Here is a 144,179-nt window from a genome sequence, read left to right as displayed (position 1 = left end):
CACAGGCGGGATTCCTCATGCTGGCTCCCAGCAAAATGGGACCTAATTAAACTTAAAAGCTTCTGTACAATGAAGGAAACTATTAGCAAGGTGAAAAGACAGCCTTCAGAATGGGAGAAAATAATAGCAAACGAAGTATCTGACAAAGAATTAATCTCAAAAATATAAAAGCCGCTCATGCAGCTCAATACCAGAAAAATAAGCAACCCAATCAAAAAATGGGCCAAAGAACTAAACAGACAGTTCTCCAAAGAAGACAAACAGTTGGCTAACAAACACATGAAAAGATGCTCAACATCACTCATTATCAGAGAAATGCAAATCAAAATCACAATGAGGCCCCATCCCATGCCAGTCAGAATGGCTGCTATCAAAATGTCTACAAATAATAAATGCTGGAGAGGGTGTGGAGAAAAGGGAACTCTTACACTGTTAGTGGGAATGCAAATTAGTACAGCCACTATGGAGAACAGTGTGGAGATTCCTTAAAAAACTGGAAATAGAATTACCATACAACCCAGCAATCCCACTGCTGGGCATACACACCAAGGTAACCAGAATTGAAAGAGACACGTGTACCACAGTGTTCATTGCAGCACTGTTTATAATAGCCAGGACATGGAAGCAACCTAGATGTCCATCAGCAGACAAATGGATAAGAAAGCTGTGGTACATATACACAGTGGAATATTATTCAGCCATTAAAAAGAATGCATTTGAATCAGTTCTAATGAGGTGGATGAAACGAGCCTATTATATAGAGTGAAGTAAGTCAGAAAGAAAAACACCAATACAGTATAATAACACATATATATGAAATTTAGAAAGATGGTAATGATGACCCTATATGTGAGACAACAAAAGAGACACAGATATAAAAAACAGAGTTTTGGATTCTGTGGGAAAAGGCAAGGGTGGGATGATTTGAGAAAATAGCATTGAAACATATATATTACCATATGTGAAATAGATCACCACCCCAGGTTCGATGCATGAGACAGGCCACTCAGGGCCAGTGCGCTGGGATGACCCTGAGGGATGGGATACAGAGGGAGGTGGGAGGAGGGTTCAGGATGAGGCCACATGTACACCCATGGCTGATTCATGTCAATGTATGACAAAAACCAATGCTGCTGCTACTGCTGCTAAGTCACTTCAGTCGTGTCCGACTCTGTGCGACCCCATAGACTGCAGCCCACCAGGCTCCCCCGTCCCTGGGATTCTCCAGGCAAGAACACTGGAGTGGGTTGCCATTTCCTTCTCCAATGCATGAAAGTGAAAAGTGAAAGGGGAGTTGCTCAGTCGTGTCCGACTCTTAGTGACCCCATGGACGGCAGACTACCAGGCTCCTCCATCCATGGGATTTTCCAGGCAAGAGTACTGGAGTGGGGTGCAATTGTCAATGTATGGCAAAAACCACTATAATATTGTAATTAGCCTCCAATTAAAATGAATAAATTAGTTTTTTTAAGTATAGAGGTTAGACTCTTCAAAATACAAAATTAAAAATACAAAACAAAATCAACCACAAAAATTATAAAAAATATATCTATCAAATTTGCTTTAAAAATTAGGGTCTTTTTTCCCAAGGTAATAGTAGGTTATAACAATGAAAATTAAAGGAGTAATAAAGAACTTAAAAATTAAAAAATTAAAAAGTTGATAATAGTAAAAGTATATCTAGGAACTTCTCTGGAGCTGTTGTGGGTAGTGTGGGTTCAGTTCAGTTTCAGATAGTTCCTTGTTCCAGTTTGTACTTCTCAAGGTCTGTAGGCCCCTTCCATAGCTTAGTCAATGCTAACTACAGGGTTTTAATCTGTTGCACCTGTCACTCCCAGAGCAGTTCCCTCTTCTTTGTTTATTTTGGCTTCCTCTGTTTGCAAGTCTCTTCAGTGTCTAATTTCCACGCTGACACAAGGGGGCGAAGGTGGTCACTTATTTAGGCTCACTTGTTCAGTTGTGGGAGGAAGGAACACTGTAAACAAATATTGTTGGTGTGTGTGGGGGGAGTGCTCACAGTATATGGACCACACTGGGTTTGCCCCAGCTTACGATGGTGTGTGCTTTCCGGGTCTACACTACTCAGGCTCCAGCTTTCCCTGCAGGGGTGCTGTCCAAAGTGGGCCCTGGGTTTCATGCACTTCCCAGATATAAGCTGCTCAGGTTCAAGTTCTTGAGTACTCCGCAAAAGCACAGATTGGTTGGGCACGTGTTCTGTGTCCTTCCCAGGTCCGAGCACCTCAGGCGACCAGGTGCTTGGAGAGCCCACTGTCCGAGGTGGACTATGCATCTTAATCACCTCCCCGGTCCAGGCCGCTTAGTTTCCCAGGTGTGCTGCGAGAGCACCATCTCAGGTGTGTTGTGTGTCTCCTCTGGAGACCTGATCTCAGGCTGTGACCATCCTAGCAGATGTCAACCATCCAGGATCCCAGGAAGATGTGGTTAGCAACTGGGAGCCTGCTCACAGTTTGGTGGAGGATGCTCGTCTCTGGGGCCAAGATTGCCCCTTGCCTTCTGGCTCTGGCTGTCACATACCTGCCTCCTCTCTGCCTCCAGCAGTGGGACAGGGCAGTGGGGAGAGGGGCCTGTAGGCAGCCGCCTAGCTCTTCTTTGGTATTCGATCAATCCTTTGTTCTCCTTTCAAATAGAACGGGCTGCCTTTCTGGATGCCTGGTGTCCTCCGTCAGCATTCAGAAATTGTTATGTGAAAGTTGCTCAGCATTCAGATGATCTTTTGATGAATTTGTGGGGCAGAAAGTGGTCTCACCATCCTATACCTCTGCCATCTTGGGACCACACCCCTAGGTCTTGTTTCTGTATCCATTCAGCCAGTCTGTGTCTTTTGGTTGGAGCATTTAATCCATTTACATTTAAAGTAATTATTGATATATATATGTTCCTATTGCCATTTTCTTAATTGTTTGGGGTTGATTTTGTAGATCTTTTTTATTCTGTTATATTTCTTGACTATATAAGTTTGTTTAACATTTGTTGAAAAGCTGGTTTGGTGGTACTGAATTCTCTTACTTTTTGCTTGTCTGAAAAGCTTTTGATTTCTCCATCAATTCTGAAGGAGATCTTGCCGGGTACAGTAACCTTGGTTGTAAAATTTTCCCTTACAGTGCTTTAAATATATCCTGCCATTCTCTTCTGGCCTGCAGAGTTTCTGTCAAAAGATCAGCTGTTAACCATATGGGGTTTCCCTTGTATGTTACTTGTTGCTTTTCCCTTGCTACTTTTAATATTCTTTCTTCCTGTTTAATCTTGGTTAGTTTGATTAGTATGTGCCTTGGCATGTTTCTCCTTGGGTTTATCCCATATGGGACTCTCTACACCTCTTGGACTTGATTATTTCCTTCTCCATGTTGGGGAAATTTTCAACTATAATCTCTTCAATAATTTTCTCATACCCTTTCTTTTTCTCTCTTCTTCTGGGACCCCTATAATTTGATTATTGGTGCATTTAATATTGTCCCAAAGGTCTCTGAGACTATCCTTGGTTCTTTTCATTCTTTTTACTTTATTTTGCTCTTCAGCAGTTGTTTCCAACATTGTACCTTCCAACTCACTGATCCTTTCTTCTGCTTCAGATATTCTGCTATTGATTCCTTCTAGAGTAGTTTTAATTTCAGTAATTGGGTTGTTTGTCTGTTTATGTTTATTTGTTAATTCTTCTTGGTCTTTGTTAATTGATTCTTGCATTTTCTCCATTCTGTTTTCAAGGTTTTTGATCATCTTTACTATCATTATCCTGAATTCTTTTTCAGGTAGTTTGCCTATTTCCTCTTCATTTATTTGGACTTCTGTGTTTCTGCTTTGTTCCTTTATTTGTGCAGCATTTCTCCGCCTTTTCATCATGTTTTTTACGCTTATTGTGTTTGAGGTCTCCTTTTCCCAGGCTTCAAAGTCGAGTTGTTTCTTCCTTTCGGTTTCTACCCTCCTAAGTTGGGTCCAGTAGTTTGTGTAACCTTTGCATTGGGTGAGATTTGTGCTGAGTTATTTTTTTCTTCTGATGTGCAGGGTTGAGTGAGGTGTAATCCTGTCTGCTGATGATTGGGTTTGTATTTTTGTCTTATTTGTTGTTTGGATAAGGTGTCCTACACTGAGTGTGACTGATAGTTAGGTGATGCTAAGTCTTCTATTCAAGTGGTTTCCTTTGTATAAGGTCTCACTATTTGATACTCCCTAGGGTTAGGAGTTCTCTGGTTGCCTAGGGTCTTGGAGTCAGTGTTCCTACTCCAAAGGCTCAGGGCTGGATCTCTGGCCAGGAACAGAGATACCACAAGTGCTTTGTTATGACATTAAGTTAGATTAAAACAAATATCAAAAAAACAGAGAAACCAAAGATGAACCTCAGATGCATGGCTGTCACAATGTCAGGCAAATGATAATTAAAGTAATGGAATATGCACATATATTCCCATATATGGGGATATATACATATGCACCCATAAGCAAAATCAAAACAGTCCAACAAAAAGAAACTACAATACATTGACCTGGCAAACAAAGGAAATCAAAAATTATATCTACCAGTTAAGAACAAAACTAACTAAAGCACAAACTGGAAAACAAAACTAAAGCAAAGTGCCAAGTGGGGATTAAAGCAATGAAAATAAAACGAACAAAATGTTGAGAGGAAAAGAAAGAAAGAAAAGAAAGAACAATAGATAAGCAAAGTTAAATAGAGGTAGACGAAGAAGATTCATATAAAGATGAACTGAAGGTGAAAAGAACACTGGAAAGAAAAACTACAGAATAAATGTATAGAAAAATATAATAGTTTTTTTTTAATTAAAACTGTAAAAAAGAGAAAAGAATTAAAAATGGAAAAAGAAAGAAAAAGGAGGGGGGAGGGAATACTCCACAGAACTACAAAAGCCCAACATAGAGACAAAGGTTTATAACAGCAATAAAATATGTGACAGGAAAAAAAATATAAAAAAGCTCAGAAGAGTGATTAAATTTCATAGTGCCAATAAAATCGACAACTACAGCAGAGTTGGGGGAAAAGGAAAGAAAAAGAAAAAAATCCAGAAGAATCTACAGAGCAAGTCAAAACATAAAAATAATACATGTTTTTCTTGAGTCACTTATATCAGTCCTTTCCCTCGCTGGAAGTCACAGTCCACCTCACCTCCCTAGGATGCCTTCCAAAACTGTGCTGATCTCTGGATCTGATTTGGGGGCAGCTCAGAGTCTAACCTGGTCCTACTCCTATGTGTTCTTGCCTCCAATGTTCACAGCATCAGAACTAGTGTGCTTTCTTTTGTGGGAGCTCTCAATGTCCTTTTATATATTCAATAGACACAGAGTCTGCCTAGTTGATCATGTGGATTTAATCTGCAGCTTGCACAGCTGGTAGAAAGGTTTTGGGTCTTCTTCCTTAGCCACACTGCCCCTGGGTTTCCATTGTGGTTTTATTTCCACCTCTGCATGTGGGTCATCCACTGGAGTTTGCTCCTGAGGCTGCCCTGGAAGACTTGGGTTTGCCCCTGTGAGGGCCAGATGTGGAGGTGCAGTCACTTGGGTCACAGGGCTTCTGGCAGCACCAGGTACTCAGGGGAGCTGGCAGCTAGGGCAGCGGGAAATATAGTGCTCTAGAAGGGTATGGCAACAAGTATTGGCCAATATGCGCGAGTATTCTTCCCTGTAGAACCCCCGCTTCCTGACAGAGAAGTCTGGCAGGCCACAGTCTACAGGGTCGCAAAAATCAGACACTACCGAAGCAACCCTGTGTGCAAGACTTTTTTTGCCTGTGTCAGTTCTGTCCCAGTGAGAGTTGAGCATGAAGGTGGTGCACATTCTTGGCTTGTGGGTACCCTGGCAGCACCAAGTGTGCAATGACACGGACTGCCTGTGCTGCAGGAGTTGTGGCCCTATCAGAGACTTTTTTCCAGCCTCTTGTAGCTGGCAATCAAGGAGGCCTCTTTGGCCAGTCTTTCTCCATAGCTCTGCTCTTTCAGGCACTGACAGAGCTCCCTTGCCTGGGGTCCTTCTCTGTTGTTTGGGACATCAGGCACATACAGGGACCCACTGGCTGATGTCCTACCCTGTAATTCGGTGAGTCAGGCACTTGATGGGCCAGCCTCTCTATTGTTCAGCTGCTGATGCTGTTGAGTAGGGAGGCTATGAAGATGGCTCCACCCACTATGATTGACTCAGAAGTATCCCCTGGCTTCCATGGTGCCCTGCGTTCCTCCACAGGCATTTCCCACCCCGATCTCCCTCACGTCCCACAGTCAACAGCAGCACTCACCCTGGGATTACTCTACAATCCCTATACTCCAGCCGCCAGCTATTGCGCCTTCCAGAGGACCTGCATCCCTCTCTGCTGTGTGTATGGTTGTGGCAAGGACTGTCTGACTCTCATTCCATTTAGGCTGCCACAGAACAGCTCTTTCACTCTCAGACGTAAATGTTTCTCCTCTGATGCAGACAATTGCTCCGATGTGGGGACTGGACACTGAGGGCAGGTCCAGTCCTACTAACACTCCTGTTTTCCCCTGGTTCCTTCATCCTACCGAGTTTTGTCATTCCATATATTCTTTTCCGCTGGTCAGGTACTCCTGTCAGCTCTCAGCTGCTATTCTGCAAGCACTTCTATGCCTGAAGGTGTATTCCTAATATGCCTGTGGTGACACATGTACTCCTTGCCGACCTACCCCACTGCCACCTTGTTCATCTCAGCTTTTTGACTATTAGAAATAAGACTGCTAAGAACATTCATGTGCACACCTTTGGGTAAACATATATGTTTTTCATTCTTATTGGTATAAACATAGGAGTGGGATTACTGGGTCATATGGTAACCCAATGTTTAACTTTCTAAGCAACTTCCAAAGTGCTTTCCACCGGGGCTGTCCCATTTTGTATTCCCATAGGCAGTGCATGAAAGTTCACATTTTTTCACATCCTCATGACACTTGTTCTTGTCTGTTCTCTCATAGAGCCATCTTTATGGTGTGCCCTGTGTGTTTAGTTGCTATCTGTATATCTTTATTTAGTGAATTTCCTGTTCAAATATTTTGTCCATTTTTTGCATTGATGCCTTTCATTATATTTTTTCAGATACTTATATTTTTCATACTACAATGTTAGTTATATTTTTTATTTTAATTTTCAATTGTCTGTCCTACTATATAGAAAATTAACTAATTAAATTTTATATATCATCTGTATATCTTGCAAGATTGCTTACATGAATTCTTAGTTTTAGTTATTCTGTTGTTGCTTTAGATTTCATTGGATATTCTACACAGACATCGCTGACAAATAAAAACAGTTTAATTCTTCTTTTCCAAACTGGATAACTTCCCTATCATTTTCTAATATGACTTCATGGCGAGAAATTCAATATAATGAGAGTGGACATCTTTTTGTTGATTCTGATCTTAGATGTAAAGCAACTCAGTCTTCCTCCACGAAGTGTGATGTCAGTTAGGCAGTTTATTACCTTCATCAGGTTGAGGATGTTTTCTCTTTCTAGTTTGCTAAGAGTTTTTTTTTACAGAATGTGCTCAGTCGCTCATTTGTGTTCAGCTCTTTGCGACCCCATGGAGTGTAAGCCCAACAGGCTCCTCTGGCCTTGGGGATTCTCCAGGCAAGAATACTGGAGTGGGTTGCCATGCCCTCCTCCAGGTGTCTTCCAAACCCAGGAATAGATATTAGAATTTATCAAATTATTTTTTAGCATTTATTGAGATGACCCTACTGTGTTTCATTTTTAGTTCTTTAGTAAGTTGAATTACATTGATGGATTTTCAAATGTTTAACCAATGCTGCATCCTTAGGGGGACAAAAATAAATAGATTATGCTGTGTCATACTTTGTATATATTGGTGTAGTCTGTGCTTCATTCTGAACACTTTCTATTGCTACCTCTTCAAGTGCACAGTTTTCTCCTGCTGCACTAATACATCATTTATTCTATCCACTTTGTCATCTGACACTATAGTTTTCATATCTATAAGGTAAAATTGGGTCTATTTCATGATTTCCATGTCTCTAATTAATTTTACAAGATACAAAACACAGTTATTCCAATTATTTCAATGTCTCTGTCTGAAATTTTTAAAATCTATGCCACTTCTGGGTCAGTTTGATTTCTCAAGGGAGTTTTAATATGATTTTCCTTACCTTAGTGAGATTAAATATCTTTTTAATGTGGTTAGGGTCTAGTTCCATATCTTTCTAGTGAACTGGCTGCTCATGTCTTTTAAACATCTCTTAATAAAGTGAATGGCCAGTGCTACATCTTTCTTATAAACTCTTGGCTCAAGTCCTTTTCACATGTTTCTATCATGTTTTAGGCTCTCTGTTCTATAAATTTTAAGAGTCATCTTTTGGGTTTGTTTATGGTGTGCTTTGTTCTACCTCGTAAAATTTTAAGCAGTGTGATGCATCCTGGGTGAAAAAGCAACCAGTGGACAGCAGGAAGTGAGCACTTAACAGGAAACCCAGGAAGTCCCACTAAGGAAACAAACTGTGTCCCCAAGGACACACCTCAGGCTGGCTGACCGTGCTTGTCAATTAGGAACACAAGATCTGCGGTGAAGCACACAACCTCATTCCCCTTTCCTCTAGAGCCAACCACCTCAATGAGAGACCCTGGGAATGAGGTAGACAGGACATGATTACTTAGTGTTTCCTCCAAGAAGCTGGAAGCTTGTGGAAGCTATTCATGGAAATGAATTCCACCATGGTCTCGACCATGAGATAAGCTCCAATGGAGGTGCCAGCAGGAAAACAAGATGAGAAAAGAGATTTGTGAGGCCACATGTTGAGAAGACCTTTGCACATGAGGCTCACACACCTCTGAGCAAGCTCCACCCCTTCCTGGGAGTACTGATCAGTCGCAGGTGGTCATTTCCTTCTTAGGATCACCCAGCACAACCTGAACCATGCATTTATCTGCCTCATCCCCATCAAACTGTTAAAAAGCAAGCCTCAGTAGTACACCAAGTGAGGTGACTGTGAGTCCTAGACTTGAAACAAGACAACTCCAAGTGGAGCAAGGGCAAGTGTATTCAGTGCAGTCTCACAGTGTGAAGGCAGGGGTTTCAGACTGGAAACTAGAAAACTGAGGACAGCCATGTAAACACTGAGAAAAGGAGGTGGGATGGGAAAGGTTTCTGTAGGTGGCCCAGAATTAAATGATCTTCAATTTGCTTTAAGAACACCTTGTAGGAGGAAAGTTGAATGATTCACATTTCCACAAAAACTTCAACACAGGCTAATCATAGAGGGATTTTAGGCAAGATATTAAAAACTAGATAATGGTGAAAGGTGAGAGAGAACTGAATGAAAGCCTGAATAGTGTGGCTGTGAGGCAAAGTTTGGAGGAGACACACTCTCCCTGCCATGTGACCCATCAGAGTTGACTTAGAGAGATGAGGATGGCAGGTGAGTTTGGAGGGCTCTTAAGGGGCATTAAAAATGCCTTATTTCTCCCACCAAGTCATCTGAATTGCTCCCCGTCATGCCCTAGAGGTGTCATGATGGGTCTTTGTGATGTCAAGGCTCATCAAGGGCCACCATTGGCTGGAGATGTGACTTGCTGACCACATAAAGCATAAGGGTGTGGCACCCTGGGGAGGGGTATATGTTGGGATGCTCAAGGGCTCTGCAGCATACCACCTGGAGTGTTCAAAATGACTAAGTTGACTGGGAGGCCACAAGGCTCTAGATCAGTTACAGAACAGCCAACTCCACATACCCAGGACAAAAAGATGAAGACTTCCTATCAACTGAGGTCCAAAAGAAGTGTCAAGGTGAACTAAACCCACCCAAGCTCCTCTTGCCCATTGATCCCATCCCATAAGACCCCCTCTTCTATACTTGCCTGGCACATACCCCTTCTCTGCCCACATCCCTTCTCCTGAAGCTGTCGTTCCCATCCATCTTCACCCTCTTCCCCAAACCGATGACATTCTGTGCTCCTTCTCTTGTTTTCTGCAGGTGGCCAGGGCAACCACGAGGGTGAATAAGCACATTCAAGCAAAACTGATAACGGATGATTATCAATAAATACCACCTCAAAGTAACTGAGGAAAATCACAGGTTCAAAGCTTTGTAGCCAGATGTTCCAAGGTGAATGAAGAGCTGAATCAGAATGAACTAGAGGGGGTCCCAGGGATCGCGGAGACCCCCTGCCATTCCAGGTAGACCAGTGGGCAACCAGTGACTTCAGAGCATGGTTAGAGACCTCAGAAATCTTTGGGGGTCTCACCGCTGAGAAATGGCCAACAGTACAGATGTTGAATCTTATACCAAGAGCATACATTAATACTGAAAAGAAAATAAAATCAACCTGATGTGATTTAACTGGGATGACCAGTATATCTACTACTGTGGGCAAAAATCCCATAGAAGAAAGGGAGTAGCCGTCATAGTCAACAAAAGATTGCAGTACTTGGATGCAATCTCAAAAACGACAGAATGATCTCTGCTTGTTTCCAAGGCAAACCATTCAATATCACGGTAATCCAAGTCTATGCCCTGACCAGTAACACTGAATAAACTGAAGTTGAACAGTTCTATGAAGACCTACAAGACCTTATAGAACTAACACCCAAAAAAGATGTCCTTTTCATTATAGGAGACTGGAATGCAAAAGTAGAAAGTCAAGAAATACCTGGAGTAACAGGTAAATTTGCCCTTGGAGTACAGAATGAAGCAGGGCAAAGGCTAATAGAGTTCTGCCAAGAGAATGCACTGGTCATAGCAAACACCCTCTTCCAACAACACAAGAGAAGACTCTACACATGGACATCACCAGATGGTCGACACCAAAATCAGATTGATTATATTCTTTGCAGCCAAAGATGGAAAAGCTCTACACAGTCCGCAAAAACAAGACTGGGAGCTGACTGTGGCTCAGATCATGAACTCCTTATTGCCATATTCAGACTGAAATTGAAGAAAGTGGAGAAAACCACTAGACCATTCAGGTATGACCTAAATCAAATCACTTATGACTATACAGTGGAAGTGAGAAATAGATTTAAGGGACTAGATCTGATAGATAAAGTGCCTGATGAACTATGGACGGAGGTTCGTGACATTGTACAGGAGACAGGAATCAAGACCATGCCCAAGAACAGCAAGGAGAGATAAGAAAGCCTTCCTCAGCAATCAGAACAAAGAAATACAGGAAAATAATAGAATGGGAAAGACTAGAGATCTCTTCAAGAAAATTTGAGATACCAAGGGACTATTTCATGCAAAGATGGGCACAATAAAGGGGAGAAACGGTATGGACCTAAGAGAGAAGCAGAAGAGATTAAGAAGAGGTGGCAAGAATACACAGAACTATACAAAAAAAGATCTTCATGACCCAGATAACCACGATGATGTGATCACTCACCTAGAGCCAGACATCCTAGAATGTGAAGTCAAGTGGGCCTTAGGAAGCATCACTACGAACAAAGCGAGGGGAGGTGATGGAATTCCAGTTAAGCTATTTCAAATCATGAAAGATGATGCTGTGAAAGTGCTGCACTCAATATGCCAGCAAATGTGGAAAACTCAGCAGTGGCCACAGGACTGGAAACGGTCAGTTTTCATTCCAATCCCAAAGAAAGGCAATGCCAAAGAATGCTCAAACGACTGCACAATTACACTCATCTCACACACTAGTAAAGTAATGCTCAAAATTCTCCAAGCCAGACTTCAACAATACGTGAACCGTGAACTTCCAGATGTTCAAGCTGGTTTTAGAAAAGGCAGAGGAACCAGAGATCAAATTGCCAACATCCAATGGATCATTGAAAAAGTTCCAGAAAAACATCTAGTGGGTGAAGTCGCTCAGTCGTGTCCGACTCTTTGCGACCCCGTGGACTGTAGTCTACCAGGCTCCTCTGTCCATGGGATTTTCCAGGCAATAGTCCTGGAGTGGGTTGCCATTTCCTTCTCCAGGGAATCTTCCCAACCCAGGGCTTGAACCCAGGTCTCCTGCATTATAGACAGATGCTTTAATATCTGAGCCACCAGGGAAGCCAATCTACTTCTGCTTTATTGACTACGCCAAAGCCTTTGACTGTGTGGATCACAAGAAACTGGAAAATTCTGAGAGAGATGGGAATACCAGACCATCTGACCTGCCCCCTGAGAAATTTATATGCAGGTTAGGAAGCAACAGTTAGAACTGGTCATGGAACAACAGACAGGTTGGTTCCAAATTGGGAAAGGAGTACATCAAGGCTGTATATTGCCACCCTGTTTATTTAACTTATATGCAGAGTACGTCATGAGAAACGCTGGGCTGGATGAAGCACAAAGATTGCCGGGAGAAATATCAATAACCTCAGATACGCAGATGACACCACCCTATGGAAGAAAGTGAAGAAGAACTAAAGAGCCTCTTGATGAAAGTGAAAGAGGAGAGTGAAAAAGTTGGCTTACAGCTCAACATTCAGAAAACGAAGATCATGGCATCTGGTCCCATCACTTCATGGCAAATAGATGGGGAAACAGTGGAAACAGTGACAGACTAATTTGGGGGCTCCAAAATCACTGCAGAGAGTGATTGTAGCCATGAAATTAAAAGATGCTTGCTCCTTGGAAGAAAAGTTTATGACCAACCTAGATAGCATATTAAAAACCGGAGACATTGCTGACAAAGGTCTGTCTAGTCAAAGCTATGGTTTTTCCAGTGGTCATGTATGGATGTGAGAGTTGTAGTATAAAGAAAGCTGAGCATGGAAGAATGGATGCTTTGGAACTGTGGTGTTGGTGAAAACTCTTGAGAGTCCCTTGGACTGCAAGGAGATTAAACCAGTCAGTCCTGAAGGAAATCAGTCCTGGCTATTCACTGAAAGGACTATTGCTGAAATTGAAACACCAGTACTTTGACCACCTGATGCGAAGAACTGACTCATAGGAAAAGACCCTAATGCTGGGAAAGACCGAAGGCAAGAGGAGAAGGAGACGACAGAGGATGAGATGTTAGATAGCACCACTGACTCAATGGAGATGAGTTTGAGTAAACTCTGGGAGTTGGTGATGGACAGGGAAGCCTGGTGTGCTGCAGTCCATGGGATCACAAAGAGTAAGACATAACTGAGTCACTGAACTGAAGTGAAAACAGTATCTTTTTCAACGTGTAAAGAATACATCTGGATTTTATAAATTACATTCATAAGCATTCTTCTATTTCTCCATGAGAGGGCAGCATAAGCACAATAAATATTTACTGATACCCACATAAACTCTGGAGAGTCCCTTGGACTGCAAGGAGCTCAAACCAGTCAATCCTAAAGGAAATCAGTACTGAATATTCATTGAAAGGACTAATGCTGAAGCTGAAACTCCAATACTTCGGCCACCTGCTGCAAAGAACTGACTCATTTGAAAAGACCCTGATGATGGGAAAGAAGGCAGGAGGAGAAGGGGGTGACAGAGGATGAGATGGTTGGATGGCATCACTGACTCAATGGATATGAGTTTGAGCAAGCTCTGCGGGTTGGTGATGGACAGGGAAGCCTGGTGTGCTGCAGTCCATGGGGTTGCAAAGTGTTGGACACAACTGAGCAACTGAACTGAACTTTTTGTAATGAGCATGAATTAATCTTTAATAAAGGTATATAGTATATTTATGTGTGTGTGTGAGTGACTTAGTTATGTTTGATTCTTTGTGACCCCCATGGACCCTATGTCACTTCTCCAGGGGATCATCCAGTCCCAGGGATCGAACGTGGGTCTCCTGCATGGTGGGCTGATCCTTTATCATCTGAGCCACCAGGAAAGCCCATATTGTATCTTCATCAACATATAAAGAACACATCTGGTTTTAGAAATTACACTATATTCATAAGCATTCTTCTAATTCTCCACAAGATGGCAGCATAAGCACAGTAAACAACAACCATTCTCGGGGTATTTGGTCTGAAATTGAACACTGCTCTTTGTCCAACACTGCTGAAGCGACTTAGCACACACACAGGCACTTTGTTTATTTTGACACGCTGCTTGTACAGATTAATTATTAGTTTAGTTTTAATGGTGACTATATTCATTGTAAAAAAACTGATATATAGGAGATAAGTCATCTCTACTCGGAGACAAACTGATATTTATCTTCCTGGTTTTATGCAAGAAAAGAGGCGGGGCTAGTGGTAAAGATCCCGTCTGACAATCCAAGAGATATAAGAGAGCCATGTTCAATCCCAGGGTGGGGAAGATCCCCTGGAGGAGGGCATGGCAACCCACTCCAGTATTCTTGCCTGGAGGATCCCATGGACAGAGGAGCCTGGGGGGCTGCAATCCACGGGATCACAAAGAGTTAGACACACCTGAAGCCGTGGAGCTCCACACACACATTTTTCAGAAAGTGTGCTCCCCTCCCCCTACACAATTGTTTTCTTTCGTGTGTGTGTGTGTGGAAGGTATTTTACTTTTAAGGTGATTTTTCTTTTCATCTTTTGTTCATCTGTAGATCCTGTTATTTTTTTCCCCCAAACTTGAAACGTTTTATTTTATATTGAGGTGGTGGGGGTGGTGGTCTAGTCACTAAGTCGTGTCCGACTCTTGCGGCCCTGTGGACTGTAGCCCGCCAGGCTCCTCTGTCCATGGGATTCTCCAGGCAAGACTACTGGAGTGGGTTGCCATTTCCTTCTCCATATATTGGGGTATAGCCCATTAACAATGTTGTGGTAGTTTCAGGTAAACATCAAAGGGACTCGGCCATACATGTACATGTATCCATTGTTCTCTAACCTATCTTTCACAGCAAGTGTCTCTTGAGTATTTCCCTAAGTTCTCTGACATGGAGGTTTGAAAAAGCTGCCTGGCATTCCAGCCTGTGGACTCATACCTTGCTATCTGATTTAAATTGGCCATTAAATGGTTTCAACTGTCTTTAAAGTATAAAATGTTTCCCATGTATAAAATATAATGGAAAACTGTCACCCAATTAATCACTACTCAAATTTGATAGTTGTAGCCATTTTTACTTCAGACATTTTTAAGAAAGAAGTTTACAGGTAGAGTTGGAGGTCCCCATAGCCAATTAACTTCTATCCTTTCATCCCAAAAGTCACCAGTGATCTGAAGCTCTTGTTTATTTTTCCTATTTTTTATTTCAGGCTTTAATACAAAAGTATGTTCCGTGAAAAATAGAGTATTGCTCTGAGCTTTCAAATTCTGCACATAAATGTACTCACAGGGCATGCCCTATATTCACTTAACATTATGATTGAGATTTACCCCAGCTGATGTAGACCGAGTTCATTTTAACTGCTTTAAGGTAATATAATTTATAAATAGAATTTAACACATTCCCTATCGATAAGCATTTCAGTAGCTTCTCATTATTGGGAATTGCTGCTCTTGTAATAGGCAGGTGTGTATAGCTTCTCTAGTGGCAGTACCTAGAGAATTGAATTGAGTTTGGGATTGCAGAAGAGGAATGACTGGTTTGCAAGGGTGATCACCTTCAGCTTTATTGGCTACTTTAGCCGAATCACACTCTTGAATTACCCACCTTCAATTTAGCGGGTCCTGAATGAGTCCCATTTTTTCCCTTCCTCTGTGTGGCAGAAGCCTTCCCAAGTGGCACTAGTGATAAAGAACCCTCCTGCAAGTGCAGGAGACATAAGAGACTGGGGTTCAATCCCTGGGTTGGGAAGATCCTCTGAAGGATGGCATGGCACTCCAGTATTCTTGCCTGGAGAATCCCATGGACAGAGAAGCCTGGCGGGCTACAGTCCATGCAGCCACAGAGAGTCAGACGTGACTGAAGTGACTTAGCGTGTACACGTGGTGTGCTAGGAGGTGTGACTTAAAGCACCCTGGAAGTTAAGGTTCCCTTTATGCTCCTTGCCAACAAACTTTTTAAAAAAACCTGGAGGAAAATTGCTTTATAATATTGTGTTGGTTTCTACTGTTCAGTTCAGTGCAGTTCAGCTGCTCAGTCGTGTCCGACTCTTTGCAACCCTATGAATCACAGCACGCCAGGCCTCCCTGTCCATCACCAACTCCCGGAGTTCACTCAGACTCACGTCCATAGAGTCGATGATGCCATCCAGCCATCTCATCCTCTGTTGTCCCCTTTTCCTCCTGCCCCCAATCCCTCCCAGCATCAGAGTCTTTTCCAATGAGTCAACTCTTCGCATGAGGTGGCTAAAGTACTGGAGTTTCAGCTTTAGCATCATTCCTTCCAAAGAACACCCAGGGTTGATCTCCTTTAGAATGGACTGGTTGGATCTCCTTGCAGTCCAAGGGACTCTCAAGAGTCTTCTCCAACACCACAGTTCAAAGGCATCAATTCTTCAGTGCTCAGCCTTCTTCACAGTCCAACTCTCACATCCATACATGACCACAGGAAAAACCATAGCCTTGACTAGACGGACCTTTGTTGGCAAAGCAATGTCTCTGCTTTTGAATATGCTATCTAGGTTGGTCATCACTTTTCTTCCAAGGAGGAAGCGTCTTTTAACTTCATGGCTGCAGTCACCATCTGCAGTGATTTTGGAGCCCCAAAAAATAAAGTCTGACACTGTTTCCACTGTTTCCCCATCTATTTCCCATGAAGTGATGGGACCAGATGCCATGATCTTCGTTTTCTGAATGTTGTGCTTTAAGCCAACTTTTTCACTCTCCTCTTTCACTTTCATCAAGAGGCTTTTTAGTTCCTCTTCACTTTCTGCCATAAAGGTGGTGTCATCTGCATATCTGAGGTTATTGATATTTCTCCCAGCAATCTTGATTCCAGCTTGTGTTTCTTCCAGCCCAGCGTTTCTCATGATGTAGTCTGCATAGAAGTTAAATAAGCAGGGTGACAATGTGCAGCCTTGACGTACTCCTTTTCCTATTTGGAACCAGTCTGTTGTTCCATGTCCATTTCTAACTGTTGCTTCCTGACCTGCATGTAGGTTTCTCAAGAGGCAGGTCAGGTGGTTTGGTATTCCCATCTCTTTCAGAATTTTCCACAATTTATTGTGATCCACACAGTCAAAGGCTTTGGCATAGTCAATAAAGCAGAAATAGATGTTTTTCTGGAAATCTCTTGCTTTTTTGATGATCCAGTGCATGTTGGCAATTTGATCTCTGGTTCCTCTGCCTTTTCTAAAAGCAGCTTGAACATCTGGAGGTTCACGGTTCATGTATTGCTGAAGCCTGGCTTGGAGAATTTTGAGCATTACTTTACTTCACGACCAAGATAATCACGATGGTATGATCACTTACCTAGAGCCAGACATCCTGGAATGTGAAGGCAAGTGTGTCTTAGGAAACATCACTACGAACAAAGCTAGTGGAGGTGATGGGATTCCGGTTAAGCTATTTCAAATCCTGAAAGATGATGCTGTGAAAGTGCTGCACTCAATATACCAGCAAATTTGGAAAACTCAGCAATGGCCACAGGACTGGAAATGGTCAGTTTTCATTCCAATCCCAAAGAAAGGCAATGCCAAAGAATGCTCAAACTACCGCACAATTGTACTCATCTCACAATCATATCAGAAAGAATCAAATACTTAAGAATTGATTAAAGAAGCGAGAAATTTGTGCAATAAAAACTATATGACAGGGGACTTCCCTGGTTGTCCAATGGCTAAGACTCCATGCTTCATGATCCATGCAAGCAGGGGGCCCAGGTTCGATCCCTGATCAGGGAAGAAGACCCCCCATATTGTTGCAACTGAGAGTTTGCGTGCCACAACTAAACATCCCACGTGCCCAACAAAGATGAAACATACCAAGTGCCACAACTAAGACCTAGTACAGCCAAATCAATAAAGATTAAAAAAAAATACAAGACACCACTGAGAGAAATTAAAGAAGTCATAGATAAATGAGGGCTTCCCGGGTGCTGCACTGGTGAAGAATCCACCTGCCACTGCAGGAGATGCGGGAGACAAGAGTTCAAGCCCAGGATCAGGAAGATCCCCTGGAGAAGGGGGATCCAGTATACCCACTCCAGTATTCTTGCCTGGAGAATCCCATGGACAGAGGAGGCTGACAGGCTACACAGAGTCAGACACGACTGAGCACATGTAGATGAATGAAAACACACCCCACATTCATGGATTGGAAGACTTAATATTGTTAAAATGTCCCACACTCTCCGTTGGACTGCCTGCAAGAAAAACACTTCCTCACTACTTCCTTGGGAGAATGAGAGATTTCCCTAATCATCCCTTTCATGACGGAGGTAGGCAGCTCTCGTTCCAGCTATATGCAGGGGTCTCAATTCCAGCTTCCTGTCTTGGAGCGTCGACGTCATAGCTTTTACTTCTATGTTGGTATTGTTAATGAAATCCCAGCTCCTAACTGTGAGAGTCTATATTGGGATATAATTCCCTTCTGACCCACGAAAGTGATGCTTCTCTCTAGATGGTCAGTATATTTAATATCTGTGTTGTATTTTATACTGCATGTCTATGTGTTTGTAGAAATATGAGGAGCATGGGACATGGTACGTCAATCTGCCCAATTGCCAGAACTCAAAGTTGGGGTCTGTTTCTAATTTTTCAGTATTATAAATAATGCTATGAGGAATATCTTTGCCCATTAATCTTCATGCACATCTCTGGCTATTTTCTTTGGACAAATGCCTAGAAATGGTCAAAGAGTAGGAGTGTTTTTAAATTATTTGATATATAATGCTCCGTTGGCAACTCCAAAGAATGCACCACTTTACATTCCCTGAGAATTCCTGTTTTTCTGCACCCTCATCAACATCTGGGAACTTAAAAATATATATATATATCATTTACTTAGACTAAACATATAGTGTGAAAACAGTACTTTTTACATTTTTAACTGGTTAGAAAAAAATCAAAAGAAGAATAAAATTGTGATGACATATGAAAATTCTATGAGATTCAAATTTCAGTATCAGTAAAGACAGTTTTATTGGTACCCAACTGGATCCATTCTTTTACATGTTATCTATGGCTGCTTTCAAAATGCAATAGCAGAGACAGAGACAAAATGCAATGGTAGCTGTGACAGAGACCTATGATCTGCTGTGCCTAAAATATTTACTGTCTGACCACGCACAGAAAAGGTTGCAACACGTGTTTTAGAGAAAATCAGCCTGTATACAAAGACACTGAGGTGCAGTTGTACAATAATACTAACCATCACAGACCAAGTGAACTACAACTACACTTAGCAACATGAAGGAGTCTCCCAAACATAAAGCTGAGAGAAAGAAGTCAGAAACAGAAGAATACATATGGCCTGCATCTTCCTGGAGCCCAGTAGAACGTTGTAAAACAAGTCTATTTGACCCATACTGACAGAAGTCAGGAAAACGGCAACCTATGAGGGTCAGTGTAGTAACTGGAAGAGGCCGGGAGGGGGCATCTCAAGTGCTGATCTGATGCATGAGTTTGCTCTGTAAAAAATTCATGGAGGTTTACACTAATGGTCTGTGCACTTACCTATAGGTTAAGTTATGCTTCAGGCTTCCCTGGTAGCTCAGCTGGTAAAGAATCTGCCTGCAATACAGGAGACCCCGGTTCGATTTCTGGGTCAGAAAGACCCCCTGCAGAAGGGATAGGCTACCCACTCCAATATTCTTGGGCTTCCCTAGTGGCTCACATGGTCAAGAATCTGCCTACAATGTGGGAGACCTGGGATCTGTCCCTGGGTCAGGAAGAACCCCTGGAGGAGAGCATGGCAACCCACTCCAGTATTCTGGCCTGGAGAATTCCATGGTGGGCTACAGTCCATGGGGTCGCAAAGAGTCGGACATAACTGAGCAACTAAGCACAGCACAAGTTATGCTTCAACAAAATTTTACAAAGAGAAAAGAGAGATGGAGATGGGCACAGTTTGGCCCACATCTGGGAACACAGAGTTACACCAAAGTGGTCCAACATATCTTCAGTATTTTCTCATTTTCTATTTCTTAGCTCTTCCTCAATAGTTCACTTTTCATTGCTGTCCTCATTACCTTTCTCCCCTGGCTTTCAGAGGAGGAACTTCTAGCTTGGCAGACCATTTCTGTGATAAATAGGAAATAGATGGCTGTTAAACAGGTTGGTCACAAATATTTATTACTATGTGACAAATCACCTCCAAGATTAATGGCTTAGACAATAATATTTTATTGTTTGCTTGTGATTCTACGGGTCAGGCAGGACTCAGCAAGGGGTTTCTTTGGCTGTACGTGGCATTGGCCTCAAGTCTCGCATGGGGCTGAGCAGCAGTCCTAGGTGGACTGTACAAGAAGCCTTAACTCAGAGTCTGGTTCCTCGGTGCCTCTTTCCACATGGTTCTCATAGGCTTCCTGATAGCACGGCAGGCTCAGAGTTATCAGACTTCTCATGTGACCAAGAGCAAGAACGTGGAAGTGCCTATTCTCTTAAGCCTGGAAGTTGGGGAACTTCAATTCCATCATATTATATTTGTCAAAGGAAACCATGGGTGCTGTCATTCAAGAAGAGAGGAAATGTTGAGTGTGTATGATGATGTCGTAGTAAAAAGCAAGATAAATAACCTAAATTTTTTTTTGGGGGGGGGGGAGATGGGGACTTCCCCGGTGGTCCAGTGGTTAAGACTCTGTGCTCCCAATGCAGGGGGCTGGGGTTTGATCCCAGGTCAGGGAACTAGAACCCACATGCTTCAACCAAAAATCTCACATGCTGCAATGAAGATTGAAGATCTCATGTGCTGCAACTAAGACCTGGCCTCGCAAAATAAATAATTTTTTTTTAATTGGGAGGAATTGACTTCCTTCTTGATGTGAGGGACAGAAATGCATTTGTGACCTTTTTTAATCCACCCAGAACTTTATCTCACGCAAGTGCCATTTCTGAGAACTCAATAACAAATAAATACATAATTTAATTATTTGTAGTGATGTTTAGATAGACTCAATAGACATGAATTTGAGCAAACTCCAGGAGATAGTGGAAGACAGGAGACTGGTGTACTGCAGTCCATGGGGTGCCAAAGAGCCGGGCACAGCTTAGTGACTGAACAACATCAACAAGAGACAATGGACAGAATTAACCTGAACTGGAACTTGTCAACTTTTCATTTAAAACAAATAAATGCTACTATGTACTCTGTTGACTATGCAACTCACAAAGCACAACATCACCACAATAGCGATTACTGTTCCCTGCACTCTGGTCTAGATCAGTGCTTCCCAAATGATCACGTGCAGAGGTCAGAGTGAGGACTGATGGTGTTGCTCTGTGAACCACACAGTGTGACTCACACAGTGGAATCCAACCAATCAGAGATCAGTAACCTCCAAAGCACAGACAGGCTGCAAACAGGATTATTCACGCCCAGCTTAATATTAAGCTGGAACAGAAATTATAAGGAACATAAATTAGTTGGTTAAGAATGAAATAATTTATTCAGATTACAGCTAATCACACACATTCATGCAAATTCATCAATGGTTGAAAACACGAGAAAGGCAGAAAATTAGATTCAGAATATATTTAAAAATGGAAACAAGCACCCTAGGAGGAATGCGTTTTGAATCATATCAGACCTTATCAGCTCTGTGCAGATTCTGGAGGGATAAGAAGTGTTTCTGAGTTTGAGGAGACTATATCTTGTAAACAATATTGGTATTTGATCATGTTATTGACACAGGGTTGCAAAGATGGACTTGTGTTTTTTTTTAATGTACACACAGTAGTTTGGACATTAAAGTGATTATACCCTCAAAGGTGGAGTATGTATGTGTGTCTGCGCAAAAAGATCTATTTGGTTTACAAATCTGATGAAAGTGAAGTCTCTCAGTCGTGTCCGACTTTTTGCAACCCCATGGATTGTAGCCTACCAGGTTCCTCTGGCCATGGGATTTTCCAGGCAAGAATACTGGAGTGGGTTGCTATTTCCTTATCCAGGAGATCTTCCCGACCCAGGGACTGAACCCAGGTCTCCTGCATTGTAGGTTGACACTTTACCATCTGAGCCACAGGAGAAGTCCTGATAGTCAATTTATTTAAGTTACAAGTTCAAATGTGAACTTTTCCTTTAACCATTTTATAACATTTTTATTGAAGTATAATTGCTTCACAAGCTGGAATCAAGATTGCCGGGAGAAATATCAATAACCTCAGATACGCAGATGACACCACCCTAATGGCAGAAAGTGAAGAGGAGCTAAAAAGCCTCTTGATGAAAGTGAAAGAGGAGAGTGAAAAAAATGGCTTAAAGCTCAACATCCAGAAAACAAAGATCATGGCATCCGGTCCCATCACTTCATGGGAAATAGATGCGGAAACAGTGGAAACAGTGTCAGACTTTATTTTTTGGGGCTCCAAAATCACTGCAGATGGTGACTGCAGCCATGAAATTAAAAGACGCTTCCTCCTTGGAAGAAAAGTGATGACCAACCTAGATAGCATATTCAAAAGCAGAGACATTACTTTGCCGACTAAGGTCCGTCTAGTCAAGGCTATGGTTTTTCCTGTGGTCATGTATGGATGTGAGAGTTGGACTGTGAAGAAGGCTGAGCACCGAAGACTTGATGCCTTTGAACTGTGGTGTTGGAGAAGACTCTTGAGAGTCCCTTGGACTGCAAGGAGATTCAACCAGTCCATTCTGAAGGAGATCAGCCCTGGGATTTCTTTGGAAGGAAGGATGCTAAAGCTGAAGCTCCAGTACGTTGGCCACCTCATGCGAAGAGTTGACTCATTGGAAAAACTCTGATGCTGGGAGGGATTGGGGGCAGGAGGAGAAGGGGACGACCCAGGATGAGAGGGCTGGATGGCATCACGGACTCGATGAACGTGAGTCTGAGTGAACTCCGGGATATGGTGATGGACAGGGAGGCCTGGCGTGCTGCGATTCACGGGGTCGCAGAGAGTCGGACACGACTGAGCGACTGAACTGAACTGAACTGATAATTGCTGTACAACATTATATGCTACACGTGTACAGTACAGTGATCCACAATTTTTAAAGGTTATATTCCACTTTTAATTATTATAAAATATTGGTTATATTCTCCGTGTTGTAGAATATATCCTTGTAGCTTATTTTACACATAGTAAGTTTGTATTTCTTAATGCCATACCCCTATATTGCTCCTTCCCCCTTCCCTCTCCACACTGGCAATCACTAGTTTGTTCTCTATATCTGTTGAGTTTGCTTCTTTTTTCTTTTCTTAGTTTTTTGAGAACCCTCCATACCATTTTCCACAGTGACTGCACAAATTTACATTTGCACAACAGTGTGAGAAGGTTCCCTTTTCTTTCCATTCTCCCCAGCGTTTGTTATTTGTAGTTTTTTGCATGATAGCCATTTTGACAGGCATGACATTATATCTCATTGTACCTTTTCCTTAACCTTTTTAAGTCCAACCTAGGAAATTTATTACTCTTTTTATAGCAAAACCAATACAATATTGTAAAGTAATTAGCCTCCAATTAAATAAATGTATATTAAAAAATAAAAATAAAATAAAATTCCCTTTAAGTCTAGCAAATAATATCAACCAATTTTAAGAGGTCTTTGGAAAATACTGGATCCCAGTTGTGAACTTAGTTAATTAAACACCTTCATGAATTTTAAAGTACACTTAGAACTGTTAATATATTACATTCAGTTTCCTTTTTAGTCACTTCACTTGTCTCAATTAACAAATATATTTCCAAGTATGCAAATAACTTTAAAATCTAATAAAGTTAAACTTATAAATATAGTGAAACTTCAGTTCTCTTAAAATATCCCAATACTATATAAGATTAGTTTTCAATTAAAATCACGTTTAGATGAATTACCCAATTATATATTTTACAGTGGTTTCCATAACTCAGAACTTCTTTGTAACTTTAAAAATGTATAAAATACCAAATATACATAGATTCTTTCTTTAACCCAAATATGAATTCCATAGCTTTGATTGTTTTAAAAGTTTCTGTACTTTTCCCAAGTCCTCCTGGAGCTGAGAAATTCATTCCAACCACAGATGGTAATTACCATCCCATGACTGAGCCTGCATACATTCCCATAACCTGGGCTGGCCGCTGGCTAGATTCTTGTCAATAACCCTAATGGGACACTTGAAGTCTATAAATGATTACTATGTCCAGGATGCTACACTTCACGGGAGGTGCTCTCAAGACCCTTACCCTTAATTTTAAGCTGTATACATGATTAAGTACCCCGTGGACATCTCTACAGGCTAGTAGCTTGATTTTCTATTGAATTTTGCACGTTTTTAGTTCTCAAACTATGTACTCTTCTCTCTAGTTCTAAAGACCTTTGCACTAGAGGAATCCTAAGATGTGTAAATATCCTTTTATCTGCAAATAAGATCTTTGGAATCCATGGAATCTTTCCAGAGGCTTTGATCAGATCAGGTTTGGATTTTAGGGCAAAATTGCCTCATAGGCTTGCTGTGTTTTCCTCCCCAGAGGCACGTCAGGTCTTTGGTGGCTGTCTTCTGGCGATTTCAGCATACTTTTTGGATTTCCAAATTATATTCAATTTTGGATATCTCACATGGCTTTGTCTCAACTGTGGTCACTGAATTTGAGATTGTCTTGTTGAGAAGAAAGTATAATATATCCGACTGGCATATATTATTTCTTGCTTGATTTCTTGCTGTTTGCAGATATACGGTGGAGAACACAAGTTCTTTTCCTTCTGTTGTTTCTTGCCCAGACTCCTCTGTCCCTGGAATTTTCCAGACAAGAATACTAGAGTCAGTTGCCATTTCCTACTCGAGGGGATCTTCCTGACCAGGGATCAAACCTGCATCTCTTATGTCTCCTGCATTGGCTTCCCTGGTGACTCAGACAGTAAAGAATCTGCCTGAAATGCGGGAGACCTGAGTTTGATCAGTCCCTTCAACTGTTAGTTGATGATATTAGGGAATTATTATTTTTTTAATTTAGATCAGATATGGACTTCTCTGGTAGTGCAGTGGCTAAGACTATGCTCCCAATTCAAGGGGCCTGGGGTTCAATCCCTGGTCAGGAAACTAGATTCTATATATAGAAACTAAAAAAGATCCCTCATGCCGCAAATTGATGCTTTTGAACTGTGGTGCTGGAGAAGACTCTTGAGAGTACCCAGTTTGCATTACCAGTTGCCTCATAAACATCACAGATTTTTTTTTTTTCCAGTTGCTGCTGCTGCTAAGTCGCTTCAGTCGTCTCCGACTCTGTGTTGGTTTGTATGAATCAGGATTCAAATACAGGCCACACCATGCTACTGCTGCTGCTGCTAAGTCACTTCAGTCGTGTCCGACTCTGTGCGACCCCATTGACAGCAGCCCACCAGGCTCCCCCGTCCCTGGGATTCTCCAGGCAAGAACACTGGAGTGGGTTGCCATTTCCTTCTCCAATGCATGAAAGTGAAAAGTGAAAGCGAAGTCGCTCAGTCGTATCCAACTCTTCACAACCCCATGGACTGTAGCCCACCAGGCTCTTCCATCCGTGGGATTTTCCAGGCAAGAGTACTGGAGTGGGGGGCCATCGCCTTCTCCCACACCATGCTACTAGTTCCTATGTCTCTTTAGTTTTTTTTTCTTTTTTCTCCTACAGGCTCCCATTCCATCTCTCTTCCCCTGTCCCCTCCTATCCCCTTAGAGCTTATTTTTGGAAGAAACAAGGTCACTTGTTGGACATCAACTGGGATTTTGCTGATAGTATTCCCGACTTGTTACCTGTTTCTCTGATGTCTGTATTTCCTGAAAGCAGGTAACCAGATCTACAGGCTTTCATCCCTCGATACGGATTTGACTTTTGGGCAAGACTATGTCATATGTGGTGTGTTTTTCTGAAAAAAACACATCAAGTCTGGTCATCTGTCTTTCTATGATCTTAGCAACAGTGGAAACTCAGTGCCAGGATCTAGTCAATTCATGGGGGAGGGATCTTCACTTTAATTCTGATGCCATCACTCCTTCTTCAGGTTAAGCTGAAATGTTTCCATAAAGAGACATTTCTTGAATTGTGAGAACAGCATGGAAACACATCCATTACCATATGTAAAATAGATAGCCAGTGAGAACTTGCTGTGTGTCACAGGGAGTTCAACCCAGTGCTCTGTGACAACCTAGAGGAGTGGAATAGGATGCAAGATGGGAGGGGTTTAAGGAGGGAGGGGACATATGTAGACCTATGGCTGATTCATGTTGATGTATGGCAAAAACCATACCTGTAGAGCAGTTGTCCTCCAATAATTGTATTTTGTTCTATACTTCTCAGTATTGTAAATTATAATCTTTGATAATTATTAGTGACTCAAAGGAGAAGGCAATGGCAACCCACTCCAGTACTCTTGCCTGGAAAATCCCATGGATGGAGGAGCCTGGTAGGCTCTGGTCCATGGGGTCGTGAAGAGTCTGACACGACTGAGCGACTTCGCTTTCACTTTTCACTTTCCATGCATTGGAGAAGGAAATGGCAACCCACTCCCGTGTTCTTGCCTGGAGAATCCCAGGGACAGTGGAGCCTGGTGGGCTGCCGTCTATGGGGTCGCACAGAGTCAGACACGACTGAAGCGACTTAGCAGCAGCAGCAGCAGCAGCAGTGACTCGAAATAGATAAATATCAGGAAAAAGAGACTCTTCACACATCTCCAGGTTGGACACCTAGTGGTCCAAGGTAATCTGAACTTTGCGCAGCACATGGCAAAATCAGACACTTCTGGTCTACACTGGATGTTAATGGAGTCAAGCAGGTCATACCTGGGGCTCCTGGGTTTGGTTGGATTTCTGGGGGCTGTCATGGCAGACTTCTGTTTTCTGGGATTTCCTAACACTGGTCAGGACACTTCTATACATTCCAATCCAGCCTTGAGCAACAGCAGGAGCCTGGGGACAATTTTCCAGGAGTATTAGTCTTCTGGGGCCACAGTAGACAAAGTGCCACAGACTGGGTGGATTAAAGCAAAAGAAATTTATTCTTTCACAGTTCTGGAGGCTCAACGTCTGAAATCAAGGTGTTAGCAGGGCCACACTTCCTTTGAAGGCTCTAGGAAAGGATCTGTTCCAGGCCTTTCTCCTAGCTCCTGGTGTTGCTTCAGCGTTCGTTGACTTGTAGACACATCACTCCAATTTCTGCCTCCTTCATCACAGGGCCTTCTTCCCATGCGTCCGTCTTTTCTTTTCTTCTAAGGACACCAGTCATGCTGGGTGAAGGGTCCATCCTACATCATTATGACCTCATCATAATTTAACTAATTACATCTGAAATGACCCTATTTCCAAATACTGTAATGCTCACAGGTTCTAGGGACAGGACTTAAATATACTTTGGGGGGCACGTAATTCAACCCACAACACCAGGGAACCCAGTGTGTAGGGGCAGTGGATATTCCTCTTGCCAGCAGCATCCTGCTGACCTTGGGGAAGTAGGTGGGCTGGCAGAGAAGTCCTGAGGAACGAGTGGTTGGATTTGCTGGGACGGTGCTTCTTTCCCCAAAACGCTCTTCTGTGCTGTAGCTGAAATTGCTGTCCCTTTGGAATGTTCAAAAGACACAGTGACTAGATGTCAAAGGTATAGACAGGACCCTACATTCTGATGGGCTTTTGCTTATTTTAATGCTGTGTGACACACGGAGCTCAACCCAGTGTTGACAACATCACCATATTGACATTATTATTAATATTTTTTATACAAGGGGTCTGCTGTGGTCTACTATGTTGGTGCGCCCCCACATTCATATATTGAAGTGCATGCGTGTGTGCTCAATCACTAAGTCATGTTCAGCCCTTTGCAACCCCATGACTGTAGCCCGCCAGGCTCCTCTGTCCATGGGATTTTCCAGGCAAGAATCCTGGAGTGGGGTGCCATTTCCTCCTCCAGGGGATTTTCCAGACCCAGGGATTGAACCTGCATCTCTTGCGTCTCCTGCATTGCGGTTGGATTCTTTACCACTGAGCCATCTGGGAAGCCCATATGTCAAAGTCCTAACCTGCAATGTGATGGTATTAGGAGATGGAGCCTTCAAGAGCTGTTTAGGTCATGACAATGAGCTACGAGAATTCAATCAATGTTCTTTTGAAAAAGACCTCACAAAGCATGGGAAGAATTCTCCCTCAGAGCTTCCACAAGGCACCTAACCTGGCCACACCTGGATTTTAGTTTTCTGGCTTCCAGAATGTGAGAATAAATTTTTGTTGTTTTACACCTCAATAAAATAAAATAAAGGCAACCTCACAGCGCTCCCTAAACCTTTCCACCCTGTGAAGACACACCCGACCATGCTGGCACCCTGACCAAGGGCTTCCCAGCCTCCACAACTGGAAGAAATGAGTGTCTCTTGTTTATAAGGCACTCTGTTTGTGGTGTTTTGTGGAAGCAGTCTGAAAAGGGTCCTGCCTTTTCATCTGGCACTGCAAAATGTACATGGCAAACTGTGTAGTCAGTCCTGGGTAGGGACATGAGGCAGAAGAGAGGCAGAGGAAACAGGCAAAAATCAAACATTGCTGATGGCATGGTTGGCTCAGGGTTGGCTTTTTGCCCACTTCTACTTCTGTGCCAGGTAAGCCAGGCTGGACTTCAGAGAGACATGGCCTAAAGTTAAATGACAAACAAATCCAGATTGTTAAATAAGCTCTCTTATCACGCACAGCTGAGTAGCCCTTGGCACCTCTTAAATGCGAAACAAAGCCCTATTGATTATGAAGTTGAGTAAGGAAAACACTAAGCAGATGGCTCCCTGAATCAGTATTGTAAAGTGTGTGTGTGTGTATGTGTGTGTGTGTTAGTTGTTCAGTTGTGACCAACTCTTTCATGACCCCATGTGCTGTAGCCCTCCAGGCTCCTCTGTCCATGGGATTCTATCCATTTTTTCCTGCCTTTGGACCCGAAGTGACACATCAGCTCTTCTGGGGTCTCTAGCCTGCTAGCCTTGGACTGAACTCATACCACTGGCTCTCCTGGGTTTCCAGATTGCTAACTCAACTTTTCCTTACTCAGCCTCCATAATCACTTGAGCAAATTCCTTATAATGAATCTCTTGATATATATATCCCATTGGTTCTGTTTCTCTGGAGAACTCTGACTAATATAGAGGTCAAATAAGATGGTTGATGCTTTTAGCAATAGCCAGATCACATTGCCCTCAGTTCAGTTCAGTTCAGTCGCTCAGTCGTGTCCGACTCTGCGACCCCATGAATTGCAGTACACCAGGCCTCCCTGTCCATCACCATATCCCGGAGTTCACTCAGACTCACATCCATCGAGTCCGTGATGCCATCCAGCCATCTCATCCTCAGTCGTCCCCTTCTCCTCCTGCCCCCAATCCCTCCCAGCATCAGAGTCTTTTCCAATGAGTCAACTCTTCGCATGAGGTGGCCAAAGTACTGGAGCTTCAGCTTTAGCATCATTCCTTCCAAAGAAATCCCAGGGCTGATCTCCTTCAGAATGGACTGGTTGAATCTCCTTGCAGTCCAAGGGACTCTCAAGAGTCTTCTCCAACACCACAGTTCAAAGGCATCAATTCTTCGGCGTTCAGCCTTCTTCACAGTCCAACTCTCACATCCATACATGACCACAGGAAAAACCATAGCCTTGACTAGACGGACCTTTGTTGGCAAAGCAATGTCTCTGCTTTTGAATATGCTATCTAGGTTGGTCATCACTTTTCTTCCAAGGAGGAAGCGTCTTTTAATTTCATGGCTGCAGTCACCATCTGCAGTGATTTTGGAGCCCCAAAAAATAAAGTCTGACACTGTTTCCACTGTTTCCCCATCTATTTCCCATGAAGTGATGGGACCGGATGCCATGATCTTCGTTTTCTGAATGTTGAGCTTTAAGCCAACTTTTTCACTCTCCTCTTTCACTTTCATCAAGAGGCTTTTTAGTTCCTCTTCACTTTCTGCCATAAGGGTAGTGTCATCTGCATATCTGAGGTTATTGATATTTCTCCCAGCAATCTTAATTCCAGCTTGTGTTTCTTCCCACCCAGCGTTTCCCATGATATATTTTGCATAGAAGTTAAATGAGCAGGGTGACAATACAAAGCCTTGACGTACTCCTTCTCCTATTTGGAACCAGTCTGTTGTTCTATGTCCAGTTCTAACTGTGGCTTCCTGACCTGCATACAGATTTCTCAAGAGGCAGGTCAGATGGTCTGGTATTCCCATCTCTTTCAGAATTTTCCACAGTTTATTGTGATCCACACAGTCAAAGGCTTTGGCATAGTTAATAAAGCAGAAATAGATGTTTTTCTGGAACTCTCTTGCTTTTTCCATGATCCAGCGGATGTTGGCAATTTGATCTCTGGTTCCTCTGCCTTTTCTAAAACCAGCTTGAATATCAGGGAGTTCACGGTTCACATTGCCCTAGTTACTTGTATTCTCTGGGCCTTGATTTCCCCACCATGAAGCCTAGGTACACCAAATGTTACCATCAATTATATGTATATTACAGGGCTTCTCTACCAGCACTAGCAACATTTGGGTCTTATGAGTTTCTGCTGTGGGGCTGTCCTGGGCCCTGTAGGATGTTGAGCAGTATCCCAGGCTTCTTTCTACTCACTGGGTGCCTGGAGCATCCTTCCATCCAGTTATGCCAACCAAAAATGTCTCCAGATGTTGCTAAATGTCGCCTCGGGGCCACTGTCGCCCCAGTCGAGAAGCACTGGTATGTAACAAATATCTCAGGCTTGTTGTTCCAGGATCTAATGACGTTGCCTGTGTTCCAAAACTGTTCCATTCACGCTACAAAAGAGACTGATTTATAATGCTGGTGTCATCAAATGAAAAAAAAATTGTTAATAACCCAGAAAGTGCTCATTTCTGTGTCGGATAAATCTGCCCTCTTGTTTCTGTAAGCCTGAGACTTCCAAGCTGGTCTGCTTGGCTCATAAAGCAGAGGTCTGCAGTTGAAGAATCTGTTTTTCCAAATCCACAGGGGACCAGAGTCATAATCCTAAACAGGAGAGAACCCAGCCAGGAGGAAGCATGTGTAGTATGCCGGCTCATGGCAGCTGTGTCTTCTGAAAATTATGGTTCGCCTGGAATACATTTCCATTTGGCTCGCTAGCATTCTGTCGAACATTACCCAAGGGTTGGGAAGGAGGAGAAGCAAAAATATAGCTTTGGGAGGGGAGACTTGGAGAGGAAGGAAGTGGGTGACAGCAAATGTTCTAAGTTTGGATGAGAAATTAGTCTTTTTTTTTTTTTCTTTAAACCTGAAGTTTAATAACCCAGGTACAAATGGGGAGTCTGCCTACAACATGACAGCCATGAACCGATGCCAAGGACATTGCTGTGCACGGAGAAGCCAACACATAGCAGCAGAAAGCACTAAAATGACCAAACAGACTGCCTGGTTCATCCACACAGCTGACTCTTTTGGAATACTTTGCACCTCTCTGGAGCGGAAGATCAGGCCGTGAGAAAACTTCATCTCAAAACTGCACAGATCTTCCCCAATCAAGGAAGTCCTATTTGAGGAAAGCACTCCCTTGGTCCCCGTCCACACTCAAAAGTGAAACAAGGGCTTCCCTATCACAAGTCACATAAGCGTTTGAAGTTAAGAGACTGAAAGCCATGAAAGAAAACCTCAGGGAATAACCCCATGCACCCCCTTTTCTCCCAGAAATAGTGAAGGACAGGGAAGCCTAGCGTGCTGCAGTCCATGGGGTCTCAGAGTCGGACACGACTGAGCGACTGAACAACAACAACCCCTTTTAGCTCCCAAGCCTGGGGAGAGGTCTCGGATTAGAGATGTCTGTGTTGCTCTCTGCCTTTGCAGTCTCTAAACCGGCAAGACAAGAATAAACCAGAACTCCATCTAATCTTCCCTACAGCTTGGGGATTTGCATTATTTAAATATATGGGAAGCGCCCATCATTGAGTAACTATTCCAGCATTTAAAGAATGCCAAACAATGAGCCATTTCTTCTTCAGACCCACTCCTGCCCATTTCCGTTTTCCTCTCAGCACATTGTGTAGAATTACCCAATGTGTCACTTCCTAGAACACTCGATTGTTTATACAAGCAAGCAAGACTTCTCTGGCAGTATTTATTTCTCTCATTTTCGACATGACGATTGCAAGCTTCCCAGGGCTCCCTTTTTCCAGAAGCTTCTCAGGTATTGAATGTGGAGAGAGGCATTGAATGTGTGAGTTTCGTCCCTTCCTTGATAAATCAAGGTTCTCCTTTAGGAAGAGAAAGTGGAATCTAAGTAAAAAACCTTCCAATTCTGTATGCTTGCCTGGCATGCAAGGAGTGTGCTGGATTGACTCCTTAACAAGCATTTTAAAGAAAATATTCTCCAAGCTCCACTTGAGGGCAAATTTTCACAGTTGGGGCAAAGGGATTTCCCAGAGGGTCTGCGAGGAGAACAAGTATTCGCATCACCAGTACCCAGGGTCCAAATGGATTTTCCTGAGCTGTATTTCCATCAGAAATCTTGGTGGGAGGAGAGGTCATTACAATATTTGTACTTTTGTTGTTGGCAAGGCTGTGGTTTGAATATGGAGGCAGTGAAGAATGCGTAATTGTGTTTTAGGCTCAGAGGAAAGCCTCCTCTCCCTGCACTGTTTTATGTGTGCTTGTGTTCTTTAGTCCAACATGGAAAGCCCCGCTCGACTGTGGGAAAGACTGGCCTTATTCTCCCAAACACAAAACACATGCACTCAGTTCTTCCCAATTTATGGCAAAGCCAGAAGGTGACAGTCCCTTCGAGACAGTCTCCATAAATTTCTCTTGCATCCCAAAGCCCCACACAGGTCTTTAGGGACCATCAGCTTCTGCCTGGGGCAAACATTACAAGTCAAAAGGGAAGATGGAGCAATACACAGGCCTCAATCATCCCGTGTTCTAGTTTCTTCCTTTAGTTGCCTCATTTGAGGAAGACAAATGCAGTGGGCCTGCTTGGCTTCTCTGAGTCAGAGGTCCCAGAATGCTGTGTGGGCCTGTGGATGAAGCTTTTTCAGGTAGGGGCTTCAATGTGTCTCCACTTGCATGCATGACATTTCTTCCGAATTCTCCTCGGTTGATGTGCAAACGAAATTAGGAATACCTGTAGATGTTGTCATGATAACCAAATGGTGTATATTTGCTAAGTGTTTCAAAGAATAAGCACAACAGACTGTCTCTCAGCAGCTATATGTGCGAAGGGGCGAGGGCTTAGGACTTGGGAATTTAAAGACCCGAACCTCATTTTCCTCATCCACACCATCTCACCATCTTCCTTTCAGTCTCCCAAGGCCTCCCCTGAGTTCTGAATCTGAAGCTGGCACACTGGCTTGGTTTGTAGAAAAGTCACAGTCCCAGGTGCCTATTTCGGGTTTAGTCCTTGACTTGAGGGGTAGGGGCGCACAGACCCTTTCCTGTTCTCTGCAGCATCGCTGCACCTTGTGGGTCCACCGTCAGTCCAAAAGAGTCCAGAAGAAGATCTTATCGTCAGTGAAAGGCCCGTCAACACTTGCCTCTTAGCTCCTCATGGACTGTAGCTTCCCCCACCCCTGACTCTTTATCTGATACTTTTTCATCTTGCCTTTCCTTCTGTGAGTCCTTTGATGTGTGTGGGTGTTCTCTCTCTGCAGAGGTTGGCATCACTCCAATGTACTCCAGCCCCATTCAGGATAATTTCGATAGCGCCCAGATTTGTGAAATTCTGAGATGACAGGATGCCTGGGAGGGCGGGGCGGGAATGCGGCTTCAGCTTGGCCATGGTGGGTGGTAGGGTGACTGCGGTGTGGGCAGGGGGAAGGGCACAAGGCGGTGGCAGACCCCTTGATAATAAACCACGGCAATCAGAAGGGAAGATGTCACGGCGGGGATTCTCAGCACTGGGCCATTCTCTGGAACATGCCAAGATCACAACATATTTGCTCTTTTGATACTCTGTGCCCCTTTCCCTTGGACATTTAATAGCTGTGCATGTTTCATTAAAAGGACTCCAGCGGTGGAATTTCCGGCATATGACATTCGGGTGGGGGTAGACTCTAGGGGAGCAAGGAAGCTTCTGTGCTCTGGTGGGAGAAGAGGCGGAAAGGCTTCTTCGGACGTGTCCTAATTACAGTCTCCATGCCTGCACATTCCTTTTTAAAACAATTTTCCCCTTATAAAAGGAATAGAACCCTTTTACAAACCATTTCGAAGGCAAATAACTAAAAAAGCAACCATCCCACTGAAGGAATGCAAACTACTGTGAGCATTTGGGGACATTTTCCTCCCTTGCTTCCCCTATGTAGCTAGATTTGAATCACTGTTAGGGTTTTTATTAGAACTTTTTGTGTCACTGTAACAGTGTTTTAAAACCTCTCTGATACTTTCCTGCGTTTCCTGGCATTATCTTGTGGCCAGAGATCTGGGGCACTAAATAACTGGGGAATTTGGAGCAAGAAGAGAGCCAGCCCTGTCTTTGGACTTCAATTTCTCCAGCTACGAGTTGTGCATGTAACATAAAATACCAATAGCCATAGAGGTTTCATGTTTTAGGAGCTGACCTGGCTTCCTCTCAAGCAGAGGCCTACTTAGGTCTCCACTCAAACCATCGGATCTCCCAAACTGGAAGATGGAAGAGCTCAGGGCAGGTCAGCGGGTCTGACCCGGAGTGGGGACTTCACATCAACCCAGCTGGGGCTCTCCTAGCAGGGACGAGAAGTGGCACCTAACCAGCTCCCCACTTTCAGGTGTCCCCCAGGCCCCAGCCCAGAGGACCGGCCTCAGGTTCCTCCTCCAGCTAGGGAGCTCCTTCAACCTCCCTTCAGGGGACCTACCCACCTTCGCGGGGGGCATCCTCGGTTTTTGGGAGACCTAAGGCGCAGCTCCCCTCCCCCATCAAGTGGGCAGAGAGGAGGACCCCAGACATCCAAGGCCTGGGAATGGGTGCAGTGAGGTGACCGCCCTCTCCCCCGGGAATTGTTTGGGTCCCAGGAGTCAGCCCCCGGCAGGCCGCGTCTGCAGCCCGGGTGGGGCCGCCAACCTCCCGGCCCTCCTTCCTCTCCGCGGTGGCCCGGGGGCGGACGGACGCGGCGGCGCCCATCCTGGCCCCCGTGCGGTTTCCCGGCGAGGCCCAAGGAGGTGGTGGAGGAGAGAAGAGGGAGGAGCGCGCGGAGCAGGAGGGGAAGACCGCGGAGCAGGGGGCGAGCGTTGGGAGGGTCGGAACAGCAAGCGGGGAAAGAGGAGTAGAAGCAGCGGGCGGGGGTGAGGGGGTGGGGGCCCGAAGGGCCGAGAGCCAAGGAGCCCCCAAGGGAGATTGGAGGCGGAGCAGCCAAGGGAGATCGAAGGGCTTGCAGCAAGCGGGGGAGGAGCCGCCGAGGACGAAGGGGTGGAGGGAGGGCCGGGCCCACTGACAGGGCGGGGCCTGTGTAGCCCCGCCCTCAAGACGGTGCTGTGAAACGAAGATGGCCGGGCGAGCCGCGGGAACTGAGGGGCTGCTGGCAGCGGCTGCGGCAGCTCTGGGGCTGTGACTCCACGCGCGGCGGCGACCCGAGTGATCCAAGCACTGCAGGCGGCGTCGCGCAAGGCCGGGTGGGCGGCGGGCAGGAGGAGGTAGGCGGGCACCGGTGCGCGGGCGCCGGGCGGAGGATGCACCGGGCGCGGCGGGCGGGTCCCCGCGGCCGCCCCCGCGCCCCGAGCGCCGGGCCTTAGTGCTGGCGGACGAGGCGGCGCGCGTGGGGCGGCCGGGCGGCGGCGGGGCCCGCGCCGTCATGCCGTGGCTGAGCGGCGGCCGGCGGCGGCGGCGCGGACAGCCCCGCGAGGCCCCGCGGGAGCCACCGCAGCCGGCGCAGCCCCCGCGGGAGCCGCCGCCGGCCGCGCCCCCCGCCGCGGCCCCCGTGCCCCCCGCGCCCTCGGCGCCCTCCGCGCCGCCACCGCTTCGGGCCCGGGAGAGCGCCGAGCTGCCGCTGCCTGCCGGCTGGGAGGAGGCGCGCGACTACGATGGCCGAGTCTTCTACATCGACCACAACACGCGCCAGACGTCGTGGATCGACCCCCGCGACCGGTAAGGGGGGCGCATGGGCCACGGTTAGGGCGCCCCATACCTTGGGCCCAGGGAGAGGATCAAGGACCCGGGGGCCCTCGGGGGTCTGGGCGAAGATCGTGCGTCCTCTGGGCCCGGAGAGAATCCGGGTGCCCCCACCCCCGGGACCCTGGTCGAAGATTGAGGCTCTCCCTTTCCCGGCCTCGAGCCCCTGGTGTGCGGAGCCCCGGCTTCCACCGCGGGACGAACACTCTGACTTGGTTCTCTCACGTCACCCGCTGACCGATGCCTGGGAGCTGGGCGCCTGTAATTTCCTCTCCAGGGGCTGATGGATGGCCATCTTCCTTTTTCCGCTGCAGTCTCGCCCATCCCTGCCGGGCCTCTGCGGCCCACCGCCCCCGACTGTGGGCCCACAGGCGCCCCTCAGCCCCGCGGTGGCCAAATGAGCTGTCATCTTGTAGCACAACCGTGCGTCCCAGCCTCGTGGTGTGGGTTCCTTGTCTGGCGGCTTCAGCCTAGTTTCCAGCGAAGACTGTGCCAGATGGGACACTTCAGAATCTTTGGAGTAACCATCAAACTGGGGTGGTTACTCTTCAGCGCCTTAGAAAGTAACTTCAAATTCTAGTTGAAAAAGCCTTGTGTACTGCGGCCAGAATGGACTATGATTAGACCCATATGCTTCTGGGATAAAGGGAAAACAAGAGTTGAATTTTAGGTTTCCTTTCTGTGCAAGATGTGAGGAGAGCCTTCAGTTGTCTCATTATTCATGTGAATGAATCCCCCGGAGTGAAAAACGGATTCTTCCAAAAGCAGTGCTAGATTGCCATTAAGTTTCATGTAATGACTGTTTTCGATAACTTTTTGTTCCATTGCCTGTTGGTTTCAGTGGTTCAGCTGCTTTTGGGGAGAGGCATTTCGGGATTCTCTTGAAACCCAGGGATTCCAGTGATTAACTGATACCTTGTCCTCTCTGGAGCAACTTCTCGTCCAGGTTGGGTCTGAGTACCAGAAAGGAAATACTGCAAGCTTCCCAAATGATTTTAAGACTTGAAAAGGCCCAGCGTGGTGACAGGCTCTTACATCTTCTAACCTGCACAGGAAAGGCAGCACTACATGGCACTGGCCTTTGAAAATAAACTTTTCAGGAGGGAAGCTGCTGAATTATTGTTTGAAGATTTCTCTAGGTTCAAATAGGGAAAGACCAAGAAAGGCAAAAGGCTCGTGGTTCCCTAACATTCTCTTTGAACCTGGCCAACTTCTGGACTCAGAAACTCAGAGAAATTATAGCACAGTTTATTGGCTTAAAAAGGTGCTTCGTTATTTTAAAAATCAGGTGAGATCATATTATAATTTTAACTAAAGCCTAGAGCCACAGCTGTCTGATCAAGCCTTGGAAGGTTCTGGAGTTGGTAGAACTGCTTCGAATGTAGTGCCCTTCTATGTTGTATGTCTGTTAAAAATCCAAACAACTGGAAAATGAGCCAATTAAAAGTACTGTTTTGCTTAGAAAAGGTGAAGACCCATTTTATGAAGATAATATAAAACAGTTGTGGTCACATTGGAGTGTAGATTCATGAGGAAAAGTATAAATACAAGAATTTTAATTTTATCGGCACAATTCAAGACATAGGTGAGCTGACCCCACAGAAGACAGCTGGTAGAAACTTCCTTTCTGTGTATTTCATACACATTGCCTGCGTTCCTCTTTCCAGAAAGCTGTGTTACTGAATGACATTTTCACCCTTTTCAGACATCACTCATGCTACAAATTTTTAAAAAGTCCAGTTTCTAATGCTCAGAGTGTCGATGGAGTGAACAAAAGTAGATGTTTTGCATTTTTTTGTAAAGTAAAAACATGTGTACAGTTTTATGAGACATTGTTTTTATAGTGAGTGAAAATTCAGTAGGGGACAGCTTGCACTTCAGCTCCCATAATACCTTGCCCGAAATATGTATGGAATGTTCAGCAAGCCACAAACATTTAAGTGGAGTCTACGGAAGGGTGTAAATGCTGTAATAGTCATTCTCCTTCTTCTTTCAAAACAGAGCCCTGCCGATTTTTATTAGTGACTGATTATCCTTTAAGGTTGTGATTGATTTTTATGATATGGAAAAAATTATGTGTTGGAGCACAGCATTTTCTCCTTGTGCATCTGACACTTAAAACCCTTTTTGAGTCGAGTTTGATTCACAGGACCAGAAAACGGTATTCAAGAAATGAAGACTTCCCCCAAACAGCTTCCAAATGGAGAACTGTCAGAAGAGGCAAATAAATAGGTTCTTAAAGGCAATGAAATTATGGAGAAATAGATGAATGTAGTTGGTTAGGTGAAGATTCTTGCTGACTGAAAGCATTTCATATATAATTTATGAAAACTGTAATAGCATTAAATATGCTGCTGTAAGCAAAGTAACCGAGGGCCAAGGGTTGTGAACAAACTCTTCTAGAGTTGTACAGTAATTCTATTCAGTGTTGTGTCTAACAGCATTTGTATTGCCAGCTCAGGGCATGTTGGTGAATTATTGTAGCTGTACTTTCTTTTTCATGTTACAACAAAGAGGTTGCAAACCTAGGGAAATATCTTTACAGATGTGGTTACAGATGTGTAAAAAAATCTCAGTATTTTCAAAACAATTTTTTAATTTTTAAAAATTAATTTATTTATTTTAATTGGAGGCTAATTACTTTACAATATTGTAGTGTTTTTTGCCATACATTCACATGAATCAGCCATGGGTGTACATGTGTCCCCCACCCTCAACCCCCCTCCTACCTCCCTCCCCATCCCACCCCTCAGGGTCATCCCAGTGCACCCGTTCTGAGCGCCCTGTCTCATGCATCGAGCCTGGACTGGTGATCTATTTCACATATGGTAATAGACATCAAAACAGAAATTTTTTAGTTGGATTATGAACTCACTGTAGGTTTAAATTCACTATCTCTGCAGCTCAGTACTGTGCATATAATTTTCATAGTTTTCTGGGAGTCATACCCCAAAACTTTGTTTAAAAATAAACAGTTGGAACTTCCCTGGCAGTCCATTGATTAAGACTCCTTGTTCCCAATGCAGGGGCACGGGTTCGATTCCTGGTCAGAGAACTAAAATTCCACATGCTGCACGGTGAAGCCAAAAAAATCAAATCAACCAGTCAATAAAGTTAATTCACCGTTTCTGTGACTGGTATTTTCTGTGGGTGAGTTGCGTGTGTAGTGGCACATATGTATTCCACGTATATTAACTTGGAGGTCAGTGGCCACTTTATAAAAAGGTATTTACCATTTAGATGGAAAATACAGGAAGAACTTTTTTGCCTCTCTTAGAAAAATTCAGGGACTTTGATGATTGTATATTTGTCTGCTTTTGACATTGTATTGTTATTAACCTTTAGATGGACTGAGCAGTTGAAACTTACTGTTCTGTTTTCCATAGCTCAGTTGGGACTGTACATTACTGGAAATGCCAACCTCACGCACTTTAAGAGTGGTGGACATAGCACATTTGAGATCAAAGCAGAGTATAAACGATCAGGATGATGGCGGCAGGCCCAGCTTTTAGGTATCCATTTGTTCGCTAGCTGGGGTTTGACCTGCGCCACATGGAGAAATCCTGTGATACATCAAAAGTTCTTTGAACAGGCTATTGCTTCAAAGAGAAAACAATCCATGGTTCTCGAATTTTGCCAGGTTGGAGCCCCACATAACAGGGCCAGATGACACCATTGCTGTGTTCTTAGAACCTTTATTCAGTGTTAATTAATAGGAGGTTTACTGTATTTTGGGTTTCCCTGATGGCTCAGCAGTAAAGAATCTGCCTGCAATCCAGGAGACACAGGAGATATGGGTTCGGTCCCTGTGTCGGGAAGATCCCTTGGAGAAGGAAATGACAACCCATTCCAGTATTCTTATCTGGAAAATCCCATGGACAGAGGAGCCTCGCAGGCTATAGTTCATGAGGTTGCAAAGAGTCGGACACGACTGAGCATGCACTCAACTCAACTTAGTATATTTATCCCACAGGGTCTATTTTGGGATTATTATCAACTTTGTGATAAATAATGATTTTTCCATTTTTCATTCTTTAAGATTATAGGGGGATGGGTGTGTGTATTTGTATATACATAGAGGAGTGTCTTGCTTTTAAATCCGTAAAGAGTGGACTTCTGTAAGAATCTTCTTCCATTTAGATTATCAACAACCATTTCTTGATTTGTTCTTGGTCTAATATCTTTCTTTTTTTTCCTTTAAGAAAAGTGAGTGGAAAAGTCATTCATTTCTAAAAATAGCTCCCGGATGTTTGGAAATCTCTTAGTTTCCTTTTCTTCCCTGTTGCTCTGATTTTGGAAGTGGAAATTGTGTTTCCCCTTCTCTCATAGGTTCTACTGCAGAAACCCGTGGGTCAAGTGACGTGTTAAAGGTCACTTTAACACTTGAGCCCAGTGAGCTCTTCTTGCCCAGGTCCTTTTGCTATTTGGCTGCCTTTCCAGTAAATTCAGTAAAATTAATCTGATGGAATAAAAGCAGAGCTAAAATTTCCTGAGTTCAGTTATTCTCATTTCAGTCCAGTCAAATAAAGTAATATTCATAGGTTCTTGGCCTCCTGTGTGCTAGGATAGTGGATGGAGACCAGGTTTGTGTGGGAGATGGGAGACCCAGAAAATGTAGACAGTGGTGGTTGCCAGACACCCTCAGCAGAAGGTGGTGGCTTCTGAGAAAAGGAGGTGGCTCAGTAGAGCCTGGGGGTTCTTTATCCTTGTCCATTGTCTCCTAGGTTGAGTGTATCTCACGCTTCCTTAGCATTAGGGATGAGAAGAATGCTGCGGACAAGGAACTGCTAGGTGTTTGGAATAAGGATGGGAACCGGTTAGCTTGACTGACCCAGAGTCTTTGTGTTAGGCAGGTCAGGCCCAGGCAAGACCACGTGGAACTTGAATCCTCCAGCTTTGGGCTTAAAAGAGCCAGGATGGCCTCTTTCCTCTCCTCATCTTGCATGTGAGGGCCACAGCCAAGGGGTACGTTCCACCCACTGTGGGAGGAACCGGGACTTGAGCTGAATCTTCTGACCATGATCAAATGCTCTGTCACAGACGCCACCCCACTGCCCTGTCCGTATTCAATTTGAGGCATCCTGCCTCTCTTCATTCATTTGTTGGCTCATCTGTCCATTCATTCAGTAACTGTTTCACAGCCTCCCCATCTCAGGTACCCTTCCGGGTCCAGGAAGCACCAGTGGCGAGCACCAGCAGACGGGTGCCTGCCTCCAGTGGGGCTCACACGTGCTCATGTTCTGTTTACCCTGAGGCCTCACTGTGTTCTTCCTGCCTCCTGCTTTCTCCCTGCTGGGGTCCCTTGGGTCTTAGGACATACGAGGGGTGCTGCTTGTGGGCCACCCACTCCAGGGCACTGTCACTGAAAGCTGACAAAGGCTGTGTGAGCCGTCAGTGGGACGATGATGGAAGTGAAGCCCAGGGGCTTGCCTTAGTAACCTTGCTTCCCAGAGCCAACAAAGAGTGGCGTCTGTCTGACTCCAGACTTGAACCGAAATCGACTATCTATACCTTCCCCTCCCTTGGCTTGGTAACCGTGTGCCCCCTGTGCTATGTTCGATTCCCCTGGTTACTTTTATCTTATATTCATTGTTGTTTGATATTTAACAGACCTCCTCCCTGTCCCTCCCACCCAGATAGAAGAATGGCGCTCCAGAGATGTCCATGGCCTAGTCTCCTAAATTGATAAATAAGTTACTTTCCCAAAGAAATGGCCTTGGTAGGTGGGATTAAGTTAAAAATCCTGGAATGAGGTGATCATGCTGGATTATCTGGCTGGGCTTAGGGTAAGCAGAAGAGACCTGACCAGAGGGAAGCAGAACTCTCAGAGTCAGAGAAGGAGATGGCGACAGCAGAAGCAGATGTTGGAGCTGTGTGGCCAGGAGCCAAGGAATGTAGGCGGCCTCTCAAATCCGGAAGAGCCAGGAGGTGTATATTTCCTTCGCGCTTCCAGATGGAGTGCGGCCCTGCTAACACCTTGCTATTGGCCGAATGAAACTGATTTTTGACTTCTGACCTCCAGAGCTGTGAGACGGTAAACGTGTGTTGTGTTAAACCGCCTGATTTGTGGCAGTTCCTTACAGCAGCAGTAGGAAACTCCTGCACCCTGTGTGTTGTTTCCCAGAGAGAATGGAAGGGTCTGGTCAGCCTGGTGTTGTTGATAAGAGCCGCACGGGCTGAGGTGTCCTGGGTGCTCAGGGGCTGCTGGGCCAGGCATTTTACATCCATTTTTCTCCCAGGCTTCTCACAACACCCCTAGGAGTCCTGTTCCTCGTGAGTGGGGCCTGGAGTTTCAGTCATGTGAGGCACCAAGTCCTGCTTGATGAACTAGCCACGTATGTGCGATGGCCAGGGTGCACTTCTAAGAGAAGAGGGCAGTCAGAAATTGTCGGAGATTTTCACAGATGCTGATGGACCTGAGCTAGAGATATTGAGGGCTCTTGGATTAGAAAAAGTGAGGATTATGTCAGAGAAATTGTGAGGAGACAAGCAGTGCACAGGACTTAGCCAATGCTTGAATTAAGGCGGGGGAAACCAGGAGGTGGGGGGTGTCAAACGAACCTTTTTTGCTGACACCTTAGGAGTAGTTGGGACTCAGCAGGGGCCGGGGTGGAGGCCTCCTATTAACCCCACTATCAACCATCACTATTTTTGCCACCATTGTTGATGATGGTGTTATGTTTAGTGATTTGGTTACATAGAGAAACAAGTGGGGTCATTCAGTGTGCTGTACTGCTGATAGACAGGGGCCTACAGGGTGTCCAAACTGAGCAGGTGTTACTTTAGACTGGGGTTTTGGAGCCCTGGCACTGTAAATGTTTCAGTTCAGTTCAGTCACCCAGTTGTGTCCGACTCAGGCTTCCCTTTCCCTAACCAACTCCCAGAGGTTGCTCAAACTCATGTCCATTGAGTCAGTGATGCCATCCAACCATCTTATCCTCTGTCGTCCCCTTCTCCTCCCGCCTTCAGTCTTTCCCAGCCTCAGGGTCTTTTCCAATGAGTCGGTTCTTTGCATCAGGTGGCCAAAGTATTGGAGCTTCAGCTTCAGCATCAGTTCTTCCAAAGAATAGTTGGGACTGATTTCCTTTAAGATTGACTGGTTTGATCTTGCTATCCAAGGGACTCTCAAGAGTCTCCTCCAAGCTGTGTCTGTGAATGTTTAGGGGTGGGTAATCCTTTATTGTTGGACTGTCCCGTGTGGTGGAGGATAGTTAGCAGGACACCTGGACAGGTTGCAGCATCTCTGGTCTCTCTGCTGAGTGCCTGCCAGTAGCGCACCTCTCCAAGTCACGGCAAAACCAAAAGTGATTTCAGACATGACCCAGTATCTGCCTGGGAGCCAGATGGCCTGATGAAGATGCTCAGTTGTGTCCAACTCTTTGTGACCCCATGGACTGTAACCCATCAGGCTCCTCTGTCCATGTGATTCTCCAGGCCAGAATACTGGAGTGGGTTGCCATGCCCTTCTCCAGGGGAGCTTACCAACCCAGGGATTGAACCCATGTCTCCTTCATTGCAGGTGGATTCTTTACCATTTGAGGCACCAGGGAAGCCCTCACCTACCATAGAACATACCATTTTAAACTGCACCATTTAGTGTTCATACATTTACAAGGTTGTGTGATCACCACTGCTGTGTGATTCCAGAGTAGTTTCGTCGCCTCAGAGAGAAAGCCTGTACCCATTAATAGTCATTCCCTATCTCCCCATCTCTTGCAACACAGTTCTGTTCTGTGTCTCCAGATTTCTCTGTTCTAGACATTTCGTGTATGTGGAGTCATGCAGTCTGCGGACTCCTGCATCTGGCTTATCTCACTCAGCATCATGTTTTCAAGATCTGTCCACATCGCAGCCTGGATCAGTGCTCCATTCCCTTTCCTTGCCAAATACTGTTCCCTGGTGGGGCTGCTGCCTTGGAGCGACCCACCTGTCCAGGTGTCCTTGCAGGATCTAGGAAGGAACTGTGTCTTTAATTCGATGAATGTCAGCTCCTAGCTGTTTTACTCACAGAAAAATGACCATTTCTCTGTTTACAGTGTCAAAATGTAAACATGACCTTGTGTACTCGGTGGGGGGAAAAGAGCTCTCAGACTGGCTGTGATCAGCTGTTGTCTGTTCCCATTGGTCTTCTGCTTGTTTTGGCTCCTTGAGAATGGGGAGCAGGCTTCGCCGCTGGAGACGTGCACAGTCTCAAGCTGGCTGGGAGCTTCAGGAATGCTGGTGCCTCCACAACAGGGCCAGGTAGCCCCAAGTTTTAAGCTCTCCTGGAGATTACAATGTACAGCCAGGAGTCACAGTGTGGCTCCAGGGCTAGTGGAGAAGTAAGGCTTAGGAAGTGCTGATGGTTAACAGAATTGGGGGACTGGGTGCATTTATGAATTTTTCTCTGTCAGTTGGGCAAAGATGGTCATCTGTCTCATTCAGAAAGAGGAGAAGGTGCCCTCATCCTGTGCCTCATTGCTCGCACGACTGCAGGACCTTGCCTGTCATGTCAGGGACCAGGCTGTATCACTCCAGCCAGTTTGCCAGAGCTCCAGTCTCCAAGGGGTTGGGGAAGCCTGGCATTCAGAGAGCAGCCCAGAGATGGTCTGGCTGCAGCCAGCCATCCTTGCCCCCTCCCCTCCATTGCCCTGTCCAGAAATGCCCCTCTTCAAAGAGAAAAGGAAAGATTGTAAAGGGTGGTAGTGGGAGGGGGTGGTGCTGGCCTGACATAGGCTCTTCTGAGGCCTGCGGTACTCATTTATGAAACTTAACGCACTTCATGGGATGGACCAACTTCGATGCCAAAGGAGCGAAAAACTTGGTAAAAATTAATTGCTTGACATCCTAGTGACCAAAGAGCTGCTTGATGGAGTTTTTCTTTGCAAGCAGCTGTGCACACTTCTCTCCTGCAGACCAGCCCCCTCCACCACCACACCCCAAGGCTCTTCGGGTGCTGTGCTCTGGATACACAGGTGTGCATGCCTGCCCTTTAATAAAATGTGCAGGCCCTCAGGGACCTTGGGGTGTTTTTCTATGACATGGGGGACCCACTGAAGCATTCCTTCCTGCCTTATTGGAATGACACAATGTGGAAATATGTAGAACAGGAGAAACTCCCCAGCTGCCCCCCTCCCTGGAAGAGCAGCAGCTTGCTGTGTGGCCTTTTCTCCACCTGTGCCTAAGTGTATGTGCAGAAGCCCAGATCTTTGTTTCAGAAGTTTACATAAATGCAATCTTGCTGTCAAAAAAAATCTTTTTTTTTCCTGTGACTTGCTATTTTCATTTAACACTATGTCTAGGTGCTCTTTCCACCGTCAGATTGTACAGGTCTATGACCATGTTCTAAAAAAACTTGTTTTTATTGAGGTAGAGTTCACAAAACAAAATAACTCATTTAAAAATAAACTACTCAGTAGCACTTGGTACATCACCAGTGTTGTATAGCCACCTACTGTATGCAGTTCCAGAACATTTCCATCAGCCCAGAAAGAAACCTTGTGGCCATGAAGCAGTGGCTCCCCATCCCTCCTCGCCAGCCCTGGCAACCACCAAGCCACCAGTCTACTTCCTGTCTCCGGATTTACCTGTTCTGGGCTTTTCATACAGGTGAAATCATCTCTATTTAATTCTGTACACATGGCCTCTTAGGTCAGGCTTTTCTCACCTTGCCTAATATTAGTGAGGTTCCTCCACATTGTAGGGACCTGGTTTTGTGCTTTTGCTCTTAATGCAGAGGACACACCATCCTGTGATCCTGAGGGCTACCAGGTGAACTTTGCCCACAGGAGCTGCTGTCACCCTTTAAGAAAAATCAACTGAGGGTCAAAGAAAAGAGCATCTTAATTTAGGTTTTAGTTTGTTGCTTTGAGAAAGAGTCTAAAATATTTCACATTTCTTTTTAAAAGTAGGCACAAGTAGCCAGAAACGAGCATGTGGTAGGATTTTTAATAATCTAGATGTGCCCTGTGAGATGGAGGATGAAAAGTGTTAGTCGCTCAGTTATGTTCGACTCTTTGTGACTCCATGGAAGGTATCCCGCCCTGTCCATAGAGTTGTCCAGGCAAGAATACTGGAGTGGGTTGCCATTCCCTTATCAAGGGGATCTTCCCTACCCAGGCATTGACCTGGGGTCTCTTGCACTGCAGGCAGATTCTTTACCATCTGAGCCACCAGGGAAGCCCCTGGTGATGAAAGATAACACATAATTAATATATCCTAGCCCTTTTCCTCAAGGTGATGCAAATACAGCTGGGGAAACAAGAAGGACCTATAGAAAATAATAGGCCAGCAACACAGCGGTTACCAGCCTGCTGCCAGGGTTGCTGGCAGGGGCAGTGAATGGGGGGAAGATGGTCAGCCTTGAAGTCAGAGAATCTCGAGGGTCCAAGTACACTCCTGTGCCTTCACCATGCCCCCACACAAGTCCCTGAAGTTCCTTGTGGGTGGATTCTCTTACATGTACGAGAATAAGGCTTGTTGTCAGTCGCTGAACTGATGCTGCCCCTGGGAGGTCTTAGGACAGGGGTTAGCAAACAGCAGCCTACAAGCTGAATCCGGCTGGCCACCTGTTTTTTATACAGCCTGCCAGATAAGAATGGGATTTTCACTTTTAATTGGTTGAGAAAGAATCAAAAGAAGAGTCGTATTTCATGGAAGTGATGTGGATTTCAAGTCTGTGTCTATAGATAAAGTTTTATTGGAGCACAGCCACATTTACGTGATTAGTTATTGTCTGTGGTGGCTTTTGCCCTTTAAGGACAAAGTTGAGTCTCTGGACAGAGACCATGTGGCCTGCAGAACTGGAAATATTTACTGTCTGGCCCTTGATAGAAAACCATTTGTGGACCTCTCGTCTTAGGAGAATACTGGGTCTAATCAAGGTAACTATTAGTTACTGGGGGTTGGGTGGGCAGGAGTGGGGTGGGAGACACAGGATAGGAAGACCCCAGCAGGAAGTCTAACCAACCAGAGAAAAGGTACTCAGAATCATAAAATCCAGTGAGAGACCCTTTTGTCACATGAACCCTCTCAGTAGAGATTTCTTTCCTCCCCCACCTGCCCCAAGGATGCTGCATCTAACTGTCATAAGACAACCAAGGCAAGTCAGATTAGATTTTTTAAACAACATGCCTATTAAGACTACAGTTGACCCTTAAACAACTTGGGTATGGACTGTCTCAGTCCATCAGATTTTTTTTTCAGTAGTGAGCACTACAGCACAGAACTGTGGATACACAGGGCAGAATATAAGTTATATGCAGATATTCAACTTTGTGGTGGCTGAAGAAAGTGAGTGAAAGTGCTAGTCATTTAGTCGTGTCTGACTCTTTGTGACCCTATATGGATTGTAGCCTGCCTGGCTCCTCTGTCCATGGAATTCTGCAGGCAAGAATACTGGAGTGGGTAGCCATTCCCTTTTCCAGGAGGTCTTCCTGACCCAGGGATTAAACCCTGGTTGCCTGTCATATACCCTAGTACAAAATACAAAGTTTAAAATCGTGGGGGAAAAAAAGAAACTAAGGTTTCAAGGTACAAAAAGTTTTAGTTCTTGGAAGAATTCAGATATGGGACTCTTATTCTTTTGTGTTCCTAGGTAAGCAAGGGCCCCATTCTCCCATCTGTGCTCTATGAACTTGCATGGTCTTTAAAGGCCAGTTACAGGAATTATGAATTGTGCGCATGCATATCTGTGCTTGCTCACAGCTGCTTTCCACCTTCCCTTATCCCCTTCACAGACCTGGAGTCACAGAAAGACCCCCTTGGACCCCACAGCTATTGATCCGTGATGTCCAGAAAGGCAAATCCATCCAAGTGGATTAGTGGTTGCCTGGGGGTGGAGTTAGGAAAGGGGAGTGGGAACCAAGGGTATGATTGGGGTGATGGAAATGTTCTACAATGTCCTAAATGTTGCACATCTAAGTAAATTTACTAAAAATCATTGAAATTACACATAAAAGGGGATGATTTTAGGGTTCGTAGATGATACCACAATCAAGTTGTTTGTTAAATTCTTTTAAAGTGGTCTTATTTTTAAATTCAGGTGGTTGCCTTGTTTTAATAGTTGAACAGACCAGGCTATGTAAATTAGGCTGGCAGCCTCTAACCATGAAGAAGGCTTCTGGTTTTCTTAAAATGTTCATACAATGACTCCAGACACTTACCAAGAAGCCACATGTTAACATTGCCCAGGAGTTTGACCGACTGTAAGGGAAGAGTACCACCAGCAACAGCCTGATTTTACTAGGTTAAAAATATAGTTGATTTCACAAAGGCAACTGACTCTTTCATTCAGAGGGATTTATCTTACAGAAAGACTTCCTGGCACTGCTGTCCATTTTAGAAAAGTTGATGTGGTATGTGATTATGTGTCAGTGTTTGGGGTGAAATGAAAATTGTGGATGAAAGACCAGTTGATACTTGGCGCTTTGGAGATCAGCATTTTTATCTTTCACATCTTTTTGAAAGAACATCTTAAAACTATATTGTATGCTTCTTATTTCTTCTTGGATTTACTACAGTGTAACATTTTCTTGATAGTTAAGGTTTGTATGCATGAACATGGATAATCATATGTTCTTGGAATGTACCAGTAACCACAGAGACCACTCAGACATTGTTAGCCTTGATTTTAGGCATGGATGGTCTTGGCGTTTGACTCAAGGCTCTGTTGTTTCATGTGTGCCCTAAGGCAGTATTTGGAGTCTCTGAACCTTGTGGTTTCTTCTTTCAGAAATGGGGACACTAAGGTCAATGTCTAGTGTGTAGTAGACACTCACATTTTAATTGTTCTTGTGGTCATACTGAATAAATAGTCATTCAACTTAGTGATTCTTCGTCTTTTCTTTCCTGCCCATCAAAATTTCCTCCTTCTATTATGTCACTTATGCTTCTGAGTTGCTTGCTTCGTTTTCTTCTCCTTGTATACCCCTGGTGACCCACCAGAGTAAGGACAAGTGCTCAGAGAGTGCATGATAACTTTTTTCTCTCTGCTTGGAGCTGTTCTTTGCATTCCCTTGGTTTTGTGGCTGGGAACATGACGTTGCTAGAAATGAAATGTTACAAAGAGGTTAGTACAGAGCCATCAAGCTTTGTGGGTACAGGGCTAGGTAGTGTGGGGGAGAATGGATACATGTATATGTATGGCCGAGTTCCTTCACTGTCCACCTGAAACTGTCACAGCATTGTTAATCGGCTATACACCAATACAAAATAAAAAGGAAAAAAAAAGGGGGGCTAGGTAGTAAGTATTTTAGGCTTGCCTGGCCTTAGAGTCACTGTTGCAACTGCTCAGCTCTGCTTTTGTAGCTAAAAAGCAGTCATGTGTGCATGCTAGGTCGCTTCAGTTGTGTCTGACTCTTTGTGACCCTATGGATTGTAGCCTGCCAGGTTCCTCTGTCCATGGGATTCTCCAGGCTAGAATACTGGAGTGGGTTATGATTTCCTCCTCCTGGGGATCTTCCCTACCCAGGGATCAAACCTGTGTCTCTTATATCTCATGCATTGGCAGGCAGGTTCTTTACTGTTTGAGACACCTGGGAAGCCCAAAAACAGTCATAGGCAATCCCTAAATGTGAATGTGCCTGACTGTGTTCAATAAAAACTTACTTACAGAGAAAGGAGGCAGGCTGGGTTTGTCCCTTGGAACCTAGTTTGCTGACTGGTGATCGACGTCATGCTTGTTTGTATACTGTGTTAACACCACCAAAGCTCTTACATCTTCAGCTTTCATTGCAGTTGTGTTAGCTTGGATACAGATCTGAAAACACCCCAAATATGTACAGAAATATTGACTTTCAGGTAGAGATATCATATTGCAGAATTTGGTCTTTGTAATATTTGGTGATGTTAGAGGTTTTACAGATTCACATCACATGGTGAGATCTTGTTTCATAATTAATAGACACTTAACATTGGACAGGTATTAGGAATTGAGAATTAAGAAGTTGGGCTTCCCTGGTGGTCCAGTGGTTAAGAATCCACCTGCCAGCGCAGGGGACATGGGTTCGATCCCTGCTCCGGGAAGGTCCCACATGTGGTGGAGCAGCTAAGCCCATGCGCCACCACTACTGAGCCTGTGCTCTAGAGCTTATAAGCTGCAATCACTGACTTTATACACTTAGAGTCTGTGTTCTGCAGCAAGAGAAGCCACTGCAATGAGAAGCCCATGGACCGCAGTGAAGAGTAGCCCCTGTTGATGAAGAGTAGCTGCCAGCATCAGCACAGGGCAGCCGGGCCTTTTGCCTGGCTTGTACCAGGTTTGCCAACAGGGCTGTGAGGAATGCCACGGACCAGGAACTACTGTGCAGCAGATGCATTTCGTTCCTATTATTTTAGCAGTCAAGTGGTGCATTTTTAAAGAGTATGTCTTTAAAGAAGATTTACATATACTTTTGGAATGCCCATATAATATTATCAGTTCTTCGGTTTAGAAATGAATTATTGTTACTTAAAAAGAGGTGGATAGTTACTTTCTAACGGCTGGGTGGTTTGAGATCTAAAATGATGAGGCTGAAGCCCACGGCGGCCAGCTCTGTGGAATTCTTTCACATTGTGACTTTCCCTCAGGAAAGGCACGTAGTCGACCTGGCGGCGCCAGGTTATGGATGGACTGACTGCTTTGGAAGGCATCTCACATAGATCATTCTGATTGATCCGACCCAGGTCAACCACGATTGCCATCTCAGTAATCTCAGTACAAAGAGCCAAGACGCCAGAGAGCAAGGCTCCCCCCGCCTCCAATATCACAAACCTCCAAAATGTCACCATGCAGATGGCATATTGACAGAAATGTCAAGGATTACCAAGAATAGCTCCTTGCATTCTCATGTACTGAGGAGGAGAAAGACAGAGTACCATTTGCATTTTAAGTGCCACTGTGGTGGCCAGAACCAGTACTTCCCCCAACTCTGTCTTGGGGCTTTAGATGTACTTTCCATTTTGAAACAAGACCTCATGTACTTATTTTACCTTGAAAATGATTAATAGAAGTCTTTTTCTTATGGTGTGTTTTATCACCTGGCTCCTTTAAAAATACAGATCACTAATAAAGTTCTATATAAACGTGTAACTGATCAAATCCTTGTTTTTCCTGAGTCAGTGTCAGCATTTCAGTTCTACTCTAAATCTAGTGCCAGTGCAATAAATATTTGGAATCCAAAGTCTGCATTTCCTTTGGGCTAACTTTTATCTGGTTATATAAAGTAGAGAAACACAGACTTTCTTTCCGTCTGTTTCGAGGTGCTTAGTAGCCACTCAGTCATTGGCTGGTGCGGGCGTCATCCCTTTTTTGCACCAGTGAAAATGATACCCTCACATGTCCCTTCAGGGATGAGTGCTACTTTTGTCATTTTCAGGAAAATCACGTACATTAATCCCAACCAGGTTGTGGAGTAGGAGGAAGAGCTAAGGTTTTTCAGGCAGTTCCACCACCCTGAGCTGTGAGATGAATTTGGAGCATACTCTCCAGACTCGTGGATAGTCCAAGCCAAGTTGGATTCCGGAGGAGCCCCTCATGGATTGCAGACCAGAAAACACGCCTGTGTGTCTTTCCTCTTTCCCCTGGCCTTTTTTATGTTACACTGGTGTTAGATTGCTTTACCTCTCCACCTGGAGTTAAAGAAGGTGCCTTGACCCATTCCAAACTACTAAAATAGACAAAAAGTGGGAAATTTTCCGAGAAGCAAACCAATGACATAATGGTACTGCAGGCATACAAATTACTGGAATTGGTTTTGTGAAGCAATTGGCTGATACTGTTGGCAAAGCTGGGTTTTTTTCTCACCAAAAAGGTAGCCCTAGATTAAAGTTGATTGTTCCCATATCAAGTTCTTTTTTCGTCCCTTGAAAATAAAGGTAAAACAGAAGTATAACCTTGAGACTGTTGTTCTTTTGATCATCAGGTGTTATTATACTTCCTGGAAAGATGGATCAAAGGCAGAACTTTCCAGAAATAGGGATAGGAAGGTGCTGGAGAAAAAGTGTTAATTGTAGTGCAGTTTGTTTATAAAGGAGCCAATGAACACTATGTACAATGGTCCATTATGGAAACTACCTCCACTTCGGTGGAATTGTGCAATGAAACAAAGCCTCATATCTCTAGTCAGGATTTCTCAAGCCAGATTTCTGAAACACCTTCAGGAATTGTCACAGGGAACACTGTTGGAACACCAGACGCTTGAAGCCACAAGGCATCATGCCTGTTTCAAGAGAGGTCTTGAGCCTCAGGCTTCCATAGCCATCACAGCCTGTATGCGGGGCCATCGGCAGTCAGGTGGCCTGATGATGTCTCTGACCGTGCGTATCAGCCAGCTCAAGAGTTAGATCATTCTTTCTTTTGTTGAGCTGGCCTGGGTGGCAGCTTCTGTTTAACCTTTCCCTCTGGTCCTTGTCGGCTTTCACTAGGGTCCATTAACATTTGCCCTAATTTGGGTGTCCATAAGGAGCTACAGCCTCTGACTGTGTGAATCAAACTGGAAAATTCTTCAAGAGATGGGAATAACCAGACAACCTGACCTGCCTCCTAAGAAACTTGTATGCAGGTCAAGAAGCAACAGTTAGAACCAGACATGGAACAATGGACTGGTTCCAAATTGGAGAAAGAATACGTCAAGGCTGTATATTGTCACCCTGCTTATTTAACTTACATGCAGAGTATATCATGTGAAATGTCCTCCTCCAGGGGATCTATTCGACCCAGAGACTGAATCTGCATCTCCTGCATTGGGAGGCAGATTCTTTACCACTGAGCCACCAGGGAAACCCATAGACATATCAAACCTTCATTCCTTTTCAGGGCTGAATCCCATTTCATTGTCTGAGTAGAGCACATTGTGTTTACCCCTTTCTTTGTTGATGGGCATTTGGGTTGTTTCCACCTTTTGGCTGTTGTGAGTGGTGCTGCTGTGACACTCGAGTATCCACTTTCAGTATTCCTGGGTATATACCTAGGAGTGGAATTGTTGGGTCATGTGGTCATTTGATATTTACCTTTATGAAGAACCACAGAACTGTTTTCCACAGTAGCTGTATACCATGTTGCATTACAGAAGCAATGCATGAGGGTTAGTTTCTGCACATCCTTACCAACACTTACTGTTTTCTGTTGTTATTTTTTGTTTGTGCTTTGAAGAAGTGACCATCCTATTGGGTGTGAAGTGGTATCTTGTTGTGGTTTTAGTGTGCATTTCCCTAATGGCTCAGGATGATAAGGCTCTTTCCATGTGCTTGTTGACCATCTGTGTATCTTGGAGAGATACCTGTTCAATTCCTTCATCCATTTCTTGCCCATTGGGTTGTTTGCCTTTTTGTTGTTGAACTGTATATTGTGAATGGGCTTCCCCAGTGGCTCAGTGGTAAAGAATCTGCCTGCAATGCAGGAGACACAGGAGATGCAGGTTCAATCCTTGGGTCAGGAAGATCCCCTGGAGGAGGACGTTGCAAATCCATTCCAGTACTCTTGCCTGGAAAGTCCCATGGACAGAGAATCCCGGCAGGCTACAGTCCATGGGGTCGCAAAGAGTCGGAAACGACTGAAGCGACTTAGCACACAGCACATATATTATGAATACTGAACCCTTGTCAGGTATATGATTTGCAACTGGTATCCATTTTTGCAAAGTTCTCCTGGTGAGTTCAGTTGGCAACCAGGCTCAGGAACCACTAATCTGGACCAGTGATTCTTGGTGCTACCTCGAAACACTTGGGAAACTTTCTGAAAATAAAAAAAAAGTGCAGCCCTTTGCCCCCTACCCAAGGGGTTCTGATAACCCCTCTTTCCCCCTCAAACAGACAGCTACCTGGTGAAATAGTAGTTTAACTAAGGTTACTGACAACCTGGCTGCATGGATGGTGCATGCATGCATGCTCAGTTGTATCCAACTCTTTTGTGACCCCATGGATTGTAGCTCGCCAGACTCTGTACATGAATGGACTGGTGTCATCAAAGCAGAGAATCCGGCAGGTCTGTAGAAGGTCAGCTGGCATCAGCTACCTATTCCCTGTTCTCCAGAATATTCTGCACAGAGAGTTTATATTCTGTGGGAACTTGAATAGAATTTTTGTATCCTACTGTTGTGTGAAAATTGTATAAATCTCAATTACATCAAACTGGTTCATAGTGCTTTTCAGGTCCACTATATCCTTCTACTTCTCTGTATCTTCATTCTATTAATTTTTGAGAGTTTGATATTGAAACTCCACCTAAAAATCTCAACTTATCTACTTAAAAAACCATTGTAATATATAGGGGAACTTTGCAAGTCTCCTGTACCTGTAAATGTGTTATCGCAGTTTCATAATTTAAGAAATAAAAAAAAAGAGAGAAAAAATTCAATAAAAAAGAATATTCTGTGCAGAGCCACATGCTCACTCACATCACAGGATGGCCTGGCCTCCCTGAAGTACCACCAAGACTTGTGTTGTCAGGCCTCTTGGGAGGTGACATTTCAACTGCCTGTTTCTTCTCTGCCCATGGAAAGGGCACCTCAGCTCGCATGTGACATGCTGAGCTGTACACTTATTATTTCTTTCTGATCTGTTCTCATGCAGAGCGCACTGTTGGTGCTTGCTCGCAGCATTTCTGCTTTAATCAGGGTAATGTGGAACATTGTGGTTTTCTACTCTGAGGAAAGATTCTATTGTCAGTCAGTTTTCCCCCTACCTCATGACCCCTGCATTTTCATTGGAAGGACTGATGCTGAAGCTGAAGCTCCAATATGTTGGCCACCTGATGCAAAGAGCCGAGTCACTGGAAAAGATCCTGAGCTGGGAAAGATTGAGGGCAGGAGGAGAAAGGGGCGGCAGAGGATGAGATGGTTGGATGGCATCACCTGCTCAACGGACGTGAGTTTGAGCAAACTCAGGAGATGGTGAAGGACAGGGAAGCCTGGCATGGTACAGTCCATGGGGTTGCAGAGTCAGACACAACTGAGGGACTGAACAACATGACCCTTAATTCTGAAGGAGACCGAGAGCTTGGCTCAGAACTGAGAAGGTGGATGATTGTGGGGTGGTTGGTGGAGTTTTTTAACTTTTGGTTTATTTTTATATATTTTTGGCTGCCTGGGTCTTTGTTGCTGCTGGGGCTCCTCTCTAGTTGCAGTGCACGGGCTTCTCATTGCACTGGCTTCTTTTGTTGCAGCGCACAGGCTCAAGAGTGGGCAGGCTTAGTTGTTCTGTTCATGTGTGTAATCTTCACATGCTAGGAATCAAACCCATGTCCCCTGCATTTGATAAGAATCGAACCACAGATTCTTAACCACTGGACCACCAGGAAAGTCTGGTTGCTGAAGCTTTCTAGTGGAAGTTCTCGTCTGATAGGAGGGTGGATGTGGGGGCAAGAGAGGGCACACTCCCTGGGGTTCTCTGTATCACAGAATCTCTTCTTCAGCTCACATGGAAGTGTTTCCCGCAGCATCCTTTATCACCCTGGTGGGTCCCGTCTTGCCCCTGGGTTCCTAGGGGCTGAGGCTCTGCCATGTTCTTCCTTCCTGTACCTTCTGCTCCAGGCCATCCCCGCCCCCCCCCCCCATGTCTCCTGCTGGTCGAAAGTGACTTATTTCCATACACACTTTGGGAACAGCGTAGGGACTCGTAAGAACAGATTTTGATGGGCAGAAGAAAGGTCATCTTGAAAGGATTCAATTCCATAGAAGCGCATGTGTTTTATTAAATTCCAAGTTAGGGCACAAAGTATATTTAGCTGGGCATTTTTATAGGATCGTTCTGCTCAAGTGCTTCATCATGGTCATGCTTAGAAAGAAGGCAAAGGAAAGCATTTGGAATAATCTGGCCATCCTTCCATCTCATGCTTATCACTTACTCTGTGTACCAATTTTAAAGCAACCTAGACGTCCATCAGCAGATGAATTGATACAGGAGTTGTGGCACATATAGACAGTTATTACTGAGCCATAAAAAGAAACACATTTGAGTCAGTTCTTATGAAGTACATGAACATAGACTCTATTCTACAGAGTGAAGTCCCTCAGAAAGAGGAAAACAAATGTGTGTGAATGAATATATATGTAATCTAGAAAGATGGTCCTGATGAACCTATCTACAGGGCAGCAGTGGAGATGGAGATGCAGAGAACAGACTTGTGGACACAGTGGGGAAAGGAGAGGCTGGCACCGATGGAGACAGTAGCATAGAAACATGTAAATTACCATATGCAAGAGAGAGCCAGTGGGAATTTGCTGTTATGAAGCAGGAAACCCAAAGCTAGTGGTCTATGACAGTCTGGAGGGATGGGATGGGGTGGGAAGTGGGAGGGAGGTTCTGAGGGAGGGGACATACGTAAACCCATGGCTGATTCATGTTGATATATGGCAGGAACCAACACAGTATTGGAGAGCAAGTATCCTCCAATGAAAAATAAGTAAAAAAATTGATGCCTGTTTTAGAATCATTGTCTGCTTCAGAAAAAGGAGAAACTGACCCTGGGGTGAGCGTGGCATTTTACTGGTTACCACGTGCAATATTGTCATGAAATGTTTTAAGTCCATGTATTTGGCTGGTGCTTTCCCTTTCTCTCGTCTTTGCCAGCCTGACCTCATCCCTCTTGTTTCCCATGCCTGGGCTGAATAAATAATTATTTGAATTATAAAGATATTTTCAATGTTCTAGATGTAGTACTCTCAGTTTGAGAAGCAGATGCTGGTTAAAGTAGCTGATCATGTTCCTTACTCTGCTCACCTCCCAACTTCCTTCTTCATGGAGATGCTTGCTACCTCTCCCCCCATACCAGATGAATGACTCTTTACCTTTGAGAGCCATACTTATATGAGATGGCTCAAGCTCGTATAAGGATTTCAAGTGCTAATTATCTAAAGAGTATTTAGAAGTACTGCTGCTCATGCTCCCTGAAAAATCAGTGAGGTCTAACTTCTGTGGTGAATCTGGAAGTCCCCGGTAATCTCGTTGCAGCCACTGTGAACATCCCCTGTCGTCTGGACTCTGTCTTATTCACAATAATGAATGAATGTTTGCTGATGATTGCAACCCCGTCATGAAACTTTGGCAGATAAGCCTTCACCTTAGAAACCAAAAACATTAAGTTTTCTAAAGGGGAAAGAAAGGTGAAATAGCGAGCTTTTGTATTGTTGTATACAAATGCAAATGCTGTTGTATTGTTGTTTGGGAGCAGTGACTGGTGGTCAGTTTGCTGTTCTGCTGAACGTGAAAACCACTTATGTTTTTGTTGTATTGATTTCTTCCCTGAGCGTCCATCGCGCTCTTTGTGCCCCTACCATTGAGGGAGTTTGTCAGGTAGTAACGATTTGTTATTTATTTGCTCCCTGACTGAGCTGAATTCCTGGCGGAAAACTCCTGGTGCCTAGCATCTTAGATAGCTTTCCTGCAGTGAGTATTGAAACAGATGAATAGCACTGTACAGTTTTCATAGAGCTTCTCCTAGGGTGGGGTCCCCAGGCCCACTCATCCTTACCTAAGATCACATGCCTGAGACCATGAGCATCATTTATCCAAGCCGTGTGCCCTGGCTCTGCATGGCAGGAGCTCCCTGTGCAGCTGGGACCATGTTCTGCCAAGGGTCTTCCCACCCATACATCTCACCTTGGCAGGGTGACTGCAGCCTCAAATACCCACCAGTTGCTGGGTCCCCAACCAAACCACCAGATGTCAGAGACAACAGGGAGTGGTGGGCACTGTGGCATGCTAGTGGGTAGCCCCTCCTCAGGGGATGGCCCTCATCAGCTTTAGCCATTTTCGTCTTTGGGGATTATAATCCGCATGTGCCAGCCCTTCCAATTTTCAAGAAACTTAGAAATTCAGGTGTTTGGAACCAAATCTCCTGAGGTTAAATGCTGGAAATCCACTCGAGTTTCGGTAGATGACCCGAGGACTGTTACTGCACACCAGACAGAACGTCACCGGCAGGCTGAGTTGGCCCCGGGGCAGCCTTGGAGTCATGTCCTTCCAGCTCTTGCTGCCTGATTACCCTTCTCCTAGACAGAGAGAAGAGGAACCTGGGAAGAATTCATAAAAGAATGGAATACAATATTATAAAGCATCTATACCCCTATACTGTGCCCCCCGGTATGGGATGCCAGGGCACAGATTATACTGAAAAAAGAGGCATATTTTATTTATTTTTTATTGTTTTAATTATGAAAGTATGATAATACATCTACAGGAAACTTGAAAAATACAAAGTTATGTATAGTTCCACTATGTATTACAATTATTTTTTCAGCAGGTAAATTAAGACGTTTAGTTGGCCTTTCAATATCAAACTCTCAAAAAATAATAGAATGAATAAACAGAAAGGGCTTATTTTATTGGTATGGACATACCACAGTCCCATCTAGTCCTCTACCTACAGTTGCCACTGTGTTTGGGTGTCTTCTCTAGCTCATCTTTTTCCTTTCTGTAAATAAAGAATCTAAAATGTGGTCATATATCAAGTAATTTTATAGCCACTCTTTCTCCCTGACGAGTAGGCAAAGCACTTTCAACTTATTACAGTGTCTTATTAAACACACTTTAAACATTATCCCAAGTAGGTCTCACAAGGAGGGGAATTCTGTTTTGCTGTTTGCTTCGTTGGGCTTCCCTGGTGTCTCAAGAGTGAAGAATCCACCTTCAATCCAGGAGATGTGGGGTCAGTCCCTGGGTCGGGAAGATGCCCTGTTGAAGGAAATGGCAACTCACTCCAGTATTCTTGCCTAGAGAATTACATAGACAGAAGAGTTTGGCAGGCTGTAGTCCATAAAGTTGCACAGAGTCAGACATGACTGAAGCGACTAAACCACCACCACCACCACCATTATCTGCATTGCCTGAGCAGAGCCTGGCATGTGGCAGGTCCCCAGTGACTGACTGTTGCATGATTGTTGCTGGGCAGTAGTTTATTGGATCCCATCCTATTGTTGGCCATTTGGCTTGTTTCCTTTTTCCTGTTATTGTATATAGTACTGTGATGCCCCTCTGTATATATTAAGCTCTTCACCTATTTTAGATCTTGGCCTGGGTGAGTCTTTGTGGGGGAGGTGCTCTGTGCATTGTAGAGGGTGTAGCAACATTCCTGACTTCTGCTCTCCAGACTCCGTAGCACGTCCCCTCCACCCCTGTAACAACCAAAAGAATCTTCAGACACTACCAAGTGTCTGCAGGAGGCACCGTGGCCCTTAGTTGAGAATCACTGTACTGGTAGGATTAGTGAACCAAAGAGTGTCCATGTATTTTAAGATTTTGAACCTTAAAATATATGCTGCTTGGGGAAAATACTTCCGTGAGCTGTTGTCTGCTGCTTCTCTCTATTCCTTTTCACCCAGTCTCCTTCCCATGAGACATCAGTGTCCTCCCCTGTGACTGTCTAGAGCAGTAATGTCCAATACAGCATTCTGTAATGATGGGATGGGAATAGTCCATGTCTGCCCTGTCTAGTATGGCAGCCACTAGACCCACATATTTCTTGAATGCTTAAAACATGACCAGTGCAACCAAAGAATGAACTTTTCATTTTAACTAATTTCAATAGCTAGCCACATGTGGCTAGTGGCTGCCTGCATGGACGGTGCAGGAAAGTCCCTCTCTAGGGCACCCTCAAATCACCCACCCTTTCTCAGAGTGGCCTCGCTGAGAATCAAATCAGTAGCAAATTTTGAGGTGACTTCTCCTTGATTGGTGTGTGGTTTGAGTTCAGCTCCTTCTTTTGTTACCTTCCAGCATCTCAGTTAGGAAAGCAGTCTAAGGAAATAAAGCCTAATTGAGACACGAAGGAATGGCGCTGCCCTCTGGCCCCTTAAGCCTGCCTGGAATGTGTTTGCCTATAAGTCCTAGGGGGCCTGATTTGGGAATTCTGACTTGTAGGAGAGACACGATAGGAAGATAGACTTTTCCCTTAACTCATTCCATTCTCTTCTTCCTTTGCTAGAAGTTTCTTCCCCACTAATCTGTATAGATGAATTCATCTCCTCATCCCTCCCTTTCTCCCTCCATCCTTCTGTTCATCATCCATCCATCCCTCTGTATATCTTTCCTTCCTTCCTTCCGTTGACCCATGTACTGATCCAACTGTTTATCCATCTATCCATCCCTTCATCAGACCCTTTGTCCATCCTTCATTCCATCCATCCTTTCCTCCGTCCGTCCTTCTCTCTGTCCATCCTTTCCTCCACTCTTCCATCTCTCCCTATCACTCCATTTCTCCCTCCATCCCTCTAAGCATAGTGCACTTCTACTATAGGGTCAGTGTCTGTGCCAGGTACTGAGGAAGCAGGACTTCTAGGATCTTTGACTTTGTGATGTGCACATTTCTGGTGGGGGTGTCTGAAGACACTTACCCTTTGATGAAGATTCAGAGCAGAGTCTCAGGAGCAGGATTGCCCCTACTTGTAGTCAGATAGCCTCTGCAGGGAAAGGGGGCTGGGGACCCTTGGAGTCAGAAGATGGGTTAAGGTCATCTCGGTCGAGAGCATTGGGCTGGTTTTGGGGAGGATAAGGCCTGCTCTTTGCGATCTCATTCTCTGCGATTGGATTGCTGGGCCTTGATGTCCCAGGTAACTCAGCTGGTAAAGAATCTTCCTACCAATGCAAGAGTCCGGGGTTCGATTCCTGGGTCAGGAAGATCCCCTGGAGAAGGAAATGGCAACCCAGTCCAGTATCCTTGCCTGGAGAATCCCATGGACAGAGGAGCCTGGCAGGCTACAGTCCATGGGGTCACAAAGAGTTGGACACAACTGAGCGACTAAGACTTGGGATGCCCCAGAGCCAGGCAGGCGGAGCCCATTGTTCTTCCTTGGTTTCTGGTCCTTGGAAGAACTCCTTTCTTCACTTGTGTCCCCTCTGCCATCATGAAGCAGACCCCAGGCGCATGATGGGAAGCAATGATCCAGGGGCTGGCCCCATTGACCTTCAGGGTGGTTTGGGGTGACATCTCCGAGCTCTGACCAGGTTGGGCTCAGGTGCCGAGTGCTGGTGGCTTTAGGTCTAGGAGATGTGCACCAACAAGTAGTTAAAAAAAAAACAACAACTACTTGTATTTCAAAAAAAGCATGAATTACTTGTCCTAGATGTTGCTTTCTGTTTTGGATGCAGGTGGGCCTTGTGTTTTTGCTCTCAGCAGCCAGCAGTCCTGCCCAGCCTGACCCCAGCTCCCCAGCCAGTGTCCAGCAGAGCATGCGCAGAGCCTCTGCCCTAGTGCCTGCAGTCTGGCGGGTATTTCTTCCTAGTTCCTGGACACACTCCCCCAGCCTAGTGGTCCCCGCCTGCCTTGCTCGTGCCTGCACTCCCCGCTGGTGTCTGCCCACCAGTGATGCTGCCGTAGAGGCAGTGATGCCCCATCCTGCCTCCTTGGGGAGTCTCGAGCCCCTGTGAGGTAGAACCTTTGCAGGGAGAATGAGTTTCCCACGGGGCGGGCCCACATTAGTGCAGAGGCGCACCTCTCCGCCCCCCCGGCTGCCCCAGAGACCTTCAGCCCCGTGTTTCCTGATGTCCCTGTTGGGGGGGAACCCAACAGGAACCCGGAAACAGTGGCAGTGCTGAGTCCTGTTAGCCTTCCCACCTCTTCTCCCTCTTCCTGCTGTCCACTTTCCCTGTAGCCTGAGGGACTTTCCTCCCAAGAAGCAGATCGGATGTCCACGCCCCGCCTCCATTCCTCAGGCCTCCCTGCAGCTTGTAAACTGCAGCCTTGCACGCAGGCTGGGCCCGTGCCTTCCAGCAGAGGCTTCCTTGTGACTCACCTGTTCTCACCCCACCTGCACGAGGCCTGGGCAGGTCCCCTGTCTTCCTTGGCAGATCAGAAGTGGCCTGGATACTCCTTTCTCTAGAGCTGGAACTGGTCTTTACCCCAGGAGCTGGTACGAGGAGCTCTCTCGCCTCTTGCCCCTGGGTGGGGTGCTTTGGGTACAGGGTTCCCAAAACTGGACTTCCCAGACAGGCAGCATTTTGTGTATATACGAGGGCAGCTCTTTGGGTATTTGTGTAAACACATTTTTCTAGGGAGGAGAGTGATGGCTTGTCTCAGGTTCCCAAAGAGATTGAAGAACTGAAAGACTGAGAATTTGCCAGTCCCCACATCCTTAGCTGCCACATATTCCTTCATCCGAGCTTGATGGGCGACTGAACGCTTTAGATGTTCAGGCATTTTCCTTTTTGCTTTTATTCATGGATTCAGATGCTGGTATGTGCGAAGGGGCATCTATAAAGAATGGAATTCTCATTCCCAAAAGAAAACACGTTAAGTTACTGCTGAAGAATCCACTTGCCAGTGCAGGAGACACTATCCCTGGGTTGGAAAGATCCCCTGGAGGAGGAAATGGCAACCCACTCCAGTATTGTCGCCTAGAGAATCCCATGGTCAGAGGAGCCTGACAGCCTACAGTCCATGGGGTTGCAAAAGAGTCTGACAGACACAACTTAGTGACTGAGCACACATGCAAAAAGTTGTGTGTGCGTCTATTTTTTATTTTCATTTTTTGGTGGTAATTAACGCAAAAAAGGGTGGGTGATAAAATCCTTGAGCTGTTACTCTTAGAAGCCTGGTGCAGGACTTCTGCAACTGGGAACAATCCTCAGGGAAGAGCTTGATGCCGGCAGTATTTGCAAACCTGACACAGATCAGAGAGTCCGGAGTTGTGTGCCTTCTCCGTCGCTGTGTGCCTTCTCCGTCGCTGTGTGCCTTCTCCGTCGCTGTGTGCCTGGGCTGAAAGGATGGCCAGACTTTCCTGAGTCGCCTCCCCATGTGATGCCATTTCTAAAGAATGTTATTGTTGGGCCTCTTTGCTCTCCTTGGCCAGTGGGGTTTTCCTCTCCTATTTCAGTTGAATTTTCTTCTTCCGTCAATTGTTGCTGGTTTTTTTTTTTTTTTCCCAAATCCTTCCTTAAAACCTCCCCTTTTGATTTTTAAATATCCCTTCCTGTCTGTTGTACTCAGTAGTAAGAACCAAAAGTTTATAATACTGTATTTTTTTTTGAGGAGTATTTTAAATTCCTCTTCTATCATTTTGGTCATATTAAAAATAAGAAGATGGTCATTAACTTCCCAAACTGTAGTCTCTTTGGAGCAATCATCATTAGCAATTTGTCAGGAGAGTTAAGAAGGATAAAGATTACTGAAAATCTGCATATGGTGCGTATATCCTTATCCTTGGGCTTCCCAGGTGGTGCTAGTGGTAAAGAACCCACCTGCTCATGCAGGAGACATAAGATACTTGGGTTCAATCCCTGGATTGGGAAGACCTATTGGAGAAGGGCACGGCAACCCACTCCAATATTATTGCCTGGAGATTCCCATGGATGGAGGAGCCCGGCAGGCTGCAGTCTATAGAGTCGTACAGAGTTGGACACGAATGAAGTGACTTAAGTACACACGCACGCATGCTTATTCTTATTAAGCTTATTCAGCATCTTAATTTCTAGTATTTTTCTCAGAGATGGTGGTTCCTGGCTGACAGGAACCCTTTATTCTTGCCTGGAATCCCTTCTTTGCACTTGATGGACGTGCAGAGAGCCCCCGGTGACCCGTGCAGGAATCTCCTCCTGGTCTCGCCAGTTCTTAGGTGCACATCCCTGAACTCAGGGCCCTCCTAGGTAAAGTGGAGATGGTGATAATGGTGCTGATTGAGGAAGATTTCTCCCATCCGCCTGAGCACAATGGGGGCTCATGGCTGTGGCTGTACACTTTCAGTGCTGTCTGCAAAACCTGCAGGCTGGTGGGCAGCAGCCCCACACATTGAGCACGGTGGTCCTTGTGTGACTGGATACACTCACCTGTAGGTATATCGTGGAGCATTGCCTTTCAAAGTACTGCTGACTGCTCCAGAAAGTAGGAGAGCATTTGTGTCACATGTGCAACGGAAAGAAAAGTTTCATGACATAGTATGTACCGTCTTACCCTTGTGTGGTGTGATATGCTCCAGTATTTTCTTTTTAAACCAAAACACTGATTGGGACATACTCTGTCAATTTCAGAGCTCACTAATGGGCTGTGGCTATAGCACAAGCATGATGTTGAGTAATGTGACTCAAATACAGAGGACTGGGAATGATGGGTTTAGAGAATGTTTTAATATGTGTTTAGCGATTTGGAAGACTTCTGGGACATTGATCAGCCATGACTTAGAATGTATGAATCAAAATCACCAGATAACAGCTTAACATGAGTGAGATGGCAGTCACCTATGTCCTTGGTTTTTTTTTTCCTTCTCTCCAGAATTTCATGTGACTTGGAATCCTGAAATTGTCTCTTCCCACTGTAAATGAAGTACTTGTTAGGAGTCTCAGTGCATGTGTGTATTTATTTTTTAACATACCTTTTAGTAAGGTGTAATTTACATACCAGGGCTTCTCAGGTGGCTCAGTGGTAAAGGATTCTCCTGCAACACAGGAGATGTGGATTTGATCCCTGATCCCAGAAGACCCCCTGGAGAAGGGAATGGCAACCCACTCCAGTCTTCTTTTTTTTTAAGATTTAAATATTTATTTAATTTATTTATTTAGCCATGCCAGGTCTTAGTTGCGGCACACTAACTTTTAATTACCGCATGTAGATCTAGTTCCCTGACCAGGAATAGAACCTCAGCCCCCTGCATTGGGAGCTTAGAGTCTCATCCACTGGACCACCAGGGAAGTCCCCCACTCCAGTATTCTTGACTGGAGAATCCCATGGACAGAGAAGCTTGGCGGGCCACAATTCATAGGGTCGCAAAGAGTCCAACACGGAAAGTGACAAAACAACAACAGCAATTTACATACCACAAAAGTCACCATTTTAGTGTAGTTTAATGAGTTGTAGTGACTGAATGCAGCTGGATGACCATCACCTCAATTTGGTGTTAGAACATTTCCATCTTCCATCCCCCACTTTCCCACTCTAGTCCCCGACAGCCTCGGATCTGCTTTCTGCCTGTTTATTTTGGAATGCCTGCTCTCCTGGTTCCTCTTTGTAAATGGCGGGTTCCAGAAATCAGACTCTTGGGAGTCATCATTTCTCCATGCCCCCCGGCTTAGAACCCCAGGGGCTGGGCTTTTCCACAGTGGCCAGCCAGCCTGATTGGGAGCCCAGGGAGGAGGAGCCATTGGCGTCCATCAGAAGTGGACTAGATTCTGAGGGCTGGTTTGGGTGGGTGCCGGGGGCTTGGAGGAAAGCAGCTGTGGCAGATTGGAAGGCCCCGAGCTGACTGTGGGTCTCCCAGTGAGGGCCCTCCAGCCCACACTGGCTCTCTGTTGTTAGCACTGTGCGTCCGGGATGCAGTTGCCCACCTTTCCTGGTGCTCTGGTAAACACACCCCAAGCACCTGTCCCTCCCAGCCCTGAAGAGGAAGCCTGCATCCACCGTGCAGCAACCCTCTCTCTTGCATCCAGTCTCTCCAATCTCAGATCTGCACACCTGCTCGTGAGCATATTCTGTGGATACAAAGATGTGGGAGAACAGCTCTTGAGCGGTGTGGATGTATATTGGGCGGCAGGCTGCCTTCGCCATCGATTGGGTTGTGTCTGACTCATGCTGTGTGTGCAGCCAAGCACCTAGTGGGTGCGCTGTGGAACTCTGTGGGGGCAGATCAGAGCCAGAGGAGGTGCCAGTCTTGCCCAGAGGAAACAAATGTTCTGGGAGATGCTGTGTGAGCCGATAACCACATTCTACATAGAGTTTTAGGAAATGTCCCAGGAGGAGAGAGGAAGTGCTGAGGCTGGCGCAAGAAAGGACGGCTTACTTCCTGCTGCAGTGGGCTGGGGCTGGACAGGAAAGTGAAAGTGAAATTCACTCACTCATGTCCGACTCTTTGACACCAGGCTCCTCTGTCCATTGGATTCTCCAGGCAAGAATACTGGAGTGGGTTGCCATGCCCTCCTCCAGGGGATCTTCCCCACCCAGGAATTGAACCTGCATCTCCTGCATTGCAGGCGGATTCTTTACCATTTGATCTACCAAGGAAGACTCTGGACAGGAGGGATCGGCATCAAATCTTGGAAGATGGAACAAGATTGAGCAGGAAGAGGGCAGGAGGGATGCATGGGAAAGAGAGAGTGCTCCAAGTTTGAGAATAGCTGTTCAAGCAGAGCTTGCTAGGCAGGTGGGTGGACAGATGGGGCCGGGGGCGTGGGGGCAGTGGGTGTTGAGGGAAGGGAAGCAGTTCCCTGCCAGAGGTTTTATGCTCTTAGGAACCTGGCTCTTTCCAGATCCCCACCAGAGGCTTGTGAAAGACAGTCTCTTGCTCACCCCTCCATTCTAGCACCTCAGTCCTAGGATTTTAAACTATGTTGTTCCACTCATACAGTATTATACTGCCAAATGAGAATAATGATCACATTCCCCCAGTTTTTAGAGGGAAAATATAGCATGGAAGGAAAATGTATGTTTATGCAGTATGTAAAAAGTGCCCCAAATCTTTGTAATGGTTACAGCCTTTCAGCTCCACCACCCCATAGTAAAGATGAGAAAACTGAGGCACAGCCAAACAGTCATTTTCCCAGGCTCATCCTCACTAGTAAGTTCTTTAAAATATAGTTGCCTCAGTTGGACTTTTTTCTCCCATGACACCTTTACAAGTTGTGGCAGTGTCCATCCATTGTGGACAATGGACACATTGTGACAATCACACATTGTCAGTGTGATTTAACAGAACATACACTGTGAAGGACCTTACACTTACTTAGTCACCAGTTCGTGGTCTTTTTCAGGTGTTGTGACTTCTGTTCACCAGTGTGTGAACCTGTGTGATTATAAAGTGGTAAGTGCTGTCAATAACAGAAATATGGACAGTGGTCCTGCTCACCCCTTCCCTCTCCAGGCTCCATGGCAGGAGAAATATTAGGTATCCAGCCCTTTCCCAATAATGTCTATACTTGGCTAACATGCTCTGAATCACTAATGATGCTCACATAACCAAATAAGGTTAAATGTTCAGACTTCTTGCAGGTTCTGAGTATTTGTCTCTTTTTTCCAGATCTCCAGATGTGTTAGTTAGCTGACTGTTCTAACAAACAACTCAAAGTCTCAGTTGCTTAACAGAATAGAAGTTTGTTGCTTATGTCAATTTAATGTGGCCTATCGGGGTGGAGAAGGGGCTCTCCAGACTCTTTGATCCACCCAGACTTCTTCCATGGCTTGGTTCTCTCAACTTCTCAGGTTTTGCTCTGGTCTTACTCCACCCATGCTGCTATTACAGAATATCGCAGTCTGGTTTGCTTATAACCAGCAGACGTTTTTCTTACAGTTTGAGAGGCTGGAGATCAAAGATCAAGGCTCCAACATGGTCAGGTTCTGGTAAGAGCTCTCTCCATAGTTCAGAGCCAGCAACTCCTCATTGTGTCCTCACAAGGTGGGAATGTTATGGAGCTCTCTAGGTTTTTCTATAAGGGCACTAATCCTATTCCCAAGGGCTGCACCCTCATGACCCAAACACTTCCCTCAGGTCCCACCTCCTAATTCCATCATGTTGGGTATTTCAACATGTGAATTCTGGGGGACACATATTCAGACTGTAGCAGTCATTCTCTGCTGAGTTGTTTGTTTCTGGCTGACAGACAAAAGATGTGAGAGGGCATGGAGGGTCCTGCCAGGAGCTTGTGGGACAAGCCTGGAAGGGGTGTACGTTACCTTTGCCTGCAACTGATTGGCTAGAGCCTGGCCATGGGGCTCCACTCAGCTACACGGAGGCTGGAGAATGTGATTTTTCTGTGAGCCCAAGAGGAAGATGAAGCAGAGGTTTGGTGGAACTGTTTGTCTTATTCCTACTCAATTGCTTTGGGTAACAAAAGTGGACTTATAGGAGGGTAGCCTTTAAATATTGGCTCTCCTGACCAAGCAGAACTGTTCTGTTGTGACTAATGAAAGTTGCATTTGCCATGATTCTCAATGGGGTTCTATGACCCAATTGATACCCCCACTGGGATTTCAGTAACAGTGACTTTTGAACTTGAGTGAGTTGACTGTGGTCAGGTTCCATCTCCTTTCAGGCTAGCCAGCCCATTTCTCCACTGCAAAAAGCTGTTCCCTTCCATTCACGATGCCACCTGGCTTTGCATTCGGAGGTTCAGGAACACAAGTGCGTCCCTAAGTAATGTTTGGTCCCTCAGAATGACACGTAGACAAATCTCAGTGAGAGGTATCTGGTTGAGGCATCAAAGATAGTGGGAACACCTGTTGCCACTGAAGCAGTGAGTCTGCTGCTGGGCTTTTGTTTTTTAAACCAAAGATGGTGGAGACTGGAGGTCTCCTGCAGTTGCAGTCTTGTGCTACTGGGGGAAAAGGTTTTACCTGCATGTGATTCACTGTGATCATTTGTCTTGTGGATTCACTGCTCTTCATGAAACCTGTGTCTCCTCTTCCCCTAAGATTTGTTTGAGGAGCTGCTTGCTCTTCAGATTAGCCTGTGAATCTGCCTGTGAACTGTAAGTGTTATTTTTTTGTTTGAGTCAATGAAAAGTAGAGGGAAGATGTCTGGAAAAGACCCTACTGACCGTGGCTGGCTTTCAAGATGCTGGCAGCCACCACGGATGCCAGCAGTCTCAAAGCTGGAAAACAAGAGAGAATGGCTTCTCCCTAGGGCCTCCAGAGAATGCAGTCTATGGACACCTTGGTTTTAGTTCAGTATAATCAATCTGGGCTTCCAGTCTCCCGAGCTGAAAGATGACACATGTTGTTTAATGTCACCTACTTTGTGGCAGTTGGTCACAATAACATAAGACTAGTACAGTCTCAAGCAAGTCTATTGGAGGTGGAGGGGGAGGCAGGAGGTGGAGTGGATGGAGCTGGTCTCCGCGCTGTAACTCAGGAGGCCACACCCAGCCAGCAGGACCCCATGAGATTCATCAGATCACCTCCATTTTAAAGATTAGGAAACTGAGGCAGGCCCAGGAACAGAAGGAATGACTTATCCAAGGTTTCTCGGCAGTTTCTCTGGGAACTGGTAATGGCTGAGATGGTCCAGTGCCACTTCTTTTTTGTTGTTATTTTATTTTGTTGTTATGTTATTTTATTTATCTTTGTTGCTCCACAGGCTTTTCCTCTAGCTGTGGCACACAGGCTTCTCACTGTGGTGGATTCTCTTTTTGCAGAGCACAGGCTCAGTAGTTGTGGCGCAGGGGCTTAGTTGTTCTGTGGCGTGTAGGATCTTCCCAGACCAGGGATCAAACCTGTGTCTCCTGCGTTGGCAGGCAGATTCTATACCACTAAGCCACCAGGGAAACCCCCCAGTGCCACTTCTTAAAGAGCCCTACAGGATGCAGTAGGCGAAAGGGAACAAAAAGAAGCCCATGTCTGCATCCTCCAGATTCTCCCCCTTCCTGTGGACCAACTCTAATAAGAACGACCAGCAAAACGTATTCATTTCCTCTGCCGAGGCCAACAGGAGCTGTTTGAGAAGTGGGGAAGTCAGCGACTCCGGGTCAGTGTTGCTCAGATAGGAGGAGACTGGGGAGAAATGACCACACGGGGGCTTCACCTTGGGGAACACTGAGTGCCCAGCCCCTCAGTTCATCACCCAGCTCCTCCACATTCTGAAAATGCTGAGGCACTTATGTTGTGCGCCATACCTGCTAGTCCCTTGATAGTGAAGCATGCTCGTGCTGTCCAGGTTTGTCCTGAGCCCTTGAACAAATGTATTCAAGAGATCCCCGCAGGGTGATGAAAAAGCCCATTTCTTATTCCACTGCTAGGAGCATGTGCTGATGTTAAAGCAGTTTGGCAGTGTGCATCAAGGGTTTGCTATAAGCTCACATCCATTATTTATAAGAAAGAACAGAACATTGGAACGTGGCTAAATTGATGACTTGAGGTTCCTGGTAAAACAGTTACGGTTCACTGCATGTGGCAGAAGATTCTCACGTGATAGAAAGCAATGGTGACAGAGACTTAAAGGACACGAGGGGAAAAAAATGAGTGTATGAAATTGTATCTAGTGTGTGATATCAGCTGTGGAGAAATGTAGGAAAATAAGCTAAACCATCAATCCAGGACTTCTGGATCATAGGTGCTTTTATTTCCTGTGCTTTATATTTTACTGTCTGAATATTTTACATTGGATTTACGATACAGAGAAAAGAGCTTCATATCCTTTAACACTGTAAGTTTATTTCTGGAATCTTTCAAAGAAAATAATTGTAAATACAGTTTACAAGCTGTATGCATAAAGATGTTCCCTTCGTCAGTTTTTTAAATGAAGATATAATTCATGTATACCGTAGAAGTCTCCCTTTAAAGCATGCCATTCACTAGTTCTTAGTGTAATTACCCCCTAAAGGAAGCCTAACAACCTCTTAGCAATCACACCCCATTCCCACTTTATCTCCAACCCCTGAAACCACTGATCTACCCTCTGTCTCTGTGAACTTGCATGTTCTGGACATTTCTCGTAGATGAATGCATACAGCATGTAGCCTCTGTGTCTGGCTTCTGTCACCCAGCACAGTAACTTCAAAGTTCATCCATATTGTAGTGTTTGCCAGTACTTCATTCTTTTTTTATGACCGAATCACATTCCATCCATAGACCACATTTTATTTGTCCATTCATCAGTTGATGGCCCTTAGTTGTTTTCACCTTTTGGCTACGGCGAATAATGCTGCTATGGACATTCTTTTGGGTGGATATATATTTTCGTTTCTCGTAGGTATACACATAGGTGTAGGATTTCTGGCTTACATGGAAACTCTTCGACTATTTGAGAAATTGTTGAAATGTTGAATCGTGAATACTTACACTAGTGGAAATTAGGAAATACATATCTATTGATTGTAGGAGAGTGCTTGAGTTATGTGCTTAGTCGCTCAGTCATGTCCAACTCTTTGCAACCCCATGGACTGTAGCCTGCTAGGTTTCTCTGTCCATGGGATTTTCCAGGCAAGAATACTGGAGTGGGTTGCCATGCCCTTCTCCAGGGGGTCTTCCCAACCCAGGGATCTAACCCATGTCCCTTGTGTCTCCTGCATTGACAGGCGGATTCTTTACTGTAAAATATATTAATTCTCCTTCCCTTAATGAACAAAATGTTTGTAAAAATGCAACGTACTTATTCTTAGGCCAGGTGCTGGGGGTCAAAGGCAGTTGAGACAGGGTCATTGTTCTCTGAATCCGCTGTTCGGATTTATCCATCTGTTTATCAGGATGACACATCCTCCAGGGGCTTCCCTGACGGCTCAGCAGGCAAAGAATCCGCCTGCAGTTCTGGAGACACAGGAGACATGGATTCGATCCCGGGGTCAGGAAGATCCTGGGAGGAGGAAATGGCAACCCACTGCAGTATTCTGGTCTGGAGAATTCCATGGGCAGAGGAGCCTGGTGGGCTACAGTACATGGGGGTCACAAAGAGTCGGATACAACTTAGCGACTCAACAACAACAACGACACAAATTAAGTGAGCTGGGTTCAGCAGTGCTGGAAGAGCAGGCTTCCCACATATGTTTGTTGACTAAATGAGGTCATATATATGAGATGCTTTGAGTGCTCCTGTGCTTGGCCATTTTCTCTAGGCTTATGCGTGAATCTAGAATAGCAGAGATGTGCTCAGAACTCAGTTTATCTTCAGGTGACACTGTGTTGTGGTTTGGTCCCATTCAGGACTTGAGGCATGCACAACACCCTGCCGTTACTTGTTTGACTTGGAACCATGCCACCACTATCCCATTCCCTACCTGTAAAGGAACTGTGCTGTGGACATTGGTGTTTGGGGCCGGGACAAAGGGTATGCAGTAGGCTCATCTTGTGATGTTGTAGGGTTTTGAGCGCATTGTATTTAAGAGGATTTCCAAGGGTGTGTTTTACTTTCTATATGTATATTTCTGTTTTGATATTGACTCCTAACTTCTTAAAACCATATGTTTAAAATGAAGATGAGACCGATCAGTGTTGTTCTGATGGTGTTGATCAGTTTGTAAAAGCTGCTGAGAGAGACAGAACTTTGTTGTCAAACCAGTTTGGGGAAATAACATGTTCAAAATTCATACTGGTCTTGTGGGGTTTGGCAGTGGTTGTGGTGTCTCACTTTTCTGGGGCGAGAGACTGAAACAGAGATGTGGGAAGATTGAGTTAGTGAAATTTAGGTTATCAGATTCTCACGCATACCAGTCACTGTGCATTTTTAGAGACAACTGAATAGATAGCTGCCCTGACTCAGACAATTTTAGGGGTGGCCTGTTTTATACCACAGCTGTCCTGTCAATCTCTGTGATCATGAGGTGTAGGGGAGGGGGAGGTTCTACTTATCTGGAAAACCTTTCCTTTATCTCTCTGTGTCAAGCCAAGCTTTCCTGGATCAGATTGACTTCAAGGAGAAACGTCTGTAGACAATATGCTTTTGTTGTTTTTTGCCAGAAAACAAAGAGGATCCTTTGCAGTTTCTGACTCCTACTGAGTAAGGAATCCAGGCAGTATTTAGTAGGCATCTCCTTGTATCGTTACCATGCTTGTTTGGCTTTTTGCCTTTGGTCAGTGGTAAACATTTAACTCCTTTGCTTATGCCCAGTGGGGGTTGGGGTATAGATGAAACTTACAAATACATTTTAAATACATTGACACTGTAATGTACAGAAACCGAAAGTTGAGACCGGGGAACATTTGTCAGAGAATGAGAACAAAACATAGGTGCTCTCATGTTGTGGCAGAGCCACATTCCATTGTCATCAACTCATTAAGCATACCGCTTCGAAGATGCTTGTTTTACCTGTTTTGTAACTGTCAATATCTGTTTTCACTGGTATTTAAGGTTGCGTTATGGGATAGTCATGCTTTTAACCATAAGTATACTGATACTGTTACTGATGATTATTTAGGCAAAGTCAGTGACTTACTTTTCCAACCAAATACTTGGAACAAAAGCAGTCAGTTTGTTAAGATGATACAGCATTTTGTATTGAAACCAAATTCTAGAGTCGGCTCAGCAAACTTAGGTGAAATTGACCTCACTTTCATATTTGCTTTCATAATTTTATTTTGCAGGATAACAAAGCCATTGACCTTTGCTGACTGTGTTGGGGATGAACTTCCTTTAGGATGGGAAACTGTATATGATAAACAAATTGGAATTTATTACATGGACCACATAAATAGTAAGTAGAATGCCACGCTTGAGTTGTTATATATGAATGAGTTTTCATGTTGATCTCACAGATGCTAGGAACTCTTTCTGTAGAGTGAAACAATTGTTACTCACTCTCCAACACAGCATTAAACTAGATTTTATAAATGTCATCTGAAGTCTTCGTTAGCTGAGTTGTTCAAAAATTGGAGCGATTGGACGTTGGCTTGTATGTTGCCCAGGACTGCATGGAATATGTTGAATGCAGAGTTTGAATACCTGATGGAATAAATTTTATAAATTTCCCAGGCAGTCTGGTAATAGAAGTCGCTAACCAAATGAGGAGAGTATTTCTTGCAGAGTGGAATTTACAAGTTCTTCTAACAATAAATGCCCAAATGATGATCTGAACTTCATTTTGTCTTATCCCTTTGATTTTTAACTGTAATGTGCCAAACCTTTTGGAGCTTTGGGAAGGGAGAAAATGATGTAAAGATCACAGCTAAAATCACAGGTCCTAGACCATGCCAGCCTTCTCTGTAGAATTGCTGGGAGCAGTGGTTCTCATCCAGGGCTGGCGTTACCTCCAAGGGACACTTGGTATTGTCTGGGGGCATTTTCAGGCACTCAGCCTGCAGTGATTTGGCTCTTACCCAATGCCTGAGCAGAGGGGTGAGTGTGGCCCCAGCTTTGCCGCCCTCTGCTGTGGTTACCCCATGGGCAGGAGCGCTTCTTAGGCAGATCCACTGCTGACAGGATGGACGTGGTGCTTAGCAAGATTGCACCCAGGGGCCACGCTCCCCTGGCCTGGCTGCCGAGCACCTCAGGGCTGCATGCAACTGGAGTTTCTGGCCATCTGGGCCACCTTCCCCTCAGGTCAGGGCTCCACTGTCTCCGGGCCCGGGTGGCGTTACTGAACGGCACAGGGATCGGCCTTACATGACTTTTCTGGAAAGCCTGCCAAGGCCCAGGACCACCTTGTGCTGGCTTTTCTCTCATAAACCCTGCTCTCCTCCTGCTGTGTCCCCTTCTTTGCTGTGGGTGTGCCTTGCTTGCCTGCTCACTGAGTCACAGCAAGTTTTAAAAAGCACCCCTCCACGCTGGCCACTCAGGAAAGTGAGACCCAGGATCCACCCTCAAGGATTTGATATGACACATTAGACATGGCCACGAACCGGGAAACCAAGTAATCACCAAGGACTTTCTTCCAACCACCTTGAGTATAATTGGGGTGACCCAGCACCATGGAGGATGTGGCTGAAGACGTCATCTCCAGGGTCATGCCACCTCCTCTCTCTGACACCTTTAGTGAACCCAACTTTTTTTTCTTCCCTGAGGACAAGAAAGGTTTTTATTGTGATAATGGGCCAAAGACGCCATTCCAGAAAACTTGCTTCTCAGAATCAAGCTCTTCTTTTCTGTAGATTTATTTATTTATTTATTTATTATTTTTTTTACTGTGATGGGAGCTAAAAAGCCTCTTGATGAAAGTGAAAGAGGAGAGTGAAAAAGTTGGCTTAAAGCTCAACATTCAGAAAACGAAGATCATGGCATCCGGTCCCATCACTTCATGGCAAATAGATGGGGAAACAGTAGAAACAGTGTCAGACTTTATTTTTTTGGGCTCCAAAATCACTGCAAATGGTGACTGCAGCCATGAAATTAAAAGACGCTTTCTCCTTGGAAGAAAAGTTATGACCAACCTAGATAGCATATTCAAAAGCAGAGACATTACTTTGCTGACTAAGGTCCATCTAGTCAAGGCTATGGTTTTTCCTGTGGTCATGTATGGATGTGAGAGTTGGACTGTGAAGAAGGCTGAGCACCGAAGAATTGATGCGTTTGTACTGCGGTGTTGGAGAAGACTCTTGAGAGTCCGTTGGACTGCAAGCAGATCCAACCAGTCCATTCTGAAGGAGGTCAACTCTGGGATTTCTTTGGAAGGAATGATGCTAAAGCTGAAGCTCCAGTACTTTAGACACGTCATGCGAAGAGTTGACTCATTGGAAAAGACTCTGATGCTGGGAGAGATTGGGGGCAGGAGGAGAAGGGGACGACCGAGGATGAGATGGCTGGATGGCATCACTGACTTGATGGACTTGAGTCTGAGTGAACTCCAGGAGTTGGTGATGGACAGGGAGGCCTGGCGTGCTGCGATTCATGGGGTCGCAAAGAGTCGGACACGATTGAGCGACTGAACCAAACCGAACCAAACTGTGATGGGTCTTCGTTGCAGATGTGGGCTTTCTCTAGTTGCAGTAAGCAGGGGCTACTCTCTAGTCCTAGTGCTCAGGCTTCTCTTTGCAGTGGCTTCTCTTGATGTGAAACACAGGCTCTAGGCACACAGGCTTCAGTAGTTGTAGTGTGTGGGCTCAGTAGCTGTGATGCACAGGCTTAATTACTGTGCAGCATGTGGAATCTGCCCAGACCAGGGATTGAACCTGTGTCCATTGCATTGCAGGGAGAATTCTTAGCCACTGAACTACCAAGGAAGCTCCCCTGGAATCTTAACTCTTGCTAGCACAGATGTAAGGGGAAAGCTCTTTAAAGACAGAGAACCTGAGCAGTCACATGTTAAGTTGGAACTGTGCTGATTGACAGTGCAGTGAGGGACCAGAGGGGCCCTGGGCTGGTCACCTTCGGGGTTCCCAAGACCCTCAGGGGCCCTGGACAGAGTGCGAACGATGCCTGTTGACCTTGGTGAGTCTGATGCCTAAATCATCATCAGAGACATCTGGGCACTTAAAACAGCTGTGACCTCCCCCTGCCTCCCACCCAGGTCCACTGAATCTAAACTCCAGGGCTAAGTCAAGACCCTGAGTTTTGTTATTTTTTATTTCTCCATGGGAGCTTTTAAGACCCAGAGAGGCTTTCCAGGAGGGGCCCTGGGCTAGCAGTGTGAAAGAGGTTAGGGGATGTTTCTCGAAGGAGATTTCAAAAGAAACTTACTTTAAACATCCTAGTGAGTGCTCCTGTGTATGTGTATGTGTGGTGGGGCGGGCGGGGGGTGGGGGTAGAGATGACATAGAATTTACATTTGTAACCATTTTGAGGTGAGAGGCACAGACTGTAAGGTTCACCATTGAAAAGTGTACAGTTCAGTGGCATTGGGTGCATGGAGTGTTGTCCAGCTATCACCTCTAATTCCAGAACATTTATCATGTCCTGGTAAGACCTTGTGCTTTAAAAGAGGCTCACGTGGTATAGAATCAGAAGCAGAGTTGGGAAGGTGACTGTGGCGAGCACTCAGAGGATGGCTTTTGGTGGGATGAGGCAGGCAGGTGTTTTGGGAGAGAGGTTCTGAGAGTCTGACTGAACTAAGGGGAGAAGGAGGGACATCCCAGCATCAGTCACTATTATACACAGGGGCAGGAATGGCCAGTTCTGGAGGGCCCATGAAATAGTCTGTGTGAGGGATGAGGGGCAGGTGTACTCTGAGGGTAAGTTCCCGGTTGGCTCAGTGGGTCGATGAAGATGAAGCCACTCATTCCAAGGGGGCAGGTGGAGAAGCAGGCACTCATCAGTGTGGCTTCCTTTGGGTTGCTGTGATTTGGGTAGCAAAAGGGTGCTGTGTGAGACTGAGTTGTTTTGGACCAGTGACTCACAAGTACTTTGCGTCCGTCCACGTGGTGATGCCTCTTGGAGGCAGGAGGAAAGAAAAGACGGGCACTCAGGAGAAAGGTCGGAGCTAGAGGTAGGCGTGAACCCTTTGAGGAGCTGGTTAAATGACAGAGCCAGAGCAGCAGGTGGGGGATTTATAGGAAATCCATGAAGGGGATTTCCCATGCAGAAAGTTCTGGTCTGGCATGGGAGGTAGGAGAAGAGGAGCGAGCTGGTCCCAGGGAGAGCAGAGGCAACAGCATCCCAGGTTGAAAAAGGCAGGGAGAGAAAGGTTGTATGTGTCTCTTAGTTTGAGAGTGATGGGCTCCTTTGGGTTCCTGTCCACCAACGTTTACTCATAGATAGCTAGTGGGAAGCTGCTGTATGATGCAGGGAGCTCAAACCAGGGCTCTGTGACAACCTAAGAGGACTGGGATGGGGTGGAGATGGGACGGAGGCTCAAGAGGGAGGAGACATATGTGCACTAATGGCTGATTTACGTTGTATGGCAGAAACCAACAGCATTGTAAAGCAATTATCCTCTAACTAAAAATAAATTAAAGGGGTGCTCTTTCTGCTCCCTTCTGAAGTCTGTGTGAGGAGCTTTCTCTATGTCTTTTTTACTTTAATAAAACTTTAAAAAAAATAATTTAAAAAAATTGTCTGGTATCGTCTTCCCTTACGCATCTACAGAGCTTTCTTCTCGACCCAGACATGGCTGTGTTGATAGGAGGTGACCCAGACTCTGGGAGGGTTCAGCATACAGATGCTTTCATGATGTACATCATGGTCAGTCATTAACTTTTGTATTGATTAGACATGTAACTGCACAATTATTCATCCTAAAGATTGGACTCGGAAGACCCTCATGTTCTTCCCCTTTCCGTTTCAGAGCTGACCCAGATTGAGGATCCCAGAGAGCAGTGGAGGCGGGAGCAGGAACGGATGCTAAAGGAGTATTTAATTGTAGCCCAGGAGGCTCTCAATGCCAAGAAAGAAATCTACCAGATTAAGCAGCAGCGCTTCGAGCTGGCCCAGGAGGAGTACCAGCAGCTGCACAAGATGTGTGAGGACGACAGCCGCTCGTACACCAGCTGTGAGTTGAGCATCCCCCTCCAGGAGCACGTGGGGCTTCCAGAGTTGGGTCTCCGCAGATCCTGGTCTCTACAGACCCCAGGCGCAAGTTGAGCAAGACAGCTGCATAAAGTGTCTGATCGCCTACTGTTAGGTAGTCAGCCTCCCATGCCGGCATCCGATGGTCACTCCCTACCACTCCATTGGCAAGTGTTTTTCAGGTGCCCACGCAACACGGTGGAGCTGAGATAGGAGAGGCCCCTTCCCTCCTGGAGTTTCCATGTAGGGAGGGAGGGCAGGGAGAAAGCAGGCAAGCACAGTTTCAGATAGTGATACGAAACCACCTCCCAACTCACATTTGTCAGCATGGAAAAGGGCTTCCCTGGAGACCCCTGCTCATCTGGGGTGATCCTGGGGAATTACTTACAATGGTTTTATTGCTCAGGAGCCCCCACACATGTCAGGCCCCTGTCTCTTTATAGCATCCTTTCTTGTGCAAGACACTGAAGGTGGAGAAACTCAGTATAACATGGGGAAAGTGGGGAACTCTGCCCAAGTAAGATGGATGCACACTGATGTTCTCCAAAGGGAACCCCTCTGAGTTTCGGAGCCCGCCGAGCGTGCGCTCCTGTTATTAGGACTCAGGAGATGCACAGGAACAGAAGGAATCACTCAGAAGCCAAAACCTCTGGTTCCTGACCCATTCAGTCACTGCCTGAGCCAGTCCATTCTCGACAGAGTTGTCACACTTAACCGCCCACTGAAGGTGTGCGTGGCTGTGACTCGCCCAGTGGCAGTGAGCTTGGGGAGAGTGTATGAAGTTGGTACCACTAGATTTTATCTTACGAAAACCTAAATCTAATGGAGACTTGGAGGGACTTACCTGTGACGTGAGTGCCATGTTGCCAGGCGTGTAGCTCTGGTGACACAGCTTTGAACGTTAAAGACATGCTCAAAGCTTTGTTTATCCTGTGTTGCAGGTCAGAATGGAGTTGAGGCGAGGGGGCCAGACATCTTTTTTACTGCAACTGCTGTCGAAGGTGAATAAGCCATACGAGCTGTGGAGAAGAGAGCGGAGGGTGGAGTTTGCCCCCTGTAGCAGGAATTTAGGTAGCTGTGTTTCTATATACCGTAAAAGATTGCAGGCTCAGGTATGATGGTGTGTAGTTTCCAGGCTGCTTCATCTCTTGCCCTTCGCCTCTTGGTATGTACTAGGTTTTTTCTTGTTTGTTTGTTTTACTGTCCATCAGAATGTGATGGGTCAGCTCCATGCTAGTTTTTAGGAAAAGCTGGTTTCTTCGTAATTTTCTTTATTTGTCATCTCTTTTTCTGATTTTGGTATCAGGATAATATTGACCTCCCAAAATGAACTGGGATATGTTTCCTTCTCCCCAGTTTTTGGAAAGTTTGTGTGGGATTGGTTCAGTTCAGTTCAGTCGCTCAGTTGTGTCCGACTCTGCGACCCCATGAATCGCAGCACACCAGGCCTCCCTGCCCATCACCAACTCCCGGAGTTCACTCAGACTCACGTCCATCTAGTTGGTGATGGCATCCAGCCATCTCATCCTCTGTCGTCACCTTCTTCTCCTGCCCCCAATCCCTTCCAGCATCAGAGTCTTTTCCAATGAGTCAACTCTTCGCATGAGGTGGCCCAAGTACTGGAGTTTCAGCTTTAGCATCATTCCTTCCAAAGAAATCCCAGGGCTGATCTACTTCAGAATGGACTGGTTGGATCTCCTTGCAGTCCAAGGGACTCTCAAGAGTCTTCTCCAACACCACAGTTCAAAAGCATCAATTCTTCGGTGCTCAGCCTTCTTCACAGTCCAACCCTCACATCCATACATGACCACTGGAAAACCATAGCCTTGACTAGACGGACCTTAGTTTGATATTTAATTCATTGACAGGCAAATTCTTTACCAGTGAGCCACCTGGGAAGCCCAGTGTTGATACTTTCTTAACCGTTTGATAGAATTCACCCGAAAAGCCATCTGGTTCTTTGTAGGAATGTTTGTAACTATAAATTCAGTACCTTTAATAGACATGGGCCTGTTCAGGTTTTCCTGTTTTTCTTGAGTCAATTTTGATGTTTGTGTGCTTCAAGGAATTTGTCTCTTTCATCTAATCCAAAAATCAGTAAGCTTTTCTGTAAAGGATCAGATAGTGAGTATTTTAGGCACCATAGGTCATATGGTCTCAGGTGCAACCACCAAACCCTGTTGTTACAGTGCAAAAGCAGCCAGACATGACACGTAAGTGACGTGTGTGGTTTATTCTGATAAAAAGTATAAAAATAAGAAACAAGCTGAATTTGGCCCACAGGGAATCTGCTGACCGCTGATCAAGCTGTCAAGTTTTTTGAAGTTTTCATAGAATTCCCATGTGATTCTTTCAATGTCTAGACTCTGAGCTAGTGTCCTCTCTTATTTGTGATAATAATAATTTGTGCTTTATTTTCTCAATCAGTGGAGCTCAACCTTTATCGATTATGTGTAGCATTACAGCAAACTGGTTTTTGGTTTTCTGTTTTCTTCCCCTATTTTTATCATTTTTTAATTTTTTTAATTGATTTGTTCTCTTTAGTTTTTCCTTCATTCTACTTAGTTTGGCTTTAATTTCTTTTTCTGCCTTCCTAAAGTGGGAGCTTAGAGCATTGATTTCAGACCTCATTTTCTCACATAGCCTCTAAAGGTATAAATTCTCCTCTAAGTACTACTTCAACTGCATCCTACAAATTTTGGTTCATGTTTTATGAACCAAATATTAATAATATTTTCTCATTTTCTTTGTGATTTATTTTGACCCATGGATTGTTTTAAAAGTAAGCTATTGGAACTTTTTAAAGGTGTGATGTTGTTGATTTCTAATTTGATTGTGGTCAGAGACTAGACTATGTAAGATTTCAGTTTTTGATGTCTATTGAGATGACTTTATGGCTCAGCATATGGTCTCTTTTAAATGATCTCATGGACTTGTGCCTCCAGGTTGCATCTGGTTGAAGCAGTGGCTTAGAACTGTTTCTGAGAGTATAGTTAGTGATTCCAAACCTTTCCAAAAGTTACTTGGTAGAAGTAGGTTGGGCCATATAAAATTGTCACTTTTGTAGATTAAAAAGGGCCAGTTATTGGCAGTTTCATATGATTCAACCTAATAGAGTGTTTCTTCCCAGGCAACTGGTCAGGTTTGGTTAGGTTTCCAAAGAGACTTGCCCATCAGTCTTGCTAAGAATTGAACGGAAAAAGAACATAACAGAAGAACCTGGTAAGAAGTTTCTTGCCAGCAATTGAAAGGAAATATTAGATGACGAGAAGGTATGTTGGACTTCCCTGGTGGTACAATGGATAAGAATCCGCCTGCCAATGCAGGGGACACAAGTTCCATTCCTGGTCCGGGAACATTCCACATGCCGCAGGGCGACTAAGCCCATGTGCCCTACAGCCCGTGTTTCATCACAAGAGAAGTCACTGCAGTGAGAAGCCTGCGCACCTCAAGGAAGAGTAGCCCCTGCTCTCTGCAATGACAGAAAGCCACTATGCAGCACCAAATGCCAAGCACAACCTAAAATTAAATAAATAATTTAAAGAGAGAGAGGAGGTATGTCTATGTACTGGTTACTGTACTGGTGCAGCCAGGACTTCAGTTGCAGACCATGTGGGGACTCAGGACTGGAACCCTTGATGCAAATATAGGAAGACCTGGTTGCAGCCTATGGGATTCCACACCCAGCTGGAGGGGAAGATTCCCGGAGCATCGCGGAGCCTAGAGCATAAAAATATCCAGGACTTGTAGTCCTCTGGAGTTGGGACATCCCTCAGCATCAGTTTTTATATTTCCATGGGCTTTTCCCTCCCCAGACATTTGGAAAATAGGGAGTTGCAGGTAATTTCATTCTTCCTGTGCCCTGTAAAATTTTATCAATGCACAGTAAAAAAGTAACAGTCTAGATGCTGTCTTTAAAGTAGTGTATGAAGAAACATTGAGTCAAGGAAGGTGATGACTCTGTGGTGTTGATTTGAGATTCTGAGACTCCACCTCCCAACCCACAAGAGGTGCTGGCATAGACTCCATCTCTGCTTCTACTCATGCAGTAGAGGAGGCCAGGTGGGGCCTCCCTGTTTTCATGAACGGCTGGAAATGCCAGTGGCTCTTCCTAGAGCCTGTCTCCTCAGGGAGAACAACTGTGAATGGAATCTAGGAATTAATCCAAGCATTTTATCAAGTAGCTGCTGTTCCTGGGTTTTCACCAAGCTCCTTCCATTTGCCATTTAACCTGAACTCCATTGAGGATACTTCTGTTACATATGACTCAGACAAACTATTTATGGCCACAGGCTAAAGTTCAAGACAGTCATTCTGGTGGCTTGTGCTATAACAGCCCAGACCTCTGTAAGGTCTGGGCCCATGTCAGGAGCTGTTGGTGGCAGGATCTGTGGCACACCTGGGCCCCTGTTGGCCACCCAACAGGTCTCACACAGCCCAGATCACTCACATTGTTAATCATCCAAAGCAGGGAGGTGTCTCTTTGCTTAGGTACTGGCAGCAGAAGGACCTTGGGACTTAGCGCCCCTAACTTCCTTCATTGGAAGTGACTCAAACTAAAGGAACCATCATTGAATGGCCTAGTGTTTTCCTGAATTGTTGCGACTGCAACATCATGAAGCATTGTAACACGGTGATGTTACTTTCCTTGTACACACAAGAAACAATATTCAGTAGACTGATCTTCTTGAAGGTTACACTTCCGATGAATGGTAGACCTTGGATTTGAGCCCAGATCTTTTGGTGGAGCTAGTTATCAGTGCTGTGTATACTGTTTTGGAGACATGGAAGAGTCAGCTTGGAAGAATGGATCATGTGATTTTAAAACAGCCTGCCCTCCCATGTTCAAGTGACCCGGAAATAAGGACCAACTGTAAACTGACAAGTCGTCTGGCAATTTCACAGCATCTGAAGGGACACGTGATAGGCAGAGATCTTTTTACTTCTCGATTTCCTCATGGCCCACAGTGGGATAGCCAGACTAGTTGTTTAGTTTTCAACAGAGAGTTCCTTAGCACCTGGTGTTGGGGGGACACAATTTATCTGTCACGGCTGATTATAGGGGGGAAATGAGGCAATAAAGGTAAACAGCCATTTCTAATATTGGAGCAAAAGGGCATGGGGGAAGGCAAACACTCTCTTCCACAGCCTTCACAGATTTCCCCCTGAGTTATGGAAGTCCACAATAAATCTCTTGTTTGTTGGAGAGGAAAAATTTCACATCAATATTGGGCCATCTGGTGTCTGAGAATATCCAAGCGTTAACCTTTCTTGTCTCTGACCAAAGCAGATTCTGCTTTGCTGGCTTTGAGCAGACACGTCCCCTTGAGACTAGGAGCCCAACTCGGCTATAGTTCTTTATGCTCAGGAACTAGCTGACAGGGGCCCTGGTCCTGTGTGATGCTCTACAGAGCCCTGCCGTGGAACTTCTCTACCATAGACTGTTTCTGAGACACACCAAGTACTTTCTCTGCAGCTCCATCTTGTAGAGTTTTCTCCTACTTTCTTCATTGCAGTATGTTTTTCTGTTTATTTTCTTTTAACACTAAATACACTCATTATTTCAGAAACTTTTTTTTTTCATTCTTCTTGAGAAACTGGCCTCCAGCTGCATTCCGATGAAGTATGTGACCATTACAGGACCTTTTGGAAGGAATTCTTGCTTGGGGTAAATTATAGTCTGAACCACGGGTCAGCAAAGTTTGGCCCACAGGCTGAATCCTAGGCACTCAGGGTGTTGTGTAAATAAGATTTTATTGGGACCTAGCCAGGTCCATTCACTTAACCATTGTCTGTAGCAGGTACAGGAGCAGAGTTGAGGGACTGAGACAGACGGTGTGGCCCACAAAGCCAGAAATATTTACTATCTGGTTCTTTGCAGAAGAATTGTCACACAGTGGTTATCAACTGTGGCTGCACTAGAGAAATCTCTTGAAGGGCTTTTAAAACATCTTACAGCCTGGTCCCTACTCCCACCCCTAGACATTTGGATTTAATTGGCCTTGACTGGGGCCAGACACTTAAAAAAAAAAAGGCTTCCCAGGGGATTCCCAGAGTTGAGATCCACTGATCATGACCCTTTCTTCCAGCGGCAGGAGTATGACTTGTTTGTTCCCCAGGCTCCTGGGATCTCCCAGAATCCTCCAGCACAAGTCTCTTTGGTGCCTGGGAAAAAAGTCCGCCTTATCTCCGGTGAGAAAGTGCTGACCCACCCTGAATTCCTGGCTCAAGCCTGGAGAGGCTTGACCTTATCAGTCCTCAGTCTGGCTTGCATTCTTTCTGAGGCTCCTGGCCCATCCCACAAAGACTATCTGGCCTTCTTTCCCTGGTGAGGGTTTCTCATCTCCTGCCTAGCCTGGGATAAGGGCCACCGTCCACCCATTCAGCCCTTCATCTTCCTGCTCACAGGCATGTTGGAGCAGGCAGGGGAAAAATGGCTCACACAGCATCTTCCCAGGTATTAGTTGGCAGGACTCAACCTCAAAGGCTGTCGCCGAGCTCACATGTCTATCAGATCTCCCAGTCTGCCTGAGAGAGGGAATTCTTGGTTTGGATTCAGTGGCCTTTTGTGTTACTTGTATAAGTTGCCTCTGAATGGGCTCATTTGATTTTTTTTTTTTTTTTTGTCCCTTTGCTTATGGTGCCTTTAAGAAAGAGGTCGTGCCCTCTTCATTTGGCCTCGCCTGATTGTAGACACGTCTTGGTCGGCTCTGGTAATTACTGCCTGTCAGCACGGCAACTGTCCAGGCTTGCTGTCCTTTGTGCCCGAGTACTCCTGGGCTCCCTCGAGCAGGTGCCTGCAGTGCTGACTCCTGGAGGCGCGCACCTGGTCCAAAGGCGTAGTCTGCTCACAGGATGTCTTTGGACAAGGGCTACCCTCTTTGAAAAGCATGGCCTCTGCCTGGGGCGATCTTGGGTTCTCATGGTCCAGAGATGTAAGAGGAGATGGAGACAGACACAGATGGACGCATGGATGGATACATTTCCCCCTTTTAATAGCCCATGAAATCGAAATCTGAAGTAATGACTGGGGTCTGCAGCATTCAGAGTGCTAAACACAGACTGAGTTCACTTCTTGGGCACTGGGGAGCCGGAGGCCCATTTCTTCTTCCGTTGGAAAAGCTAATCTGACCCCCAGGAGCCCACATTCTAGACAGAAGTCCCTCTTTGACTGATGGCCTGATGTAGATCAAATCATTGCCCACTCAGCCTTTGTCTATAAAAGCAGGGAAACATACTCTTCATCTCTCACAAGAGGCAGTGCTCTGTGACAACCTGGACTGATGGGTTGGGGAGGGAGGGTCAGGAGGGAGGGGACATATGTATGCCTGTGGCCAGTTCATGTTGATGTATGGTAAAAACCATGACAATATTGTAAACATTTTTCAATTTAAAAAATATATATATTTAAAGAAAAGAAAGGTGCAATAAAAAAAAAAGAATAAAATTTTCATTCCAAAGGGGGAAAAAAAAAAAGAATTTCTGAGAATAGATGAAATTAATATGAAAGTTACATTGTTGTAGCCAGGTATAGTAATTTATACTGCTGAGGTCCAGCTAAGCCTTAACCTTCTTATATCATCCAAAGCAGTGCTTTACGCCTGCACGGCCTCCTGAAACTGTTTCATAGTTCTGCCCACTCAGACTCTTCAAATGAGAAGGGAGCTTCAGAGGTGAAAGTCTGGTATTTATCCTAAATCTTGAGATTAGAGACATGTCTCAGCAGAGACGTTTCTTTTTCTCAGTGTTGTGGTGTACGTGCCATAAAAGGGCTTCCCAGGTGATTCAGGAGTTAAGAACTCACCTGCCAATGCAAGAGACACAGGTTCTATCCCTGGGTCGGGAGGATCCCCTGGAGAAGGAAATGGCAACCCACTCCAGTATTTTTGCCGGGAAATCCCATGGGCAGAGGAGCCTGGCAGGCTACAGTCCATGGAGTCACAAAGAGGTAGACACGACTTAGTGACTAAACAACATGCCATTAAAAATGGGGTCCAGAGTTTTGAGCTTTTCCCTGGATTCTGCAGATGGCTTCCATTAGACTTACTGGCAAACTTCAGGAACTGAGAATTTGTCTTTAAACTTTTGAGTTCTATTATTAAGTTACACCAGTGTTTGTCACTCTCCTTAGCACATTAAGATACAACGTACTCACTGTCTTAGGTACTTGAGTTGCCTTTTCCCTCATCCCAGTCTTGGATTTATATAGTTTTAGAGACTATAGCAAAAGTAACATGAATGGTATCCCTAAGTAAAACCTTTCATCATTTAGGATTGTTTCATCTATAAGTAACAGAAAAGACTAACTCTCCTGGGCCTGAACAGTAAGGCCATCCATTGTGACCTAGCAGTGTCCAAGGTGGGAGTGGCCTCCCCATTGGTGGACTCGGCAGCTCAGTGATATCATAGTATGTCAGGATCCCCTCTAGGACTGGCCCAGGCTGAGTGTCCTGGGGGAGAGACAGATGCCTGAGAGCCTTAGGACTCTTAGCTATGCGGGAGACCTGGGCGGCAGGTTGCCATGTGTCTGTCCATCTGTACCCATCACTACTGCAGTGTGTATGTACTTCAAGTATCTTTACTAATTTACCCTATGAAATTGCAGACAAGAGTTTTGGCAGTGATTTCAGATCATTGTTACTGATGCAGTTAACTTCCCTGGACTTTGGTGGTGGGGTTACTTTCAGTTTGGAATGGAAAAGATCCCAGGCAGTAACTGTTGGCATTGTCTTCCTTGCCTACAAGGTGACAAGCGGACACACGTGGAAGGAGTCAGGAAGCCCTTGGCTCATTCGCTTGTTATCTGGGCACCAGTGGAAGTCCCTTCCACTCGGGCCTGGGAAATTTACGTCCCAGGAGTTAAATTTAGAGGTTTTGTAGAAATGATTTTTGTTTCTTTATGATCATTGTTTGAAGTGTTCCTTTCCTTAGTGGACTTAAATGAGACCAAATAGTCAGGCAAAATGGAGGTTCTTCATCTAAGAAAGAATTCTGTTTTAAAAACATTTTACTCTGTGTTTTGAGGAGATTAGAATTCTAAATATAAGAACATTTGAGGTAAAGTTGACGAATACTTAGCTCCTCCAGGTATTTATTTCCAGTAGATTCTAGTAGTTTGACATTCTGACTGATGGGGACTTCAATAGTAGACATTCCATAGAACTATTTTTTGTTTGTTTGTTTAAGGAGACATCTGGAGAGCTCAGATTAACTTGGGATGTGGTTCTATTTGAGGATATTAAATAATCTTGCCATTTAAATCACTTAATGGCCTTGAGACATCTTCTTCAGTATTAAATCAGGACATGATTATAAGCTAGTTTCTGGATGTTGACATCTAAGTTACCTGAATGACAGTCTTTTCTACCCAGATCAAAGGAGTTAAAGAATGGATGCTGAAAAAAAAAAAAAAGAATGGATGCTGACATGGAACTATACTCATTGTCCTGTGGCAGCCTGGATGGGAGGGGGATTTAGGGGAGAATGAATACATGCATATGTATGTCTGAGTCGCTCTGCTGTGCCCCTGAAACTATCACAACACTGTTAATCAGCTATATCCCAATACAAAATAAAAAGTTTAAAGTTTTTTTTTTAAAAAAAGAATGGATAGTGGCCTTGCAGATGGCTCTTATGAGCAGGTGAAACTAATGAAAATGACCTAGCGGCAGATTCCATAAATGTGGGATGACTTTCAGATGAAGAAATAGGAACCTACACAGCTCAGGGAGGGACAGGAAGCAAGTCACTGCAGCTGCAAGGCCTAAGAGAAAGGAGACAGAAGCATGACGAGAAAGGGATGCAGAGAAGGGGACGGGGTGATAGAAATTAGAAGTGGCTGAATGCTGCTCCAGTTGCTGAGACAGCAGAGAAGGCTTGACTGACCATGCCTAGCATGCAACTGGGTAGCCGAATGTGTCTCATTCACCCCCGGGTATTGGCCATCTGTAATCACGATGCTGTGTCTGTTAGAAGACTTTAACTCATATGTGCTGCACTGCTGAAGAAAGCATTTAGCTATGTGATCTGATTTAGTGGAACATCCATCAGAAACAAACTAGAATAAAAGTGTGGGTGCTTCACTTCGGCTCTTGGGGAGCCAACACCATGAACACTCAAGCCTGCCACATACTGTCGTTTGACTAGGAAGTAGTCGTTTTCATTTTTTACAAATCTTTAGGTTTTTTTCCTTTTCTATGTCAAAAATCATTCATGTGGAAGCTATAGATATGAAAAGAGTAAATGTAAAATCTTTTGGAATGAGACCATGGAGAAGAACAGTCAGCTTTTGAGTTCTGTCCTTCCAGTGACTTCCATGGTGTGTACATTTTAAAAGGAAGTAAAAGTGGTTTCATACTATACTGTTTTCATCGTAAAGAATAGTTTTCTATACCATAACCATACCTCCCCCACCCCACCTCCTGTGTATATGTGGTTTTTAAACCTGATAGTTTTGCAGTTGAAGTAAACAGAGTTTTGGTTTACCTATAGCTATATATTTTATTATGTAGAATCAAGTAGAAGGTAGTCATGTGAAAAATCAAACATCAAGATTCAAGGTGGTAAGATGTATGTTCTTAGGAGCGAGGACCAACTTGGAAATCTGAGCCTGGGAATTCATTACTTAATATAATGATTTAGAAGCTCCTGTTTATGTGTATTTGTTTACTTTAAAGGACCCATTATAAAATTATGTTTTCCTTCTGTTTAGCCTTCTCTGGATATTCAACAAATACCAAGTACGACCCATACCAAATTAAGGCAGAGATAGCAAGTCGTCGGGATAGGGTGAGTAAAATGAATATTTTCATAACTAGAAACCCTGTATATATTTGTACGTAATATCACTTATCATGGTTCATTATCTGATGGTCAGTGTGTCTCACACTCATATTTTAGTAAGATTTTCAATTTCATGAATTATTATTATTACATTTGGTTATACTTTCTACTATTTTTTCAATAGGAGGAGAAAAGCTTCATTCTCAAGCCTCAGCTCATCTAACAAAAAAATCGCCCGTACCCCTCCGTGTTTCAAGGGGCTAGATTTACTCTCCATATGGAAAGATTTGACAGTGTCAGGGCCCAGCCTCAGAGGACTGGATGACTCTCAGCAGGTTTAGCATCTGTCTGCTGTTCTTTCCTTGTGGCTCTATTCCCAGAGAAATTGTGCCTGCCATAGTGTTTGACCAGAAGGTTCCGAGGCACCTTCCCAGTGGTGCCCAGTTCTTTGGGTGCCACCATGTCCCATCCCTCAGCCTTTGTCATGCGTGTCTGGAAGGAGGGATGGAAGACATCTTGGAGCCCAAGCCTCTGGTCCTGGTGTCTCAGTCCCTAAACCAGAGCATCTCTTTGAGTGCCATGGCTCTCATATTCTAGCACACCCTTGAAAACACCGGGGGCATCAGTTCAATATGAAAACTCCAGGCCACCCCCCAGTTTTAACACAGGCCCGGAGTGAGTCCCAGCACATTTTAAATAAGCGCTCTCCGTGACTGAGTTCCAGGTACCCAAAGCCATGCTTTGAGCAATGGCATCTCCTAAGTGGGACTTTAAACAGAAGGGAGGATGGGAAAAAAAAAAAAAAAAAAACATGACAGAGTTTGCTCATTGCATTATGTCAGTTAATACCTTGAAAAGAAAATCATTGACGATTCCAGGGTTCCCTGTGGGTAGAAAGCTCTTGGGGATCTGGGCCTTGTGTGTCTCAGCCAGCCAGCTCCTCTGCCAGTGCTGTGTGTTAGCCCTGTCGATGGAAGGTCCTGGCAAGAGGGTGACCCAGGGAATTGCAAGCCAATCAGAAATTAAGAGGACAGTGCTAACAACTGTAGAAAAACCATTTTTCACAGCATGCTTTTGAGAAAAAAAAATATGTAATTTGTCTTTAGCTTTCTAGATTAAAACGAGAGCTGACCCAGATGAAGCAAGAACTGCAGTACAAAGAGAAGGGAGTGGAGACCCTGCAAGAGTGAGTGGCCTGTGGTGATGGGGGGAGCATTTCCCTGCGGTTTCCTGTTGTGCTGACCTCTTCTATGCTGGGACATGTGTCTTAAAGCTTCTTGGGTGTTCGCTTTTCTGCTTTTATTTATGCTCGTTATGTACCAGTCATAAGCATCAGATCTCTTTTCCTTGAAGATACCTTGTTCTTGTTTCCTTGGGAAGCAAGATCTTTATTACAATATTTGTGCACATTTTTGATAGCTAGTTGTCTAAAACACACAAGGCTATTTCCATTTGAATTATTGTTTGGCTAGTTTTAGTCTCTTCAGTGTTTTAGTTCTAAATTTTAAATTAATTAAAACTAAATAAAGTTAAACTGTAAGTCCCCAACCTCAGTAGCCACATCTGAAATGCTCAGTAGTCATGTGTGTCTAGTGCAAATCTTCTCCACCTCAGTGCTCATGACTTTTGGGGCCAGATAGCTGTTTGTGGTGGGAGCTCTCCAGTGCACTATAGGATGTTTAACAGCATCCGTGGCCTTGACCTCCTATGTGCCAGTAGCAGCCTCTCACCCAGTTGTGACAGCCAAAAATGTCTCCAGATATTGCCAAGTGTTTCCTGGAGGGCACGTGTTTCCGACGTGGAGGACCACTAAGCTAGTGGCCCCTGCATTGGGCAGCACAGATAATAGGCTATTTACATCCTCACAGATGGGTGATCCCCTGGAGAAGGAAATGGCAACCCACTCCAGTATTCTTGCCTGGAGAATCCCATGGATACCAAGCCTGGTGGGCTGCAGTCCATGGGGTCACAAAGAGTCAGACACGACAGAGAGACTTATCATATATCTACACAGAACGTTCTGTCGGGCAGCCTGATCTATAGGTCATCCTCCTGTTGACATCTTTGCAATTAGAACTCTATCCCTACTGAGAGTTTGGAGATTTTAAAGTTCTTATTATTTGCAAATTCTATTAAGGGAGCAAATTAAGTGAACAATAGTTACTGTGTTAGTGGTGGTATTAGTGGTCTGAAAGAATTAATTTTCTCTAGAAAGGGTTTTGCATGCCTATTGGTTCTGTTTCCTTTTGATTCAGATCCTGGTTTCACTTGCTGAACTTAGGCATGTGCTTCACACCTTCTACGCTGACTCTTCTCATGTGGTTGTCTGAGTTCGACTGCTCTGACAAAATACTTTAGACTGAGTGACTTAAAGAGCAGACAGTGACTTCTCTTGGTTCCAGAGGCCAGAAGTCCAAGGTCAAGGCACTGGCAAATCCATTATGAGCCTTTTGACTGTATCTTGACATGGTGGTGTTGTGTGGTGGGGGGTTCTGGTCTCTGGTGTCTCTTCTCTTTCTTTAAGGACAATGGTCCCTTCATGGGGCCCCACCCTCATGACTTCATCTAAATCTAATAACCCCCTAAAGGACCCATTTCCAACAGCAACCCATTGGGGATTGGGATTCACCCCAAGAATTTGGGGGGATGTGACCATTCAGTCCGTAGCAGTGACCATTGGGCTAAATTGTCCAAGGACAGCAACAATGCCTGCTGCACAGTCAGCCTTCAGCAAATGACAGGAATCCATGTGGCTACGATTCTTGGTAAACGGGCAGCGTTCTACTCTCTTGGCGTCCTGTGTGTAGATGCAGTGACCACATGTCAGATGTATCATTCTTTATAAGGAGGGAACACGGATGTGAGTGTTTGCCAAAGGTAATGACCGCAGCCTCACATAAAGGGTAATCAAACCCTGTTGTTCAGCATGAGTAGAGATTCACTTTCTTACTCACCCGAGATTGCTTCGGCTGACGACTTTTTTGTCTGCTTCTTTATTGAGGACGTATTATAGACACCAGGGGAGACACCATACAAAGGTGAGCTGGGTCCTGCTCGGAGGGCTTGGCTCTTCTGGCTCTGAGACACTGCCATGCCCCCTTCAGGTCCCCCCCTGAGGTGGGATTTGGCCACATGCTTAGCATGGGCTGCAGGCTTTTAAGCTTACGATCAGCTTTTTGCTTTCTCTGCCACTACCTGCAGCAGCGTGTGTGCGTGTGTGCATGTGCATGTGTGCAAGAAAACCCCTTCCCCTTGACATTGCTAGGAAGTAACTTCATCTCTTGTAGGCAGTCATTCTTTAAAAAAATATTTACTAATCTTTGGCTGTGCTGTCTCTTTGTTGCTGTGAGGGCTAACTCTCTAGTTGAGGTGTGTGGGCTTCTCACTGTAGTGGCTTCTCTTGTGGAGCATGGGCTCTCAGCACATGAGCTTCAGTAGTTGTAGCCCCCGGACTCGAGCACAGGCTCAGTAGCTGTGACTCAGCTGTTCGCATGGCATGTGGGATCTTCCCAGACCAGGGATCGAAACCATGTCTCCTGCGTTAGCAGGCAGATTCTTTACTTACCTGTGAGTCACCAGGAGAAACCTCAGCATCATTTTAAGACTGGAAAAAGGTGGCCTCGGTTTCTCCAGGTTTCTGGGACAGGAAGCAGAAGCCGGTACAGGAAGTTGTCAGTTTACACCTGCAGCCAGCGCGGAATATGAGCCTGCAGAGAGAATGCCAGTGCTGTTGATCCTCTTTCTGCTTTCCTTTGCAAGCCCCCTTGTGTGGGGTCAGCAATGGTAAACATGCCCCCTGCCAAGGGGATGGTCCTCACTCTGCGGCAGAGCCTATGGGAATGCCCGCCTTCCCCCATGCAGGCTGAGGGGTGGTCTGAAGGAAAGCTCTGGACCTGAACTTGGTCTTGGGGTATCCCAGCCCAGCTTTCCAGATGAAACTGCCTCTCGAAGCAGCTTCTGGTTGGGTGCTGTGTTGTCACTGCACACAATCACTCTATGCTATGACACGACATCTCAGGAAGGAGAAAAAACAGGAGTGCTTGTGCCATGCCTATTTGTTAATACAGTGCTCTGCCAGTGAAAAGGTGGCCTTATACCTTCCTCTGAGTTACACAAGCCATGTATAAGATGAAAACGGCCTCTTTATTTTCCTGGTATTGAAGACCAGCTCTTGTGTTTGGATCACATCATGTGGATTGGTATGCTTTATTGAGAAATTGGGAAAACCTTGGGTAAGCATCGATAATGTGATTACCCCACCCCTACTGCAAAATCCTGACTCTGAACACAGATAATACATGCACTGTTGTATGTCAATGGGCTTCTCAGATATTATTACCAACCTCGACTTAAGGCAGAAACCCTAGATTTCCCTCCAGAAAAGTTTCTGCTGTTCTTGCTTCCCAGAATATCCCGTGTATTTTTTTCCAGGGCACCTCACTGAGAGTTTGGCGACTCACAACATTTTAAACTCGACTTGTTTATCTTGGTGAACTTTCCTGGCTAGCAAGGAAATCCATCATTACGCTTGGGTCCAAGTGAGGAAAAAAGAGCCTTTTGTATTTTTTTTTTTTAAAGTCTATGTGCGTTGTTAATTTTTGTAGATGGGAACTGACCATGAACAGAATCTTTGGGTTAATGATAGAATGTGTGTGTTTGTGTGTGTGTGTACTATATATAAACTTTTAATGATGGAAAATGTCAAACGTACACAAAAGTCAAGAGAATAGTATAAGGGAACCTTCCCGTATCTGTATCCCCACTTCTACAGCTAACTACACAATGGCCAGTCTTGTTTTGTCACACAGCTACAGAGCCTCATTGCCCATGCTTTTACCACGTTATTGAAGCAAATCCCAGAATCGTATTTAGTCCATAAATGTCTCCTAAAGTTACGGACTCCTTTTGAAAACGTAACTAATACCCGTGCCACTTAGTAGTAATCTCTTCATGTTGTCCATTCTCCAGTGGGTTTTTCCCCACCTCCCTGGTTTGTTTGGGTCCAGGTTCAGACTAGGTCCATACCATATGTGTGGTTAGCATGTCTCTTCATCTCTACCCTCCTCTCCCTTTTTCTTTTCTCCTTCATTTCTTCCTTTTGACAATGTACTTGTTGAAGAAGCTACTCTCCTTGTCCCAAGGAATTGCCCCAATCCTGGATTTTGCTACAGGAATGTGCATCGCATCATTTCACATGCTCCTCTGTCCCCTGCTCTTTATTTATTTAAACTGGTGTCATTAATCCCACAGGCTTGATCTGACTCAAGTTTCATTGCATTTTCTCTTCTTTTGGGTGTTAAATATGGTTTGTAGCTGGTGGTCGTACTTTGATCAGGAGGTACACACTCTCTGGTTGCCTCGTGTGTGTGTGTGTGTGTGTAGTGTAAAGATTATAACTGGGGTTTGACATTGGCAGCCTGATACATCCATTTGTGTGTGTGTGTGTGTGTGTGTGTGTATGTGTGTGTGTGTGCACTCAGTTGCTCAGTCATGTCCAACTCTTTGTGACCCCATGAACTGCAGCCCTAATTCTAGGGCCCAGGCTAAGTAGTTGTGGCATGTGGGATCTTCCCAGACCAAGGATCAAACCTGTGTCCCTTGCATCAGCAGGTAGATTCTTTACCACTGAGCCACCAGAGAAGCCCCCAGAGCCTTCTTAATAACTGCCCTCCAGCATTTCTTCTCTGCTCCTTATTGTACTGTATTGTGCTTGAAGAAATCTTATTTCTACCACTGCTGTTCAAATCATAAAAGTAGGTGCTCACTAGACGTGCCAGTAACCCCTTTCCTGGAGGTGTGTGCTTATCAGCCTCTGGGTCTGTGCTTCGAGCCTTTTAATTGCTTGATGACTGTCTTCCATCTTGGAATGCCATGATGGAGTTAAGCCCGTGTGTCTCCTTCAGTGACTCAGAGCGACTGCCCTCTAAGGAGCGTTCAGTATCACGGCGAGGCAGTGTTAGATCTTGGAATTAGCATTTTCTCTCTGAGGGAATTTACAGGTTTCAGGAAAGCATGGGCTTGTCCGCAGTCCACACAGGCTTAGAGCAGGATATCCTGTTACCATAGCTCAGAGGCTCCTCAAATAACAGTAAAACCTACAGAAGTGGGGGTGGAAACAAAAAGAGTGTTGTTCCCAGTCGTGGGATGGATCTGGTGTTCCACATGGGACCGACGGCTGATAGAAGCTGCCAGAAGCTCTTTGGGATTCTGGTTCGTTCAAGGCCACCTGCCAGAACCAGTGATGTAAAGATAGAGTAATAATAAGACTCCTCCTTCTTGGGGGTTGTAGTGTGTGCTATTAACGTGGACGACCTTTCGAGACCTGGTGGCCCTTTCCTCCAAGATGTGGGTCGAAGAATTTGTTCAGTTTGATTTTTGCCAACGCAGTTCTCTTGACATCTTAAGTTGAACAAGAAATATGGACGCTTGAGGGCAGGGGAGGTTAATGAGAAATACCTCAAAATGCCTTCTCAGAGGTGTGCCATCAGAGTTTGATGCTGCGCCTTCTTTCCTCTGGCTTCCCTGGTGGCTCAGACAGTAAAGAATCCACCTGCAAAGCGGGAGACCTGGGTTCGATCCCTGGGTCAGGAAGATCCCCTGGAGGAGGGCATGGCAATCCACTCCAGTAATCTTGCCTGGAGAATCCCCATGGACAGAGGAGGTTGGCGGGCTACAGTCCATGGAGTCACAAAGAATCAGATGCGACTGAGTGACTAACACTTTTAACGCACTTCTTTTCTCTCTAACAGTTTCTTTTAAAGGCAGGATGTAAAGAGTGCCAGTCTGCTTTGGCCCGCCATCTGACTGTGTGGATAGTCCTCAGATTTGACATGGTGTCACTTTGGAAGCTTGAGCTTGAATGTATTGCTAGCCTGGTGACAGAAGAGGCTGGGTGTGGCATGAAGGGCCTCAGTGTGGACCTCGCTGTGTGACCTTGAGCAAGTCATTCAACCTTCCTGGTTGAATGTTGAGTGAAAAGTAAAGGCCAGGTGTTAGAGGGAATTTGAAAACTCCCAAATAAACGAATTTTGCAGATGTGATATAAAAGAGAGTTCCTGTTCTTTGAGGTTTTTGTTAGATGAAAATTGATCACAGTTGACAGATGGAAGTGGTTAGAGTTCTGTGGAGCCTGCTTCTTCCTCTTACCAAAGCATACGGACCCTACCCTGGCCACCCTGAGCAGGAGTGCACCAGCGGGTAGCAAGGGCCATTAGCTGCACCAAGTTTTTCCATGCTGCTGCTGCTGCTGCTAAGTCGCTTCAGTCATGTCAGACTCTGTGCAACCCCATAGACAGCAGCCCACTAGGCTCCTCTGTCCCTGGGATTCTCCAGGCAAGAATAATGGAGTGGGTTGCCATTTCCTTCTCCAATGCATGAAAGTGAAAAGTGAAAGTGAAGTCACTCAGTCATGCCTGACTCTTAGCGACCCCATGGACTGCAGCCTACCAGGCTCCTCCATCTATGGGATTTTCTAGGCAAGAGTACTGGAGTGGGGGGCCATTGCCTTCTCCAAGGTTTTGTATAGAACAGCTAAAATGGAAAAACTCCAATTTGGACTTGAGAGCTGGGAGATGTGGGTTTGAGTTGTGGGTCTGCCAGATCTTAGCTTGTCCTCTTGGGCCACTTAGTCTCTCTGAGCCTCAATATTTGCATCACAAAGTCTGGGAAGATTATGCTTATCTCATAAACCTGTTCAGGGGATTAAATGAGGTGAGACATAAAGCATGCAGCAGGACAGTCACCTAGTAGGTGTTTGACACTTGAACTATTGTAACATGCTATTTATATACCTATCTAATTTAATCAAGCACATACTTATATAATTCAATCAAATAGATACTTGTATAATTTAATCAGGGACTTGCCTGGTAGCAAAGAAGTAGTAAAGAATTCTCCTGCCAGTGAAGGAGATGTAAGAGACATGGGTTCATTCCCTGGGTCGGGAAGATCATCTGGAGGAGGACACGGCAACCCATTCCAGTATTCTTGCCTGGAGAATCCCATTGACAGGGGAGCCTGGCAGGTGACAGTCCATAGGGTAGCACAGAGTCAGACACAGCTGAAGCGACTCAGCATGCATGTGTGCATGCATAATTTAATTAAATGCATATAATTTAATCAGATAAAATATAAAATATCTTTATAAGGTTTTACTTACATAACAGTATCATTTCACATAATTGCATATTCTATAATAATTCATAATTTTTTAAACAGTTACATTTCGGAGATTCCTAGAACTTTGAGATCATCTTTTCTAAGAGCTTTCACACTTTTTTGTTAAAACGTGTGTAATCTTTTCCCTTATCCTTCCCCTCCAATGACGTCTTCTGTGGAAGAAGACTGTCTGAGATGGAACGAAGGAAGGTGCTTGCCGAAGCAGCAGTGAGGGGCCCCAACTCGTGGGTGGGCTCTCCCTTTAGTGACCCCAGCTCACCGGACTGGGACAGCCTTGGGACAGAGTGAAAACAGCTGCTCTCGGTCAGTCTTCATTCCTTTTTGAGGTCTCAGAGCTCCTTGGGTGGAGCTAAGGTCAGGGCTGAGGCCTGCTGCCTTGAAGTTGAACTTTTATTCTTGGGTTGGTGGGGGGGAGGGTCGGGGGGCTCTGTGGCATCTGCTGGTGAGATGTATTACAGGGTTTGGTGTTCTCTCTCCCTGGTGGGAACTGGGGCCTGTTTTCCTCCAAGCCACCAGCTGATGGTGCCTTGACAGGCGGCCGGCTCTGCCCCAGGCTTTACTGATGGCTGCACTTAGGCTCTGTCACTGCTGAAAGCCATAAAGGAATCACAACTCCCAAGTATGAGCCGGAGCCGACGAGGTTAGCATCTCACATTGTGGCCTTAACAGCGGCTGTGTGTCTGTACTCTGTGACCATCCGATGAACACTGACTTCTAAGCAGTTGAGAACATTTTGTGTGTTGCATTTGAGTTTCATTTTTCTATAGGGGTGTCGGTGTCAGGTAATGATCCCTTAGCTGTATGAAGTTTTCTTTCTAGAAGAGTCAGTAGACCTATAATAGCAAAGGCATTGGTCATTAACTGTTAAGGATAAATCACACTTTTCTGGCCTTGGGTTTTCTGTGTTGAAATGATGTCACCCTTTTCTACAGACTTCATCAGCCTATGTCTGTTGTGATTTGTGACATTAAATGAGATATATTCGAGAGCCTTTTATCAGAAGATGGATATCAGGAGACATTATTACATAAATGAGTCTAACTTTTCTCTGCAAGAAAACTTGAGCCACTTCCTTGGCAGATGTAGTGATGAGAGATGGATGGCCTTTGTGTCTGCCTTGCATCCGAGACTCTTGATTCTCCATAGAACAGCTAAAATGGAAAAACACATGGCCAGGCCACATTGGGATGCAGGGATAGAATGAAGGAAGGATGAATGGATGTTTGGATGGAACGGGAGTACTAGAGAGGGAGTGATAAACTAGAACCAGGATAAAAGAATGAAAGATAAGAGGAGCCATAAGACTTCCCAAATTTTGTGCAGGGCATCACTATTGAAAACTTGACTACTTTTTGCTGTTTCCCATATATTCTTGTATACAGACTTCATTGGTATGTTTACTGAATAGACATTTTGGACTACTAACTGAGATGCTGGGGCTAAACGAATAAGACATGATCCTGCTCTCAGAGAGGGAAGTTTAAAATCTCTGGAAATGATTAGGAATCTTGCCTGGCACGTCCCTGCCTACAGAAGATGCTCTTGGAGCAGAGGGAGACATCCACCACCAGTCTTATCTCCTTGTATTCACCACGAACAAGGAAGGGCTTATGGGATCTTTTTTTTCCCTTTGCCAAAACATTGCTTTCAGCTGTTCCCTGCCCTTCTATGAAGCTTTTAAGTTCTGGATTATTACTGTTTTAATGGGATGTTACACTCTCGCACAGAATGACTCTTTTATTTCTTTTTGAACCAGGATTGATCGCAAGATGTCTAATGCTCACACCAACTACAAACTGGATGAGGCACAGGCTATAATGAGCGAGCTCAGGACCATCAAGAAAGCCATTTATACAGGCGAGAAGGAAAGACGGGACCTGATGCAAGTAAGAGGCCGGGGAGCTTTTCAGAGCCCGCATCTGTCTCTCTGCTCTCCTGCGTATTGTTCCTTTATTTATTTATTTCCATTTTTAAACATGTTCATAATGCCAGGGTTATCTAACTTTCCTTTATGTAAACATTTAAAAATATATATGTATTTATATCATATCGTTATTATATAATCATGCAAATTTTAAACACATACATGTTTGTAGAATATATATGTGCATTTGATATCTTCGATATATGTGTGTGTACGTATATATATATATATATTTTAAAATGTGCATGTTAGTTTCCTAGGGTTGCCATGACAAAGAACCACATACCAGGTGGCTTAGAACAACAGGAGTTTATTCTCTCCGAGTCTGGAGGACGAGAGTCTGATGTCAAGGTGCGGCAGGGCCATGGTCTGTCTGGCGGCTCTGGGGAGGTCCTTCTCGCCTCTCGCAGCCTCTGGGGGCTGCTGGCAGTCCTCGGTGTTCTCAGCTTATAGATGCATCACCCTAGTCTCTGCCTTCGTGATCACATCTCTGCATATAAATTTTTTCTTCTTATAAGGACACCAATCATTGGATTAGAACCTGTTCTCATCTTAGTTCGATTTCATCTGCAGACTTTTCCTTCCAAATAAGCACGTATTCCCAGGTTCTGGGGGTTAGGACTGAAGCATCTTTTTGCAGGACACAATTCAGGCTATAGTAAGGGGTGACACATTTATATCGTTTAATAACCAAAGTAATTTTAAAAGTGTATCATAAGAGTCTTGCTGTCACCCCATTTTCTCACCTCCTATAACTACTGTTATAACCTTCTTGTGTGTCCTGCTAGTGTTTATACAGACACGTGATGGTGTGGACACGTGATCAGTTGCCCTCACAGAAAGTTGGGCCTGTAACTCTGTACGGCTGCATAGTATTCCACCATGAGGATAGACTTTATACTGGTTTTTTTTTTTTGCCACTTGAACTCCTGTAGCTTCTGTTATTTTTAGAAAAAACTGAGTTTTTGCCAAGGGACGCATGCCGGGCTCTTGCTCCATGCCGGAATGCATTTGATGCTCTCCGTCGTGGCTTTTCTTTCCAGCTCAGTTCACTGAGTCGGCACCTGGCACTAGTAGGCGTTGGTCTCAATTCTGCAGCATGTAAAACACACAAGGACATGGGAGCAAAGCTCACCTTCTTAGGCCAAGTGCAACAGGTGCGCACATGACCGCCTTGCATGGCGGTGCTTCCTAATGTCAAGGATGTGAGGCTGGAGTGTCCCCAGGGTGCTTGTTCAATTGCAGATTACCAGGCCATACCCCAGATCTCCTAGATTAGACTCTCTGGGGTAGGATACAGAAATCTGTATTTTCAGATGCCCTGTATTTCCGGGTCATGAGAAGTAAATGACACCCAGCTGCCTCGAGTGGGTTCCCCACCATGGAGGCTGGAGATAGAATTTCTGGAAGATACCTCAGACTGCAGCATCTTCTCTGAGACACTCCAGGGAGACACACAAGCAGTGTCTTCGTCTAGTAAAATCAAATAAGTTGTTTCATCTTGGCCCATCCCAAGACACCTTTGTCTAGATCCAGAGGCACCTGCCTGGGGTCTACTGCACCTGGGCATCTCGTGTCTGCAGTCTTTTAAAAATCTTAAAACATCTGGTTTCTCTTGAACTTTCACCCGAAGGGGTTCCAGGTACCAGAATTTATACTTACTCTAATATTTGGCCTACTGACATCCATATAAGATGACTTTGGCCCTGTAGAATTATGACTGAAAAAAATTTGCTTATAAGAATATGTGAGCATAGTCTAGGAGTTGTTTTCACCTTCTGTGTGGTTTTGAAAATCTCCAGGTAGCATTCCGTTCTGATGGAATTATTTATTGAGGGAACATTTCAGATAGGAATGCTATCTCCCTTCCCCTTTGCTCTATTGAGGTACAGTTGACAAATAAAATTTTATAAATTTAAGGTGTACGTGCTGGTTTGATAGACACAACTATTGTGAAATGATTACCACCATAAAATGAGTTTACACATCTGTCACCTCACATGGGTACGTTGATTTTTCTGTGCTGAGGACTTCTAAGATCTACTCTTAGCAACTTTCAGACCTTCACTCCAGATTTGCTAGCTATTCTCACTGTGCTGTGGATCTAAGATCCGGGACTTATTCCTCCTGCTTTCCTGGTGGCTCAGACGGTAAAGAATCCACCTGCCAGTGCAGGAGACGTGAGTTCAATCCCTGGGTCAGGAAGATTCCCTGGAGGAGGGCATGGCAACCCACTCCAGTGTTCTCGCCTGGGAAATCCATGAACAGAGGAGCCTGGTGGGCTACAGTCCATGGGATTACAAAGAGATGCAACTGAGCACACACGTATGCACATTGCTCTTAACGCATGGGACTTTGGACCCTTTGACCAGCATCTCTTCATTGCCCCGAGCCCTCTAGTCCCTGTCAGCTGCCTTTCTACTCCCTATGTTTTTGGCTTTTTTGGAGGGAAGGCTTATTTTTTCCTTAGGAAACACAGAGTTTTTTTAAAAAAAAAAAAAAACAACAGTAAAAATGGTCCCTCATTTGTTCTCTGTATTATTCCCTTGCTGCCAGGAGGACTCAGTTGCCATCTGACTTAAATCACTACGAGTTTCATGAAAGGTGCACGTGCTGATCAACATTTCTTTGGAATCTCATGAGAATGGGGTTGGGGTGGGCCTGCTCTCCAGGAATGAGGCTGCCGACCTGGAATGGGAAGGAAATGACTGCTTGGAAAGGGAAGAGATGCATCGCCATGGCTATTCAAGTTGCTTGTTCCCTTCTGTTCTAGAGCCTGGCCAAGCTGACTGATGGCTTCAGGAATAGCTGTTCTCTTACCGACCCTCTGCAGGAGTTCCCTCCCGGTGCAGGCGCACTGGGCGAGTCTTTATCTCACCAGTTTTGTGATGCTGGCTCTCAGACTGACATCATAGGCGAGGTATGCTCACCAGGCAGTGGGGGGGCGGGGGCGGAGAACCAAGTATATCCAGAGAGACAACAAAAGGGCTCCTTTCATGTGGCCATCACCCATTTGTTTAAATTTTCCACTTTCCCTTCAAAAGGGTTTTGGCTTTTGTGCCATTAAGTTTGAAGAAAGAATATGGTTTTTTTTTTACATCCAGGCATCTTGAAGGTTCAGAGGGGCCTGAGAGGCAATTGAATGGCTTATTACCTCTCTCTTCATAAATTAGATTTTTTAAAAAGGCAGAATCCTTTTGAAAGTTGAGTTTAGCTGTTTTTTTTTTTAAATTTAAATGTATTTATTTTAATTGGAGGCTAATTACCTTACAATATTGTATTGGTTTTGCCATACATCAACATGAATCTGCCACAGGTGTACATGTGTTCCCTATCCAGAACCCCCCTCCCACCTCCCTCCCCATACCATCCCTCGGTCATCCCAGTGCACCAGCCCCAAGCATCCTGTGGGAGAGGGAGAAGGTGGGATGATTTGGGAGAATGGCATTGAAACATGTATAATATCATATAAGAAATGAATCGCCAGTCCAGGTTCGATGCAGGATACAGGAGTTTAGCTGTTTTTTGACAGGTGTAGGACTCTTTAGAGCATGGATCAGCTAACTTTTTCTGCCAAGGTCCAGATAATAAGTGTTTTAGGCTTTGCCGGCTATGCAGTCTCTGCCATAGTCACCTGTGAATGGGTGGGTGGGGCTTGTTCCAGTAAAACTAAGAGGTGGTGGGCCACATTCATCCTTTGGGCCGTAGTTCTCTGAGCTCTGGCTTAGACCAGTGATTTTCATCAGCTTTGTGGCTGTGTTACCCTTGGGTTATACTTTGATGCTATTTCTTATTCTTCTAAGAGAATGTCAGAAAATTAAATTGAAATTAATTTTGTTTGGGACTTGGAAGAATTTCATAATGCCCCTTTTGATAATTAGTGAAGCCTTGAGTTAGCCATCAAAGCAGAATTGGCTGTCATCATGTGAAGCAGGGCAGTGAATACTTAAAGACACTACTGTTGTACTGTCATTGAGTGAAGTTTTACATTCATTTGTTACAAATGGAAAACCAATTTGTATGAATTCTTAGGGCTCACTAAGTAAAGTTGAAATATCAGTGAAATGCACAATGCCCTCCTAAAAGTAAATAAATAAAAAGAAGGGAAAACCATTGACTAAAAAACTGTGAGTTTTAAATAATTAACTATATTTTAAAATGTCAACAAATAGTGCCTCTTTGAGGGGAATATCATATAGGAAATAATGCCTCTGTGTCCTGGATGTCCTGAACTGCCTATGTGCAATGTTCCCCCTCATTGTTCTCAAAACTACACTTAGACATTTTTTGACCAGGTTTAAGACAGAGAAGAATCTGCAAGTCAAAACTGTCTGGCATTTTTGCCTAAAGATTTTGGCATGAGAAAAGGAAAGAAGTACAATATGTATTGAATTCCATGAATAACTCATTGCTGCTTAACATAAGGTTAGAATTAGAATAACTTTAGCAGTAAATTGTCATTATTTATGAGTTTACTGGGGCTGGCCCTGAGTTGGCAGCTTCATGACTGTTACTTTGATTTAAGTAGCTGTTTCCATCTTCTTTTGTCAGCTGAGAGGGTCCAGGTACCAGGTTACCTGAGGTTATGTAGCCAGGGAGAGGCAGATCTGGGTTTGAATCAGCAACTCTGATCCCTAAACCCCTGTGCTTTCTACTACATCTTGTTATTGAAAAATATATCAAAAGGCTTTAACTGTATTAGTTAGCTATTGCTGCATAACAAAACACCCCTGAAACCTAGCATTTGAAAACAGCACACATTTATTATCTCACACTTGTACTGTGGATCAGGAAACTGTGCTTCATCTTCTGCTTCAGGGGCTCTCAGGAAACTGTAATCAAGGTATTAGCTAGAGTTGCAGTCCCATCAGAAAGCTTGATTGGGAAGGGTTTACTTCCAGGCTTATATGATTGTTGGCAGGATTCAGTTCCTCACTGATTATTGGACTGAGAGCTTCTATTCCTTACTGTATGAACCTCTCCAGGACGGCAGCTTGCTTCGTCACAGCATGCATGTACTACACAAGTTGGGATGAATTTTTTTGTGTGTTTATATCAACTTTGAGGAATTCTCTATTTCTTTTCAAACTTAATTTGCTGTGGGAATTACAAAATAGACAAGTGCCACTATTTAAAAAAAAAATCCGCCAGTGTTGGAACAACCAAAGTCTTACCAGTCGCATTCCCAACTCCCGATGACCAGAGGTGGCAGCTGTTATTGGTGTGTTTCCTTCCAGACCTTTGAAAAATGGAAATTAGAAGGTGAATTAAAATATTCTTCACTGGTGCTGGAAGTTTAAGTGAGTTTTCTCTTTTGAAAATGGGTTTTTAACATGTCTCCCCCCTTGTTTATCTTCCTTCTGTTCCGAAAAGTTCATCTTTGATGATAAAACAAGGCTTGTGGATCGAGTCAGGCTTAACTGGCAGTATGAGGAAGCCAGAAAGAGGTAAGAAGCTCCTTTTTCAAACCTTGCCTTCTCCTTATTTCCTTTCTCCTGTGGGAAGAGGGTTTATGGAGTTTCAATGTGTGATTTATCCACATCTTACCAGAAAGCAATGTCTGACAGAGTATAGAATTAAGACTCTTCAGTTTACGTGTAGCTTCGGAACGCATGTGACAGAATTTCACATGCATTTAAAATGGGAACTTCTCAATATTGCAAAGCTATAAAGATGGGATATAATAAAAATAGAGACTTTTCAGGCTCTCTTTATCCTCTCAGGGAATTCAGAACTCCCTCCTTCCCTGCCTTCTAACTGAGCATCAGTCCCTCAGAACAGCTTAAGCATAACTGTTTTTTTTTTTTTTTTAATATATGTGGCGTCTCATTTTATAGATTAACAACAAAAGCCATTATCTTGGTTCAAAGCCAGTTTAATAAGGATTAGGTCCATGAGTGACAGCAGTACCTAATCTATGTCATTCTGACAGAGAACTGAAACACAATCGTGTCTGTTAACCTGTGTTGTAGGTTACCTGCCTTCTGCGAATTGAGACTTGACCTTGTTTGTGTGTTTCAAAATGTATCTCTCCCTCCTCTCTGTCCCTCCCTCCCGGTCTCAGCCAGGTTGCACGGGCAGCACCACCAGGTGGGCTGTTACCCTCGCAGGCAGTGTTTTGTTTAAATTTATTTTATTGGGCTGTGTCGGGTCTTAGTGGCGGTGCACAGGCTTCTCTCTAGTTGTGGCACATGGATTCAGTAGTTACGGTGCATGGGCTTAGTGAATCAATCTCTCTTGTGCCTTCTGAAAAGAGTCTTAAATTCAAGCTATTCCAAAATCTGGGCTTCAGAAAGCCGTGGTGCCTGTCTTTTTCAAGAAGTTTCTTTAGTCACATATGAACTGCTGTGCGGGGAATGGAGGAAGAGGAGCGAATGCCAAGCAGGTCGAGGGCGTCCGTTCTGGAAGCTAAATAGTTGGGTTTGGTCAGTATACTGTATCATTCAGGGATGTCTGGAAATCCGCTTCATGGCCTTTTTAGCAAATGTAAAAATAGCATCAAAACCAGATCATCTGACTCCCTGTTGGAGGGCCGGCTGGAGATGACCCAGCCTCTGCTCCGAGCCCCTCTGCCCGATCCTTCTGGCTCTTGCTCTGCAGGATGCAGTGATATCCTCAAAGGGGGCACTGCACTTCCCCGTGGACCACTTCCCTGGCCTCAGGCATCCACTCTCTGGAGCTTGCTGGTGGCGTTTGTCCGACGCTGTTGTCTCAATATTGAGAATATTGTCTCAATAGTCCTCTGCTCCTTGCATGTTTCTGCTGCACCGTGTGGGTGTTGGAATTCGCTGCATTGTATTAAACCACAGAAACTTGTTGGGTGCTGTACTTAACGTAATTGTTACTGTTTGGCTGTGACATTTACCAGCCATTGCAAGGGATATTTTGGTTTTCTAGAGATGAGGTTGATACAGAGTGAGTAATCTTTTAAATATCGAGATAATAACATTTGAGTGGAAAGTCCAGGATTTAAGAGCATTCTTCAGGGGAGGACACTGTACTTCATCAGTATCTTTTAAAGGGGAGGAGTATCTCAGGGTCACCAGAACCTTGTTAGGAAAGGCACTGCAGTTGCAGAGGAGGGTCCTGTCCCCAGTGTGTCGACCTTTGTAGGAAGGTAGGGGCTTCTCCAAAGTGCCTTTCTGAGCTGCCTTGCACACATTTAGAGATCCGAGATTCATTGTAAGGACGTGTCAGGTTGGCTCACAGTTGTTCTTTCCCACTAGAATAGTGGTTCCCACTAGAGCAGGGAGTGAGGGAGGGGTGCGATGGTGGGACTCCCCCCACCCCCAGTGGGCTTCTGGCTACATTTACAGATGTCAGTAGTTGTCATAGCTCTAGGAGAGGCACCAATGGCATCAAGTGGGGAGAGACCAGAGAACACTCTGGTCCCCATGTCACTAGTGCTAGAGGATTGTGCTGTCTCAGCAGGTCCACATCTGCCTCACTTCCATATGGGCAACCCCAGCAGCTTCCTCCACACCCGGCAGCCATTGGCAGAGAAGCTGCCAGGGGTTGGGTGGGGGTCTGGGAGACTGTACTTCTGACTAGCACCTGCCCTGTTCACAGACATGGCGTGGTTTATGTGAGGCCATAAGGACATATAAACTCCCCCACAGCTAGCAGACATTGTGAGGACCTCAGTGAGTCTGCCTGGGGGTAGAGATAACCCCAGATAGTACCTGCAGGGTGTGCGCCTGCGTGCACGCACACTGCCTATATGTATAGACACACAGGGTTCAGAAGCATGTACAAATCTGCTTGTATGTCTGTGTACACATGTAACATATGTATGCTTGCATTTATTTGTGTGTATATATAGGGCTTCCCTGGTGACTCAGACAGTAAAGAATCTGCTTGCAGTGCAGGAGACCTGGGTTTGATCCCTGGGTTGGGAAGATCCCCTGTAGGAGGGCATGGCAACCCACTCCAGGATTCTCGCCTGGAGAATCTCATAGACAGAGGAGCCTGGCGGGCTTCAGTCCATGGGGTCACAGAGTTGGACACGATTTAGCATATATATACCTGTGTGTTTTCCTGCTTGTTTTTATTACGTAAATAATACATGAATACATTGCTTTTGTCAAAGATGCAATCAATAGAGACCTCCCATCTTAACTTCCTCTCTAATCCTACCTCCCACCATTAATGATTTGGTGTGAAACCTTCCAGGTTTTATGTAAACATTTAAGTAAATGAAGCTCAATGTAGTTAAATCTAGTATATGATGCATAGCTTTTCTAATGATTACAACCATCCTCTCTGGATGGACATCTCAATGATTCCAGTTTTTTTTTTATTTTCACAAATAGTGCACATCTATGTATAGGCCCCAGCCTTGCAGGAATACCTGTTTCCTTGGACAGATACTTAGCAAGGAAACATATGGGTCTAAAGACCTTTATGTTGGAAGTTCTGATCAGTCCCACTGAATTGTCTTCCAAAATGACCTATATGCTTTACCCTGCCATCAGTAGCAACGGAGAGCCCTGATTTCTGTGTCTCCTCATCCTGGTTAAATACCATCATTTTTTGTACATTTTTTTGGAGTCATGGACAAACACATTCTGTGAGTTGTCACGTCCTTCCCTGGTGAAGGTTGCAGGGAATGGTGTACTGATGGTGCAGATCAGCATACTTTCAGTTATTTAAATTGCCGGGTCTGAATTGTTTTTGCAGACAAGCACTCCTTTCACAACATGTTAGATTCCATCAGCCCCTAAGGGATGGGGGTGGCGCCCCAGGGGATGTTTTTGGTTCTCGTGACTGGAGAGAGGGCCCTTCTGGCATCCCATTATTGCTCAACACCCCACAATACCCAGGACAGTCCCCCCAGCAAAGACTCAGATGGCCCAGAGTTTCTTGCTGCCATCAAAAAATCTGACTCTTCGGCTTCTTATCTTGCTCTGAAATCCCTACTGTGTGTGGCAAGACCCAAGGACAAGTCTTCCACTGACTCAAGGCATTAGCCTGTTCCAGCCATGCTGGCTCCCTCAGTGTTCCTCACACACATTGGGCCTAACACCTGTCAGGCACACTCCTGGTTTAGTGCTGGAGGTTGGCACAGTAATGGCCCCTGAGATGTCCATATCCTAATCCCCAGAACCCATGACTCTGTTACCTTCCTTGGCGGAAGGAGCTTTGCAGATGGCCTCAAGTTAGAGATCTCGGGGTGGGGAGATGATGCTAGATCACCTTGATGGTAGCCATTTAGTCACTCAGTTGTGTCCGTCTCTTTGTGACCCCATGGACTGTAGCTCACCGGGCTTCTCTGTCCATGGGATTATCCAGGCAAGAATACTGGAGTGGGTTGCCATATCCTTCTTCAGGGGATCTTCCCGACCCCGGGTTTGGACCCGGGTCTCCACATCACAGGCAGATTCTTTACCATCTGAGTCACCAGGGATTACCTCGATAGGCTCAATGTAATCCCAAGGGTCCTTAGAAGAGGGAGAAGCAGAGAAGGAGATGTGAGGATGGATGCCGAGATCAGAGTGATGCAGACCCGTGAGCCAAGGAAAGTGAGCAGCCCCTAGAAACCGCTGTAAAATATATTCTTCCGTTGAGCCCCCAGAAGAATCACAGTCCTGTCACTCATTGTTGACTTCTGTCATCTGGAATTGTAAGGTCTACAGCCATACCACCCCAGATGTGCCCGATCTCATCTGATCTTGGAAGCTAAGCAGAGTCGGGCCTGGTTAGTACTTGGATGGGACTGTAAGGTAATGATATGTGTTGTTGTAAGCCTCCCAAGTTTGTGATCATTTGTTACAGAAATGCAAGGCAAGTAACACAGTACCCTTGGCCCCTGCTGTTTCCTCTGCCTGCAATGGGATGCTTGGCCTCAAAGGGTCATGTGGCCTCTGCTCTCCTTCTGCTCACTGTCAGAGACACTTTTCTCATCATTCTGAATAAAGGATCACTCCCATCTACCACCCCATTACCCTGATTCTCCCAGCAAATGTAACCAGCTAACCTGCTCTATACTTTATGCATGTGCCTGTTAAGTCTCTTCTGTCATGTCCAGCTCTTTGGGATCCCATGGGCTGCAGCCCGCCAGGTTCCTCTGTTCATGGGATTTTCCAGGCAAGAATACTGGAGTGGGTTGCCATGCCCTCCTCCCCAGGATCTTCCCAACCCAGGGATCGAATCTGCATCTCTTGTGTCTTCTGCATTGGCAGGCGGGTTCTTTACCACTAGCACCACCTGGGGAGCCCATATTTTATGTGTTTGCTTTTTTAACTGTTTGTTTTTCCCTGCAAGAATGGAAGTCTCATGAGGGCAGAAATTTTTATCCAGTTAGCTCATGACTATAATTCCAGAAACTAAGTGTCTGGTGAATATTTACTGAAAGAGTAAACAGAGGTCCCCTTAGATCACACATGCTCTTTGACCTTCACCCCTATGAACAGGCGGGTGGAAGGAATTCTTGGACCCAGGTCAGCGCCAGGTCAGCTGCTCTGCTCCTGGCTCCTGCCCCCAAAACCCTCATCCTGGTATGAGCCTTGGGCTAATTCCCCTGGATTTACAAGAAGAAAAGGCCTTTAGACACGCATGCCCTTCAGGATCTCATGGAGGCAGGTCATGGTCTGTTCATTTCAGAAATTGTGTTCACATGACACATCATTGCTCCCAGCTCAGTTTGTGGTTCCTGGGCTTTCGTGGTCATTCAGAAGGGCTTGTGGTCATGGACCACCCCGTCATGAATCCTCCTCTTGGGTGTTGGAAAAAACAGCTTTGGAGCTGGGCCCTGAGGGATGTTGGAATTCCCGCTGCCCATGTGTTGAGGAAAGCTTTCTCAATCAAGGGGGCGCAGGGATCAGGGCAGAGTTGTATAATTGCAAGTTTCTTAGGGGGCAGGGCAGAACAACCCCAGAGAGAGTTCTCTGAGGCTTGCTTTATGGTCAAGGATCACTTAGGCTGTGGATCTTGATATTTGATAGTTAGTTTGGTGCTTTCATTGGAGTTTCACCTGCTTGAAAACATCCTTGAGGCATTCCTCTTGTTGCCAGGCTGCACCCCACGAAGATTAGCTTCCTTCCCCTCTGTAAAATTTCCTGGGCTTTGCCACTTCTAAATGAGGAAAAGCTGATGCCTTGATGTATTTCCTTGTATATCTAGATTCGAGGTTCTTTCTCAGAGTTGGGAAATCATCAAAAGACAATAAATGTTCTGAACAATGAGGGATTTCATGTCTCTTCAGATTTAAAGGAAGTTTATAGAAGTGGAACTCATAATTCCAAACGATGGTATGATTTCTAGAGAATTCTCTAGACCAGACCACCACTGTCATGGTGACTAGTTTTGTTTTCAACTCTGGGTCATGTGTGCCCAGTCACTCAGTCGTGTCCAACTCTTTGCAACCCATGGACTGTAGCCCACCAGGCTCTTCTGTCCATGGGATTCTCCAGGCAAGGATACTGGAATGGGTTGCCATTTCCTCCTTCAAGGGAATATTTCCGGCCCAGGGATCGATTCTTTGTCTCTTGTGTTTCCTGCATTGGCAGGTGGATTCTTTACCACTTGGAAGCCCTCTAGGTCATGTAAAATATATTCCAACAACTGTTTCTTCCTTTTCCTTCAGGAACATCACTTTGGTTCCCAAGGCAGACCTTATGATAGGAGTATTTTCACACTATTGGTTAAAAACTTGAAAGAAATTTTCAAAGCCAGTTTGGAGGAACAAGTCTTCTTGAAGCAATCCTGATGACGCAGATGTCTCCTTATTTTTAACCTAAGAGTGCTTGTTCCAGAACTGTGCACAAACTGTAGCTGTTTCCATAGAAACACTTGCCGTCCTGATAGGAACAAAACATTTGGCCTGGCCTGTGTCTCCGCGTCTCAGTGTTTGTTGCCAGGACGGGTCCTGTGCCGTCGCTGATGGAGCGTTAGGATTCCAGCTGAATTCGATCAGTCCCTTGGATTTTCCCTTCAGTTCTCCAGTGACGGTGTATCTGGGTTTGGGAGTGGGGCACGGCCGTGAGAGACAAAGGAAACAGGCCAAGAGAAAGAAACCTGGAGACCATCTGCTTTCCATTTAAAGAAGTCATTCTGAAGCTCTGTTTGTTCAGAGGGGAGAAGATGTGAGGGCAGGGAGGGGTGTTGGGGTATTTGTAGGCCCATCTTTTTTTTTTATAAATTTTTAAAAGATTATTTATTTTTGGCTGAGCTGGGTCTTTGCTGCTGCATGGACTTTCTCTCTAGTTGTGGCGAGCGGGGGCTACTCTTTGCTGAGGTGCATGGGCTTCTCCTGGTGGCTTCTCCTGTTGCAGAGCACGGGCTCTAGGTACACAGGCTCAGTAGTTGTAGCACACAGCCTTAGTTGCTCCACAGCACGTGTGACCTTCCTGGACCAGGGATGAAACTCGTGACCCCTGCCTTGGCAGGCAGATTCCCAACCACAAGCCCACCAGGGAACGTAGGCCCTTCTTATGCCACATGGTCTAGAGTCAGACTCCATGAGTTTCCAGTGTAAAGACTTGAGCTGAATAGACACTAGTTGACCAAGATTTAGTTCATTGAGGTAAAGTGATTTCACTGTCCATACGACTCAGATCTCAGATGAGACTGTGGTGGACTTTTGATTTCCATTTAAATAGATATTTGCAGAAAAAAAACTAAAGAGAGAAAACATAAAAAGCATCAAGTTTACAGCTGTAATTGACATCTGAAGGCACGAGACTCTAACCTGGCACCATGTCCTAGAACGTGGCATTGGGTCCGTCATGTCCCCTCACCCTGAGTCAGGGTTGTGGCTGGCCTGGAGTTCCATTTCTGTTCCAGAAAGTGGCAGTATTTTAGGAACGTGCAAAATTGTATCGTAGATCCCAGAGTTGAGATATAAATTCAAAGAACTGGGGATTACTCTGAATATGTAAACTATGCAATATTAAAAGCACATTTTCTTCTTTGCAAAATGCAAGTCATATTTAAGATTTCCACATGAATCGTAAGGGTCTGAGCAGTTTCTGCCACATAAATGCAGGTTTCCATTCATGGTTTAATGGTGCCCGGGTTGTAATAGAAAAGGTGTTTGGGCAAAAATAGTAAGGGAAAAATGATTCATATTTGACTTCTGTCTACATTAGGCCTGTTTAAGGGGTGAAATTTAGAAATCACATGATAAACATGAGACTGGAGTGCTTGACTGAGAACTTGCTTTCATTTCTTGACTATTCTGTGCACAGGGACGTGTGTCTTAAAGCCTTTAAAAGACATTTATGAGAGGATATATATAGGCTATAAAAGGGGTTACCTATCAAAAATAAAAATCAGTAAATTCAGCTGACTCTCAGGGAAAAAACAAACCCTCGCCAGTTTTAAGTTGATCTTGATTCTCTTTGAAAATGAACTTGGGCAGTTCCCTAGCAGTCCAGTAGTTAGGGTTATGTGCTCTTACTGCCATGGTCCCGTGTTCAATCCCTGATTGGGGAATTAAGATCCCACAAGCCACATGGTGCAGCCAAAGAAAAAAAAGGAGGGGGGACTTGGAAAAGTTTCTTTTTTTGCAAATTTTAATCGTGACCTCGCTTTGTTTCCTTATGTTTCATTTCACTGAGAGAATATGGTAGGAAATAGCCTTTCTGGAAATGGTTTTCCCTTTATTTTCTGGAATTGGAATGATGGTGTTTGCAAGAGTGGGGTTCCAATTTCACACTGCATATCAGCTACTGGGTGTGGATATAGAAGGGACATCAGAACTGTACATTTGTTATTTAGCCTGAGGTAGAAGGTCTCTTGGATCCAGTAATCCTAACACAGGAAGGGTCCGCCTTGCAGATACTCTTTTCTGGACCAGCAGCATGGTACACAAGGCTTATTGTTTTAAAGGTAAAGCCATCCTGCCTCTTCTGTGGCAAACATTCAAGACACCACTTGTGCAAGAAAGAATTCTAGCATTCTTGGTTCCCGGTACACACAGACAGACATATGCTTCTCTCAGCCTCGCTAAGAGCAGACCCCCAAATGTCTAACTCCAGATTATGGATCTAGAGAAAGAAATTACACTTTCTAGTCTATTCCAGTCAGCTTCCCTTGTGGCTCAGACAGTAAAGAATCTGCCTGCAATGCAGGAAACCTGGGTTTGATTCCTGGTTCGGGAATATCCCCTGGAGAAGGGAAGGGCAACCCACTCCAGTGTTCTTGCCTGGAGAGTTCCATGGACAGAGGAGCCTGGTGGGCTACAGCCCATGGGGTCACAAAGAGTCAGACATGACTGAGCGACTAACACACACAATATATGCCAGTATTCCTCTAGATTCATAGGGAGCTCTGCAGTGATTCGCAGTGCTATGAAATTCAGTTACTTTTTTTTAAAAAAAAGCAATAAACCTTGTTCTTAAGCACAGTGTGCTCATCTAGTGCTCAGAACAGCCCAAACAACCTTTCCAGGTGGGTTACATTAAGTCAGCTTCACCCAAATTGTTTCTGCTACAGGAGTCACCCCTCACCATATGTCCATACAGCTTTTTCTTTTGAGCTCTGGAAAGTTACAGTACACTGTTTAATCTTGGTCACTGTACTGTTTCTTTTATGCTCACAGTGGGCAGACCTTTGGAAATCTGCCCTTTGCCTCTCTTTCCTCTTGTACTACAGTTTTTTCTTTATTCTTTGTTCTGATAGTGGATATTACTTGGGGGCTTCCCTGGTGGCTCAGATGGTAAAGAATCTGCCTGTAATGCAGGAGACATGGATTCTATCCCTGTGTTGGGAAGATCCCTGGAGAAGGAAATGGCAACCCACTCCAGTATTCTTGCCTGGAGAATCCCATGGACAGAGGAGTCTGGTGGGCTACCGTCCATGGGGCCTCAAAGAGTTGGACATGACTGAGTCACTTGAGATTTTCCTGGAAAAAGCAGGATTATCTAGGATTGGATCTCCACCCACCCTCAGCAACTTGAATCCCCGTGCAGTGGTGGCTAACCTGGAGCTGGCCAATGCAAATGGAATCTTGATCTCCTCACATGTTAACTTCAGAAAACTCAAAAAGAGTGCTTTTAAAAATATGTGTGCTTGTAGTATGAGAATTATTATTATATATGACCAGGTAACACTGCTAACTTTACTTGGGCTCAAATAGGCTTTCCTGTATACATTGAAATGAAAAATTACGAGGACCCAATGGATTTGCTCTTTGTACATCTCTTCTATATTTATTCCCTACCTTTGACTTGGCTTGATCTACAGTAGAATGTTCCAAAAATTTTGCTAGGTCTAATGTCTGATTTGGTGCTGATTTATGGGTCTGCTTGGAGTGCTTCCTTGGGCTTCAGTTATATGACTGCCATAAATTTTAATTACACTAATTAGAGAGAGGTAGATGCTTAAGCTCAGTTGGATTCCTAACCCTGTTGAGCTGCATCTGTCATTAGTTTTTTCAGTGACATGGTTTGGCACCATTTTCCAACACATTTGCAGGAAATTGGTCTTATGTTAGAAAAGAATTTGCCTAATAAAGCTACTGACATTCAGCTATTTTCTTTACCTTCTTGGGGAATTGGGCTTGAGTAAAACGTGCACATTTAAACTATGACTTGTATACGCTTTTCTTTTCATGACTGTGGATTTTCTAATTGGTTTGGTGCTTGAAGAAGGTTGTTGTTGTTCAGTCGCTCAGCCATGTCTGACTCTTTGTGACCCCATGGACTGTGGCACGCCAGGCTTCCCTGTCCTTCACCATCTCCTGGAGCTTGTTCAAATTCACATCCATGGAATCAATGACCCCATCCAACTATCTCACCCTCTGTCTGTGGTCCCCTTCTCCTGCCCTCAATCTTTCCCAGCATCAGGGTCTTTTCCAATGAGTTGGCTTTTCGCATCAGGTGGCCAAAGTGTTGGAGCTTCAGCTTCTTCCCTTGAAGAAGGCGCCTTGGCCAATCCTTTTGTCAGATTGACTAATCTCATGCTCATGTCTAGTTCAGGAGCAGCTCAGACTGGTACAGGGATATCCCACAGCCCTTAACACATGGGCCAATGCCAGTTGACTGTCAGTATCTGCGAGGAAGCACGGTGTTGAGACGGATTCTGAAGTTTGGACCCAGCGAGGACACCAGCTTTGATTCACGATATGTGTCCTGAGCACCAAATGGGACAGTCTCAGAAGTACTCGTGCCTTTCTCATTTTAGTGAGGATCATCCTATCCCTGCCTGATGGAAGCCCTAAGCTCCAAGGACAGTTCGCATTCTCCAGACCAGGCTGGGGTGCCTGAAAAGCAGTGGGTGTCACACTTGGCAAGAAGCACCTAGGAGGGCTTGTCAAAACCTGGGTTGCCCCACTCCATCTGCAGAGCATGGTGTTCAGCAGATCTGGGGTGGTACCTGAAGTTTGCATTTGTAACGAGCTCCCAGGTGATACTGAGGCTGACTCAGGGACCCCACTTTGAGAACCACAGTCTTGAGGCTAGAGCACTGAGTGCACCTGCCACTTTGCTACCCTCACAGCTCTCTGTGACCTCAGAGAAGTCACTGGATTTAGTTTTGGGCCCATGTGCCAACCTCTGTCCGGTACACGGCTGGCTTCTGGTCAGGTCTGCAAATCCTTCTCTCTGCCCAGAAGCCACCCCCATCTTGAGCCACATATAAACATAAAGGACTTAAAACATCATGCTCCTGCTTTTAGGGATCTCTAAAAACATGGGCCATGTCTCTTTCACTTCCTCTGCCTTCAGCACAACTTCAGGACACTAGTCTGTCTGCCCAGTGGGCCCGCGGGCCATTTGGGTGCACAGGGTGGGGGTGACAAGAGCTGTATTTCTGCAGCTTAAGGGGTACCCTGCATCACATCCAGGCTCACTGCGACTTGACTCCCATTCTTTCATATACTTGCTGGTGTGTTCATTCTCCGTTTCACGTGTTTAGCTTTGGTTGAGTACCTGCTCTCTGCCAGGCATTTTGAATATCCTTCATGGTCAAGGCCTCTGGCACTCTTGAGGATCCCATGAGGGCTGTGATTCTCTTCTGGGTTTTCTCAAGGTGGGCTCCGCAGCTAGGTGCACAGAGAAGGCAGGCAGCTGGAAGCATCTCTCGTGCGTCTAGCACAGTGTTCAACTACTGATAAGGGAGTGGGTGTGGAGAGAAATGAGCCGGCTCTGTCTCGTTCCAAAACAGCACATATAGGAAGCAACGCCAGGCATGTGGGTGAATCGGGGTCTTTTTGAAACAAACATGCGTGTGTGCTCAGTTGCTTCAGTCATGTCCAACTCTGTGACCCCAGGGACTGTAGCCCGCCAGGGACTGTAGCCCGCCAGGTTCCTCTGTCCATGAGACTCTTCAGGCAAAAATACTGGAGCGGGTTGCCATGCACTCCTCCGGGGAATCTTCCCAACCCAGGGATCAAACCCAGGTCTCCCGCAACGGCAGGTGATTCTTTACCACTGAGCCACCTGGGAAGCCCTGCAACAAACATCCTTACTGTCATCCCAGATGTCATAGGCCAGGGCAGATGATGCAAAGGGTTTCCACATCAGGTTTGTTCCACCTCACTTCCAGATCCCTTATTTGTGCCATGTGAGGTTGACTCAGTGCAGTCATTCCGCAATTGGTCAGCGTGAGTTTCTAGAATCTGCGTGACGGTGCTGAGACTGTGTGAAGACACGTGTGTTTCATCAAGTTCGTGGATCTTCCCATGTCCCTTTCCTGCAGAGTCTCAAACATCCAGCAGCAGCTGGCCCAGCTGGAGAGTGAGTCGTGGCCGGGCCTGGCTGAGGCTGACAGGGACCGGCTGCAGCTCGTCAAGGAGAAGGAGGCCCTGCTTCAAGAGCTACAGCTCATCATCCAGCAGAGGCGGCCGGCAGAGGACGTGATGAGACTGGAGGAGGAGCGGCGGCGCCTGGAGGAGGAGATCCAGCGCACCCGGGCCACGTCCATGCAGGGCGCCACCGAAAGGTGGGCAGGTAGCGCCGGAGGAGCGGCTGGCAAAGCCAGATTGCACGACTGCACATGGTCACTGATTCCTCCGGCAGCTACTGCCTGGTGGAAGGTGGAAGGAGCATGTACCTGCCTGTCCTCCAGGGGTCCCAGCTCTACTCAGGGCTCCAAGACTCCTGGCCCCTGTTCACAAGTGGGAGATGGTCGAGAAGGGGATAGAGGAGGGAAGAAGACCGGGGAACCCATGACTTAGACCCTGCCTGCTCCCGCTGCAGGTGCCGGGTGCCCTGCCCCTGTATTTTCAGGACATTGTCCTTACCCACCCCATAGGAAAAAGTAGAGAGAAAACTACCTCCCACACTTGGGCAGTGGCTTTTTTATTTTGGGCTTGATCTTTGAATTCTGTGGATGTTAGAATTTCATATGGTTTTGCCTGGAAGAGGGCTTAAAAATGAGGGACTCTGATTTGTTCCAGGGAATGGCAGTAGATTATGGCATGCTGGGCATTTGTACCCATCTTCTAGTCTACTCTCCATCTATCTGTTCATCTACCCACACCCATCCTCCCATCTTTATGCCCGTCTTCTTATCTACTGTTGTCCATCCAAACTGCTGTTCACTCAACCATCTATCAGCCTGCCATCCTCCCACCCCTGTATCCGTCAGTCCATGCAGCTACCCACCCATTGATTTATCCATCCTTCTATCCACCCATCTATCCACTCATCCATCCATCCATCCGCCCATCCATCCACTCACCCATCTATCTATCTGCCTACCCACCCAGTGTATCAGGTGCTGTTCAGGGGGCTGGTGGTACATTTTCAAGCAAAACAACACACATCTCTGTTATCTTGGTGTTTATGACCTGGATGTGCTTTTTAGAATTTAGTCATTCAAACCTCAGTCAGTTCGGGGGAATTAATAGTTGCATTTCTTGTTAGGAAAATATACTTGCTATCTTTGAAATCCACCAGTGGACTGTTTTCATACCTATAGGATTCTGCTTCAGGAAAAAAGAAACTGTCTCCTGATGCAGCTGGAAGAAGCCACCCGCCTCACGTCCTATCTCCAGTCCCAGTTACAAAGGTGAGTAGCTTGATTATCATCTTGTAATGATGTGATCATGAGCTTCACAATGCCCTTTAGCTTGGTTTTCTCTCCCAGAACTAAGAACCTGAAGTGGTTGTAAACACAGGACAGAAAAGTGGATACATGATATTTTTTAAGAGGAGCTGCTCGTATCATATATGATCCAAGGACACTGAGGAGATCACCAAGTGGGACTTCAGAATAACTCAGATTTGCCCAAGGATTTTGTAGCTCACAGCATCAGAAACCATATATTTTCATGTACCTATATGCACACATACATTTTTATTTCTTTAAGGCACAAATATCTTTAAGATGTGGATGCTCAGTAATAGGTCTGGAGTTCAAGTACTTAACTGTATTGGTGTAAAGGGCTTTCTGTGTATTATTTTCTCAGTTCCCCTCCTAAGAGTGCCTTGAGGCAGGAACTGTTCTCATCACAGCACTCCCCACCCAAGAAAGTGGGTGGCTCAGAAAGGTCAAAAAGCCCTTGACCAAAAAATACCTTCAGCTAGTCTGAGTGTGAGCTGGAAGTTAAACTCGGGCAAGAGTCCTGGATGTTAACCTGTGTTCTCTACTGACATGCACAGAAACAAAGGAAATAGTCACGAACTCAAGGGTGGGGAGTGGGTGTCTTAAACAGCTCACAGGTGAGGTTGATGAGCACAAGGCAGGGTTTTGCTCCTGGAGCTTCCCAGAGGCTGGCCTTGGGTGGGGTCGAGTGGGCTCCAGCCATGGGCTCCAGGCTGCTCTTCTCTTTTCAGCCTGTCTGCCAGCACCCTGACCATGTCCTCGGGGAGCAGCCGCGGCTCCCTGGCCTCCAGCCGGGGCTCTCTGGCTTCCAGCCGGGGCTCACTGAGCTCCGTCAGTTTCACCGACATCTACGGGCTCCCACAGTACGACAAGCCTGACGCCGAGGGCGGCCCGCTCCTGCGCTTCGACCTTGTGCCCTTCGACTCCCTGGGCCGGGATGTGGGCCTGGCGGATACCGCGGCAGCCCCGGGCCTGCACAAGCCGAGGCGCTCCCTGGACACGCCACAGTCGCTGGCTTCCCTGTCTTCGCGGTCCTCCCTATCCTCGCTGTCCCCTCCCAGCTCTCCCCTGGACACGCCCTTCCTCCCGGCCTCTCGAGACTCGCCCCTGGCCCAGCTCAGTGACGGCTTCGAGGTGGCAGGCCTGGGTGCCCTGGACAGGCTGCGGGCTCAGGCTGCTGCCCTGGGAGACGAAGACCTGCCGGGCGCTGTGGCCCTGCCGCCGCATGGGTGCCCCGGGGACGGGGAAGGATCTCATGAGCGAGGACCCCAAGTGGCCACTGCTCCCACAGCTGCAGGTAACTACCGATGAGTCCCATGGGTGCCCCAGGCTGGGAGGCGAGGATCCAAGCTCATTGAGGAAGCCATGTGCAGGGAGGCCAGCTGCTCTGCTGTGGCCTCAGGGGTGCTCAGCTTAGTAGGACCCTCGATGGATGGTCCTCGATGACAGATGAGGAAGCCCGCACGCCCACTCTGCCTGCGTGCTTTTGCTTTTGTCTTGTCCCTGGTCCTTGAAATGTCATGGAAACTGACAAGTTTCCATGGAAAGACTGTCATAGTCTTTCCCGGTATTTTGCTAGTTTTCAGAATGTTAGTTGTTATAAATAAAGATAAGAACCACCTGTTCCTCCACACTGGGAGCCTGATAAAGAAGTACTCGGGCCATAGTGAAGTTCCCAGGGAGTGTGCCCAGATGGAGCATTTCTGTGTGTGCCTGCCTCAGAAAAGCACTGGGGTGGCTGTCCGCCTATAGCCCCCCGGAAATCTTCCTTTGGCCCTGTAACTTCACTCTTTATCCTTTGTTCTTGTACTTGTCTATCATGGAGGAAGTGAAAAGGCATACCTGTGAGCATCAGTGCTTGCTACCAAATCGATTTCTCTGATGCTGTTCAGATCAAGAATCACGTAGCCATGAGAATTTCATCTGTCTAGTTGCTGTCAATTCAGCTTGTCAACAGGTAGCCCACGTGGAAAACCAGTCTGCTGTTTCAGAGGGTATTCTGGCTGATGGATGGTGCACAAAGCCGAACCTGGGCTTCAGTCCTCCCTCTCTTGACCCCATGTGCTTTTGTGAGCCAACCTCCAGTGATTTGAACCCACTTCATTTTTGGAGAAGATAAAAAACCGCCGCCCATTTAATTAACTTCCATTTGCACGGCCAAACTGTTTTCAGACATTCCATTCAGGCAAACAGTAGATAATTTGTAGAGCACTGTGGATCTCAACCAGGGGTGTTTTTGCCCCCTAGAGGTACTTGGCTGTGTCTCAAGACATTTTCAGTTGTCGTAGCTGAGGGGCTGGTGGCGGTGATGGTACTACTGGCATCTGGTGGGTGGAGACCAGCGGCACTGCTCAACATCCTTCAGCCCACAGCATGGTCCCCACTACAAAGAATGATCCAGCCAAGGTGTCTGTAGTAACAAGACTGAGAAACCCTGGTTCTGTACTGTTAAGTGTTTTAGTAGCAAAGGAGAGAGAGAAAACGTGAGTATAAACCCAAGGTAGTGGAAATGGCTTCAAACTAGCAGCTTAGACCCAGCCCCTATTCCCTGTCCTGTTGACTCATTAGCTGTGTAACCTCAAGCGCATCTTTGAATGGGGCTAAGTCTCACCTTCCTTGCCCTTAAATGAGGTGATCTTTGTGAACTCTTCCACTCACCACCATTCTGTTACCCATCAGTTCTTCTTTATGTATAACCATGTTGGTTATTGGGCTTCCCTGATAGCTCAGCGGTAAACAATCTGCCTTCCAAGCAGGAGACATGGGTTCAGTCCCTCGGTCAGGAAGATCCCTTGGAAGAGGAAATAGCAACCCATTCCAGTATTCTTGCCTGGGAAATCTCATGGACAGAGGAGCCTGACAGACTGCAGTCTATGGGGTCACAAAAGAGTTGGACACGACTTAGCAACTAAACAACAGCAGTGCTGGTTATTCAGTTCAGTTCAGCTGCTCAGTCATGTCCAACTCTGCAACCCTGTAGACTGCAGCACGACAGGCTTCCCTGTCCCTGTCCATCACCATCTCCCAGAGCCTGCTCAAACTCATGTCCATTGAGTTGGTGATGCCATCCAACCATCTCATCCTCTGTTGTCTCCTTCTCCCACCTTCAATATTTCCCAGCCTCAGGATCTTTACAGATGAGTCAGTTCTTCAAATCAGGTGGCCAAAGTACTGGAGCTTCAGCTTCAGCATCAGTCCTCCCAATGAATATTCAGTACTGATATATATATATATATAATAGTTTATTGTAACATTTATGTGTTTAACCAGAGATCTAGTATATTCTTAGGCAGTCCTGGAGCTTTTTGGCATCTCTTATTTCAGTGTCTTCCCCTCTGTGTTTGCAAACACACCTTTCATATCCCCATATACGTCGTTTCTATAATTCACATGTCCGGAGGAACTTTATTCACTTTGTTCTTCATTATAATCACAGGTTCAGTATGCCATGTTTATTCCTGTGATTCAAAAAAGAAAATACAAAATAAGGACTGAATTGTGCGTCTGTTGTTGCTTGAGCTTACTTTTCTGTGTTCCCCGCCCACTTCTGATGGCACAGTGATCCCTAGGTTGGGAAGATCCCTGGAATAGGAAATGGCAACTCCCTCCAGTATTCTTGACTGGATAATTCCATGGACAGAGGAGACTGATGGAATGCAGTCCATGGGGTTTGCATGTGTCCAAAGAGTTGGACACAACTGAGTACACACACCCACACACCCGTACCAACGTTTCTTTAAAGGTCGAGATACAAGAGTGTCAGTTTGTGTATGCAGAAAGTCCACACAAGGCCAAACATCCCTTTCGGTCCAGGATAAAGATAGAGTGGGGAAGAGAAGAGCCGACTTAATTTCTGATCCTGACTTCCTTTTCTTTTCCTCTTTGTGATGGATGTTATGATGCTTCACAATTCTTAGACCGAGGGCTTTGCTTCTGGCATGGCCAGATACTGCCATCTGGTGGTGTACTCGTATATGACACTCTGAGTAGAACTATTCAAATTACAAATTAATTACTTAAATTATAAGCACTTCACAGGTGGAGCTAGTGGTAAAGACCCCTCCTGTCAATGCAGGAGATTAGAGACACGGGTTCGATCCCTGGGTCGGGAAGATCTCCTGGAGGAGGGCATGACAACCCACTCCAGTATTCTTGCCTGGAGAATCCCATGGACAGAGGAGCCTGGCAGGCTACAGTCCATAGGGTCACACAGAGCCAGACACGACTGAAGCAATTTAGCACACACTCAAATTACAAATACCACTTACAAACTAGAAGTATTTGACTCCATGAATGGGTCCTGATGGGTGCTCCATGAGGGCTGGGTTGGGTAAGCAGCTTGAGGCATGGACAATGGATGACTCCTGGCCTCCCTTGATCTTTGGGAGTGCCCAAGCCTAGAGTCATCACAGCTTCATAAGGTTGGTGAGGATCTCAATACTCATTATATTAACCCCGCCCCTCATTTATGGTTCCCTGCAGTCTCCAGTCTAATAACAGTATGTGTTTAAGTTTGACTCAAGCAACCTTGAGCAAGATAAAATTTTAGTTACACAAAGTTCACAGTCACCCATTGTGTTTTAAATCAGTGTGAGGAGACTGAAGGTGGGACAGGGGAAGAGCAAAATAAATGGTCATCTTCAGCAGTTTTTACATGTTTACTATAGTTTTATCTTCCCCCGATTTTAAAAGTCAGATGTGTCATGATGTTGAAATCCATTCCTATTTTCATTCCCACTGGTATTTGCTAATATAAATCCATAAATATTTTTACTTTATTCATCTGTTTATTGATGTTTTTATTACATTCTTTATCCTGTTTAAATTGTTGGCTTAACTTCTACAGTGCTTTCACTTTCTGCTTTTTTATCTCTTTTTTCATGCGGCGCAACAGAAACATTGACTGTAAGTGACCTTGGACTTGCCTTTGCCTTGCTGGTCAGGCTGTGTCACATCTTTGTTCAGTCAATCAGTGTATTTAGGATGGTCAAGGCGTGGTCAGGAAGGGCATAGCTCATAGCTGTCCTTTAAAGTAGCTCAACAGTTATCTTATATTGTCGTTTCAGTGGTATTCATCTGGCTATGAAAATCGTGTAAGAACTTTCTTAAAAGCTTGAAGTATTTCTTTCCTCCTTTCATTTCCCCCTAGACTTTAATACTTCCATTATTTTAGTATGTCAACTGGCAGCTTTGCCCACAGTATGATTTTCTTTACACTTTCTTACTTTTTGTCAAATGGTATTGTCCTTAGGTCTCAGTGTCTGTCAGTCTGTGTTTCATGATGAAAAGTTCAGGGGCTTTAAAAATAAATGTGAAGAAGACTGTTTCTTCCTTACTTCATTGGCTGCTCCCCACTGTCCCATCGTTGCCTTGAAGCCCGAGAGCAGACGGTTGGGGTGTGTAGTGTAGGGTCTGCCATATGCTTTTTTCTCACCCAGGGCAACAGATGACCATACTTCCTTCTTCTGTCTACTCCTGCATCCTGTTGTTCCATGAATGCAGTAAGCTTGTGAACACTGAGGATTAAGCCTTTCATTTCCTTTCTCTCTTCATCCATCTTCATCGCAATGAGAGAAATTTTGTCAGAGTCACGTTACCGGGTTGCCTGGAATTTGACTGGATTGTTGCATGGTGTTACTTCCTTAAAGATGTGTAAGGCCAAGTGACAGAACTGGGAATGGAAATAGTGAGCAGTTGTGTTTTCTGGGGTTCCATGCAGCAACCTGAGGGCTTCCATCTGCAGTTCAGACCTGGGGGCTTTGGTTTCTTCCATGGGGCAGGGATGATGAGCAGAGCTGGACTTGGGATTGGTGATCAATGATGTGTGAGTCGGTACCTCCAGCCACCCTGGGACTGAGTCAGTTTTTGCCTCTGACTGAGGCGGAGCTGGCGGCCCCTAAGATGGGTGCTGCACGCCTTTGGAAGGTCAGCTTTTGTCTGCTTTTGTCTGCACTTAAGATCGTGAGACCAAGCCACAGACACCCCCATCTGTTTTGCACCCCACTGAATGTGTTTGGGTTTAATTGTTCTGTGAATGAATAATTTGGTTGAAAAGAGAGTTGGTCATTGGTGGACTGAGGGAATGCACTAAGCTTGCGATCACTGAGGATTAAGCCTTTCATTTCATTTCTCTCTTCGTACATCTTCATCACAATGAGAGAGAAATTTTGTGAGAAATTTTGTTGAGAAATTCCCTCAACTTAGGGATGCGCAGGTATCTAAATTTTCAATTTCTAGGGCTTAGATGCCTGAAGAAAAGTAGAGAGACCAGAGGGACCTGCGTGACTAACAAGAGGCATCGTGATGCCAGAGTGAGGTTCAGTTGCGGCTTCATGGTTTAAGCCTGTGTTCTAACCACATGTACCTCTCTTGAAAGTGTGGAGGCCCCTGTGTCCATTGTCACATTCAGCAGAGGGCACTTGGTGCTGTAAGGGAAGGAGTAGAAGGACTTGATGAAATGGTTAAGGGGAGAATGTCAGTGGTTCTTGGTTAAAGTAGGTCTGAGACAAAAGTAAAGATGCTCAGTGACAAGACTGTCTAATCCCAGGAGAACCTTCTGGAAACCAGTGTGTCCCCAGGACTGCTGAGGAGGATGCTACAGTCAGAGAGAAAAAAGGGCCACGGAGACATTGACAAAGGCCGAGTCTGGGTTGCATCTGTATATCCTCTGACTTGAAAGTCACTACGTTTTGTTAGGGATGATTTTTTTTTTTTAATTCTGTTTTCCAATTGTGAAGCAGTGTAGTCCACATTTCTTGTATGAAGTGTGGAGGCTACCAGGCAGCATCAAAGAGGAAACACTGACCCTCCCAGCTCTCAGAGAACTCGCTGTCCTTCATGCCTGAGTGATCTGTCTCCCTGACACTCTCTCAGAGTGCCACCATGCCCAGGGCCTTCCCACCACCTTCTGTCCTGTGTGCTCATTAAGGAGGTGAAAGGAGATTTATGGTCATTTAAAGAGCTTTTAAAGAAGTAGCCGGAAGCCCGTATCTTCCAGTTTTCATTATCAGAAGGTTCTCGAGCAGAGTGTAGTTAAGCACACATCTGTGCGCATGCTGGCCTGTCTCTGCCGCTTTGTGCTTTTGTCTGTGCTGTGACCTGGCCTCCTGCACTGTCACTTCCTGAGCCTGCCATGTCTCTTGCTTACAGCAGTGACCCTTCGAGAAGACAGCGCCCAGAGGCTGGAGCAGAGACCATGCCACATGTCCACCTGCCTGTCTGATTACTCGCTGGCCAGCGACAGCGGCGTGTTTGAACCTCCCAACAAAAGGTTAGAATCTGACCTTCTCCCCTCCCTGGGCTGACTTCCCAAAAGACAGCCCTGCCCATACGTGTCTGGCTTGACACTGTGTGTGTCTGTGGGGTGCAGCTCTTCTACTTTCTCTCCACCCAGGAGGGGACTCTTAGCATTCCCAGGGAACCCCTCTACTCCCGGGTGGTGTCTGGGGACTGGCCTGGCTCCCTGTTTCTAGGACAACTGCTCTCTCTCCAGCCCTGGGCGGGGGGCAGTGAAAGGCACAAGCTCCATAGAGCTGGAAAAGGAGAATCAGTGTGCGAGAGACACCTGTTTTTTTCTAGAAAGGATGTTTACTTGAAATGAATGTCCATGTCTCTCCATCCCTCCCACTTTCCTCAGCTCAAGGAATCACTTTGCAAGGGCAGAATGATTCTGGGCTTTATTTTGTTTGAGACCTTTGATGTCATTTATTTTGCCTTGGGTATCTGTACGCATCTCATTTATTGTGTAGCATTTTAAAGGACATGGTTTTGAACTTTGTCCTAAACATCACATGTGGTCTTCAGAGGTATGCCGTTATTTTCTCAAAAATACCACTTGGTCGGCAGGCACCCTGGGCGATGGTGTCATAGATCCTGGGGACCTGCCGTGCCCTTTCATTCACTTCAGAGCATTTATTTCAGTCCCCACTTAATAAAGCCCCTCTCACTAAGAAGCACTCCTAGCAGGAGTTTCTGCTGAGCCCACAGTAACCACATCCCCTTGGAGTAATGGGTCCTTTTCTGATTGTGTTCAGGAGTGAGGATGCTGACGAGCCTGTTCGTGGAGATGCTTGCAGTAACGAGGGGCCCCAGATCCATGTTGGATTTCTGTGAGTATAGAAGACTCTTTACCTGTGGATTGTGAAGATGATGGGTAGATTGGGGCCTGCCCACCAACTCAGAGCTCCGCCCACAGGCCTGGAGGGATGAAGGGACCTGTGTAAGCAGTTCCATTGCTGTCCCCCAACACCAAGTCACAGCTGGGGACTGTCACCCTGTGGAGCCCGGGGAGCTGGGTGCTTTGCAGTGCAAAGCGTTTGAGATTCTAGTTACAGTTTCTTTCTTTTCTTAAAAAAAAATTTTATTTATTTATTTGACTACAACAGGTCTTCATTGTGTATGCAGGTTCTTTAGTTGTGGCATGCAACTTCTTGGTTGCAGCATGTGGAATCTAGTTCCCTGACCAGGGATCGAACTCCAACCTCCTGCATTGAGAGCATGGAGTCTTAGCCACTGGACCACCAGGAAAGTCCCCTAGTTACAGTTTCTATTGAGGCGATAACTAGCAGTTCTCAGAGGAGCAAGGCAGGATATTCACATCCCAGCAGCTTTCTTTTGCTTACTCATGTCATCCTAGCTGAGTTGGCACTCATGACCTTGGAGCTGGGTCGTTCTTGGTTGGGGGCCATCCTGTGCACTCTGGAGTGTTCAGCAGCAGCAAGATCCAGTATCCGCCCCCCCCCCCAATCTCCACTTGCTGTGACAATAAGAAATGTTCCCAGACTTCACACCAGTCTCCTGGGAGTTGGGTGAGGGCCACTGTGGTAGTTGCACCAGAAGGATTTGTCCACCTCAGGGAGTTTGCAGTCTGTGAACTCGTGTTTTATTTTCCAGGCTTGACAGGGCCAATGAGTGTCTCCTTGTAAACGTGCTCCAACTGAAGAACTTTGCTGGGCTGATGGTAAAGGAAGACTGCAAAATGTAAGCTTCCCCAGGCCCTCCTCCACACCACACCGCCGGCTAACCTGTGCTGCTTGGCCGTTTGGGCAGGGGAAAAGACTATTTTAGAACCTGAATTCAGAATAAAACGCCAGGGCATGTCTGTCTGAAATATAAAAGATTATAAGTTTTAAGAAGAGGCTGGTTTATTATTGGAAGCAGGTAGCATTCATGGAGCCAGTCTGGTTATGTGTGTGGCCATGATGAGAAATGTTTTTGTGCCCTTCGTCGGTAGCCTTTGAGCTTAAGATGTCTCTCCTGGTCACAAGGCTTGGTGGTGACACGGCCACACTCGTCTCTTGAGACCAGATGAGGTGCCTGAACTGGGAGAAGGGAATTTGAGTTGTCCCCAGCGGGAGGATGGGTGCCTGAAGGGTGGGAGGGGGAGTCCCACTTAGCCAGGTGGGTGAGCCCCCCCTGTGATGGGCGTTCAGGCCAGACGACACCCTCCCCTCCCATGAGTCATCTTCACAGACTGGCCTCGCAAAGCCCTTGGAAGCAGCCTGGTTTTGGGGTGGCTGAGGATTTGCGGCATCCACTGGTTCTTGAGCGTCTCCTGGGTGCTGGCTTCCATGCCGGGGGTGAACAGGGCAGGGAGCACAGCCTGGTGTGGCAGGCAGAGCTTGGAGAGGGAGCCAAGGGGCCGTGGAGAGATCCTGCCAGATTTTTTCCCACAAAGATGGTGAAAGCAGAATATTCATTTGAGTCCCTCTCAAGTCCTAACCACTGACCTGGAAGTCTTCCCTTTGAGTGGGTTTTCTCCCCCGATCTCTAGGGGCATGCAAGTTCTTTGACCTTATTCTTAGTTGACCAAAAGAATCTTCTCCAAAAGAGTAAAATTCTGCGTATGGGCAGTGAAACAAGGTGGCATATCTGCACGCTTCTGTGGTCCACGCGTGTCCCTTGCAGCTGTGTCAGTAAATGCTGCCTCCATCTGCTTTTTTCCTCCCTCTCTCGGTTGCAGACACATCCGTGTCTATCTGCCCCCGCTTGACTCCAGCACGCCAAACACTTACTGCTCGAAGGCTCTGGAATTGCAGGCCCCCCTGGTATTTAATGAAGTGTTCCGAATCCCTGTGCATTCAAGCATGGTGACGTTGAAGTCTCTTCAGTTATACGTGTGCTCCGTGAACCCGCAACTGCAGGAGGAACTGCTGGTATGGCCTCTCCCTGCCCCCGCCCCCTCCCTCCTCGCCTGCCTAAGTCCCCAATGGGACGCTGATGAATTGTGCTGCTGTCAAAGGAACTCTGTCGCAGGGAGGAGACAAAGGGGTGATAAAACCCCTTATCTTGTCAAGTGTTTTGTACTTGTATATTATCTCAACGAATACTTGTAAAACATCTGCGTAACCACTTCTGCAGTATCCCCATCTTCAGTCACAGGAACTAATAAATAGGTCTGATAAACTTGGCAGACAGAACTATAGGATGGTCAGTTACATTTGAATTTCAAATGAACTATGGATCCCTTTTAGTATAAATATGTCCCATGAAATATTTGAGACAGAATTGATTTTTTTTTTAATCTGCTGTTTATTTGAAATGACAGTTCACCCAGATGCACGCTGTTTTATCTGGTATCCTTAGAACTGGGTGAGTCAACTATCCATCTTTACCTAGGCAGCCAGGGTGGGGCTTGGAAACCAGGCTGCTTTCTTCCCAAGGTTGGAATTTTCCCCCTTAGTCCCACTCCATCAGTGTCAGAATTAGAGAAGAATTCCACCAACCTTTTTTCAAAAATTCCTGTGAGAATCACCAGCTCTTCTAAATGACCCACCACTTCATGTTGTCCGTTTTCAGCCCTACTTCCCCTCCTAGCACTTTCTGATCAAGCTGAACCTGCAAGCAAGGAGCTGCCCCCATTAGATCTTTTGTGATGACTTTCATTTCACTGCAGCCTTTTTAGGCTTCCCCGGTGGCGCTAGTGGTAAAGAATCTGCCTGCTAATGCAGGAGACTTAAAGAAACATGACTTCGATACCTGGGTCAGAAAGATCCCCTGGAGAAGGAAATGACAACCCACTCCAGTATTCTTGCCTGAAAATTCCCATGGGCAGAGGAACCTGGAGGGCTACAGTCCATAGGGTCACAAAGGGTCGGACACAACTGAAGTGACGTAGCATGCATGCATGCAGCCTTTGAATAGCAGTGAAAGATTGTGTGGCCTTTGTGGTTAACATTAAAGGGTGACTTTATTTGATGCTCGTTGGTTGTTAAGATGTGGTCATTCAGGACCTGTTGTGCTTTTTTTTTCCTTAAACACCTTGCAGGGCATTGCTCAGATTAACCTGACCGATTACGATTCGAGCGAGATGCAGCTGCGATGGTACTCAGTCCAGGTGTTCACTGGCCCAGAGCCGCCCCGGCGGGAGGAGGAGCGGCCAGGAGACTGTGCCACCCAGGACCTGACACTGGCTGCTTGCAGGAAGACAGTAGGTGGCCCGGCTTTGAGACAGGCTCTTCCTGGGGACACTGTTTCTAAGAAACAGCTTTGTAAACATGGACTTCCCTGGTGGCTCAGACAGCAAAGAATCTGCCAGCAATGCAGGAGACCTGAGTTCAATCCCTGCGTCAGGAAGCTCCCCTAGAGGAGAGCATGCCAGCCCACTCCAGTATTCTTGCCTGGAGAATCCCACAGACACAGGAGCCTGGTGGGCTCTCCAGTCCATGAAGTCACAAAGAGTTGTACATGACTGAGGGACTAGCACTTTAATAACAGAGTTTGTGGTGATAGGAATAGAAGTGGTTTTAGAACACAGTGGCTGTGAAGAAGTAGGGTTTCAAGAGAAGTAATTAAAATGGACTATAGTGATGCTTGGGCTTCCCCGATGGTTTGGCGGTAAAGCATTCATCTGCAATGCAAGAAACGTGGATTCAATCTCTGGGTTGGGAAGATCCCCTGGAGAAGGAAATGGCAACCCACTCTAGTACTCTTGCCTGGAGAATCCCATGGACAGAGAAGCCTGATGGGCTATAGTCCATGGGGTCACAAAGAGTTGGACACAACTCAAGTGACTTAGCATATACACGTTTGTTTCAGAGAAGACCCTGCTGACTCACCCACTGAGCAGCTCTGCACATAGTGATGCATGTGGCTGTTCAGGATAATGTTTTTTTTAATGCAGTGTGTTCTTGATCATAAGTGATGTGTTGGTTGCTTTAAAATTTGAATCTTCAGAGCTCCCTAAAAAGGCCAAGTTAACTGACTTTGTGTCAACCAGGGCTGAACTGCTTCCTACTGGAGGGCAGCCAGGGATGGCCACTGGACAGCTGCCAGCCGGCCAGGGCAGGAGGGTGCTCCCCCAGGCTTTCCTTTTTGCCACCACACACTGCTGGCCTCAGATGCTTCTCAGTGTCATCCCTTTGGTCCTGCAGGATGCAGTGACGGTGCTGCTGGCGAGAACCACAGCGCAGCTGCAGGCAGTAGAGAGAGAGCTGGCCGAGGAGCGTGTGAAGCTGGAGTACACGGAAGAGGAGATCCTGGAGATGGAGCGCAAGGAGGAGCAGGCCGAGGCCGTGTCTGAGAGGTGAGTGTGGCCGGCAGCCCCTGAGAAAGACGCAGCTCACCTTCCTGGAGTGAAGCAGTTACAGTGTTAGTTTCTGTAGAACGTGCTGGGCGACTCTTGGATACCTTTGCGCAGAAGTCGGAATTCTCATGAGGGGGTCGTATGGTTGTCTTCATGAAGGCCATACTTTGACTCCAGCTGTAGGCACAGGCTTTTCACCTTTCCTCCTATTCCTAAATTTTCTTAAAGTTGGGGGACTGTTGAGGGCTCCCTCTGCCAAGATTGGATATGATAGATCTTTAAAATTCTGGTTTGTTTTTTCTTTATTAACTGCTTTATTGGTATACAATCTCCCTACCAGGGTTTCCCTGGTGGCTCAGTCAGTAAAGAATCTGCCAGCAATGCAAGGGACCCAGGTTCATTCCCTAGGTCAGGAAGATTCCCTGGAGAAGAGAATGGCTACCCATTCCAGTATTCTTGCTTGAAGAATCCTCATGGACAGAGGAGCCTGGTGGGCTGTAGTCCATAGGGTCTCAAAGAGTCAGACATGACTATGTGACTTTGACTTTCACATTTCAATCTCCCTACCATACAGTCACCCCTTTAAGTACACACAGTTTGGTGGATTTTAATATAGGCACACAATTATGCCCCCAAAGCCACAGGCAAGTTTAGAGCATTTTCATCCTGCCAAAAGGAAACCCCATCCCCATTAACAGTCCTCTCAGCCCCTGGCCACTGCCCATCTCCATGCCGTCTCCAAGGATTTGCTTGTTCTGGGCATTTCATGTAAATAGAATCATGCGATGCCCCTTTATGTCTTACCCAGAGCTGCCTGTGGGCAAATGCTTGACTAGGGCAGATGTGTCTGCAGTAGAGGAATCACTCAGAGGAGTGGCACCATCAGTGTATTGCTTTCTGGCAAATCCTTTCCAGGGGCACTTTCTTATTGCTTTACTTCCACATTTTTCCATAAAGAGCATCATGTTTCCAAAGCTTGCTACTTTTTCCTAATAGCTTTCTCAGGGTTTATTTTCAAAAGGAGTTTATTTTTGGGAGGGAAAGTGCATGGCAGAGGGGTGGGCTCAGGGATGGGCAGGAAGATGAGAGGACTCAGAGAGGTGGTCCCAGGGTCCTGGCATCTTCAGCAACTGCAATTGGGCGAGACAGATAGACAGACCCTCTAGATGAAAGGCCTCATAGCACTCACTCTTCCCTAGAGAACCTAAATGCCTTTCACTTTATGAGAAAAGTGCCCGTCTTCAGTCATCAGAAGCAAATATTGAGCGTCTCTGCTACAGTGCTCTAAGTACAGCAGTGAACTCAGTCCTTGATGAACATTTTGGGGGCTTTTGCCATGTCCACCTGCAGGAGTTGGCAGGCAGACTCGGTAGACAGTGGCTGTAGCAGCTGTGCCCAGACCAGCCCCCCGCACCCAGAGCCCTGCTGTGTTGGTGTTGACTCTATCCATGGACACACGTTTGCTGGCCAGGCAGATCCTTACAGCCCCGAGAAACTTCAGCCCCCAGCTCTTAAGGTAAGTAGAAAAGGTCAAGGGGTATGATGGACCCCCTAATATTTTGCCTGACAGTACCAGGCACTGCCCTGGAGTGGGGAGTGTGTACCCCACATGAGGGAAGCCAAGCAAATGCCCTTGCATCTGTAAACAAGTACGATGGAAACATTTGTCTTCTTTAAACTAAAAAGGTTGGATTTTTACTCATTCATGAGCCGTCTGATGATGATCCATTCCCATCTTCAGGGTCACATGTGGCTTGGGATATTTCATGGGTCCCTAAGGTTTTGGACACTTGTAGTTATTTTCCATTTGTGACATTAAGAACAGTGCCTCAGGAGGAGATGCTCTGGGCATGGCTACCAGTCATTGCCAGCATCCAGCTTTCTCAGACCTTTACAAGCATTGGTGCAAGTCAGGGGAGTGGCTTGCTTAGTGTCTCTTCCTCCCACAACTTTTCATTGTGAAGCATTTTGAATCTATAGAGAAGTTGCTAGAATAGTACAATAGATACTTGTAACCCCTTCACCTGGATTCCTCAGTCACTAGTTCTTCAACCACATTTGCGTTCTCTGTCAGCCTGTGCTCCTGATAGCTGCTAGGCATTGCAGATGCAGCAGCAAAGAAACAAATGGCAAGTCCTGCCCTGTGGGCAACAGACAGGGTAAATCAGTACAACTCAGCAGCAATGGAGGTAGTCAAAAGGGCTACTGAAGAATGAAACGATAGGGAAGCAGGGCTTGCATTTTTAGAAAGATTTCTCATTTTAGAAAGGGGTACATTTAGAAGTGTAAATTGGTATCTACAAAGATCAGGACTCTAAAATGGTGCAGCCACTATAGAAAACAGTGTAGAGGTTCCTCAGAAAATTAAAGATAGAATTATCATCTGATCCAGCAATTCCACTTCTAGATATACATCCTAAAGAATTCAAAGAAAGTCTCCAAGAGATACACGTACATCCACATTCATAGCAGTATTATTCACAGTAGCCAGGAGGTGGAAGCAACCTACATGTCCATCCGCAGATGAATGGATAAGGAAAATGTGACATATGTGTACAATGGAATATTACCTTTAAAAAGGAAGGTAGTCATGTCACATGCTACCACATGAATGCAACTCGAAGACATTGTGCTGAGTGAAATGAGCCAGTCACAAAAGAATGAGTACTGTATGATTGCACTTATATGAGATTCCTAAATTTAGTAATTAAATTCACAGAGACAGGAAGTAGAATGGTGGTTACCATGGGCTAGAGATGGGGAAATAGTTGTTTAATGGTGGCAGAGTTCAGTCTGGGAAGATGGAGGTCTCTTTCACAACAGTATAAATACATTTAATACTACTGAGCTGTGCACTAAAAAATGTAAATTTTATGCTTTTTACAAACCGTGAGAAGAATAGAGCTGGAGGTACCATGTTCTCTGATTTCAAACTATACTACAAAGCTATAGAAAGCAAAACAGTATGGTACTGGCACAAAAAAATACACATAGATGAATGGAACAGATTAGAAAGCCCAGAAATAAACCCACGCTTATATGGTTAACTAATCTATGAGGAAGGAAGCAAGAAAATACACTGGAGAAAAGACAGCCTCTTCAGTAAATGGTGTTGGGGAAAATGGACTACTTTCTCATTCCATTTTTAAATGGATTAAAGACTTAAATGTAAGGTCTGAAACTATACAATTCCTAGAGGAAAACATAGGTAGTATGCTGTTGGACTTTAATCTTAGCAATGCATTATATTTTAGGATTTCTCTCCTCAGGCAAAATAAATAAAAAAACAATAAACAAATGAGACTTTATCAAACTAAAAACTTTTGCCAAGTGAAGGAGCCTATCAGGAAAACAGACAGCCTACTGAATGGGAGAAGATAGTTGCAAACATTATAGCTGACAAGGGGTTAATATCCAAAATACACAAAGAACTCAAGACAACATCAAAAAAACAACCAACCCGATTAAAAACTGGGCAGAGGACTTGAATTGACATTTTTCCAGGGAAGACGTTCAGATGGCCAACAGACATATGAAAAGATGCCCAACATCACTAATCATTAGGAAAATGTAAATCAGAACCACAATGAGATATCACCATGTACCTGTCAGAAGGACTGTCATCTAAAAGACAGCAGATAAACGTTGGAGAGGATGTAGAAAAAAGGGAACCATTGTGCATTGTTGGTGGGAATGTAAAGTTGATGCGAACACTGTGGAAAACAGTATGGAGATTCTTCAAAAAATTAAAAATAGAACTACCATACACCTAGCCATTTTACTTCTGGATATTTTGCTGAAGAAAACAAAAATGCTAATAGAAAAGATACATGGACTCATATGTTTATTGCAGGATGATTTATAATAACCAAGATACAGAAACAACCTAAATGTCCATCAATAAATGGGTAAAGAAAATGTGGTGTGTGTGTGAAATTAAATACTAGCCATAAAGAAGAAGGGAATCTTGTCATTTGCAGTAGCACAGATGGACCTAGAGATTATCATGCTAAATGGAGCAGTCAGACAGACAAAGACATATACTGCATGATTTCACTTGTTCAGTCACTAAGTCGTGTCCAACTCTTTGCAACCCCATGGACTGCAGCACACCAGGCTTCCCTGTCCATCACCAACTCCCGGAGCTTGCTCAAACTCATGTCCATCACGTCAGTGATGCCATCCAGCCATCTCATCCTCTGTCATCCCCTTCTCCTCCTGCCTTCAGTCTTTCCCAGCATCAAGTTCTTTTCCAGTGAATCACCTCTTCACATCAGGTAGCCAAAGTATTGGAGCTTCAGCTTCAGCATCATTCCTTCCAATGAATATTCAGGGTTGATTTTCTTTAGAACTGACTGGTTGCATCTCCTTGGAGTCCAAGGGACTCTCAAGAGTCTTCGCCAGCACTATAGTTTGAAGGCATCAGTTCTTCAGGACTCAGCCTTCTTTATGGTCCAGCTCTCACTTGTGTACATGACTGCTGGAAAACCATAGCTTTGACTATATGGACCTTTGTCGGCAAAGTGATGTCTCTGCTTTTCAATACATTGTCTAGGTTTGTTGTAGCTTTTCTTCCAAGGAGCAAGTGTCTTTTAATTTCATGTCTGCAGTCACCATCTGCAGTGATTCTGGAGCCCAAGAATATAAAATATGTCACTGCTTCCACTTTTTCTCCTTCTATGGGCCACTTATATGTGGCATCTAAAAAAACCGAACAAATGAACAACCATAACAAAACAGCAACAGATTCATAGATACAGAGAATAAACTGGTGGTTGCCAGGGTGGAGGATGAGGGGGAGGTGCAGGGATGAGGGAAATAAGGGAGATTATAAAATAAGGAAATCATATGGTCAGTAATACTGTATCAGCTGTAACTTGGCAGATGGTAACTAGACTTATCATGGCGATCATTTTGTAATGTGTAAAAATACGGAATCACTATCTTGAGCACCTGAAGCTAATACAACAATGTAAGCCAGTTATACTTGAGTAAAAATGAATGAATGAATGGCATCATACAATATATGGCATCTTGTGACTGGCTTCCTTCACTCAGCCTGATGTTTTCAAGGCCCAGCACACTGTCATCGCCTGTCAGCACTTCCCTCCTTCTCATCCCTTGTGTGAGTACAGGGCATTTTGTTTATCTGCTCATCCATTGATGGAGGTTTAGACTCCTTCCACCTTTCAGCTGTTTGACTAAGGCTGCTGTGAATCCGTTTGTGTGCAAGTATTTGAACACCTGTTTTCAGGTCTTTAGGGTATACACCTAGGAGTGGAATCACAGAGTCCTACTTCAATTTTATCAGGATGTCTCTGGCACTGGGTTGAGAAGTATTTGAAAGGAAGAGGGAGGTGTGGAATCAGGGAGCCAGGTGAGAAGCCTCCTGCACTGAGCAGGCAGAACATGATGGTGACCCAGATGGAGAGTCAATGACAAGAGGTCACAACATGCTTAATCTTGAACACAGAGCCAACAGGACTTGATCTTGGACCAGATACAGGGTGTATGAAAGAGAGCTGAGAATGACATGAAAACTTTTTTGTTTGAACAAACTAGTTAGGTTGAGATGCTTGGCCGAGGGAATATCAGAAAATCTGGACGTATTAAGTGTCAAATGCCACCTAGAAGTCCATGTGGAGGACGGAAGAGTGGGTCACATGGAGTTGATTGCTTATGTCCTAGCAAGAGTCATGGTAATAAATTGTGTCTAGGTTGATAAGGAGACCAACACAGAAGATCTTTTCCCCGAAGAGGTAGCGAGTCTTCGGAAGGAGAGGCCCAGCCGCAGGGCCCGCGGCTCACCCTTCGTTCGGAGCAGCACCATTGTCCGTTCTCAGACTTTCTCGCCTGGAGCACGAAGCCAGTACGTTTGCAGAGTAAGTTGGGATTTGTTGCCACTTGTCTAGAAGTTTTCTTTATGTCCCCTTTATTATTTTTTACTTATTTATGCTAAAAGACATCTATGTTCTCACAAATGATACCACTAAAGGCACACCATGCATGGGTGGGTAGGAAATTGATGTTGGTCTCATCTCCTCACTTTGCCCCAAGCAAATCTAACTCTGTGTGGAAAATAAGGCCATGAAGGCAAGGACTTTGCTTTCATGCAGATATACATTGATCCCAAAACAAGAACCTGCAGCCAAATAAAATACAGGCTGTCTTGGCTCCCATGAAGCCGGCATTATTTATTTTTCTTTTTAAAAGCGGGCCTTTTCCCTTGGTGAGCAGAGTGGGCGTTAGTGGTGTGCACTTGTCCTCCTGCCAGGAACGGGGCTCTTTCCTGGAACGCCGTTCTTTCCAGCTCTTGCCAAAGCTAGAAACACAGCAGACAAGAACGATTGATAAAAAAGTGAAAAATGCTGAGGACAGCGCAGGCTTTCATGAGCGTCCCACTGTATCAAGTGGCAGTTGGCACTGATAAGATGGAAATTGTGTTGCTGGATCAGCCTGGAAACCTGACCTGGTTTGGCTGATGGACGCAAAGAAGGAATGGGGATGAGGGTTGGTCCGCTTATTCGCTCTGCCTTTGTTTTGCTTGAAACTCTTGTGTAGGTTTTCTTTTAAGTGATACCCAGAGTCATGGTAAAAACTCTAAAAGCCTTAAGGGTGAGTACCTGCAGGAGAAACAGAGTAGTCCAATTCAGAGTACACAGAGGATGCATGTGAATTCTTAAGGAAGTGTTTCTGAACCTTCGTCTTTTCGATGCAGCTTTATCGTAGTGACAGTGACAGTTCCACACTGCCTCGGAAGTCCCCCTTTGTGCGAAACACTCTGGAAAGACGGACCCTTCGCTATAAGCAGGTATGTGCCCACGTAGACTAATGTGTAGTCTATATGTACCCTGGGAGCTATTTCTACAAGCCTGACAAGGTAATATTTTAACTATATTATTTAAAAGGTAATATATTTATTTCCTTCTTTACTTAGATGTAATTTCTTAAAACTATATAAAGCCAACATGTTACCAATATTTATGTTTCCCAAGATAATGTCATAATCAAAGATAATACATGATCTTTACATTTTAAAATATAGTAAATTAATAAACAATCAGCCATCCTATATCAGATTTTTTTTTTCTTTTTTAAAAAGCAAGTATATACAGTTAAGAAAATTTGAGGCTTCCAACGTGGAGCATTCTTCTACATAAGACTGTTTCTTTCATGTCCTTTATATAACCAAGTTTTTTTCTCTACATCACACCAGTGTACAAAGTTTTGCTACTTTTAGTTTGTAAGTTAGTGGTTCCCTTACTTTCCTGGGGAAGGATTCTTTTAAAGAAAAATAAATTCCCAGATCTCCTTGTGGTGGTTTTGTTTAGAGTAGCTGCTGGCTGAGAATGATAAGAAAATACATAATTCAGCTACAAACATATTTGTCAACAGCAATGCTGTTGGCATTTTGGCCTAGATCATTCTTTGTCATGGGGGCGTCCTGTGCACTGTGGGAAGCTGAGCTCCATCTCTGGCCTTGCCAGTAGCATGTGCCACCCCACCCCCACCCCCCCAGTTGTGACAAACAAGAATATCCCCAGATGTTGCCAAGTGTCCCCTGAGTGGCTAAGTCAGTCCTGGTTAAGAACTCTGTTATGAATTCAGCAGTGCTTTTATATAAATTTGTATTTATCAAGTCATTTATATTTGCATTTAACTTCTGCATATGTGCAAAATAGTGTTATGAGTATGTAAAACACATACGGTGATTCAGTCCTCTGAAGAACGTTGATATGCTCATGGATTTGTGATTTTGTTGCACTAACTGCCTTCCCCAGGGTTGTTTGCCATGCAGTGGGAAGTACTGCTTTCAACTCCATGTATAAAATTCTTTTCTCAGAACTTAAAAACAGCAGACTTGCTTATTCAGGCTCATACAGGGAAGAACATTTTTTGTTGTTTGGCCACATCACGTGGCTTGCAGTCTTAGGTTCTCCAGCAGGAATTGAACCTGGGGTGAGGGGTGCCCTAACCACTGGACCATCTGGGAATTCCCTGGGAAGGAACTTTTTTTGACATTGTGTGTGTGTTTAAACAGAAAGCCCTCGCATGGTTTATTTCATGCTTTTTTTCTCCCTTACACAGTAGATCTTTAAGATTTTGCCATGTTGGTATAGGTTTCATCTTTTTCAATGGCTGCGTTCTCTGCTGCCCTCATAATGTATTTGATCACTTTTCTCTTGTTAAGTGAAAGTGTTAGTCGCTTAGTGGTCATCACCTCTTTGCAACCTCATGGACTGTAGCCCGCCAGGGTCTTCTCCATGGAATTTCCCAGGCAAGAATACTGGAGTGGGTAGCCATTCCCTTCTCCAGGGGATATTCCCGACCAAGGGATCAAACCAGAGTCTCCCCTTTTGCAGGCAGATTCTTTACCATCTGAGCCACCAGGAAAGCCCTTTCTCTTGTTAGCTATTTAGAATTTTTTCCTCTCATAAACCTTTCTGCACAACATTGCCTGTGCCTTTCAAATGCAAGTCAAAATCAAATGTCAGAACCAAAGAAAGCTCATGTCAAGTTAGCTTTCGCTTATATTGTCAAACGGAGAAGACAATGGCACCCCACTCCAGTACTCTTGCCTGGAAAATCCCGTGGATGGTGGAACCTGGTGGGCTGCAGTCCATGGGGTCGCACAGAGTTGGACACGACTGAGCGACTTCACTTTCACTTTTCACTTTCATGCATTGGAGAAGGAAATGGCAACCCACTCGTGTTCTTGCTTGGAGAATACCAAGGAGGAGGGAGCCTGGTAGGCTGCCGTCTATGGGGTCGCACAGAGTCGGACACGACTGAAGTGACTTAGCAGTATATTGTCAAATAGCATTTGAGAAAGATGACTCCCGCCTGCCCCATGTGAGAGGGTATATTTCTGTGCACTTGGGCCAAAACCTAAGATGGTCCTTCCAGCGGACAGTTGGCTGTCACTGGCTTGTTCTTGGACATGGGTTTGAACCCCGGTCACCCACATGGATGGATGGTGTGTTGAGAAATACCCCTCCAGCGGCCCCTTCCCTGGAATAGGGGACGGGAGATGGGGACAGGCCAGGGGAAGAAGCTGCTGGCAGGGCGCGGGGGGTGGGGGGTGGGGGTGAGGTGGGGTGCTCACTGCCCTGGACTGCAGCCCTGCAGGTCCTCCCTGGCGGCGCTGGCAGCGCGCACATCCCTAGACCTGGAGCTGGACCTCCAGGCGTCGCGGACGCGGCAGCGGCAGCTGAACGAGGAGCTGTGCGCCCTGCGCGAGTTGCGCCAGCGCCTGGAGGATGCCCAGCTCCGCGGCCACACCGACCCACCGGCCTGGCTGCTGCGAGACGAGCGCTTCCGGAGCCTGCTGCGGGAGGCCGAGCGGCAGGTGAGCGGGCGCCCTCGGCGGGGCAAAGGGGGCGGGCCGGTGGGCGGGCCTTTCTCCCCCTCCCGGTGCCCCTCCCGCACCGGAGCTGGTGGGGCTTCCGGCGTTCTTCTCGTTGACCCCGCGTTGCTGGTTGCTGTTCCAGACGAGACAAACCAAACTTGACTTCCATCAAGAACAGGCAGCCGAGAAGATGCTGAAGAAGGCCTCTAAGGGGGTGTGCCAGCTCCGTGGGCAGAACCTCAAAGAGCCCATCCAAGTGCAGACGTTCAGGTGAGGAGAAGCCCGGGCCTCACTTTCCCGCAGGCTTTTTACTGTCAGCCCTTTGTCGTTTTAAAAAGTCAAGTTAAGTATTGAAAAAGACCCGCAGGAGGTCGAGAACAAAGCAGAAATCTTCACTGCTGTTAGCATTGTGCTGTTCTCTTCTGATCTTTTTTACCCCAAGCACTGTTTTTTTCAGCTACTTGTAATCATACTGTGCATTGGAGTTTGCATTTAGCTCTTTTTTAAGGTAAAATATCCCCTATTGCTGCATCATCTGTTACCTTTTTCGGTAGTAATCTCTCATCTAATAGATATAATTTACTTCTAACCAATTTATCCTCTGCTTCTTTCCAGATGTTTGCTTTTGTAAACAACACAGTGATTCACATTTAGATACATATACATATCACCTTTGCCTTTTTAGTTTTTGATTGAATCATAATAGACATTTAGGGAAGCCTGTATATCCTACATATGAAATGTATCAGTGAATTGTCATAAACACTACACAGCAATAATCAAATGTTACTAGCATTTCCAGATTTCCCACACCAGAATAACCACTATCTTGAATTTGAATAGCATAGACTAGCGTTCCCTGTTTTTATTTTTTTAATGTGAGAAAAATTACCTAGTTATATGCATTTTCTTTTGTGTTTGGCTTTTTACAAAACCGAGGTGAAATTCACATAACATAAAATTAACCGCTTTAAAGTGGACAGTTCCATGCCATTTAGTAGTCACAATCTGTCCAGTTTGAAAGCATTTCCATCACCCTGGAAGGAAACCCCTGACCCATTAAGCAGTCATTCCCCATCCCAGCCTCCCATCAGCTCCTGGCTGCCACCATTTTCCTTTCTACCTCTGTGGGTTTGCCTGTTCTGGACCTTTCATGTAAGAGTAGTCGATTATGATTTAGAACTTGTATAGTTTTTCATTTATTCATAAAGAAAAAATATACTGAGCATCTCCATATACCAGGCACCATTCTAGTTACTGAAGAAAAACCCTTGCCCTCATGGGGCTTTGTAACCTCTATTAAAATTGGGAGGGGGGGTGCAAAAAGATTTAGAGAATCTATATACAAACAGATGTGCTCCTGGGAATTGAAATTCAATGCATTCTCTCAGTAAGAAAAGCTCTCATTGATAGAAGATGCTCTTGCCAGATTTTGTTGGATTTCCATCAACCCCTAACCTGTTATTCTTTCCAATCCCAGGGAGAAGATAGCATTTTTTACAAGACCAAGGATTAACGTACCTCCTCTGCCTGCCGATGATGTTTGATGTAGTGCTTTGTACACATGAAGTATTTATCTGCCTGTTTTATTTTAATGAAGTTCTTAGGCTAGCTAAATTTGTCTTTAAAATATTTGTGCAAAGCTATTAATATACACATTTTGTAAAAAAAAAACAAAACACATATATCTATACATACATATTTTATAATAGTGACGGCAACAGGGCTTGGTTTTTCCTTGTTGTGAAATTGACATCTCTGAAGACAGGTTATTTTATAAGAGATCAATTATCATGTTAAGAGTGTACAGTTTTTAACGCTGTTTTATTTGACTTAAAGGCTGGAAGACAGAAACGAAGTGAGTTCAGGCAAATTCACTGTATTGTAATTTATTTATAGTACTTTTTTTTCCTTGAAGGAAAATACTGACTTTAAGATGTATTTTAAGACTGAAATTTTGTTCTTCAGTATTTGTCATGCGGTAGAATGGAACTTTGGGGCCGGTTTTGTGTCTGACACCCGAAATGCAAACACTATGTGCTGAATTCTCCTCCTCCATGCATTTATCATGTATATCATACACTTTGGCACCCTTTGTGTTCCCTTAAGATGCCACCGCAGGGGCTCAGTCAGGTGCCACCGCAGGGGCTCAATCAGAAGTCAGTGCCTGGTGCCCTGCGGGCACCTAGTGTCCCTGTGGCCCCAGGTCTGAAGGCGGTTCTAGAGCCCCTGGCGGCAGCCACACAGCCCGCCCTCCCCCGGCCTCTGCCTTTCTAGTCCGCCCTATCCAGTTGAGACCGAGACCCAACAAAGAGGGCAGTGGTGGAGCTTCTCCTCTGCTTGCAGGAAAGTGAAAAGAGAAGGAAGGTGCATTTTCAGCGAGTCAGTGGATCCGCTGATGGATGGAGCCGTCACAGCACGGACACAAGAACCTTCCAAGGCGCTTTTTTGAGGAGGCAGGCTTCTGTGGGAGCCATATCTAGCCAGCAAGTGGCTCACAGGAGAGCATTTGCTTTCAATCAGATGGCCTCCGCCCCATACTGGAGTCGTCCTGATATTTCTTAAGAAATCTTAGAATTAGCTGACGAGGAAAAAAATTCTTTACGTAATACAACTATACCATCCTCATAAAATGCCAAATGGTATAGTTTGTCTACTACGTATTTATTATCTATGGAATGCACTCTCCTTCATGAGGCCTCGGAGAAGTAAACGAGGTGAATCACACAAAATGTAAGAGAAAACGCCCTCGTCCCCACACCACCGTCTTTCTGCCCTTCCCTTGAAAGTGTCCCCCCTCCCCCCTTAATCAGCAGCATCTCTCTTCTCATTAGTCTGTAACCACTCCCTTGTATAATCTGCCTTCATTTTCACATTTATTAAAAATGAATTTTGTAAATGCATTTCATTGACCTATCACGGACAGTGAAGTTGTCAGTGGTGGTAAAGCTGAAAACTTTGTGCTTTTTCACACTTGCCACTTATTGCTATGAATCTCTGCCTCTAGTCTCGATTTTTTTTTCTTTTTTTTCTTTCCTCATTTCCCTGTATACATACCCACAACAGAGGTAGAGACACATAAAACATCAGTGCCTGCCAAAAATGCCAGGAGACAGCGTTAGTGAATGGTCAGGATGGTGGCAGGCCCTCCCTGTCCCCAGCTGTTGAGACTGACGAATTGGCTGGTGCTGGACTCTGGGGTGTGTGGAAAGCAAATCATGTACATTTCAGGTGCATGGCTCCCCAGAAGTGGGGCAGTCCCAGCCGCCTTGCCTAGGCGCTCTGTAGCCACATTGCCACTTGAAGTGCTCAGTGGGTTGAAGGGTTGAAGCAGCTTTTACTTTCAAGCTCTACAAAGCGGCAACGTAGGGAAACCCACTGTGCCTGTACAAAAAGCCTGCAAGGATTTGCAGATAAATGTCACTGTCCAGTCAAGACTGATGATTTTTGTTTGGCGTGCTTCCCCACCCCAGAGTTTAATGAAAACAAAAAGAAATCCCTGCTTTGCCTCAGTAGAAACAGATATAGTCTGTGCTTTGACATCAGTTCCAGGAGCGCTGCTTGCACCTTTCTGTGTGTCCCTCCCTCTCTCCTGAGTCTGTCTGCTTTTGCACCTGAATGGGACCATCCTAAGAAAGCAAAGAAAAGCCAGGCAGATGAAGGAGGGGAGGTGATGGGTTTCCTGCTGCTTGGCAGTCTGTGGACAGAAGGGGCAGGTGGACAGCGATAGAGGCCAGCTGAGGAGGCAGGAGGACACGATGTCCCCTAATTGGCTTCTCTTTCCTGACTTGATTTTGCAGCTTCTGACTAGTTAAAACTACCACCCCCTGGAAAATATCCCACATGTCTAAAAAGTGAAGTCCTATCGTCTTAAGGGGTATTTTCTTATGTTTAAGTTTGTCCATAACTGTGCCTTGTGGTAAGAAACCTCTGCCTTGTTTTATCAGCAGTTTAGTCCAGAAACAATCCAAAGTCTGCCACCAGGGTCCTTTAGGAACACTACAGCAAATAAAAGGGAATTTGGTCTTCCATTCATCTGGTAACTTAACTGTCACCACCGAAATATGTAACCTTCTGTTGTGGGAATAAGTTATAATCAGTATTCATCTCTATTTTTGTCTCTGTTCTAATTGTGTCATTTGTATCTTTTGAAAGTATTTCTTCTATAAAATTAAACTAACCTGCCTTAAAAACAGAATGGAAATTGTGTGATTTTTTAAAAATGTAATTATAGACTTAAATATATAAAAATGTATGTGAGAGATGAGATGGTTGGATGGCATCACTGATTCAATGAACATGAACTTAGGTGAACTCCAGAAGATGGTGATGGACAGGGAGGCCTGGCTGCAGTCCATGGGTCGCAGAGTCAGACGTGACTTTGTGACTGAAAACAGCTTTTTCAACATAAAAATAGAGGTATGAAAATAGAATAATACAGTGAACACACATAAAGCCCTCTCCCCCACCCCTTCAACATAAATCATTCTTGGCCCATCTTGTTTGGTCTACACTGAACTTTCCGCTGTCCTTGGTTCCATCTTCTGAAGCAAATCCCATCTACCTTCTTGGTTCAGCTGGAAACATTTCAGTATGTATGGCTAAGAGAGAAAGGCGTGGACAGTAGCCTTATCACATCATAACGTTTAATAACTCCTCAATGGCATTTGTCATCTATGGTTCACCTTTTCACTTGTCTCAAGGTCATTCATTTTTTAATTGAGCAGAATCCAAATATCTGTTTTGGGGATTTTTTTAAAAAGCCCATGTGCTTTTTTTGGTGTGTGTAGGGGGGTGAACTTTCTCTGGATAGAATTCACATACCATACAATTCACCTGTTTAAAGCATGTAATATGTAATTCATCAGTTTTTAGTATATTAAGAGTTAA

At 45.3% G+C, this 144,179-nt stretch overlaps 1 protein-coding gene across 2 annotated transcripts; it reads left to right on the top strand.

Annotated features, from left to right (window-relative positions):
- The first annotated feature begins 35,554 nt into the window (after positions 1-35,554).
- On the top strand, positions 35,555-143,470 carry WWC3 (WWC family member 3). Of its 2 annotated transcripts, none has more exons than XM_052662928.1 (23): positions 35,555-35,847; positions 72,752-72,861; positions 77,323-77,526; positions 88,255-88,331; positions 89,432-89,511; positions 98,260-98,389; positions 101,201-101,347; positions 103,801-103,874; positions 116,068-116,310; positions 117,292-117,381; positions 118,149-118,714; positions 124,567-124,687; positions 125,451-125,525; positions 126,310-126,396; positions 127,379-127,571; positions 128,684-128,845; positions 129,789-129,940; positions 131,291-131,456; positions 135,658-135,822; positions 136,659-136,751; positions 139,062-139,289; positions 139,432-139,559; positions 140,770-143,470. In XM_052662928.1, exons 1-23 carry the CDS (start codon positions 35,555-35,557, stop codon positions 140,834-140,836), a joined length of 3,651 nt encoding a protein of 1,216 aa, XP_052518888.1. In that variant the 3' UTR covers positions 140,837-143,470. The 2 variants fall into 2 exon arrangements, with proteins under 2 accessions (XP_052518888.1, XP_052518889.1); XM_052662929.1 differs by lacking the exon at positions 35,555-35,847 and adding an exon at positions 78,485-78,544 and having other exon boundaries at positions 72,757-72,861.
- The last annotated feature ends 709 nt before the right edge of the window (positions 143,471-144,179 follow it).

Source organism: Budorcas taxicolor, chromosome X, assembly GCF_023091745.1.
Source record: "Budorcas taxicolor isolate Tak-1 chromosome X, Takin1.1, whole genome shotgun sequence".
Lineage (NCBI taxonomy): Eukaryota > Metazoa > Chordata > Mammalia > Artiodactyla > Bovidae > Budorcas > Budorcas taxicolor.
This window is presented reverse-complemented; position numbering and strand designations above follow the sequence as displayed.

What these genes read in the sequence shown, in the direction of transcription:
- WWC3 (XM_052662928.1), top strand. Translation starts at nt 35,555, where the DNA reads ATGCCGTGGCTGAGCGGCGGCCGGCGGCGGCGGCGCGGACAGCCCCGC. An exon ending in TTTGAACCTCCCAACAAAAG is followed by an intron (nt 124,688 to 125,450) that starts GTTAGAATCTGA and finishes GATTGTGTTCAG; the next exon opens with GAGTGAGGATGCTGACGAGC. An exon ending in GGACCCTTCGCTATAAGCAG is followed by an intron (nt 136,752 to 139,061) that starts GTATGTGCCCAC and finishes CCTGGACTGCAG; the next exon opens with CCCTGCAGGTCCTCCCTGGC.